Raw genomic sequence first — 109119 nt, 5'->3', positions numbered from 1 at the left:
GCAGTCATCTCGGTTTTAATTTGAAGCATTTTTTTTATACGTCTCTTGTTTGTTTCAATTGTATTTGTAGTCAACTTTGTTCTGAAGTTATCTGTGTTAACAGAGAGGTGGATAAACCATGTGATTCTTTGTTTATTGGAGATCTTCTGTGTTTACATGACATGGGAGGGCAAAAAAAGCATCTAACAGTGGTCTGAGGCAGCCAGAGATGGGCAATATTTCTGATACATGTATTTGAAATACGTATTTTAATTACTTCTGAGTATTATGTAGTTTGACACTGGTTTGAACTACACTTCATCTTGTATTTTGCATTTTCAAAATACTGTAATTTGTATTTTTAAAACACTAAATACTTCTTTATACCATTTTTTGTTGTTGATCCAGAGCATACCAAATATGCTCAATGGGTGACATGTCTGGTGAGTATGCAGGCCATGGAAGAACTGGGACATTTTCCACTTCCAGGAATTGTGTACATATCCTTGTGACATTATCATGCTGAAACATGAATGGCACGGTATCTCTGTGCATTCAAATTGCCATCTATAAAATGCAATTGTGTTCATTGTCCGTAGCTTATGCTTGCCCATATCATAACCCAAACGCCACCATGGGGCGCTCTGTTCACAACGTTGAAGTCAGCACAACGCCATACATTTACATTTACATTTAAGTCATTTAGCAGACGCTCTTATCCAGAGCGACTTACAAAATGGTGCATTCACCTTATGATATCCAGTGGAACAACCACTTTACAATAGTGCATCTAAATCTTTTAGGGGGGGGTTAGAAGGATTACTTTATCCTATCCTAGGTATTCCTTAAAGAGGTGGGGTTTCAGGTGTCTCCGGAAGGTGGTGATTGACTCCGCTGTCCTGGCGTCGTGAGGGAGCTTGTTCCACCATTGGGGTGCCAGAGCAGCGAACAGTTTTGACTGGGCTGAGCGGGAACTGTGCTTCCTCAGAGGTAGGGGGGCCAGCAGGCCAGTGGTGGATGAACGCAGTGCCCTTGTTTGGGTGTAGGGCCTGATCAGAGCCTGAAGGTATGGAGGTGCCGTTCCCTTCACAGCTCCGTAGGCAATCACCATGGTCTTGTAGCGGATGCGAGCTTCAACTGGAAGCCAGTGGAGAGAGCGGAGGAGCGGGGTGACGTGAGAGAACTTGGGAAGGTTGAACACCAGACGGGCTGCGGCGTTCTGGATGAGTTGTAGGGGTTTAATGGCACAGGCAGGGAGCCCAGCCAACAGCGAGTTGCAGTAATCCAGACGGGAGATGACAAGTGCCTGGATTAGGACCTGCGCCGCTTCCTGTGTGAGGCAGGGTCGTACTCTGCGAATGTTGTAGAGCATGAACCTACAGGATCGGGTCACCGCCTTGATGTTAGTGGAGAACGACAGGGTGTTGTCCAGGATCACGCCAAGGTTCTTAGCACTCTGGGAGGAGGACACAAGGGAGTTGTCAACCGTGATGGCGAGATCATGGAACGGGCAGTCCTTCCCCGGGAGGAAGAGCAGCTCCGTCTTGCCGAGGTTCAGCTTGAGCTGGTGATCCGTCATCCACACTGATATGTCTGACAGACATGCAGAGATGCGATTCGCCGCCTGGTTATCAGAAGGGGGAAAGGAGAAGATTAATTGTGTGTCGTCTGCATAGCAATGATAGGAGAGACCATGTGAGGATATGACAGAGCCTAGTGACTTGGTGTATAGCGAGAATAGGAGAGGGCCTAGAACAGAGCCCTGGGGGACACCAGTGGTGAGAGCGCATGGTGCGGAGACAGATTCTCGCCACGCCACCTGGTAGGAGCGACCTGTCAGGTAGGACGCAATCCAAGCGTGGGCCGCGCCGGAGATGCCAAACTCGGAGAGGGTGGAGAGGAGGATCTGATGGTTCACAGTATCAAAGGCAGCAGATAGGTCTAGAAGGATGAGAGCAGAGGAGAGAGAGTTAGCTTTAGCAGTGCGGAGAGCCTCCGTGACACAGAGAAGAGCAGTCTCAGTTGAATGCCCAGTCTTGAAACCTGACTGATTAGGATCAAGAAGGTCATTCTGAGAGAGATAGCAGGAGAGCTGGCCAAGGACGGCACGTTCAAGAGTTTTGGAGAGAAAAGAAAGAAGGGATACTGGTCTGTAGTTGTTGACATCGGAGGGATCGAGTGTAGGTTTTTTTCAGAAGGGGTGCAACTCTCGCTCTCTTGAAGACGGAAGGGACGTAGCCAGCGGTCAAGGATGAGTTGATGAGCGAGGTGAGGAAGGGGAGAAGGTCTCCGGAAATGGTCTGGAGAAGAGAGGAGGGGATAGGGTCAAGTGGGCAGGTTGTTGGGCGGCCGGCCGTCACAAGACGCGAGATTTCATCTGGAGAGAGAGGGGAGAAAGAGGTCAAAGCACAGGGTAGGGCAGTGTGAGCAGGACCAGCGGTGTCGTTTGACTTAGCAAACGAGGATCGGATATCGTCAACCTTCTTTTCAAAATGGTTGACGAAGTCATCCGCAGAGAGGGAGGAGGGGGGGAGGGGGAGGAGGATTCAGGAGGGAGGAGAAGGTAGCAAAGAGCTTCCTAGGGTTAGAGGCAGATGCTTGGAATTTAGAGTGGTAGAAAGTGGCTTTAGCAGCAGAGACAGAAGAGGAGAATGTAGAGAGGAGTGAGTGAAAGGATGCCAGGTCCGCAGGGGAGGCGAGTTTTCCTCCATTTCCGCTCGGCTGCCCGGAGCCTTGTTCTGTGAGCTCGTAGTGAGTCGTCGAGCCACGGAGCAGGAGGGGAGGACCGAGCCGGCCTGGAGGATAGGGGACAGAGAAAATCAAAGGATGCAGAAAGGGAGGAGAGGAGGGTTGAGGAGGCAGAATCAGGTGATAGGTTGGAGAAGGTTTGAGCAGAGGGAAGAGATGATAGGATGGAAGAGGAGAGAGTAGCGGGAGAGAGAGAGCGAGGGTTGGGACGGCGCAATACCATCCGAGTAGGGGCAGAGTGAGAAGTGTTGGATGAGAGCAAGAGGGAAAAGGATACAAGGTAGTGGTCGGAGATTTGGAGGGGAGTTGCAATGAGATTAGTGGAAGAACAGCATCTAGTAAAGATGAGGTCAAGAGTATTGCCTGCCTTGTGAGTAGGGGGGGAAGGTGAGAGGGTGAGGTCAAAAGAGGAGAGGAGTGGAAAGAAGGAGGGAGAGAGGAATGAGTCAAAGGTAGACGTGGGGAGGTTAAAGTCACCCAGAACTGTGAGAGGTGAGCCATCCTCAGGTAAGGAACTTATCAAGGCGTCAAGCTCATTGATGAACTCTCCAAGGGAACCTCGAGGGCGATAAATGATAAGGATGTTAAGCTTGAAAGGGCTGGTAACTGTGACAGCATGGAATTCAAATGAGGAGATAGACAGATGGGTCAGGGGAGAAAGAGAGAATGTCCACTTGGGAGAGATGAGGATTCCAGTGCCACCACCCCGCTGGCCAGATGCTCTCGGGGTATGCGAGAACACGTGGGCAGACGAAGAGAGAGCAGTAGGAGTAGCAGTGTTATCTGTGGTAATCCATGTTTCCGTCAGCGCCAGGAAGTCTAGGGAGTGGAGGGTAGCATAGGCTGAGATGAACTCAGCCTTGTTGGCTGCAGACCGGCAGTTCCAGAGGCTGCCGGAGACCTGGAACTCCACGTGGGTCGTGGCGCGCTGGGACCACCAGGTTAGAGTGGCAGCGGCCACGCGGTGTGGAGCGTTTGTATGGCCTGTGCAGAGAGGAGAGAACAGGGATAGACAGACACATAGTTGACAAGCTACAGAAGTGTTGTTTCTTGTATTATTGTCTCCTGTGTCTTTAGAGAACTGTTTCACTTTGATATCCTTTTTCTTCTGTCCTGATTTTCTCTTTCTTTTGTTAACTAGATATTCTTTGTTATTCTTCGTTAGCTAGCTAGCTTCTTCCAAAAGAGTCCCTAGCAACTGCTTAGCAACTGGTAAACAATTCAGCTTGCTAAGATAACTACAATTTTATGAAAAATAGTTATTTTTCAAAAGCCTATCTTCTTTGTTTGTTGCTTGTCTTTTCTCCTATTCAGTCTTGCAGTTTTCTTTTGCTTTTTTCCGATGTACTTCACTCTAAAAACCATGTAAATTTCAATATTTCATACACATGGTCTGTGGTTGTGAGGCCGGTTGAACGTACTGCCAAATTCTCTAAAATGACGTTGGAGGCGGCTTATGCTAGAGAAATTAACATTTAATTATCTGGCAACAGCTCTGGTGGACATCCCTGCATTCAGCATGCCAATTGCACGCTCCCTCAACTTAAGACATCTGTGGCATTGTGTTGTGTGACAAAACTGCACATTTTAGAGTGGCCTTTTATTGTCCCCAGCACAAGGTGCACCTGTGTAATGATCATGCTGTTTAATCAGCTTCTTGATATGCCACACCTGTAAAGTGGATGGATTATCTTGGCAAAGGAAAATTGCTAAAAGGGATGTAAACACATTTTTGCAAACAAATTGAGAGAAATAAGCTTTTGGTGCCTATGGAAGATTTCTGAGATCTTTTATTTCAGCTCATAAAACATGAGACCAAGATTTTACATGTTGCGTTTATATTTTTGTTCAGTGTAAAAATGAACAATTGCAAAGCATGCTGAATATTACTCTGCTGAGCTCTGCCCCGAAACAAGGCCAATAACCCTGTGTGCTTTTCCGTTTATTTTGGTATGTTCATTTTCACATATACACATTTGTATTTTGGTCATTTAGCAGACTTAACCTTTACTGAGAATGTTGTTGATGTTCAGGCTGGCTACATGCAAATGTATTTTTGTATTTTAAAATACAAAAGGCATGTATTTTAAGTCAATACATTGATCTTTATGGTATTTTGTGCTTGTATTTTGTAATTGTATTTTGTCATTTTTGCCCATCCCTAGAGGCAGGCATTAGATTAGGCCTACTAGCGTTTTCAAGTACAACATTAATAAAGGTGGTTTTGGGAAACCGCTCGGAGATTTAACGATGCTCCTACAAAGGTTCTAACGATGACCTTAGCCTTAAGATGCTTTTGGGAAACCGGGACCTGGAGTGTGAATTCATTACGCTTTGTTGCACAAAAGGGAAGGGAAGGGGAAAAGGACGGGGAAAAGGGAAGAAAAATTGCCTACCAACTAACGCTACAGCCATTAAATCCACTACTTGGTCCTATCTGATCCTACACAAGGCCGGCAGCCTGGGAGGACAGGACACTATTGTTCAACACACCCTGTAAGCCCTCTGCAGTACTCTGCAACTGCCACCACAACATCTATTTTCTGTGATTTACGTTCCATTTCTGCGGTACAGTTGATAACCATGGCTATAAACGCTAAGTCAACCTTACTGAAACGCATGTTATTTCAGCCTGATCTCATAGATCATAGATTTTGTTGCGATTCTGCTATGGGCCGGAGAGAATTAAAAAAAAAAACATATCCATGCAATTCTACTCATTTTGCCATGTGGCAGAAATACATTTTTGCTGTTCTAAAGCAAGTTTCCTGCAGTTCTACACATTTTGCCATGGGGAAGACAGAACATTTTGCAATGTTATAACAAATGTTGTGCAATTCTATTCATTTTGCCATGGGGCAGAAATAAATAATAAATAAATAAAACACAAGAGAAAAACTGCTGAAGCACAACCAAAATTTGAACCTGTACCTTGTGTATTGTACTATTTTAACTACCAACAGTAAGTTGAGACCCCAACTGAGTTCCTAAAAAAATATATAATAGTAATAATTTGGGGTCTTCACTGCCTCAGCATAATACATCTCCTGTACTACTCTGATCCTGGCAACATCAACCTACCTTTCTCTCTCACCGGACACTTCTGATCTCCAGTAAAGAAATGTGTTTACACAAGGCTCATTCCAGCCTTGTGTAGGTCTGCAATCTTGTTCCTGACATCCTTGGAGAGCTCTTTGGTCTTGGCCATGATGGAGAGTTTGGAATCTGATTGACACCTCTTCTGTGGATAGGTGTCTTTTATACAGGTAACAAGCTGAGATTAGGAGCACTCCCTTTAAGAGTGTGCTCCTAATCTCAGCTCGTTACCTGTATAAAAGACACCTGGGAGCCAGAAATCTTTCTGATTGAGAGAGGGCCGGTTGTGATACAGCCCGGGATCGAACCCGGGTCTGTAGTGACGCCTCTAGCACCGCGTTACAGTGACTTAGAACCACTCAGGAGGCCCCAAGGCCCTGAGTTTATGGTTTTATAAAATCATTGAAGCATTAATGCATGTAGGTGCAACTTTTTAGAAACATTAACATAACAGAGACACAATGGTAATTATGAGAACCATTCAGTTTATTCTGGAAATGGTATTGCTTCTCTAAAATGGGATGGTTGCCTCTCTTGTTTTGCTGCCTTTTGGGGTTACTTAATTATCCAAACTCAATATTTTAAGGCCACTTGAAATTCATACAATATCACATAAAAAAGCCTGTATTAACAATATGTACATTTGTACATAATGAAAATTTTATGAAATACTCCGATATTTTCTAAAAGGAAATTGTTATTGCTAGCTATATGGAGTGGGGTGAGCTTCCTTCTGTGTCATTCATTGTACAAAAACATTACCTGTTCACATGCTGAGAACAGCATAGGTAGGCACATTTGACCCAGGTCACTTTGATATTTAGCTCATACTGATATCGGTCTGGAGAACTGGTTCTACATCGGTCTTTACAAAATGTGAAAATAATTAACCAAAATACATTTGAGAATTCATTTCACCTTCACAATATTATTATTTTTTCAATCAAATGTATCTGAAAGCATCATTTGAAACATGAGTTATTTTAGAACTGTTTCCGATTGAGACTGGCACATGTGCCATGAAGTAGGCACGTAAAATGTCAGTGGGACATGACCAAACACTTTGGTAGTTAAGACACATCCACCAGAGCAGGTATTCCCAAACTGGGGTGAGCGTACAGGGGTACGCGCAATGCCGTCGGGGATAAGCCAAATAAAAATGTGATTCACATACATTTTTTTATTTAAATTTTCACATTTTCAAACAGAATATTTATATTTTCTAACGGGGCTATACATTTGAGTTAGTTTTTTTTCTCGTCTGAGTAGCCTCGATTTACTGCCAAAAATAATATAAAACCATCTTGTGTTCAGCGAAATAACAATACAATATAAAATACAGGTAGCCTAGTCAAATAATTAACATCCAATCACATTAACCGTTACTCTCTCGCGGGAAACCTTCACTCTTGCGCAGACATTTAGAAACTAAACATGACAATTTGAAAAATAAGCCACAGGAGTTTTTTGAGCGAGAACAAAGACGACTTTCGAGTAGTAAGACATGTATAAAAGCAACAGATACCATTAATAAGAAGGGGCTAGAAGCGTTTTATATGGTGAGCTACCGAGTGGCTAAGACAGGCAAGCCCCATACTATTGTGGAGGACTTAATTCTTCCTGATGCCGTGGACATGGCTGGGACAATGCTGGGGGAAAAGGCCAAAAAACTATACAGACAATGCCTTCATCAAACAACACCGTTTCATGACGCATCAGTGACATGGCAGGAGATGTTTTGAAACAATTACTGCTTCACATACAAACCAGTGAATTTATGCGTTACAGCTGGATGAGTCAACAGATGTGGCGGGGCTGGCACAGCTCCTGGTATATGTCCGTTACGTTTATGGGGGGTCAATTAAGGAAGACATCCTCTTCCACAAACCACTGGAAACCAGGACAACAGGAGAAGCTATATGGACAGCTTTGTGACATCAAATGGACTTTGGTGGTCAAGATGTGTTTGTATCTGTACTGATGGCGCAAAAGCCATGACAGGGAAACATAGTGGAGTGGTAACGCGCGTGCAAGCAGTTCCTCCCGACGCCACTTGGGTACGCTACAGCCTCCACAGAGAGGCTCTTGGTGCCAGGGGAATGCCTGACAGCTTGAAAGACGTTTTGGACACTACAGTGAACTCTCGTGTATTTTCTGCACTATGCAATAATATGGGCAGCAACCATGTAAGGCTTTTACAACATACAGAAGTGCGCTGGTTATCAAGGGGCAAAGTATTGACATTTGGCGTTTTTTTGAATGTTGACTTGTCTGACCGCTTGCATGATGACGAGTTTCTTACACGACTGGCCTATCTGGGTGATGTTTTTTCTCGCCTGAATGATCTGAATCTAGGATTACAGGGACCCTCCGCAACTATATTCAATGTGCGGGACAAAATTGAGGCTATGATTAAGAAGTTGGAGCTCTTCTCACAGGTCTTTGCATCATTGTATGATTTTTTGTGTGCAAATGAACTCAAGCTTACGGACATTGTCAAATGTGATATAGCGTAGCACCTGAGTGAGTTGGGTGCGCAGTTACACAGGTACTTTCCCAAAACGGATGACACAAACAACTGGATTTGTTATCCCTTTCATGCCCTGCCTCCAGTCCACCTACCGATATCTGAACAAGAGAGCCTCATCGAAATTGCAACATGCTGTTCTGTGAAAATTGAATTGAATCAGAAGCCACTGCCAGATTTATGGATTGGGCTGCACTCAGTGTATCCTGCCTTGGCAAATCGCGCTGTTAAGACACTGATGCCCTTTGCAACCACGTACCTATGTGAGAGTGGATTCTTGGCCCTCACTAGCATGAAAACTAAATACAGGCACAACTGTGTGTGGAAAATTATTTAAGACTGAGACTCTCTCCAATACAACCCAACATTGCAGAGTTATGTGCGTCCTTTCAAGCATACCCTTCTCATTCACAATTTTCGATGAACAAATAAAGTTTTATAATGTATGTAAGATGGCTAAATAAAGAGCAAAATTATAGATTTTTATTATATTATTTGTGCCATGGTCCTATAAGAACTATTTTTCACTTCCCACAAGCCGGGTTGTGACATAAACTCACACTCATTCTTATGTTTAATAAATGTATCGTATAGTGTGTGTGTGGCAGGCTTACAATGATGACAAAAAAACAACATTTGAGAGTATGCTGACCTTGGTGCTAGAGGGAGTAAGCAGCCGGAGGTTGAATGTTTGAAGGGGTACAGGACTATAAAAGGTGGGAACCACTGCACCAGAGCATTACTTGGTATGTTACTGAGACTCATACTGTAGTTTCAGAGTAGGGGATCAGGGGCTGAGAAGGGAACAGGTAATCAATTCACATACACAGCCTCTGACTTCACACATAAATAATAATACAGTTATTTTAAACCAAAACACTGTATCTAGTACTAACTCACTAAGCTGTTTGTTAAATGAAATATACCGACTTTCTGCTGTCTAGCTAAAGTATACGTGAATAGAGAGACTCTTTTGGAGGGCTTTTTCCATTGTGATCCAGTGCCCCAGTCTGGTGAGTTGTTGTTGTTATTGTTTAGTGGAACGGGTGGGAAGTGCCTCTCTGCTCTGTGATTGGTTGCTGTGGCAGTCTGTGACAGTGAGTAGGAAGTGTAGATGTCTGCTCTCCTCTGGTTTGCTGTTTTTTCATGTTATACTGCTCTCCTCTTCTCTTTTATCTGTCTCTCTCTCCCTCCTCTCTCTCTGACTGTCCGCCCAGGGTTAGGAGAAGAGGGAATTGTGTGTGTGAGTGAGGAGCACGGAGACCATGGTGCTAAGAGCCAGTGGGAAAACAAGGGGTCGAAGGTCAACGCTGGAGCTGACAGCTGCATGGAGGGAATAAAAAAATAGAATGTCTTATGAAGGGTAGAATAGAAGGTCAGATGAGAAAGAAGAGAACACCAGCATTTTGGGATCAAACATAATTTTTTGGTGGTACTTTACATTATGGTTCCGAAATAACCAGGCATTAATTAAAAAGTCGACGGTAAAATGGTAACAATACAGTATTAATGATTTACGTGCTTGTTTCTTGAAGATTGATTTGTATTAATCTTGTATTTGATTAACAAGTAGTTACCAATTCTGTTGTATAAGTGGGTCGTTCCACCAATTTTGGTGCCTTTTGAGATCTGTAACTTGGTGAAAAATTACTTTTCATTTCACCTAATTTTAACATTCTTTAATAATGTTCAACTTAAAAAAAGAAGAAAAAAAAGACTACAGTACAGTAAGTGCCAAATAAAGTAACAGGGTTGATCGTAACAGGGTTAATGATTTTATCTGAAATCAACCATAAATCCCCTTGTGACAGTGGAAATGGGAAACATGTTTGTTATGAAGTTGCTCTTTATGACAGAATGGTACAATTAGGTGAAATAAATGTATTTTTAACAAAATTACACTACCTTAAAGGCAGTATTTGTAGAATGACCCATATTATTTATTAGCATTGTATAGATGTGAGAGGATGATGTGTGTTTACCTCTACAGCTCTTGCCGTCCCTCTGCAGCATCCCAGTCACACAGCTACACATAGCTCCCATCCCTTTACTGGTGCAGATCTGCTCACAGCCTCCGTTACCCACCTCACACCAGTCCGACTCTAATATGCACACATAAACACAAAATTATGAATCACACACATACTAGTATTTACACAAACTCAAACATAATGCATGCAGATGTTGCAGTTGGACATCAGACACAGACAATAAACACACACACATACAGTACACACACACACTAGGGCAACACTGATGTATACCTCGCCTTCTGATGGGTCCTACAGTGAGGATCTGCTCCTTGTGATCGCTGTAGTCTGAGTACATTCTCCTGTTGTGGGGACAGTTCTACACACACACACACACACACACACACACACACACACACACACACACACACACACACACACACACACACACACACACACACGTGATAAGGTGGAATAACGTAGCCATTGTAAGCATGCTTCACAATATGTTAGATTTGTTATCATTTGCCGCATATTAACACTTTGGGACAGTTTCCTGGACAGATTAAAGTGGTTCCTGATGTAATATGAACCTGTGTTCAGTGGGCACCACCATGTTCAGTGTGCAGTGTTCAGGATCTCCTCACCACTTTGCAGGTATTGGTCTCGTGGTCACACAGTGACACGTCACAGTGGAGGTGGACCTCACTGTAGTCCCCGATGAACTTGAAGACGGTGACGTGGAAGCGACAGGTGAGGGACACCCCGTTCTCAGCCATGCCGATGGTGTTGTCCTTGACGTTGGGACAACTTTGGAAACAGAGAAGGAGAATTTAGTGTGGTCCTTTCCTGTGTTGTCTTACAATATCCTACAGCCAGGATTTCTGGAAAACCTGGGAACTTTGGGAAAGTTGCGAGAATTTTCCAAGCCTGATTATGGATAGGGTGCTGTTTTGGCCGTAGGTGTTGAGCCTACCCTCTCTCTATGAGGACGTAGCGGAGGTGGTCGTTGCTGTAGCGGGACGGCGTGGCCCAGCACATATTGACGATGAGGATGAGCTGGTCCTCATCGGCCCCCTCCACAAACACCCCCACGAAGATGACGTCCCGCGTGCTCAGCACCACCTCGCCCTCGCGGTACGGCTGGCGGTACGAGGAGTTCTTGTACAGCGCCATCTTAGTGATGAAGTTGCCTTCCTGGGTGGGGAGGGTGAGGTTGATAACACTGGAGAGAGGGAGAGAGAGAGAAAGCGAGAGGGAGGTTGGGAGAGAGAGAGAGATAAGGTGGGGGGGAGATAGAGAGAGGGAAGTCAGGGAATGGAAAACATTGGTCGTGTGCAATCTCTTGTCTCCTTGTCCAATGTGACATGGCACATACTGTATCTCTATCGTTCACATAAATGTATAGATATAAAACCAAAATAAATGCATATTTCAGACTACATTTCATCATGTAGGGTTGCAAAGTTCTGTTAACTTTCCCAAGATTCCCAGGTTTTCCAGAAAACCTGATTCAAGTATTCTAGATTTTCTGCTTATTCCCTTCTGATTCTGGGAATTCTACAATTGGGATTTCTGGAAGACCTGGAAATTTTGGGAAAGTTTGCAACCCTAGTGTTGAGAAAAAGAAGGTCCTCTAACCTGAGCATGGGCTTGAGCACGGTCTCCAAGGATATCTTGAGGTCTAGCTCGTAGGCACAGGTAAACTCCACGTTGATTGTCTTGTCCCTGGTGATGATGTTGCCTGTGTTGTTCACACTCTCGATCCACACCGTGTTCTTGTACATGATGTGTGTGCCGTTGGACTGGTAGAAAATAAAATGTTCTCATTTTGAAGATAGAAATTCCAGACAATAACCGTCATTACAGTAGGTATAGTATGACTTGATCTGGGAAGAGATTTCACTAGTAACATGGAGCCCTACTGGCAATTTGGATACACTGCAAAAAGTGAAATCTAAGCAAGCCTAAATACACAGTATATACAAAAGTATGTGGCCCATCTATCTACCTACCTCATCCCCATACTGTATTTATTTATATATCTTGCTCCTTTGCACCCCAGTATCTCTACTTGCACATTCATCTTCTGCACATCTACCATTCCAGTGTTTAATTGCTATATTGTAATTACTTCTCCACCATAGCCTATTTATTGCCTTAACTTACCTAATTTGCCATCACTGTATATAGACTTTTTGTTTTCTTTTGTTCTACTGTATTATTGACTGTATGTTTTGTTTATTCCATGTGTATTCCATTGTATGTGTCGAATTGCTATGCTTTATCTTGGCCAGGTCGCAGTTGCAAATGAGAACTTGTTCTCAACTAGCCTACCTGGTTAAATAAAGGTGAAATAAAATAAATGTAAAAAAAATGGTGGATTCGGTTATTTCAGCCACAGCTGTTGCTGACAGGTGTATAAAATCAAGCACACAGCCATGCAATCTCCATAGACAAACGTTGGTCGTCGAATGCCCTTACTGAAGAGCTCAGTGATTTTCAACATGGCACCGTCATAGGATGCCATCTTTCCAACAAGTCAGTTTGTCAAATTTCTGCCATGCTAGAGCTTCCCCGGTCAACTGTAAGTGCTGTTATTGTGAAGTGGAAACGTTTAGGGGCAACAACGGCTTAGCCGCAAAGTGGTAAGCTCACAGAATGGGACCGCCGAGTGCTGAAGCAAGTAGCGTGTAAAAATTGTCTGTCATCAGTTGCAACACTCACTACCGCGTTCCAAACTACCTTTGGAAGAAACGTCAGCACAAGAACTGTTCGTCGGGAGCTTCATGAAATGGGTTTCCATGGCCAAGCAGCCATACACAAGCCTAAGATTACCATGAGCAATGACAAGCGTTGGCTGGAGTGGTGTAAATCTCACCGCCATTGGACTCTGGGGTGATGAATCACGCTTCACCATCTGCCAGACGAATCTGGGTTTGGCGGATTCCAAGAGAACGCTACTTGCCCCAATGCATAGTGCCAAGTGTAAAGTTTGGCGGAGGAGGAATAATGGTCTGGGGCTGTTTTTCATGGTTCGGGCAAGGCCACTTAGTTCCAGTGAAGGTAAATCTTAACTCTACAGCATACAGTGACATTCTAGATGATTCTGTGCTTCCAACTTTGTGGAAGGCCCTTTCCTATTTCAGCATGACAATGCCCCCGTGTACAAAGCGAGGCCCAAACAGAAATGGTTTGTCGAGATCGGTGTGGAAGAACTTGACTGGCCTGCACAGAGCCCTGACCTCAACCCCATCTAACACCTTTGGGATGAATTGGAATGCCGGCTGCGAGCCATGCCTAATCGCCCAACATCAGTGACCGACCTCACTAATGCTCATGGCTGAATGGAAGCAAGTCCACGCAGCAATGTTCCAACATCTAGTGGAACGCCATCCCAGAAGAGTGGAGGCTGTTATAGCAGCAAAGGGGGGGCCCAACTCCATATTAATGATTTTGGAATGAGATGTTCAGCAAGTAGGTGTCCACATACTGTTGGTCAAGTAGAGTATCTTCTATTGAGTGATAAAAAATATATACACTGCTCAAAAAAATAAAGGGAATACTAAAATAACACATCCTAGATCTGAATGAATGAAATAATCTTATTAAATACTTTTTTCTTTACATAGTTGAATGTGCTGACAACAAAATCACACAAAAATAATCAATGTAAATCCAATTTATCAACCCATGGAGGTCTGGATTTGGAGTCACACTCAAAATTAAAGTGGAAAACCACACTACAGGCTGATCCACCTTTGATGTAATGTCCTTAAAACAAGTCAAAATGAGGCTCAGTAGTGTGTGTGGCCTCCACGTGCCTGTATGACCTCCCTACAACGCCTGGGCATGCTCCTGATGAGGTGGCGGATGATCTCCTGAGGGATCTCCTCCCAGACCTGGACTAAAGCATTCGCCAACTCCTGGACAGTCTGTGGTGCAACGTGGCGTTGGTGGATGGAGCGAGACATGATGTCCCAGATGTGCTCAATTGGATTCAGGTCTGGGGAACGGGCAGGCCGGTCCATAGCATCAATGCCTTCCTCTTGCAGGAACTGCTGACACACTCCAGCCACATGAGGTCTAGCATTGTCTTGCATTAGGAGGAACCCAGGGCCAACCGCACCAGCATATGGTCTCACAAGGGGTCTGAGGATCTCATCTCGGTACCTAATGGCAGTCAGGCTACCTCTGGCGAGCACATGGAGGACTGTGCGGCCCCCCAAAGAAATGCCACCCCACACCATGACTGACCCACCGCCAAAACGGTCATGCTGGAGGATGTTGCAGGCAGCAGAACGTTGTCCACGGCGTCTCCAGACTCTGTCACGTCTGTCACATGTGCTCAGTGTGAACCTGCTTTCATCTGTGAAGAGCACAGGGCGCCAGTGGCGAATTTGCCAATCTTGGTGTTCTCTGGCAAATGCCAAACGTCCTGCACGGTGTTGGGCTGTAAGTACAACCCCCACCTGTGGACGTCGGGCCCTCATACCACCCTCATGGAGTCTGTTTCTGACCGTTTGAGCAGACACATGCACATTTGTGGCCTGCTGGAGGTCATTTTGCAGGGCTCTGGCACTGCTCCTCCTGCTCCTCCTTGCACAAAGCGGTCCTGCTGCTGGGTTGTTGCCCTCCTACGGCCTCCTCCACGTCTCCTGATGTACTGGCCTGTCTCCTGGTAGCGCCTCCATGCTCTGGACACTACGCTGACAGACACAGCAAACCTTCTTGCCACAGCTCGCATTGATGTGCCATCCTGGATGAGCTGCACTACCTGAGCCACTTGTGTGGGTTGTAGACTCCGTCTCATGCTACCACTAGAGTGAAAGCACCGCCAGCATTCAAAAGTGACCAAAACATCAGCCAGGAAGCATAGGAACTGAGAAGTGGTCTGTGGTCACCACCTGCAGAACCACTCCTTTATTGGGGGTGTCTTGCTAATTGCCTATAATTTCCACCTGTTGTCTATTCCATTTGCACAACAGCATGTGACATTTATTGTCAATCAGTGTTGCTTCCTAAGTGGACAGTTTGATTTCACAGAAGTGTGATTGACTTGGAGTTACATTGTGTTGTTTAAGTGTTCCCTTTATTTTTTTGAGCAGTGTATATATATATATATTTTTTTTACCAAGTAAGTTATCTGATGTCATTAGCAGATAATTTAGCCTATTTTAAACTAAAGTAATTTATCTAATTTCAATGTGTTTTTCACAATATTTTACCTTTATTGTCAGTATTAAGGTAAAATATTTTGAAATAAGATACATTACCTGTATTAAGCATTTTTTTAGGTTAAAATAAGCAAACCTATCTGTCAATGACATTAGCTCACTTAGCTTTGCATGAAAAAAGTAGAAAAAAACAAATTTTAAGAGATTCATCACTCAATATATGATATTTAGGCTTACTTAGATTTCACTTTTTGCAGTGTAGGAGGACAGATCTACCCTATTGGCTATACGGATTTTTGCAATTTCTCACCAGGAAAATGGAGCTCTATTAGCCCTGAGTCACAAGCCTAAAACGTGTTCGACACCCGTAGGTGGAAGTAGCATTCTAACCACTAATCCAAGATCAGATCTTTTTTCATCCCGCTAATGATTACAGTTCTGATTAAAGGTAGACTAATCTGACTGTAGATCTGTGGCTACCTGTCTGGTAGAGCCACACTGTTCCTTTGTGTTGTTTATGTGGAAGGAAACCACTGATACAGGGACAGATATATTATCACACCCCTTATGATAAAGGTTAGAATTGAAAAATGATCCAATGACCCTCAATCTGTGGTTAATTACCTGTACAATGGAGCCGCAATGGCCCTTGGTGTTGTTGATGTGAAAGGAGATGAAGTCCTCTCCCTCAATGCCGGGGCAGTACTGGTTGTTGATCCTCACGTCCTCACGCTCGAAGCCCAGCTGGAAGAGCTTACACTTGGAGATGGACACCTCCATCTGGGCGTGCTTACATGTCACCTCCGCCTGGATTATGTCATCCTCGCCTGGCGCGAAAACACAGGGTTTGAGAATCATAAGAATATGGTATCTACCTAGTATTCAGTTTCTAGACTTGGGCTTAAGTCGTGTTCAAACGGTTTACTCCCATTTCATGCCTAGTGAACACGACCCAGGTATTTCTTGTAAGAGATTTGATCAAAATGAGATCGAGTAGAATAAATAAATGACTAAGATTAAAAAAAGACATTTCTACCATTGTCTCTATTCTTGTCTAGCCCTAACAATCAATCCCCGCCCCACCCTCGCTCACCCCCTTCTCTCGATTCCCCCACTCCCCCCCCTCGCACTCACCCCCAGCGTTGTTGGGCAGCTCAGGGCAGCCACACAGGTCTCCCCCGTTCTCCTGCTCACACGTGTTGTTGGTGCAGATCTCTCCTGCGCAAGGGTCGTAGATCCATTCTGCTAATGACAGATCCAGGAACAATGTTAGCTGTCACACCACTAACACTCACCCATGAGAACACAACTGAACTGACTGTCATTCTTGAATAGCCTGATGCTCAGTTCAGAGAAACATAAATCAAATTTCCCTGCAATTTCCCCCACGGACACCAACGCATGCTCAAAGTTCAAGTTACCCGTACATATCTGAAGTTTGGATCCACACCCAAGTAATTCATACACCTCAGTTAACTGTCTATCATCTGCGTAACAATGAAAGCCATAACCATTGCATAACGTGTTTTGTGTTTTACATCGCCCTTTGGTAGCATGTGTAGTAATAACAATAACGGACCTACCCCTGCGGAACTCTGTATGTTACCTTAAAGTAGGGGTATTCAAATCTTACCCTACAAGGTCCGGAGTACTGCTGGTTTTCTGTCCTACCTGATAATTTAATTGCACACACCTCCCAGCTAACAAAAAAATGTTACCACAACTTTGGAGAATGTTCCCTTTAGAGTCTCATTAGGTCATTACCGAATATTTTCATGCGAATCTTCCAGTGATGTGCAAGGACTGTTTCCCAAAGACCATTCCCTTAATGTCAAACAGAACTTGCCCAGAACATGGTTACCATGTTCTCGGAATATTCAATATTAATGTCGTAGACACTTTTCATTGGAACGTTGTAAGAACATTCATGTGTCTACTTTTCTGAGGGTTTGGAGAATATTCCATCAACGTCACAACCAAACATACATAGAACATGGTTGTGATGTTCTCGGAATATAAGACATGAATGTTCTAGACACGCTTCATGGGAACGTTGCAAGAACATTCCTGTGTTCAAATGACAGTTTAAAACAGTACGTTCTGCCAAGGTCCTCTGGAGGTTTTTGTCTAGTTCCCAGCTTGGTCAGAGGGACGTCCCTAAATATGTTTTTAGGACGTTGCCTGATGGTCCCTGATGGTTCAATTGACATTTCTTTGTATATATCCATAAAAATGATGCCAGCTCATTCATGATTTCGACAGGCTGAAAAACACTGCCTGCCTCTCTCTCTCATCCCGACTCCTACACGATCATTACTATGGGACAGTTGAAGAGAATATTGAAACAATGTTGCAAATGTCGGAGAGACAGACAGCAAGGTTAATATAAATCTCCGCTGTTGAAAACCAAATGCTAGTCTAAAAGAAATGTGAGATAATGACTAGATGCTTTTGACAGTGGAGATCAAATTTATAACTTCCCTGCCTGAGCTGATGAGACAGTGGATTGCACAGTCAGATGGAACAGAGGAAATAGGCATTTTAACGTCATAGATTTAGCCGGTGGTAACTTGTGGAATAGACACCGGATGGAATGCGCTTTTAACCATTCAGCATTCAGGATTAGACCCACCCGTTCTATAAACATATATACAGTACCAATCAAAAGTTTGGCCACACCTACCCATTCAAGGGTTTTTCTTTATTTTTTTACTTCTTTCTACATTGTAGAATAATAGTGAAGACATCAAAACTATGAAATAACACATGGAATCCTGTAGTAACCAAAACCAAGTGTTAAACAAATAAAAATATATTTGAGATTTGAGATTCTTCAAAGTAGCCACCCTTTGCCTTGATGACAGCTTTACACACTCTTGGCATTCTCTCAACCAGCTTCATGAGGTAGTCACCTGGAATGCATTTCAATTAACAAGGGTGCCTTCTTAAAAGTACATTTGTGGAATTTCTTTCCTTCCTAATGCGTTTGAGACAATTAGTTGTGTTGTGACAGGGTGGGGGGTATACAGAAGATAGCCCTATTTGTTATAAGACCAAGTCCATATTATGGCAAGAACAGCTCAAACAAGCAAAGCGAAACGACAGTAGTCCATCATTACGACATGAAGGTCAGTTAATGCGGAACATTTCAAGAACTTTGAAAGTTTCTTCAAGTGCAGTCACAAAAACCATCAAGCGCTATGATGAAACTGGCTCTCATGAGGACCGCCACAGAAAATGAAGACCCAGAGTTACCTCTGCTGCAGAGGATAAGTTCATTAGAGTTAACTGCATCTCAGATTGCAACACAAATAAGTGCTTCAGAGTTCAAGTAACAGACACATCTCAACATCAACTGTTCAGAGGAGACTTTGTGAATCAGGCCTTCATAGTCGAATTGCTGCAAAGAAACCACAACTAAAGGACACCAATAAGAAGAAGAGGCTTGCTTGGGCCAAGAAACAAGAGCAATGGACATTAGACAGCTGGAAATCTGACCTTTGGTCTGATGAGTCCAAATTTGAGATTTTTGGTTCCAACCGATGTGTCTTTGTAAGACGTAGAGTAAGTGAACAGATGATCTTTGCATGTGTGGTTCCCACTGTGAAGCATGGAGGAGGAGGTGGGATGGTGTGGGGGTGCTTTGCTGGTGACTGTCTGTGATATATTTAGAATTCAAGGCACACTTAACCAGCTTAGCTACCACAGCATTTTGCAGTGATACGCAATCCCATCTGGTTTGCGCTTAGTGGGACTATCATTTGTTTTTCAACAGGACAATGACCCAACACACCTCCAGGCTGTGTAAGGGCTATTTGACCAAGAAGGAGAGTGATGGAGTGCTGCATCAAATGACCTGGCCTCCATAACCACCCGACCTCAACCCAATTAAGATGGTTTGTGATGAGTTGGACCGCAGAGTGAAGAAAAAGCACCCAAAAATTGCTCAGCATATCATGAAGCTATTTGAGAGAATGCCAAGAGTGAGCAAAGCTGTCATCAAGGCAAAGGGTAGCTACTTTGATGAATCTAAAATATAACATTTTATTGGTTACTACATGATTACATATGTGTTATTTCATAGAATAATAGTGAAGACGTCAAAACTACAATGTAGAAAATGGTACATATAAAGAAAAAGCCTTAAATGAGTAGGTGTGTCCAAACTTTTGGCTGGTATTATATATATATTTTTTACTGCAACCGCCAACCACAGGAGGACTCAGGAGCCTGCTCTAAATGAGTGTAGACAGCCTGCTACTGCCACTCTTCTAATCATCAGATCGGAGGAAGAAAGGAGGTAGGGAGCCCATGTGGGTAAATGGGGATCCCTGCCTTGATTGGGTAACCGACCCCCCCCCCCCAATTTCTTTTAATAAACTTCATAATAAATAAATGTGACTGGTCAATTGTGTGAGTTATCCAACCACAGGAGCCCGCTCTCAATGTTTAAAATACACCGGAGAGCATCATTTTGCCCCAGAGGATCAATAGTTTAAAAAAAATAACTGTGGATTAAGTTATCACAAGCACATACCTCTATCTGACAAAATAAAGGGAACACCAACATAAAGTGTCTTAAAAGGCTGCAAGAACAGCTTCAATGAGCCTTGGCATAGATTCTACAAGTGGTCTTAAACCTTGCCAGGAAAATGCACCCAATACCATAACATATACTTTGTATCTATTGTTTACTCAAGTGTTTCCTTTATTTTGGTAGTTACTGGTATGTCTACAATTGGGAAGGCAGCCGTTTGGGCAGCATGTGCACTAAATATACAGCTTGCGTTGTGGCCATAGACATTTAATCCATAGAAGGGTTTTATAACCTCTTACCTTGGCAATTTGACTGTTAAACTCATGGGTACACTAGCAATGGATGCCAGTCCTCCTGATTTACATGGGAGCTGTGACTGACTATGGTTGGTTGCGGCTGTCAGTTTGCCTCTTTCGCAGATTTCAAAATACAATCGCGGGAAAAACGTACCGTTTGGAAAGCAAATGCCTACTGCTGGAAATACTCATCTCTGTACAACCAATAGATTTTATTTTTCTCAACACCCAATTTTTTGCTAAAAACAGAACTGTTTTTCAAAGTAGCTGATCTTGAGATGGGCTATTGCCACGACGAGCGCATCAGCCATCCCTGTGAGTAGCCTATGGCTTCACCTTCATCATTAGGGGAGTCAGTGTGCCACTGGAAATGTTAGTTAGTAGCCTGCTGTAGCAGGCTATTGTGTTGTTTAAGTGTTCCCTTTATTGTTTTGAGCAGTATATATATATATATATATATACACACACACACACATATACACACACACTGTATATTTAATTTCTTAGTCCGGCCCTGCATATTTGACACACTTTGTCACAGAATTGTTAGCTGAGCTACCAGTCCCTGATTAGGGAAAAAAAAGCTGTGAAGTTGGCTTCAAGATCCAGATTTGAATTTGAGGGCCTTAGTGTTCTGAATATTCTTTATCATGTTTTATCAATATTCACCCTTGTACCTCCCCTTGTAACCCCTTTCCAGAAGCCCATTCTCTCCTGCCAGTGGCGCCATGCCCCCATGACCGTCCCCATGCCTGTGCCCTTACAACAATTCTCCTGGGCAATCCACTTGGTGTTGAGCGTGCCTAGGGAGCGGCAGGCCTCGGCGTAGGCAGCCAGCGAGCCGCACACCTGGACCTTGTGGTGGTTGTAGCAACCATCCAGGTAGCAGGACTGGTAGAAGGGCCTGGGGTCCAGCAGGCCATGGCAGGGATGGAAGAAGCCCTTCATCTGGGTGAGCTTCTGGCACCCCTCCTCGCCCTGGAGGCCCAGCACAGCTGTGTTCTCACACGACTGGGCCAGAGCCACGTACTGGTTCTCATCACAGCTGGAGTGAGGGAGGGTGAAGAGATGGGAGGTAGAGGTAGAGTTTGGCAGAACCATCCATGCTTTTGAATGCACCAATGATACAATATGTTTCAACTCGCACCACTACATTCTCCATGAATCCTAGGAGATTCTGGGCATTGCTAAATAACCAGCAAACACATTTTTTAATGGCTTTGAGGAAGCAACAACACCATAGGGTGGTTTTTTAAAATATAATTTTTAAAAATAGAACTGTCACTTTAACCACTAACTGTCTCTCTCCCATGCCCCCCCTTCCCCATGCCTCGTCTCCCCCTCACCCGTTCTGCATGCCATTGGTCTTCCAGCTCTGGGCCAGCTCCAGGGCGCTGATGGCCGACTTCCCACGGGAGGTGATGTAGTCGTCAGTGGGGTTTCCGTTGAAGTTGCCGCAAAGGCCGCACACCTTAATAATACATGCTATTTTATAGCTCTCTTAGTTATTTTCAAATAAACCCCAAATATGCTTTACAATAACCATGTAATGTTCTACATAATGCTTACATAATGTTCTCCAACCATAAGGGAAAACAACAACAAACCTTGTTTTGCAACCGCTGGCCCATAGCGATGCTGAGCGTGTTGAAGCGGTTGTAGCGCACCTGGATGTCCTGCGGCGTGTCGATGACCAGGAAGCCCTCCGATGTGGAGATGCGCATCATCAGGCCCGTGACAAAAGGCAACGACACAGGAGTGCCGTTCACCTGGTTGGAGGGAGGACAGCATGCACTCGTGGTCAGACTTTTTAAGTACACACACACACACACACACACAAATAATTGTACGATATATATGTAACTATACACATGACTCACCATCCAACCTCAAACTAATAAAAACACCCACATTTCACATGTATTCTCTCCAAAATAAACAGATGATAGCGATGCAAAAATAAATGCACCTGTTGACACCCCAAATCATCTTCCTGCTGCCATACACTCATCCATCCATCCAACCATCTAACCACCCTTTAATTCATCCATTAAATCTACCCTCAATCCCTCCCCATCACCTTCACAGTGCTCCCGGAGATCAGGATATTCTCCTCGTTAATATAGAGGTACACATGGGAGATGGTGGTGAGGTTGGGCCTGCTCCACTTGTCGAAGTTTGCGATGAGCTGAAAGGAGAGGTCAGGTAGCTTGTGGCAGTTGGTGGACAGCACGAAGGAGCAGGAGGCAGGCAGGCGGAGGGACGCCCCGTCAAAGGTCCTGAAGACACCGCCACCGGACGCCACGCAGTGCTGCGAGCGCTGGGCGAAGCAGCCGCGCACGCCATGGCGCAGGGCGCACTCCTCCTCGGCCTTGCAGCGGCGCGGGTCACACTGGATGAGATTACGGCTGATGCACTGGCAGCGCTTGGTGCAATCACTGTTCCAGAACAGCTGTTTGGGCTGGAGGAGGGATAGCAAGCGGGAGGGGAAAGGAAACAAACTTAATGAACTCATTTTAGAATATAAAAAAAAAATGCATTTCCTTGCTCACAAAATAGATTTAAATCCCGATGGGATTTTACCTGTGTAAATCAGTGCAAAAAAAACTTTGCCCGCGCTACTGACGGCTCTATTGCTCTTCTAAGACACACCTACTCATTCAAGGATTTTTCTTTATTTTTAATATTTTCTACATTGTAGAATGTATATATATATGAGGAAAGAAAAAAGGAGGAAAAATATATATATATACTGCTCAAAAAAATAAAGGGAACACTTAAACAACACATCCTAGATCTGAATTGAAATAAATAATCTTATTAAATACTTTTTTCTTTACATAGTTGAATGTGCTGACAACAAAAATAATCAATGGAAATCCAATTTATCAACCCACGGAGGTCTGGATTTGGAGTCACACTCAAAATTAAAGTGAAAAACAACACTACAGGCTGATCCAACTTTGATGTAATGTCCTTAAAACAAGTCAAAATGAGGCTCAGTAGTGTGTGTGGCCTCCACGTGCCTGTATGACCTCCCTACAATGCCTGGGCATGCTCCTGATGAGGTGGCGGATGGTCTCCTGAGGGATCTCCTCCCAGACCTGGACTAAAGCATTCGCCAACTCCTGGACAGTCTGTGGTGCAACGTGGCGTTGGTGGATGGAGCGAGACATGATGTCCCAGATGTGCTCAATTGGATTCAGGTCTGGGGAACGGGCGGGCCGGTCCATAGCATCAATGCCTTCCTCTTGCAGGAACTGCTGACACACTCCAGCCACATGAGGTCTAGCATTGTCTTGCATTAGGAGGAACCCAGGGCCAACTGCACCAGCATATGGTCTCACAAGGGGTCTGAGGATCTCATCTCGGTACCTAATGGCAGTCAGGCTACCTCTGGCGAGCACATGGAGGGCTGTGTGGCCCCCCAAAGAAATGCCACCCCACACCATGACTGACCCACCGCCAAACCGGTCATGCTGGAGGATGTTGCAGGCAGCAGAACGTTCTCCACGGCGTCTCCAGACTCTGTCACGTCTGTCACGTGCTCAGTGTGAACCTGCTTTCATCTGTGAAGAGCACAGGGCGCCAGTGGCGAATTTGCCAATCCTGGTGTTCTCTGGCAAATGCCAAACGTCCTGCACGGTGTTGGGCCGTAAGCACAACCCCCACCTGTGGACGTCGGGCCCTCATGGAGTCTGTTTCTGACCGTTTGAGCAGACACATGCACATTTGTGGCCTGCTGGAGGTCATTTTGCAGGGCTCTGGCAGTGCTTCTTCTGCTCCTCCTTGCACAAAGGCAGAGGTAGCGGTCCTGCTGCTGGGTTGTTGCTCTCCTACGGCCTCCTCCACGTCTCCTGATGTACTGGCCTGTCTCCTGGTAGCGCCTCCATGCTCTGGACACTACGCTGACAGACACAGCAAACCTTCTTGCCACAGCTCGCATTGATGTGCCATCCTGGATGAGCTGCACTACCTGAGCCACTTGTGTGGGTTGTAGACTCCGTCTCATGCTACCACTAGAGTGAAAGCACCGCCAGCATTCAAAAGTGACCAAAACATCAGCCAGGAAGCATAGGAACTGAGAAGTGGTCTGTGGTCCCCACCTGCAGAACCACTCCTTTTTTGGGGGTGGTGTGATTGACTTGGAGTTACATTGTGTTTTTTAAGTGTTCCCTTTATTTTTTTGAGCAGTGTATATATATATATATATATATATATATATATATATATATATATATATATATATATATTATTTATTATTTTTTCCTTCAGATTTTTCAGGGAGTGCTATAGCACCCTCAGCACCCGTACTTGCTGCGGCTATGTTTCCTGGGAGGTTTAATTAACACTCTGAGAATGGAAATTATAGGTTATTTGGAGGTTTTTGAATAACTTCCTTAAAACTTACACTGAATGTTTCAATAATACTTTTAACAACACTGCTAGCTTATTTTGGGTAAACTCTTTTTTACTCCAAGCACAGATAGGAGACATGGAAATTAATTTCCTTACACATTAATCATGCAAACACATGAATTCAGTGAGATTCAACTCTATAATCTTAAATTCTCTATCCATTGAATTTGTCCACTGTGCCACCAGGATGGAGCTAGCATGCCATGTTTTTTTACGAATACAAAGCAGACCCCATTTCAAAGGAACAAGCTCTTATTAAGATCAGGTGTTATCAATTAGTGGACCCCTGAACACTTAACAAGATAGAGGATAGAGAGAGTTTTGTTTATGCTGAGAACGGAATGTATATGTTTTAATAACGTTCTTATAACGTTCTCTGAACGTTACTAAAGTTCTTGTGATTTTTATGGAAAGTTTACTTAACATTTTTGGGAACAATTTGAGAACATGACTTTAAATAGAACCATGTGGAAACCTGTAGGAAACATTATGCTGAAGTACTGAAATTCCCACAGAATAAGGTTTTGTTAACGTTCTTGGAAGAATTTGAGAACATTCCCAATGTCAAACTATTCCCCATGTCAAAATGTGACCATGTTTGAACTTTTAAGAAACGTTCTGTTAAAGTAATGAAAGTTTTTTTGTCAAGTTCCTTAAATGTGCTGAGAACGTTTCAAAGCCATTGGCACCATCACACCAACTCCTTGAATGGCCTACTCTATTAAGTTTACACTTGTGTCTAAAAAACATGATTTTCCTCAAACATATTATTTTTACCGTTAAGTGTGTGAACATTACTGTATTTATACGCAGGGTTTTGTTTTTCAACAGAAAAAGTTAAAAAATAGCTGGAGTGCGTCTTTAAGTACTTTCTGTGTACTTTCACAAGCCATATTCGAAATCTTAAGCTAACTAGCTTGTCACGTGTATATGAATGTCTGTGGAGAGAGACCACTGTCTATGTGACTGACTCACCTCATAGTACTTTCCATCGTTGTAGCAGCCACAGTTCTGGGGCTGAATGCAATCCTTGCCATTGAGGACGTATCCCTGGTCACACTGGCAGCCCTCCACACAGTCTTGGGTGCACTCCCTCTGACCGCGGGCTGGGGCGCACTGCGGTTGGCATACTGACATGCAGCTAGAGTAGTGGCTGTTGGCTGGGCACGTCAACGCTGGGGAAGGAGAAAAAATAAACATGTCTTTATATAGATAACGAAAATGTGGGTTTGCGTCCAAAATGGCACCCTATTCCTTATGTAGTGCGCTAGCATTATAGAGGGAATATGATGCCTTTGATTGAGACACAGGCATGACGATTACATGATTCATTTACCTGGCATTGGTTCTCTGGACAGATTACAGTTTGGGTGCAATGTGGATGATAGATGCAGAATAGATAAGAACAAGAATTAAAATATCAGTTGGTTATTCATTTGACACCGTACTGTATGTCATTGTGCAGGACGGTAACATAAAGCTGCTGCTTTGTGATTCATCTCTCCTTTACTCATATGACTGAGAACTCCATGTAACCTTGGTGAAAGTATCAGTTGTTACTGTTGGGCACTAACTTCTAAACTCCTGAGGGTATGGACATCTACTGAGTGAGAAAGGGGAGTGCAGAAAGTTTACATTTTGTAAGAACATGCTATTGTTAAATCTCATGTATCCTATGGAGAGGAGGAGGGCAATGGTTCTGGTTTCAGTCAACAGATAAGGTAAGACAGGAGTTTGGGAGGGGTAGGAATTTTGTCCGAGGTCAGGTCAGATGAGTTCAGGTCAGATGACGTGAGAGAGAACAGGCACCACTAAAGTCCTGTCTAGCAAACAGAGATGTATTGGCTGTCCAGATGTGCAAGGAGCAGACTCAGCATAGGAGGAAGGTATAAATATATGTGCTTGTGTAAACATGTTTTGTCTTTGCAGCTGTTCGACCCAGTGGGTGAATAAACTTGGTTTGAGCTTTGACCAGTTGTCCGTTAGTTTTTCACTCTGTTTGTCAGAACCTAACATTATCTAATAGGCTATTACTACTGAGGGGTAGTCCCATGTAAGATAAGCCTCCGCCTGGGCTGGAGAGAATTAAACTCAACTCAATCTACTTTATTCATGTCTCAATTATTATTGTGCTCACCACAGGGTGTGTCACTCCTCCAGTCTAACACACGCACCCCCTGGGTCTGGCATGTGCTGGTGTAGATCTGCAGCCAGTTGCAAGTGGTCCCCGAGGCACCCTGGTCCAGGCATGTGTCCTGCAGGCAGCTCTGGTAGAAGAACGCCGGCGCCACCTTGCTGTGGCAGTGCACAAACACACCGCTGCGGTCCACGATCAACCCGCACAGACGCACTGCCTCGGGCTCCACAAACAAGTACAGCCCATCGCCCAGGTGGAATCGGATTCCCATGTAACCCCTGCCATCAACATTGATGCCTCCTCCCTCACCATCTTGGGCCACGCCTTCCACGTAGGCGTCCGTGACGAGTAAAGGGGCATCGATGGCACCAAGGCCTCTCTCGACCAGCCCACAACGTGGGCACGAGTCGCCGCAGCCCACCTGGCAGAATGTGTCTTGCTCAGCCCAGGCCATTCCCCAGTTGCTGGTGGTGAGTGCGGGTGGAGAAGAAAGTGGCATGCCCTGGCACAAGCCGCAGGTGGTGTTGAGGAGGCGTCGAGGCAGCGTGAGCAGGAGCAGGGTGTTCCAGTCGAAGGCAACCTTCAGGCCAAAGTCCGTCTCTACCACCAGCTGCATGCCGAAAGTGAAGATGTGGACCTTCCCCGGCCCCAGCTTCAAAGGCAGGTACAGACGTTCCTTATTCACCTGGGAGAGAGCATGGGAGAGTGAGTCATGGCTGTTTGTGTGTGTGTGTGTGTGTGTGTGTGGGGGGGGGGGGGGGGTGATATATCTAGCAAGTCTGAGTGTATAGGATTGAGTGTGTGTATTGTGGTTTTCCTCAGATCTTTGGGTTGGTTTGTGAACCTTTTCCAAATGTCGCTCAGGTCAGCCGTTCCCCTGAGCCCAATCCAGCCCGATAAAAGATGCCGATGGAAATAAGATCCGCCCTGAGCCAGTCAAAGAGGAATTCACTCTTTGCTCCGCTATTCTATCGGCTTGATTAACAAATAACTCTCCCTCACACGTCTGTGTGAGATTCACAACACATCAGTCACACTGGAAGGATGAATATGCATTGAAATGAAAAGTGTCAAGACTTAGTAAGAACACATTTCTCCTGTCTTTTTTTCAGTTGGATTCTCTGAAAAGCATTGGTAAGATTCTTGGCCTGTTACTTACCTCATGTGTTTCTTCCTAATAAAGTCTAACAAGACTGAGTGGAACCGAGCCAAGTCAAACCAAATTTTACTGAGCTGGCCTAGTTACGCATCCACCATAGTTTCTGGAATCGTGCTAAAAAAGGACAATGGGAAATGAAAATATCTGAGCCAGAACAGTTTAATTCAGGACGGAAAGGTAATGTGATAAGTGTATAATACACTCACCGTGATGGTGTGTTTGTAGCTCCGAGACACCTCAATCTCATAGCCGTAGACTTCCAAGATGAACCCCCTCACCCAGATGGCCTGCCCCGTGTCCCTCTCCTCGTTCCGGGCTGACAGCTTGAAGCGAGGGAGGTCGGCGCTGGTGCTCGTCCTGGGTCGGGTGGTGGTGCTCTGGTCCATATCCTCCTCTCCCGCCACTCCGCCATTGCACCTCGTTGTAGCCAGGATCAAGGTACAGCTACTCTGCAGCTCGAAGGGCACACCTCCGAATGGCAGGAAGTGGCTGTAACCAGCAGCAACGCACAGCGCTTCAGTGCGCGGCTGGCAGAAGTAGAGGCCCTCAAGGCCCTCCTGGCAGTACTCACCCTCCCGGCAGGGTGCCAGCATGCAGTAGACGCTGTTGTCCGAGCCGTTGCAGTAGCAGCGCTCCTGGCACTCCCGGTCATTCCAGAAGATCTGGTTGCTGGCCAACTGCCGGCCCCCAGAGCTGATGCAGCCGCAGTCACTGCGCACCACGCACTGGCCGTTGCGGAGTGCAAAGCCCTCCCTGCACTGGCAGCCCTCCTGACAGGGCAGTGGGCACAGCTTGGCGGGCTCATCTAGGCCGGCGCAGGTCAGCGGGCAAGCGCTGGTGCACTCGTCGAAGTAACTGTTCTCCGGACAGGGCAAGGCTGCGGGAAGGAGAGAGAGGGGTGGGCGGAGAGAGATGAGAGTGGGGTAAAAGACAAATAGAGATAGAGGGACCGTAACAGAAAGAAAAAGAGAGTGAGAGAAAAGGATAGAGACATAGAGAGAGGTCAGGACAGAGACAGAAACAAGAGAAAGGGCTATTCAGAATTAGCAGAGCCGAAGGTTTGGTTAATAAACGAAAAATACACAATCAGTCCATCACTCAACATCACTCCAAGGTGGTGGCGAGGGACTAACTCACGGCAATTGGTAGCACTCCTCCAGGCAGCAAGGCCCACCTGGGCATCCTGACAGGCCGAGGCATATGCCTGCAGCGAAGAGCAGAGCACTGAGCGGTTTCCCTCCCGCACGCACATGTTGTACAGGCAGTTCCGGAAGAACGGCGAGGGGTTGACGGCACCGTGGCACGCCAGGAAGGAGCTGTTCCCCGGGTCATTGATGTTGCCACACATCCACGGGCTCTGGTAGAGCCGCAGGTCCGTGCACATGCGGTACAGGTCGTCGCAATCACCATTGCACGTCAGGTCGTCGGCGATAGCCCGCCAGCTGTCAGTGAAGAGTTCGAGGGATTCGGCCAGCCGGCCGTTAGGCAGACGGAGATCGTCGCTGGCGTTTCCGTTGAAGAGACCGCACAGGCCGCAGGTGGCGTTGTAAAAGAGGGTAGAGAGAGAGATGTTGAGAAGGCCCTGACGGGTGTAGCGGACTAGGACCAATCCGCTGGATTCCACCACGGTAGCGTTGCCAGGGGTGCGGTAGATCATAAGGGTCTCCAGTGGGTGGACATAAGGCAGTAGTACCAGCTCACCATTCAGCTGGGATTTAGACACATCATAACATTATGTCATAGAGAGGTAGTAGCAGCAACATTCAGTCACTGTAATGTACTGTAGAGCAGTGATATATCTGTTACGTAGTTACACATTTTCAATCAGTAAAGCTGGTCTGAATGGATCTTTTCATTCATCTAGTAAACTCATAATTCACATCGCTTCCTATCTCACTCATCAGCATAGCAGGTATTTATATGGCAGGGGTTATAATGATACCTTGTCAGCATGGCAGGTATTTATAGTGTAGTGTCTTAATGTTAGCTCATCAGCATAGCGTCACGTCTCTTCCTCCTTTTCTATTAGCAAGCGTGTGGAATGTCACTTCAGCCTATGAGCATGGTACACTAAGGCAATTCCACCACAGTTGCTGATTAAACTACTCACTCGTGCAATAATCAATGTCTTTCTTTCAACCAATGGGTATGAATCTAGGGGAGTATTTATATGTCGACTCAAACCTTGTCGTCCAATGACCTATCTCCCCACCACCACCAGCATAATAACCTTAAGACCCGTCATTGGAACTCCTTTCCCCCAGCATAGGGAAACCTGTCATCAGCATCTTGCTCCGAGGAGCATTCCTTGGAGACAAAGCCTACACCAAACTATTCAATAAAATTCCTTACTATATTATCTCTGTTGTCATTCAGTTAAGCCTGTACTCAATTGAACTACATATTCCAGCTAAATTACTTTGAGAAAGGTATTCATCTCATGATGACAGCCTTTCAGGGCCAGTTTCCCAGACTCATATTTAGCCTACTCCTGGTGTAAGTTAATGCTAAATGAAGTTTCTCCACTGAAAGTGATTCTTAGTCTAGAAGTAAAGTTGCCCTGGGTGCAGTGGAGGCTGCTGAGGGGAGGACTGCTCATAATAATGGCTGTAATGGAGCGAATGGAATGGCATACAAAAAAATGGAAACCATGTGTTTGATACTATTCCACTTGTAGCCCAATATCGATGCTCAGAGAATCTTTACAAATACTTTTGTATGTTTACTTGTCTGAAGACTCATGCATTTTCTCTCAATCAGACTGAGGTAGCACCAAAATAGCCTAGCCCCATACTGTATATTTGGAATGACAATGAACAAACACAGAGAAAAGTTGGCTAAAGCACAAACAGACTCGAGCACTAGGCTATATTACTGACCTTCACTGTGTCAAAGTCCGATCCACCCATTTGGGCCTCCAGGTTGGCCACCCTGACCACCACGGGCCGCATCCAGTACGGACCCTTGTTTACCAGCCGCCGGCCCATCTTTACTTCCACAGCAGACACGTTGGCCGGCGTTGGCCCACACGACCTCAGCAGGTAGTAGGAGCTGTCGTCCGGGAAGGGCATGGAAGTCCCGTCGAAAGAGGCCGTCACAACATTCTGGTCCAGAGAACACAACCCCTCCCTGCGCGGGTAACAGCCCAACAGGCCGAACTCTGTCACACACACCTCGCCTTCTCTACATGAATCGTTGAAGCAGGAGACTTCGCCGTTGGGCCGACAGACGCAGCGCAGGGAGCACTCTCCACCCTCGCCGGCAGGGCCCGCCCAGAAAGTGTCGTTGAGAGGGTAGTAGAGGCCTTCACGCTCGCAGCCGCAGTCCTGGTGCCGGACGCAACGGTTGCCACTCAGCACGTATCCCGGATCGCACTGGCAGCCCTCTGTGCAAGGGTGGGTGCAGTACAGGTGGGAGGTGAGGTCCGAGCATGAGGCGGCGCAGGCACTGGTGCACACCTGGTAGTGGCTGGACTCAGGGCATTTCAGGGCTGGCAGCCAATCAAAGGAGAAAGAGGATGTTACTGTATTTAACAAATCATATTAACCTAAGATTGTTATGCTGTTATGTGCTACATGATTACTACTGTAAGTTACATTATGATATTAACCACATCTAAGGGACAGATTGACATTTACTGGGGGGAGGGGTGGTCAAAAATAGGGGAGGGTTGTCAAACTGCTGCAACTGACAGTTGAACTTGAGGTGAGGAAGACCGTTTCAGGCCTACCAGAGTTACTAATATCTAACAATATAGTGCTTATCTTTATACAAAATATAAGACTACCCTCCTTCTGTACGTCTACATCTGTGTTGTAGACGCAGTAACCATTTGACATGAAGTGTCGTAGCATGGAACCTGCATATCTCTATCTCTCTGGGGTTAGGCCGAAGATTCTCTTCCGAAGCCTATTGGCCTTGTAATGTCCTGATACATTTAGTGCTCAAATCTCTGACAGCTGAACCTTGAGGTGGACAATTATTGTTTTAGGAAAGTACCCTACAACCCCTCCAAAAAATAGACTATAAAGTGTTGCATATGCTACACATCAGAACACAAGGAATAGTGTTTTCGTAATTTGTTATAGGTTGTTTTTAAAGACACGTAAATGTGTCTCATTTGGCCAACATCCCTTGTTTATTGATGGTGCTGGCTGCGCCAGGTTGAATTTGAATGCATATGGATGTCCATTACATTTCTCAAATGTTGGGTATATTAAAATCTTCCCTGTCATCTTGTCCGGTGCCAAATTTTCCTAAAGGAAACTCTGAAATGGCATTTATGAAATGTTTTTATGAAGATTTTAGAATATTCGCATAAAAATCTGTCGCCATTTGGATGGAAACCTAGCTATAGACACGCTAAAGACTGGCAAGTTTGCTAGTCCAGTGTCACTTTGATTATGCCTGCACATCATGGTTCACCAGCAGTTGTAAGAATTGTACTTAAAATCACCCCTCATTCTCATCTGAAGCTTGAGCATTTATTAATCTCTATATCTATGTAATTATATATTAATTATGTAAAAAATAGATCCCCTAATCAAAAGATTGGACACACCTACCCATTCAAGGGTTTTTCTTTATTTGTACTATTTTCTACATTATAGAATAATAGTGAAGACATTAAAACTATGAAATAACACATATGGAATCATGTAGTAACCAAAAAAGTGTTAAACAAATAGAAATATATTTTATATTTGAGATTCTTCAAAGTAGCCACCCTTTTCCTTGATGACAGCTTTGCACACTCTTGACATTCTCTCAACCAGCTTCATGAGGTAGTCACCTGGAGTGCATTTCAATTAACAGGTGTGCCTTGTTAAAAGTGAATATGTGGAATTTCTTCCCTTCTTAATGCGTTTGAGCCAATCAGTTGTGTTGTGACAAGGTAGGGGTGGTATACAGAAGATAGCCCTATTTGGTAAAAGACCAAGTCCAAATTATGGCAAGAACAGCTCAAATAAGTAAAGAGAAACGACAGTCCATCATTACTTTAAGACATGAAGGTCAGTCAATACAGAACATTTCAAGAACTTTGAAAGTTTCTTCAAGTGCAGTCGCAAAAACCATCAAGCGCTATGATGAAACTGGCTCTCATGAGGACTGCCACAGAAAAGTCCCAGAGTTACCTCTGCTGCAGAGGATAAGATCATTAGAGTTACCAGCCTCAGATATCGGCAATTCACTGCACCTCAGATAACAGCCCAAATAAATGCTTCACAGAGTTCACGTAACAGACACATCTCAACATCAACTGTTCAGAGGAGACTGTGTGAATCAGGCTTTCATGGTCGAATTGCTGCAAAGAAACCACTACTAAAGGACTCCAATAATAAGAAGAGACTTGCTTGGGGCAAGAAACAAGAGCAATGGACATTAAACAGGTGGAAAACTGTCCTTTGGTCTGATGAGTCCAAATCTTTTGGGTTCCAATCGCCGTGTCTTAGGTGAACAGAAGAGTAGGTGAACAGAACAGAAGAGTAGGTGAACAGAAGATCTCTGCATGTGTGGTTCCCACTGTGAAGCATAGAGTAGGAGGTGCTTTGCTGGTGACAGTGTCAGTGATTTATTTAGAATTCAAGGCACGCTTAACCAACATGGCTACCACAGCATTTTGCAGTGATACGCCATCCCATCTGGTTTGCGCTTAGTGGGACTATAATTTTTTTTTCAACAGGACAATGACCCAACACACCTCCAGGCTGTGTAAGGGCTATTTGACCAAGAAGGAGAGTGATGGAGTGCTGCATCAGATGACCTGGCCTCCACAATCACCTGACCTCAACCCAATTGAGATGGTTTGGGATGAGTTAGACCGCAGAGTGAAGAAAAAGCAGCCAACAAGTGCTCAGCATATGTGGGAACTCCTTCAAGACTGTTGGAAAAGCATTCCAGGTGACTACCTCATGAAGCTGCTCGAGAGAATGCCAAGAGTGTGCAAAGCTGTTTAACACTTTTTTGGTTACCACATGATTCCATATGTGTTATTTCACTATTTCACTCTTCACTATTATTCTACAATGTAGAAAATAGTCAAAATAAAGAAAACTCTTGAATGAGTAGGTGTGTCCAAAAACTTCTGACTGGTACTGTACGCATTTCTTTTACTGACAAATAAAATCAATCAATCAATCCAAACTGTGCAGCGGCCAATTGATGAATGGAAAGAGGTATCTGTTACAAAACACCAAAAAGTTTAATGACATTCAGAGATTGTCAAGCCAAGCCTTCGATACTGGGTAAGCCTACAAGGTAGGGAGGGATATATTTTCTGTTTGTCAAGATTGACATTGTCTATTTATTGGGGTGTTAAAAACGCAAACCATGATATTAAAGTGCCCAAAGTCGTTATGCTTTGTTTATTGGTTGTGTGGTGCATTGGCACAGAAACCTGTTGGTGGAAAATTAATTGGATATTTTATAAAATGAAATATGGCATCAAAATGTTAAAAATCTGATTTCCCCCTAGCTGATCAGTTTCTGCAGCCGGCTCTGATCGTAGCGTAATGAAACAGGCAGGGAAAGTGAGCTCGTCTGTGGTGGTCGGCCAACCCTCAACCTTCTGGCTCTTAGCCCTGCGTGGCATCGACTGTGCCACAAAAGCATGCTGAAGTGGCAAAGTTGATATCCACTTTTATTAACACAGTTATTGTTATTTGTGGTCCTAAACATTATTTTCAGTTAATTATATGGGGGGAGGGTGTTGAATTTATTTTACGGTAAAAGGGGAGTCATGTAAAAATGTTTTTAACTTTGGGGAGGGGTGTGCATTTTTTTTTTTATGACACTGAGTTGGACCAGCCCCTCCCACCCAGTAAATGTAGATCCATGACTAACAGAAACAGTAGGTAACATATTTATTTTAAGGATAGGTAGCTATAAAAATGTCCAAACAAAACCATTTCTACCCGACATATAGATATATATCGGGACAGAAGAGCACCCACCACAGAAGGTGTGTGACCTCCAGGTTCGTATGGTGACCCCCAGGGCTTGGCAGGCTAAGGCGTAGGCCTGGATGGCCTGACAGAGGGTGGTAATGTTGTCCCTGTTGCTGCACATGTCGTAGACACAACTATAGACAAAGGCCGTTGGGTCCACCACTGCCCTGCAGTCCCTGAAAGGCCCGTCCGTCTTGTTGATGATTCCACAGTAGTCCGGGCGGAAGTAGAACGCCTCGGTCAATGGTTCACAGACACTACAGTTCTGGGCACAGCCGTCTGTGCAGCGCCAGTCAGCGTCCTCTGCCCGCCAGCTGCCACCCAGCGCCACTACGCTCTCGGCCAGCGAGCCGTCGGGCAGCACAGGGTCATCGGCAGGGTCGTCGTTATAGTTACCGCACAGGCCGCATGTGTTGTTGAAGTAGGAGCTGGGCAGGGAAATGGAGGCGTAGTGCTGCCCATCGTAGGTCACCAGGAGGCCGAAGTCGGTCTCCAAGGCGACGGCCATGCCCGACTGGTACACCCTGACTGCACCTAGCTGGAGTTGGACTGGCAGTGTCTTCATCAGTCCATCCACCTGGAAAAGGAGAGGTAGGAGATTCAGGGCAGATTATGCAGTACAGTACCACATAAACACCATATTAGATTAGATAGCCCAGCTAACAACTCTAGAGAAAGATAACTTTTTTGTAATGTTATCTGTAATGTTCCCCAGATGTTTGAGTGTCCAGTTTTCTGTTAGTTAGGGGAACATTCTATTTATGTTAGCAAAAACCTCCTGAGAACCTATTTAGCATGTTTTGGCGAAAATTCCCTAAATGTCAAACATAACTTACACAGAACATGGTTGCCATGTGCTCAGAACATAATATATGCATTTTCTAGACTTGTTTCATGGGAATATTTCAAGAAAATGTATTTTGTATTAGTTGTCAGGACTTCACCTGATGATCCCAAAGAAACGTTCTCCCCCCCCAAAAATTCATTAAACATTTCGCCTTGTTACTGTTGCTGAGCCCATCAAGGCCCTGATTGGTGAACCACTGATCCATTCACAGCTATTTGTCTGTAGACAATGTTCGGGACACAGAGCTTTCAACTTACATATTTGACACTCTTTGAAAAACATGATTATATTGTGCATGTTCAATTATACAGTAATTATTATTCAGCATGTCCTCACCTCGGATTTGAACTCACAACTTCTTGGTTCACGGCATTCTGATATTTATGCTACGCCACCATGTCTGTGTCAATTAGCAGTTAATCTGAATATTCTCTCATCATTTATTTGATGTACTTATTTCAGCAACGTTAGGGCTTTCTATATAGTGGTCTATTGTTGGTGGGGCATTTTACCTGGTCTTAATGTTGCTCCTCAATCACTATGATCAATAAAATAGTTTTTCTTGAGTGCACTTCAAGAGATTTACTTCAAAGTGCATTTCAAGCAGACGATGGAGCGATGCTCATGTAAAGGAGTTAAGAACATGCCTTAACCTCATTCCACAACTAGCTTGAAATAATTTGTGCTCAAGGGGTAATCCTACAGGTTCCCATCTTTCATTGAGAAACACATTTTTATTAGATCAATTACGAGTGCTGTAAATGTTGCCAAATAATGACATTAACATACTGTATACTGCTAATAATGTGAGTGTGACTCCCCTAGCAGGTCACAAACCCAGGCCAAAAGCACCAATGACCTAACCACTGTCCCAATAAGGGATAACCCTAGAGCAGGTGCTTATTGGGCCAGTGTAGTCTGGCACTGTCCAGAAGCAAAGCCCAACATCGTATTCCTAGGCACTTGTGCAGATCTGAAACATCTGGATAGGTGTAAGAAATAGGGTGAATCCACTTTGAAGGAAATCTCAGCTCTGTTAAAGGCACACTCAATACTATTATTATTTTTTTTAAATATAATTGCGATTAAAGAGTAACATTAAAACAAGGTTATATGCCCCACCAACATTAGAAAACTATATAAAAGCCCTAACATTTCTGAAATAAGTAAATCAAATGAATTAAGAGAGATTAGTCTGATTACACAGACATGGTGGCGTAGCAGTAACATCAGAATGCTGTGAACCAAGAGGTTGTGACTTCAAATCTGAGGTGAGGACAAGCTGAATAATAATTACTGTTTAAATGCACAATGTAATCATGTTTTTCAAAGTGTGTCAAATATGTAAGTTGAAAGCACTGTGTGTGTGTCCCGAACATTGTCAACAGACAAAGAACTGTGAATGGATCACAGAGCCTTGATGGGCTCGGCCACAGTAACAAAGGGTGCTGTGTAATAATGAAACAATTGGGTTTCTTTGGGACCATCAAGCGACGTCCTGATGGCTGATACCTTTCATGAACATTCCTGTGTATCGAAAACATTAATATCTTATATTCTGAGAACATGTCAACCATGTTCTTTGTATGTTTGGTGGGACGTTGATGGAATATTCCTATGAAAATGTCAGGTAATGGCCTAATGAATCTCTGGGAGAGCGGTACACAGGATCTGCTGGTCTTACCTGTCAAGCTACATGATCAGACCACTGTTATGTACCTAGCCTCCCAAAGGTACAACATCTGACCTATAACCATCTGACCTATGGCAAACTGACAAGACTGTGTTAGCCCGCTGAGCTAAAACCTAGACATCCCTACATATTTGTCCTCCTTGGAAGTGCTGCTCTGCTCACCTGTATTGTGCCCTGGCTGCCCTTAGGCAGGGTGACTCTGTGGTCGTACACCTCCACAGTGACATCTCTCAGCCAGGACACAGAGGCCACGCCGCGGTTCTCATTCTTGGCCTCCACGCTGAAGAAGGGCAGGCCTGCCACCTCCCAGCAGGGCCGAGCTAACAGGTAGGAGCAGGTGCCCTGGAAGTGGTAGAGGAAGCCATCAAAGGTGTGGTAGTGAGGGTCGCCGAAAACCACACAGGTGCTGGTGCGCGTAGACTGGCAGTAGAAGGCACCCTCCTTCTGCTCACACGTTTCTAGCTGGCTGCACGGCGCCTCCCGGCAGAGCACCTCATTGTCCATGTCCAGGCAGCGGCACCGCTGGGAGCACTGGTCGGACAGCCAGAAGATCTCACCGCGCCGATAGAACCGCCCTAGGAGAAGATATGGACATTCATGACTATGGGTCTCCCAAGCCATGATGTTTTTTTAATAAGGGGACTCATGTTGTGTTATGAGGAGAGTAATTGAAGTTTACAGAAACTGTCTACATGCACTTGACTAGTACCTAGACATTCGAACCTAGACATTTGACCAGTGTGTCAAGTCTTTGTTATGTTATAATTTTTACCCACCATTGTAACTGCAGCCATTGGCAGGGTCTATCAGGACAGTGTCTACACGGAAGACCCAGCGGCCAGGCAGGTTTACATTGGTCGTCCTCTCGATTTCAACCACGGCATTGGAACGGGACCCAGGCAGGTTGAGGAAGTTACCGATTTCTCCTCCATTAAAACCTGACTGGAGAGGAGAGAGATGGGGAAAAGGCAAGTGAGGAGGTTATCCCCTTTATAGAGGTGGAAGGCATCAAGATTGGTCTGTTGTATTTTAGCTATATCTGGGAGGTTGTGATTGGTCTGACAGGTTTTAAGGGTGGTATATGGGGCATGATGATTGGACTGATGTGTTTTAGAGGTGGTAAGTGGGGCATTGAGATTGAGGGGATTCGAATAAGCTATGCCCGTCACGTGACTGGGTGAGGAAGGTGCGCTATGCACAAATCGAATGGTAATCTGTGCTGCTCTGTCATATTGTCAACAATGCAGAATGGTGCTTTGTACAACATCTATTTCCCATAAAATATAGATTCAAATTTTCAAGCTAGTTATCATTGGGATGTCAGATAAACCATTTTTTTATCAAAAGCAATCAATTTTGCATGTGAAAACAGAGAATCTTACTTACAGTTGAAGTCGGAAGTTTACATACACTTAGGTTGGAGTCATTAAAACTCGTTTTTCAGCCACTCCACAAATTTCTTGTTAACAAACTATAGTTTTGGCAAGTCAGTTAGGACATCTACTTTGTGCACAACACAAGTCATTTTTCCAACAATTGTTTCCAGACAGATTATTTCACTTATAATTCACTGTTTCACAACTCCAGTGGGTCAGAAGTTTACATACACTAAGTTGACTGTGCCTTTAACTTCTTTGGGATAGGGGGCGGTATTTTGACGTCCGGATGAAAAGCGTGCCCAAAGTAAACTGCCTGCTACTCAGGCCCAGAAGCTAGGATATGCATATAGATTTGGATAGAAAACACTCTAAAGTTTCTAAAACTGTTAAAATAATGTCTGTGAGTATAACAGAACTGAAATGCCAGGCGAAACCCCAAGGACAAACAATCAAAAAAAAAAAAATTCAGCACATCACTGATTTAATGGCTGGCACTTTTATAATAGGGCGAAATCGTCCCTGATGGCAGTTCCTAGGGCTTCCACTAGATGTCAACAGTCTTTAGAAAGAGTTTCAGGCTGATTTTTGGAAAAATTAGGGAGAAGTTGTAGTTTTTCTAAGTGGCTCCCATTTTGGCTGTAGTGTTTCCAAGCGTATGGCCGAGAGAGCGTGTTCTTTTTGTTTATCTCCGGTAAAGACAATAACGATTTTCCGTCTTAAATTTTATCGTTTATTTGCGTATTAGGGTATCTCAGGTTTGATTATAAACGTTGATTGACTTGTTTGGATAAGTTTATTGGTAATGTTTGGGATTCATTTTGTATGCATTTTGAAGGAGGGAAACCGAGTGGATTATAGACTGAAGCGAGCCAGCTAAACTGAGTTTTTATGGATATAAACAAGGGCTTTATCGAACAAAAGGACCATTTGTAATGTAACTGGGACCTTTTGGAGTGCCAACAGAAGAAGATCTTCAAAGGTAAGACATATATTATATTGCTATTTCTGACTTTCGTGTCGCAACTCCCTGGTTGAAAATGATTTGTTATGCATTTGTGTGCTGGGCGCTGTCCTCACATAATTGCATGGTTTGCTTTCGCCGTAAAGCCTTTTTGAAAGCTGACACATTTGCTGGATTAACAAGAAGTTAAGCTTTATTTTGATGTATAAAACATATATTTTCAAGAATGTTAAATATTTGAATTTAGTATTTTTGAATTTCGCGCTCTGCAATTTCACCGGATGTTGGCCAGGTGGGACGCTACCGAAAATTCCAGAAAATTATGTCATGCTTTAGAAGCTTCTGATAGGCTAATTGACATAAGTTGAGTCAATTGGAGGTGTAACTGTAGATGTACCTTAAGGCCTACCTTCAAACTCAGTGCCTCTTTGCTTGACATCATGGGAAAATCAAAAGAAATCAGCCAAGACCTCAGACAAAATATTGTAGACCTCCACAAGTCTGGTTAAAAAACGCCTGAAGGTACCACGTTCATATGTACAAACAATAGTACGCAAGTATTAAAACCATGGGACCACGCAGCCATCATACCGCTCAGGAAGGAGACCCGTTCTGTCTCCTAGAGATGAACGTACTTAGGTGCGAAAAGTGCAAATAAATCCCAGAACAACAGCAAAGGACCTTGTGAAGATGCTGGAAGACACAGGTACAAAAGTATCTATATCCACAGTAAAACGAGTCCTATATCGACATAACCTGAAAGGCCGCTCAGCAAGGAAGAAGCCACTGCTCCAAAACCGCCATAAAAAAAGCCAGACTACGGTTTGCAACTGCATATGGAGAAATGTCCTCTGCTCTGATGAAACAAAAATAGAACTGCTTGGCCATAATGACCATCGTTATGTTTGGAGGAAAAGGAGGATGCTTGCAAGCTGAAGAACACCATCCTAACCGTGAAGCACGGGGGTGGCAGCATCATGTTGTGGGGGTGCTTTGCTGCAGGAGGGACTGGTGCACTTCACAAAATAAATGGCATCATGAGGGAGGAAAATTATGTGGATATATTGAAGCAACATCTCAAGGCATCAGTCAGGAAGTTAAAGCTTGGTCGCAAATGGGTCTTCCAAATGGACAATGACCCCAAGCATACTTCCAAAGTTGTTGCAAAATGACTTAAGGACAACAAAGTCAAGGTATTGGAGTGGCCATCTCAAAGCCCTGACCTCAAATCTCATAGAAAATTTGTGGGCAGAACTGACAAAGCGTGTGTGAGCAAGGAGGCCTACAAACCTGACTCAGTTACACCAGCTCTGTCAGGAGGAACGGGCCAAAATTCACCCAACTTATTGTGGGAAGCTTGTGGAAGGCTACCCCGAAACATTTGACCCAAGTTAAACAATTTAAAGGCAGTGCTACCAAATACTAATTGAGTGTATGTAAACGTCTGACACACTGGGAATGTGATGAAAGAAATAAAAGCTGAAATAAATCATTCTCTCTACTATTATTCTGACATTTCACATTCTTAAAATAAAGTGGTGATCTTAACTGACCCAAGACAGGGAATTTTTACTAGGATTAAATGTCAGGAGTTTTGAAAAACTGAGTTTAAATGAATTTGGCTAAGGTGTATGTAAACTTCCGACTTCAACTGTATTACTTCACGAGCTTAAACTACATCACTTTTGTTTTGTGCCGACGGCCAGAACGGGGCACCTGGCTCACATGCGGGAGGCACTCCGGATCCAAATCAAATGCAATCAACGCTAATTTGGTTCACCCGGGTTAGCGGGCATGTCAGAGGCATTAATCGAATCCCCTCATTGGTTTGATGTGTGCCAGGGGTGGTATATGTAGGTTATCTTGATCAGACTACCTGTGCTGTGCTACCACCCAAACCAGTCAAAGGGTCTCCTCCACTGGCTGTGCCTGTGCTCCAGTTGATCTCTCCATAGTTGAACATGGAAAAGCATGACAGACCGTCCGATATCAACACAACCTGAAATGTGTTCACCTATAGAGAGGTGAGAATGTGCAGGCATATGGTAAGTTCAATAGTGAGACAAAACAAAAATTCACCACCTGGCAGAATTTACCTTTTAATTAACCTAAACAAACAACCCCTATTAGACTAAACAAATACTTACCAAGAAGTTCCAAGAGATTTTAATTTGAGACGACTACATATGAAAGTTACTCTCAGTTCTGCATAAGTATCATACAGAGACACATGATTAAAAACATTTATTGTAGGATAATGGTACCATCAGAGGCCATCGTCCGCATGCATGCAGGTGTTTTGTGTGTGGAGCATATAGCAATCCCTGTGATTCATGATTGTGGTTATTTTACCGGGGTGGTCTGACTGCCTCCGTAGAAGGTGACCTGGTGCCAGGTTGTGATGAAGATCCAGGTGGCTGTGAAGGTGGGCATGTTCTTAAAGTACTTGCGGATGTCTTGTGTGGCCCGCTCCAGTAACTCTGGGTCTGTGCTCTCACGGTAGTACACGTCTCCGCGGATGCCGTTGTGCACGTCTGCCCATAGTGGGGCAATGAAGGATCTGCTGTCACCCAGGGGGAAGGCCTCGGGGGTGAACTGGCTCACCTGTACTTCGAAGGAGATCACACCGTTGTTGTTGACCTGCAGACATAGAGAGAGAAAGGGAGGCACGGTCCCAATTGTTTTGTTGATGAACAGATTGATGATCAAATTAACAATTAATGGTTAGATGGATGATATGGTGGATCAATATTTCTCTCTTATGAGTTGGGGATATTTACTGGTATTGAAGGAAAGAAGGGGTAAATGGGAGCTTACATAGATGGAGCGGTAGGGGTTATTGAAATAAATGAATGGCATGAGTATAATTATTTCAGTGGAACTCCCATCATCCATCTTGGGTGTCTCCAGATCTCGGCAGGTAGGCCCATAGGGGTACATGATCTCCTGAGAAAGAGCTGAATGAAGGGTAAGACAACTGTCGTAACAGATCTAGCAAAGAATGGGGAACAACTGTTCATAAACATATATAGAGACTACTCAAGTAATCTGATACATTTTGGTGATTTCAATCAAGATAAGAATAAAGTCATGCTTGTTTAACCAGAAAAAAAGGGAAAATAAGTATATCTTCTAAACATACACAACTTTCACTCTTTCGTAACGGTCTATAACACAATGATCCTTGAGCAATTTGCTCTGACCTTATATCTCTAGATAAGATACAGAATCAGAATCGGAGCCATGTCACTCACCTTCTCTCCGAGAAAAGAAGCTGAAGAGGTGGAAGAGAATGACTGGAGTACCTGGTCTGATCATTCTAGATTAGACAGAGAAGGGACTAGTAAGGCCACTGAGGACAATGAGAGTGAGAATAATTAATTGAGGACAAGGCATTTAATGAGAGGGATTCAGGAAGGTGTTGTTCATTTAGTTTTCTGATTGTTCCAAAGCCATAGACCCACAAAACCTCATGAACCACATCACCAGCAACTTGAACCATATATCTTCTAAGAGGCTGATACCAAAGACGTGTAAGAGTTACTCACAGAGACAACTTCTCATTAAAAAAAGCGCTTAACAAGGGCACAGGGGAATGAGAGACAACTGGCCAGCCAGTCGACAATGACATGTAACTTCTTTAAGATCAGTCTCCCAGGTCTCCCGTGGGGGTACCCCCCCGCCCCTTCTCTCCGCCATGGTGGCCCATTAGAGGAGCCTTGAAAAGGCCCCATTATGGGTTCAGGAACAATGTGTCAGGATCACATTTACTTTGTGGTCCCGTGTGAGTGGACCAAGCCAGGAACCCTGCGGCCCAACCCAAGCCGCTCCTACTTCTCCTTGTCTGAGGAAGGAAGCTAGGCCTGGGACCTCATTACCACATCTGTTTAGGAGCCATGCCTTGTTGGCTAAAGAAAGGGCAGCGTAAACAGTGGAGCACTAATGGCTTTAATTGAGCTGGCTTGAATTGCCAGGGTCCTTACTTTGGCCCTCGCTTGTCGCGTTGGTGCCTGGCTTGGCAGGCTTTCTACTGCCAAATTATACTGAAATAAATATAAAATGCAACATGCAACAATTTCAAAGATTTTACTGAGTTACATTCTCTGTCAAAACCTATTAATACAACAGTAGCTAAGATGGGGAGAAGTCTGTCCATAATAAAGCACTTCTCTGCCTTCTTAACAACACTTTACACAAGGCAGGTCCTTCAGGCCCTAGTTTTGTTACACCTGGGCTACTGTTCAGGAAATTACAAGTTGCTCAGAACAGGGCACCACGGCTGGCCCTTAAATGTACACGTACAGCTAACATTAATGATATGCATCTCAATTAAAAAGTGTTGACAAACTGAATGTACTGAGCTGTCTGTTTTAACTACTAACACACAGCTCGGACACCCATGCATGCCCCACAAGACATGCCACCAGAGGACATTTTGTATTGTAAATATGTAGTGGTGTAATAATGATATATGATGTACTGTTTTATCTTTGGTTTTATATGTAAGTGACGTAATGTGTTTGGACCCCAGGAAGAGTAGCTGCTGCCAAGGCCTAATAAATATAAATGGGTGATATGTCTGGTGAGTATACAGGCCATGGAAGAACTGGGGCATTTTCAGCTTCCAGAAACTGTACAGATCCTTCGGACTTGGGACTTTGCATTATTATGCTGAAACATGAGCTGATAGCGGCAGATGAATGGGCCTCAGAATCTCATCACGATATCTCTGTGCATTCAAAATGCTATCGATAAAATGCAATTGTGTTCGTTGACCATAGCTTATGCCTGCCTGTACCATAACCCCACCACCATCATGGGGCACTCTGTTCACAACGTTGACATCAGCAAACCGTTCGCCCACACCACGTCATACACGTGGTCTGCAGTTGTGAGGCCTGTTGAACGTACTGCCAAAATCTCTAAAATGTTTGCGCTTTTCTGATAACAAATTTCTGTGTTCTATTCATGTGCTGTATTAAAAACCAATTTCTGTGTTCATGCAAGTGACTGATTTAACGAATCCTCACGTATCAGTATCTGCAATTTGGCAGTATGCCCAGACCTTGTTTTGAGTACGAACTAAAGATATCTCAGTTTCAAGGTCTCAGCTTAGAGAGAAGAAGTCTCGTGAGGTATTGGTCTGTCACATGTTACAAACCAGTATTGGTTGGTCACATGAATGAAACAAAATGGTAATGATTAATTAATTACGCTAAATCATGCAAATATAACTTGTCTGTGTATAGCCATATATAAGTCAACTCCTGGGACTGCCCAGGAAGAGCTCCTAATTGACATGTGTACTATGGTGCATTGAGTTGGTTGGAACGTCTCCAGCGCGCTGACAACTAAAGGATGATTAATTTAAGATTGACTTCAAGTGTCCCAGTGTAAGAATTTCCACAACAAATGACATTGGAGGCAGCTTATGGTAGAGAAATGAACATTCAATTCTCTGGCATCATCTCTGATGGACATTCCTGCAGTCAGCATGCCAATTGAACACTTCCTCAAAACTTGAGACATCTGTGGCATTGTGATGTGTGACAAAACTACACATTATAGATTGGCCCTTTATTGTCCCCAGCTCAAGGTGCACCTGTGTAATGATCATGCTGTTTAATCAGCTGCTTGACATGGATGAATTATCTTGACAAAGGAGAAACGCTAACGAATATGGATGTCAACAAATGTGTGCACAAAATGTGAGAGAAATAAGCTTTTTATGCGTCTGGAATATTTCGGGGATCTTTTATTTCAGCACATGAAACATGGGAGCAACACTTTACATGTTGCATTTATACATTCTATACTGAACAAATGTACTGCCAAGTCGATCCAAGGGACAACACCTGATCTAATTCAAAGCAGCGTTTGATTGAATGGTAGTAGAATGTTAAATTAATGGTTGTCATAAATTGAATGTAAAAATAAAGTTTACATTTGCGTCCTGTCCAGAGCTCTAAAATAAATAAATGTATAGCACTGGTGCTCCCAACATATAAAAGTTAGGAGCACAACAAAATATACGCACACCAGAATAATTTTAAATGTTTATTGACTGAAATGTAGCATAAATCAAATAAAGTTTTTGGTTAGCAGATGTTATAGCGAGTGTAGCGAAATGCTTGTGCTTCTAGTTCTGACAGTGCAGCAATATCTAACATGTAATCTAACAATTCCACAACAAATACCTTATACACACAAATCTAAGTAAAGGAATGGACTAAGAATATATACATACAAATATATGGATGAGCAATGACAGAGGCATAGGCAAGATACAAGATAGGTAAACATTATTAAAGTGCCATTATTAAAGTGACTAGTGATCCATTTATTAAAGTGGTTGCGCGCGGTGCAGTTGCCGTATCAGGTGGTGATACAGCCCGTCAAGATGCTTTCAGCTCTGCATCTGTAAAATTTGTGAGGAATTTAGGTGACAAGCCAAATTTCATTAGCATCCTGAGGTTGAAGAGGCGCTGTTGCGCCTTCTTCAACACACTGTCTGTGTGGGTGGACCATTTCAGTTTGTCTATGATGCATAAGCCCAGGAACTTAAAACTTTCCACCTTCTCCACTGCTGTCCCTTCGATGTGGATGGGGGGTGCTCCCGCTGCTGTTTCCTGAAGTCCACGATCATCTCCTTTGTTTTGTTGACGTTGAGCGAGAGGTTGATTTCCTGACACCACACCTCGAGTGCCCTCACATCCTCCCTGTAGGCTGTCTCGTTGTTTTGGTAATCAAGCCTAGTACTGTTGTGTCACGACTCCCGCCGAAGTCGGCCCCTCTCCTTGTTCGGGCGGCGTTCGGCGGTCGACGTCACCGGCTTACTAGTTGCCACCGATCGATGTTTCACTGTTCGTTTGGTTTTGTCTTTATTGTGTACACCTGTTTTTCATTTTGCTAATCATGTTCATTATTTAACCTCTGCATTTCCTGTTTGTCTTGTCGTGATTGTTTGTCTGTTTTGTGTAGTTGGAGGTGTTTCTCCAAACTATGTATTTTTTTATGAGAAGATTTATTGATATTTTTAGTAAACACGTTTGTTTACCTTTATCCCTGTGTCCTGCGCCTGACTCCTCCACTTCTCTAAGAAAACCATTACATGTTGTGTCATCTGCAAACTTGATGATTGAGTTGGAGGCGTGCATGGCCACGCAGTCATGAGTGAACAGGGAGTACAGGAGGGGGCTGAACACGCACTCTTGTGGGGCCCCAGTGTTGAGGACCAGTGAAGGGGAGTTGTTGTTTCCTACCTTCACCACCTGGGGGTGGCCGGTCAGGAAGTCCAGGACCCAATTGCACAGGGCTGTTGAAACCCAGGGCCTCAAGCTTAATGATGAGCTTGGAGAGTACTATGGTGTTGAATGCTGAGCTATAGTCAATGAACAGCATTCTTACATAGGTATTCTTCTTGTCCAGATGGGATAGGAGAGTGTGCAGTGTTATGGTGATTGCATCGTCTGTGGACCTATTGGGGTGGTAAGCAAATTGAAGTGAGTCTAGGGTGACAGGTAAGATGGAGGTGATATGATCCTTGACTAGCCTCTCGAAGAACTTCATGATGAAAGAAGTGAGTGCTCTGGGGCGATAGTCATTTATTTCAGTTACCTTTGCCTTCTTGGGTACAGGAACAATGGTGGCCATCTTGAAGCATGTGGGGACAGCAGACTGGGATAGGGTGAGATTGAATATGTCCACAAACACACCAGCCAGTTGGTCTGCGTATGCTCTGAGGACACGGCTAGGGATGCTGTCTGGGCCGGCGGCCTTGCGAGGGTTAACACGTTTAAATGTCTTACTCATGTCGGACATGGAGATGGTAGCGGGCCACGTCAGTGGTACTCAATTATTCTCAAAGCGTGCGAAAAATGTGTTAAGTTTGTTTGGAAGTGTCGTGACGTTGTATTAGTTAATGTGACGACTGTTGCTCATCGAATGATTAACGGTTTATAATTGCGTGATTAAATGAATTAAGCAATGAATCAAGCAATTATTAACTCATCAACCTGGGGCACCATGGGAACAGTATTTTGATTGAGTTTCTATTTCCCAAATTAACTCAAAGGATATCAGAATATCGATTTTACAACAGTCGCTAAATTAATCAACCTCTTGTCTCATGTCTGAACGTCGCATAATCCGGGAATCTGCACGGACCGGGTCCCACCAATGAGTTTACCACACCAATCTTAGTTGATTATTTATTTACTAGCAAGCTAAAATGATGATAAAAATACACATACACAAAACACAGTATAGCTATTGATTAGGACTTAGTATAACGGGCCAACACACTATGGCACGTGTTACCCAAGATGGGGATTTAGAAGAGAGAGAAACCAAGAAAGTACACGAGAGAAATATACATTTGGGTTCATTTGTCAGCCATGCTTATTTAAACCTAGCCTTGCCCCGAACTGCCGCTCTTATGGGTCAGAATATAATGATGTAATTACGTGTTGCAGGTCTCAGGTGGGAAGCTCCGCGTGGGTCGTTTAGGCTTCTCAATGACGCACTTCTCCGGCGCAACTCTCTGGTTGTCCTCACGATGTCAGTGTCCTTCTTGGCTTAGTGGTCTGATCTCTCGTGGTCTTCTGAGGACAGACAGCTCTGTAGCTCAGAGCTCACAGCTTCAGACTCGAACGGTGTAGGTACCACGATTCAATGGAGAGTGGAGGCTGGGTGGTTCGGCTTGAATTCACCCGCTTAGACACAGCTACTCGTCCGTAGCTCGTGTAGAAAAAGATTTCTTTGCCTTCAACCTTGTTTCGTTTTGGGGTTCGTTGACTTCGTTAGACCTTCGCTGCAGCTTGGGGTCAATTAGTCTGATATGTTAATTCTTCACTCTCCTGTCTTATACCCTCGGGTCAGACGTGGGCGTAACCGCCTTTAGGGCAATTCTCTGGGCGGACCAAGTTAAGGGGCAAGGCCTAGATTTGACTAAAATCCTATTTTAGACACTACCTTCACATCTCATCTTTACCAAAACATTCTCTTTGATTTGGATATTTTCCACACAACGTACAATGTATAAACATCAGGCATATACTGGGAAAACGCTTAAAGGTACAATGTTTTCATAATAACGTAATCTCTTAACCTTTAATAACAATACAAAAGTTACATACATTTTCATATTCCACCTCTCGTCATGACCACCATTGTGGCTGACGGAAACCATTGTTCCAAAGTCCCTTTATTGCATGTTTAATGTTCTGAGGCCAGTTCTCCATAGTGAGAGGACAAAGGAATTTCTCAGTGGCCTAAGGTTTATTATGGGCGTGAGGTGTCATAAAACCCCCCACATCTTCAGACCCCTAGATCTCTCCTCCTCTGTTGGGGTTTGGGAGATAATCTGTAGGGTGGTGGTCTCCTGTACCCTGACCTGATCAGGTCAGTCATGACAGAAGGAAGACGTCGGTGTCGGTGTCCGTGACGTGGCTGGTTTTCTTTTTGTATTCCGTGATTGTCTGTAGACCCTGCCACATACGTCTTGTGTCTGAGCCGATGGATTGCGACTCCACTTTGTCTCTATACTGACATTTTGCTTGTTTGTTTGCCTCGGAGGGAATAACTACACTTTGTTTTTGGCCATAATCTCAAATCAGCTTTCCATGGTTAAATGCGGTGGTTCGCACTTTCAGTTTCACGCGAATGCTACCATCTATCCACGGTTTCTGGTTAGGGTAGGTTTTAATCGTCACAATGGGTACTACAGCGAGGGAAAAAAGTATTTGATCCCCTGCTGATTTTGTACGTTTGCCCACTGACAAAGAAATGATCAGTCTATAATGTTAATGGTAGGTTTATTTGAACAGTGAGAGACAGAATAACAACAACAAAAATCCAGAAAAACGCATGTCAGAAATGTTATAAAATTATTTGCATTTTAATGAGGGAAATAAGTATTTGACCCCTCTGCAAAACATGACTTAGTACTTGGTGACAAAACCCTTGATGGCAATCACAGAGGTCAAACGTTTCTTGTAGTTGGCCACCAGGTTTGCAAACATCTCAGGAGGGATTTTGTCCCACTCCTCTTTGCAGATCTTCTCCAAGTCATTAAGGTTTCGAGGCTGACGTTTGGCAACTCGAACCTTCAGCTCCCTCCACAGACTTTCTATGGGATTAAGGTCTGGAGACTGGCTAAGCCACTCCAGGACCTTAATGTGCTTCTTCTTGAGCCACTCCTTTGTTGCCTTGGCCGTGTGTTTTGGGTCATTGTCATGCTGGAATACCCATCCACGACCTATTTTCAATGCCCTGGCTGAGGGAAGCAGGTTCTCACCCAAGATTTCACGGTACATGGCCCCGTCCATCGTCCCTTTGATGCGGTGAAGTTGTCCTGTCCCCTTAGCAGAAAAACACCCCAAAGCAAAATGTTTCCACCTCCATGTTTGACGGTGGGGAGGGTGTTCTTGAGGTCATAGGCAGGATACGTGGTTTCCAGTTTGCATAGTCCACACAATATCACATAATGACAAAGTGAAAACATTTTTTAAATGTTTTTGCATATTTATTGGCAATGCACTACAGATGTATATAATTTAAGTATTCACACCCCTGAGTCAATACTTTGTAGTAGCTCCTTTGGCGGCGATTACAGCTTTGAGTTGTCTTGGATGTGTCTGTATCAGCTCTGCACATCTAGATTTTGGGATTTTCTCCCATTTTTCCTTGCAGATTTTCTCAAACTCGGTTAAGTTAGATGTGGAGCGGCGGTGAACAGCAATCTTCAAGTCTTTCCACAGATTTTCAATGAGATTCCAGTCTGGGCTTTGGCTTCTTGTTCTGAAACCATTCCAGCATTGCTTTGGCTGTATGCTTAGGGTCATTGTGCTGTTGGAACATAAATATTCATCCCAGTTTAAAGTGGTTTACACGCTGAAGCAGGTTCTCATCAAGGATTTGCCTGTATTTGTCTCCATTCATTGTTCCCTGTATCCTTAGTCTCCCAGTCCCTGCTGCTGAAAAGCATCCCCATAGCATGATGCTGCCACCACCATGCTTCACGGTAGGGATGGCGTTAGATGTGTGATGAGCTGTGCCTGGTTTGTGTACCACAAGAGACTGGTGTATGACTGGTGGTGTTTCTATACTGCATGCGCAGTAGCAGAGTTTGCAAAACAAAAGATAATCCGATTGATACATATCATCATGGTATCACATGGCCTTATCTTCATATTACAGAGCATGTAAAAGACAGAGGGACAACCTTTACTAATTTGCTATCTAGCATGCTCCGAACACCTGTGTGTAATGGAAGAAGGCTGCCAGAAACGTGTTGTCACTGAAAAATACTGTCGGCTGCAACTGTGATGAAGCCGGTTAAAACAGTGTACAGTAAGTGTGTATTTTGCATTTGTGAAATTATTTTGATGTGATATGAAAGTAGAGGGCTTTATGTTTCTAGAACCGTAACGCAATTGCGAATCGATTCACGTTTAGATGGAGTATTTGGCTGTTTTGTTTGCCAGAGCCAGTCTACATATGAAAATAGCATGTAAGGTCCTTGGACTGGAGTAACGTTAGGCTCCATAAAGCACATCTTGGGCTAAGGCATTCACATGCATTATGTCGTCAAAAAGTTGCAAGAAATACAAATCACCGATGCATTCTTCAATATTCTTTAAATGTAGGCTTCGGATTGAACAAATCTGCACACCCATGTTAATTTATGCAAATATAAAAATGGTTATAGTTCCAAAAGTATAGATAGAATCAAATATCCTTTGACAAGCAATCTAAGTTGGGCTGGTCTGAACATCTCCATGTTGGGTTGGTGTTGATAGCTTAAACGGTGTAGAAGGAGGTAGGTGTAGAATTTTGAATTGTTTTACCATTTCAATCTATGGGCTTTTCTTTGTAATTGAAATGCATTGGGAGCTCATTTAAATATTGCTATTGTTTAAAAAGTATAAATGCTATCAAAAATATTTCCTCAAGCAATCCGAGTTGGGGTAGTCTATTTTCAAAAATTGGTTTTGTGTTTATAGCTTAAATCGTTTAAGCGTGATGCATGTAAACACCTTTGATCTGAGTGCTTTGATCTGTACGGGGGTGGTGTGTGTATCTGTGAGACTTGGGGGAAATGGCTATTGCAATTTGGGGTACAAAAGACCTATTGTGACTTTGATCAGTTTTGTGGATTGGTTAGGAGGGGTGGTGGGCCATGGTATAAGCAGTTTGATGGGTGGGTTGTGGTCTGTTCAGAAACCCTTAAACCTTTTTTAAGTTTAAAATGTTGTTTTAGTATAAGCCGGAGATGTGAATTTAAAATGATGCCAATCATTGTTATTTTACTTGTAAACAGAGAAATACACCAAACACGGTTATATTTAAAATGACAAGAAATGTGTTTCACAGGAGAGACTAGGGTTGTCATGCTCTGACCTAAGAGAGCTGTTTTTCTCTGTTTAGTTAGGTCAGGGTGTGATATGGGTGGGCATTCTATGTTTTTTGTTTCTATGTTTTAGTTCTAGTTTTTCTATTTCTATGTTGTTATTTTTGGGTTGATCTCCAATTGGAGGCAGCTAGTCCTCGTTAACTCTGTTTGGAGATCATATTTAAGTTGGGGTTTTTCTTCCCGGGTTTTGTGGGTGATTATCTTTTGAGTAGTGTTTATTTCTCTCTGCGTCACGGTTTGTTGTTTTCGTTATTCAAGTTATTTGTGTATTGCAACGTTTCACGGAATAATAAATATGTGGAACTACAACCATGCTGCATTTTGGTCCGATCCTTTAGACAGCCGTGACAGAATCACCCACCATCAAAGGACCAAGCAGCGTGCCCAGGAGCAAAAGAAATGGACCTGGGAGGAAATTCTGGATGGAAAAGGACCCTGGAGGCAGACTGGGGAGTATCGCCGTCCGAGGGAGGAGATTGAGGCAGCTAAAGCAGAGCGGCGTCATTATGAGGCACTGTACCAACAATGAGGCAAGTGCGAGAGACAGCCCCCCAATTTTTGATCCATGGCATGAAGCCTGTAGTGATGATCCATGGCCCGGAGCCTGTTGGGATGTTCCATGGCACGAAGCTTCCAGAGTTAATCCATGGCCAGGAGCCTGTAAAGATAATCCATGGCAAGAAGCCTGTAGGGATTATCCATGGTCCGGAGCCTGTAGGGATTATCCATGGTCCGGAGCCTGTAGGGATAATCCATGGCAAGAAGCCTGTAGGAATGATCCATGGCCCGGAGCCTGTAGAGATGATCCATGGTACGAAGCCTCCAGTGATGATCCATGGCGCGGAACCTGTAGAGATGATCCATGGCATGGAGCCTGCAGCAACGTTCCCTAGTCCGGAACATATAATGACGCTTCCCAGTCCGGAGCCTCCGGTGACGCTCCTCAGTCCGGAGCCTCCGGCGACGCTCCGCAGTCCGGAGCCTCCGGCGACGCTCCGCAGCCCGGAGCCTCCGGCGGCGGTCCGCAGCCCGGAGTCTTCGGCGGCGGCCTTTAGCCTGGAGTCTTCAGCGGCGGTTGGCGGTCCAAAGCTTCCGGCGATGATCCACGGTCTGGTTCCTCCGGACACACAGAAGCGGGGGGATCAGCGGGCGGTGGGGGTGCTACGCCCCGAACCAGAGCCGCCGCCAAGTACAGATGCCCACCCGGACCCTCCCCTATAGGTTCAGGTTTGCGGCCGGGAGTCCACACCTTTGGGGGGGGTACTGTCACGCTATGACCTAAGAGAGCTGTTTTTCTCTGTTTAGTTAGGTCAGGGTGTGATATGGGTGGGAATTCTATGTTTTTTGTTTCTATATTTTAGTTCTAGTTTTTCTATTTCTATGTTGTTGTTTTTTGGGTTGATCTCCAAATGGAGACTGGTCCTCGTTACCTCTGATTGGAGATCATATTTAAGTTGGGGTTTTTCTTCCTGGGTTTTGTGGGTGATTATCTTTTGAGTTGTGTTTATTTCTCTCTGTGTCACGGTTTGTTGTTTTCGTTATTCAAGTTACTTGTGTATCGCAACGTTTCACGGAATAATAAATATGTGGAACTACAACCATGCTGCACTTTGGTCCTGAAATACTACATTTCTTGTGATGGTTGGATTGTATAAAATACATTCATAATAATATATTTATTTCTACTTTCTGTCTGTGTCGCTCTCTCTCTGTGTGTGTGTGTGTGTGATTATGTGTGTGTGTGTGGACATGTTTAACTATACCTGTGACTTATACCTGTGACCTGACATTTTGTTAGTCCCCACAAGGTCAAATGCTATTTTTAGGGGGTTTAGGTTTAAAGTATAATTAGTGTTAGAATTAGGTTTAGCGTTAGGAGTTAGTGTAACATTATCCTCAACGTGATCTCTGAGGAATGTGATGTAAATTAATTATCTCTTCCAAATCTACACGGTCATCTCTTTAATGCGTGTACAGTATTCAGCCTGATGGTAAATTGTGTTCAGGTGTGCCAAGGTTAGTGGACCCTGGTGAAAGAGGATCATTGTTCAGTCATCGCCCTGTCATCATGCCTTGTCAACACAGAGATTACCACAACCCCTATTTTCACTCCTTCAGTTCCCTCACACGTTGTCTGACAGGAATTTACTCCATAATGTTTCAACAGAACAGTTGAGATAAAGCCTGGGGACTGCACTGAGGGTTGTAACATAGTGGTGTAAACACAACCCCTCTGGGGTCACAATCCAGTGCCCTAAACTTCTGACTGTATCAGGAGGAGTCTACTCTAGCAACAACAAATAGAACAGAAAACAATTGTAGAAAATCATCCAATTCATGCCAATTACATTTAGCAGAACATTCAAATAATGCAGCATTATTGCCATGCATCTTCAAGACATAAATAGATTAGGGACTGTTGGCTAATGCTCATGAGATACGAAATGACAGACTGAGTAACTTCTAAATCACAACATCTTCATTAGCACATACATGTTGTCAAGTCAAAAACTATAGTGCCAGATGCTCAGCAGTAGGCATTGTTATAACATGCAACATCAAATCCTAATACAGTATTAACTAATGACACAGAGATGACATTATTCTAAGACCAAATGCCAAGGATGGCACTGTCATCTTCCCTGTGTGACATCACCATACACATGTTCATAAGGCAGTAAAGCACTTTACTCTCATGTCCTGATTTCCTAAGAGCTGAACTGGGTGAGGCTATAAACTGTCATGAAACCTTAAATACAACAAGGCTACCAGTAACAGGGATAATCCACCATGTTAGGAATTTCTGTATTATCTAAAAAAAAAACAATGAAATTCCAAGGATAAACGAGTTTGAACACACCTGTACGGGAGTCAGATTCAGATGCAGCTCACCTGTCCATCAATCGGTGATGCATGTGTTGGAGGGAAAGGGAGAGAGAGAGAGAGCTAGAGGACGAGGTAGATAGATGGACCACTCACCTGCCTTCAGAACACGGACACTTAACCCCTCACCACTCACACCAGGCTTCCTCCAGTACACAGATGTGTTCCATCCAACTGGGAACCATCCACAGAGTTAAAAGAAGTGAAGAGAGGACTGGAGAAAGACGGAGGGGTGGCGGTTGTTATGGTGATAATGGGAGGGGAGGGGGGGGGGTGGACGTCCAAACAGAGGGGTGCTTCTCGTTCACCTCCAGCAGGATTACCGGTACTGTTAAAACAGGAGTCCCAGAAAACAGCCAAAATCCTTGCCTAGGGCATGCAATGGATATCAAAAGGAGCAGGGAGAAAGAGATTCCTTGTATGAGAGGAGCGGCAAAAATGTAAGCCCCTGCCAAAGCTCTGGAAGGAACTTTACTAAAAGAGGCAGGTGCAAATTTTACCAGGGATAGTGTTCAACTTAATCTGAGATCAGTGTTTGGGGAAAGTAGTAGGTGGGGAGGTGAGGGGGACTTTGAGTGGGCAGAGACGTAGAGGGAAAGTGAGGGAAAGAGCAAATGAGATATCCTGGAAATGAGGGCAGAAAGACTACACAAGCAAAGGCAAATTATTGAAACCAAACATTATTTCCCTCCAATCATGGAAGGCAAAACAGTTACAACAAAGAGGATTTCGGACATAGATGCCAGCCCCTTGGATTGGGCCCTGATTCCCCCCCTCAGCCCTGTCCGTGTCTCTGTATGGCTAAAGCTTTCCACCTGAGCAGCTCAGACCCAGCCAATTTTAATTTTTTATTTTACCTTTATTTAACCAGGTAGGCCAGTTGAGAACAAGTTCTCATTTACAACTGCGACCTGGCCAAGATAAAGCAAAGCAGTGCGACACAAACAACAACACAGAGTTACACATGGGATAAACAAACATACAGTCAATAACACAATAGAAAAAAATGTATACAGTGTGTGCAAATGTAGTAAGATTAGGGAGGCAAGGCAATACATAGGCCATAGTGGCGAAATAATTACAATTTAGCATTAACACTGGAGTGATAGATGTGCAGATGATGATGTGCAAATAGAGATACTGGGGTGCAAAACAGCAAAAAAAATAACAATATGGGGATGAGGTAGTTGAATGGGCAATTTACAGATGGGCTGTGTACAGGTGCAGTGATCGGTAAGCTGCTCTGACAGCTGATGCTGATAGTTAGTGAGGGAGATATGTCTCCAGCTTCAGTGACTTTTGCAATTCGTTCCAGTCATTGGCAGCAGAGAACTGGAAGGAAAGCCGGCCAATGTAGGTGTTGGCTTTGGGGATGACCAGTGAAATATACCTGCTGGAGTGCGTGCTATGGGTGGGTGTTGCTATGGTGACCAATGAGCTGAGATAAGGTGGGACTTTACCTAGCAAAGACTTACAGATGACCTGGAGCCAGTGGGTTTGGCGACGGATATGTAGCGAGGGCCAGCCAACGAGAGCATACAGGTCACAGTGGTGGGTAGTATATGGGGCTTTAGTAACAAAACGGATGGCACTGTGATAGACTACATCCAATTTGCTGAGTAGAGTGTTGGAGGTTATTTTGTAAATGACATCGCCGAAGTCAAGGATCGGTAGGATAGTCAGTTTTACGAGGGTATGTTAGGCAGCATGAGTGAAGGATGCTTTGTTGCGAAATAGGAAGCCAATTCTAGATTTAATTTTAGAATGGGGATGCTTAATGTGAGTCTGGAAGGAGAGTCTACAGTCTAACCAGACACCTAGGTATTTGTAGTTGTCCACATATTCTATGTCAGAACCGTCCAGAGTAGTGATGCTAGTCGGGCGGGCAGGTGTGGGCAGCGATCGGTTGAAGAGCATGCATTTAGTTTTACTGGCATTTAAGAGCGGTTGGAGGCCACGGAAGGAGTGTTGTATGGCATTGAAGCTCGTTTGAAGGTTTGTTAACACAGTGTCCAAAGAAGGGCCAGATGTATACAGAATGGTGTCGTCTGCGTAGAGGTAGATCAGAGAATCACCAGCAGCAAGAGCGACATCATTGATATACACAGAGAAAAGACTCAGCCCGAGAATTGAACCCTGTGGCACCCCCATAGAGACTGCCAGAGGTCCGGACAACAGGCCCTCTGATTTGAACTCTATCTGAGAAGTAGTTGGTGAACCAGGCGAGGCAGTCATTTGAGAAACCAATGTTATTGAGTCTGCCGATAACAATGCAGTGATTGACTGAGTCAAAAGCCTTGGCCAGGTCAATGAAGACGGCTGCACAGTACTGTCTTTTATCGATGGCGGTTATGATATCATTTAGGACATTGAGCGTGGCTGAAGTGCACCTATGACCAGCTCGGAAACCAGATTGCATAGCGGAGAAGGTACGGTGGGATTCGAAATGGTCGGTGATCTGTTTGTTAACTTGGCGTTCGAAGACTTTGGAAAAGTCAGGGCAGGATGGATATAGGTCTGTAACAGTTTGGGTCTAGAGTGGTACCCCCTTTGAAGAGGGGGATGACCGCGGCAGCTTTCCAATCTTTAGGGATCTCAGACGATATGAAAGAGAGGTTGAACAGGCTAGTAATAGGGGTGCAACAATTTTGGCTGAACATTTTTGAAAGAGAGGTTCCAGATTGTCTAGCCCAGCTGATTTGTCGGGGTCCAGATTTTGCCGCTCTTTCAGAACATCAGCTAAGCGGGGATGGGGGGACGGGGACGGGGGGAGGACGGGGGGGCTTGGGCAAGTTGCTGCGGGGGTGCAGAGCTGTTGGCCGGGGTAGGGGTAGGGGTAGCCAGGTGGAAAGCATGGCCAGCCATAGAAAAATGCTTATTGAAATTCTCGATTGTCGTAGATTTATCAGTGGTGACAGTGTTTCCTAGCCTCAGTGCAGTGGGCAGCTGGGAGGAGGTGCTCTTATTCTTCATTCTCCATTTACAGTGTCCCAAAACTTTTTGGAATTAGTGCTACAGGATGCAAATTTCTGTTTGAAAAAGCTGGCCTTTGCTTTCCAAACTGACTGTGTATATTGGTTCCTGACTTCCCTGAAAAGTTGCATATCGCGGGGGCTAATCGATGCTAATGCAGTACACCACAGGATGTTTTTGTGCTGGTCAAGCAAGGGCAGTCAAGAGTGAACCAGGGGCTGTATCTGTTCTTAGTTCTACATTTTTGAATGGGGCATGCTTATTTAAGATGGTGAGGAAAGCACTTTTAAAGAACAACCAGCCATCTTCTACTGACAGGATGAGGTTATTTATTTATCTTTATCTTTAATTATCTTTATCGTTTAAGTATTTTAGGGAGCGTTTGACAGTGATGAGGGGTGGTCGTTTGACCGCGGACCATTACGGACGCAGGCAATGAGGCGGTGATCGCTGAGATCCTGGTTGAAGACAGTAGAGGTGTATTTGGAGGGCAAGTTGGTCAGGATGATATCTATGAGGGTGCCCATGTTTACGGATTTAGGGTTGTACCTGGTGGGTTCCATGATAATTTGTGTGAGATTGTAGGACGGCCGGGGTGTTAAGCATATCCCAGTTTAGGTCACCTAACAGTACGAGCTCTGAAGATAGATGGGGGGCAATCAATTCACATATGTTGTCCAGGGCACAGCTGGGGGCAGAAGGCGGTCTATAACAAGCGGCAACAGTGAGAGACTTATTTCTGGAAAGGTGGATTTTTAAAAGTAGAAGCTCGAACTGTTTGGGCACAGACCTGGATAGTAAGACAGAACTCTGCAGGCTAACTCTGCCCCCTTTGGCAGTTCTATCTTGACAGAAAATGTTGTCGTTTGGGGTGGAAATTTCAGAATTTTTGGTGGCCTTCCTAAGGCTAGGACATCAGTGAATGCGGAGAGTGCTAAAGCAGTGAATTCAACAAACTTAGGGAGGAGGCTTCTGATGTTCACATGCATGAAACCAAGGCTTTTACGGTTACAGAAGTCAACAAATGAGAACGCATAGGGAATAGGTGTAGTACTGGGGGCTACAGCGCCTGCCAAAGCAGCCATGTCTCGCTTTGGGGTATTTTATGGACAAAAAGAGAGAGAAAAACCACACACAGGCTAAAACCCTGCTTTTTCAAGACCTTGGGTAGTTCTACTTACAGAATTAACATGAGTCACTTTGGACACACTGTGTTCTTCTCTTTAATTAGGAATGGCCTCATTTACATGGGAACACAGCGTACCTCATTTCCATAGATCCTGAAGAGATTAGGCATGAAAGAAATGGCAGGTGGATCTGTTCTGATAGGGTCTGGGAAGGAGAGGTGACTCAGTCGGGTCTTTGTTGCAAGGGGGACAGTGGAGGTAACTGGAGCGAGGGGGAGCATGTCGTGTCAAAGGCTGCAGGACTGAGGGCTGACCTGGGGCTCCCATTGACCAGTGTAGGGGCTCTTTGTGGTGGATTATTTTACTCCTCCCATGCATTGTTGTGTAAATGCATATACTCTTTACCAACCTGTGAAAAGAGAGCGACACACCAAAGGGGACTACAAAAAACCATGATCCCAGTGGGCCGGCCGGTACCGGGATCCTCCTGTGCTAACGGCCGGTGTTTTGGGAAATGTCGAGGATGGGGAGAAGTAGGAGGAATTAAGATGGGGACAATAGGCCTGATTTTCTCACTTAAACTCCCAATCTCGCATGGTGTAACGGATGTCGTCGTAATGAGACCAAGGTGCAGCGGAGGATGTGTGTTCATCTTTGAGATTTAATTGAAAAAGAGAACACTACAAAAAATAAACAAACAACGACAGCAAAACAGTCCTGTTAGGAAAAACTCTCAACAGAAAACAATCACCCACAAAAACCCAAAGGAAAACCAGGCTACTTATGTGTGACTCCCAATCAGCAACAATGAACTACAGCTGTGCCTGATTGGGAGCCACACACGGCCCAAAACAAAGAAATACAAAAACATAGAAAAATGAACATAGAACATTGAACCTTTATTTAACTAAGCAAGTCAGTTAAGAGGCAAAAGGCCTCTTGCGGGGACGGGGGCCTGGGATAAAAAATAAAAATAAATAAATACAATACAAATAAAGGACAAAACACACATCACAACAAGAGAGACAACACAACACTTCCATAAAGAGAGACCTAAGACAACAACATAGCAAGGCTGCAACACATGACAACACAGCATGGTTAGTGAGAGGATGAAGGTATTTCACTCCCTCTCCCTCCATTTAGCTCACTGGGAATGGGGACAGCGTTGTGTAATCAGTTGTTACATACTGAGCTCAGCTGAGGTGACATTGCATATTTGCCCCATGTAAGGTAGCACACATCTATGCCTCAATGAAGAACAGATATTTCCAGGAACAGTCTTGCTGACAAGGAGGTTTAGTTCTAAATGGTCTGATTGTAGTTCCAATTGTTAAAAGTTGAGAAAATAAAATAGCAATGATTGAAACGGACTGATCAGTTACATAAATAAGTTGTAAAAGCATTACATCAACAGTTTCTGTGGGACCACCCAGTGACAGGTGAGGGTATTTTGTGGGAATAAAGTCTGCCGCATTGAACATTAAAAGTTCTGGAGAACCCATCAAGCTTGACCTTCCAAAAAAAGGTCCTAAACTGGATTCCCGGGTGAGCTCAGTGCGACAGTCATTCAATCCCCAGAGTGGGCCACTCTATATCAACCCTCTAACCTCCGCCCAATGCCCAGCAGTTAGCCTTGCCTTGCCCTCCTCTCCTCTTCTTTCCTCCACAATGTAGAACCTCCTTGTGGTAACCCAAACCTCACATTCCCAAACGACTCCTACTCCTGGGCACACAATGGGCTCTGTTCAGCTCTTACTGCCCTTGCTTCTGCTCCATAATGCAATGGGGGAGATCAGGATACAGCCTCCCCGGGCCAGGTGTTGGGTACGGGACAAGGGCGCGAAGAGGTACCGTAACATCTCGACCCCCACCACCTCCCAACTTCGGTGTGACCCTGCATTAGGGGGACAGCCCTGTTGTCACAGCCTGGTAACCCAAAGCCAGCCCAGTCTTCCCTCCATAGAGGAAGTTGAACCTGTGGCCCTGGTGCTCCAGTCAGAGAAGGCCCACGCCGAGGGGACCTCAGCCCCATCTGTTGCGTAGTGACAGAGCCTCTGCTGGGACTGGAGGTTGGGATTGGGAGCCGGCGGGCTGGGTGCTATAAGCAAACACCCAGAATTGGCTGAGTGTGACATCAGCCAAATGTGTCTTGTGTGGTTCACACCCTGTCTGGAAGATGAGGAGTGAGGGGAGGTGGAGCTTTCGGCACCTCCAGGCTTGGTGACACCAATTAAGCCTGATTATCTTGTAGCCAAGTTGTTGCAGTGATCTGGGCGGTTGTGATTATGGACTGTCTCGGCTCCAGTTGGAAGATTTGTGCTCCATGGTGGTGACTTCAGTACGTACATTACCGTTCTAAAGTTTGGGGTCACTTAGAAATGTCCTTGTTTTTGAAAGAAAAGCAATTTTTTTGTCTATTAAAATAACATCAAATTGATCAGAAATACAGTGTAGATGTTGAAAATGACTATTGTAGCTGGAAACTGCTGTTTTTTAAAATGGAATATCTACATAGGCGTACAGAGGCCCATTATCAGCAACCATCACTCCTGTTTTCCTTTTGGCACGTTGTGTTAGCTAATCAAAGTTAATAATTTTAAAAGGATAATTGATCATTAGAAAACACTTTTGCAATTATGTTAGCACAGCTGAAAACTGTTGTTCTGAATAGCTGGAGCATCAGCATCCGGCGACAGTTCCCCGTCCAGAGCTTCCGGCGACAGAGACGGCCTCCAGTCCGGAGCCGCCAGAGACGGCCTCCAGTTCGGAGCCGCCAGAGTGGGTGCCCAGTCCGGAGCTGCCAGAGTCGGTGCCCAGTCCTGGGTCGGCGGTAAGGGTCCCCGCCACCTAAGTGGGCCGTGCCAGAGGTGGAGCGGGGTCTGCGTCCCTCACCGGAGTCGCCACCACGGAGAAAAGCCCACCCAGACCCTCCCCTATAGGTTCAGGTTTTGCGGCCGGAGTCCGCACCTTTGTTGTGGGAAGTTGACTTTGTTTATGGCCCATTGCCTTTAGCTTCACGGTTTGTTGGGTAGTGTTTATTGTTTTGTTCGGCGTCTTTTCTAATAAAAAGAATATGTACGCTCACCACGCTGCACCTTGGTCCTCTCCTTTCAACCGACGTGACAATCAGCATTTGTGGGTTCGATTACAGGCTCAAAATGGCCAGAAACAAAGACTGTTCTTCTGAAACTCGTCAATCTATTCTTGTTCTGAGAAATGAAGGCTATTCCATGCGAGAAATTGCCAAGAAACTGAAGATCTAGTACAACGCTGTGTACTACTCCCTTCACAGAACAGCGCAAACTGGCTCTAACCAGAATAGAAAGAGAAGTGGGAGGCCCTGGTCCACAACTGAGCAAGAGGACAATTACATCTGAGTGTCTAGTTAGAGACACAGACGCCTCACAAGTCCTCAACTGGCAGCTTCATTAAATAATACCCGCAAAACAACAGTCTCAACGTCAACAGTGAAGAGGCGACTCCGGGATGCTGGCCTTCTAGGCAGAGATGCAAAGAAAAAGCCATATCTCAGACTGGCCAATAAAAGAAAAGATTAAGATGTGCAAAAGAACACAGACACTGGACAGAGGAACTCTGCCTAGAAGGCCAGCATCCCGGAGTCGCCTCTTCACCGTTGACGTTGAGACTGGTGTTTTGCGGGTACTATTTAATAAAGATGCCAGAATCCTTCCAGATCCTTGACATCATTCGTCTGTGCTTATGGACTGCCCTCTTCATTTCAAACCACAGGTTTTCAAGTCCGGAGACCAACATGGCCATTGCGTGGCCATAGAGCTTTATTTTCATACTAGTAATTACCAGTTGGAGGGGCGTTCAAGTGGATTTTTACACCTTCCCACTTGGTTATGAACAAAGCACGTATATTAAAAAGTAAACAAAAAAAGTAACGCTTTATTCCTCTTTAGTCTGATATTTACTTGGAAATAATATGAGGCAATCCTAATTATACTGTTTAACATTTTTACCCTGGTTTCTTTGGCATTCACTGATACAAACACCACTACTTACCACCTGGTGGAAGTAACCAACTATGTTGAATTCTTTGAAGTACTGTGTGTGTGTGTACAGTGAGTAGCAGAAAATACCCATTGTTATCCCGTAGGTAAATATAATCTGAAATGGGGCTGTAAAATAAAGCATTACCAACATAAAGTAACCATTTCATTATCACCACAATAAAGCAAAATTAAATGTTTTAAATAGATTTATCCGATAAATGCATTTACATATAGCAAGATTATTTTACAGGGTCTTAGACAGACATGTATTACAGTGCTATGCATAAAGTCAGATTTAACAACAGTCAGCAGGTAAACATATGTCCATAAATTCTCTATGTGTACAGTAAGTTTGATTTTAAGCAAAGATAAAAGGGAAAACATTTCTTGAAACTGGAGGCATTGAAGTTTTCAGAAAAAAATCTGAATCACTTTGATAATTATCAATCTGATCATCTTCCCCCAAAAATATAACATAAAAACAGTATATACTCTATGTACTATAGCATACGCTCTTATCGTAGGTCCCTCAAGTTTAAGTTACAAGTCCATGCAATCCTCCATAGTAAATGACGGCTCACTATTAAAAAAATCCAACCACGATCCCAGCCCACATACACTACATTGCATACTTTACCATTACCAACCATGCGAACACAACATGAACAGATCAAGAAACACCTGTGATGTGCCTAAAATAATTCCCAAAAGGTCAAGATCCAGCTACTTTTCTAAACAAAGCCTAGCGCTGACAGACTGAGGGCCACGTTCATTTAGCTTTTGCACCGGTATAATACGTAAAGTAAAAAGATCAAAGAGGATTTCAGATTAAAAAGGGAAATATAATTGGTAGGGTGATTGGTAAATAAACCCAGTTTCATCGTCACCTTGGTTTACTGATTTCTTCCATGTATAAGAAGAGTAGCTAACCTCTGACGCAAAAGCAGAGTGAAATTGACTTTGGACTGGACAGCATTTCTCACATCTTTCCACCAATTGGAGGTCTCTGAATCTGAAGACACCTATTAGACAACATGAACCAATGGGAGAGCACAAATTCTGGGGCCACATTGGACACTGGTTCCAGTAAGAGGTGTTGGGTGTGTGAGACGGATGTGAGGTGTGGATGACGGGGAGAGAGGAAGATGGAGAGAGCAAGAGGTGAGGAAGGCCACAGCCCGTTGGGTGAACCCATTGTAATCCAAGTGACTGTGACACAGCAGCCGGTATGTGGTTACTCAGTGAGGCTGGCCTGGGGTTCCCCGCCTCTCCCTCCAACACCCACTCCCCCTCGGCAGGGGAGAGAGCTGGTCCCTTCTTGTGGAATCAGACAGCAGGAAGACCTACAGCAACCTGAGCGCACCTCCCCTTCTCCAGATCCCCCTCTCTCTCCACCTTTAACAGCAACTGCCCACCCCCCCTACTTGGCCTTGTCTTGTCTCTTTCCGCCAGGTCGCCTGAGTGAGTTGGGGTCAGTGATGTTCCGTGTGGTCTCTGTGTGTCACAAGCTCTATCATCCTCAAAGCTCAATGAAGCGTCTCTCTCAGCGCACCACCCCCTGTGATTCTGACTCAGGGGTTATCTTTGGATATCTGAAGCACATGATTTAATACTGGGGGGCAAGAGGGAGGGTATGCTAATTGTGCTAACATTACTTAAAAACTAATATTTCTGATAAAATACTATTCTGGGCTCTATTTTGACAAACCAAATACAATGGAAAATCTCAGTGGTGTGACGTGCCACCAGCGTCTGACAATAGCAATGCTTCGCACCAAGCCAAAAATAGAGCCCTCAGTGTGATAGCGTGCGTGTAGCATACATGTGTAAATATATATTTATACACAGTAAGGTGCTTTACCAATAAACGTCTTTACAATCAATGTAATTGGTAAAAAATAAAATAAAAGCCAGCGTAGACAGTTGGTGTCCAGAAGCTGGTCAGTCTATAAAGTCCTGCGCACACACACACACACACACACACACACACACACACACACACACACACACTTCTTAGGAGTCCAAGGAGGTGGACGAGATGGTGCGGCTCTTAGTCTTGGGCACCACCAGGATCTCATCCCCGTCTTGGATCATGTACGAGTGGAGTGCCCGACTGCCGTACTTCATCTCCTCAGGTCCCAGCGCGGAGCCTAGCTCGCGGGCGATGTAGTACAGTCGCATGCCATTGGCTGGCAGGTCCACCAGGGCCCTGAGCTCCTTCTTGAGCTCCCCGACTGTTTGCTCCAACCGCAAGCTTAGAGTCTCCGTCCGCTCACCCCAGCGCACCTCCAGCATGGCCATGCAGCGTGGACGCAAGTCTACCTCGGCCAGCGGGGCAAGCCGTCCGTACTTGGACACCAGGACATGGTACCTGTGGAGACGAGACAGAATGGATGGTAGGTTAGGATTTGTCATTTGGTAGAGAGAATGGTGGTGATTGGTCATTTTTGGCAGCCGCTCTTATACATACATTATGGCAGGGATTCCTTAACTTTTTTGGCCCGTGACCTAATTTTTATGTAAAAATACATTTGACCCCACCATGTGAAAAAAGTGATGTAATAAATGGCCAATGCTTACTTTTTTTAATTAGGGCTATGACACCCTATTAGAGCCTTTTGTAGGCCTCCGGATCAATCCCCCACCCACATTCGGAAAGTATTCAGACCCCTTCACTTTTTCCACATTTTGTTATATTACAGCCTCATTCTAAAATGGATGAATAATTAAAAAAAAAATTGTCCGGAATTGTCCGTAGAGCTCCGAGACAGGATTGTGTCGAGGCACAGATCTGAGGAAAGGTACCAAAACGTTTCTGCAGCATTGAAGGTCCCCAAGAAAACAATGGCCTCCATCATTCCTAAATGGAAGAAGTTTGGAAGAACAAAGACTCTTCCGAGGGCAATCAGGGGAGAAGGGCCTTGGTCAGGTAGGTGACCAAGAACGTGATGTAGCGCCAGAGTTCCTCTGTGGAGATGGTAGAAACTTCCAGAAGAACGACCATCTCTGCAGCACTCCACCAATCAGGCTTTTATGGTAGAGCGGCCAGATGGAAGCCACTCCTCAGTAAAAAAGGCACATGACAGCCCACTTGGAGTTTGCCAAAAGGTACTTAAAGGACTCTCAGACCATGAGAAACAAGATTCTCTGATCTGATGAAACCAAGATTGAACTCTTTGGCCTGAATGCCAAGCGTCATATCTGGAGGAAACCTAGCACCATCCCTACAGTGAAGCATGGTGGTGGCCATCATGCTGTGGGGATGTTTTTCAGCAGCAGGACTGGGAGTATTGCGTGTAGATTGATGTGGGGATTAAAAAAAAATAAAAAATTATGAGCTGGATTGCCTGTTTTTGCAATTTGTTTATTTTAATTTGCGCTCGTTAGCATATTTAGCTAGCAGCCTCCATGTAAATTCGATATTACTTATGCAAATGTTGTTAGCATTCTGGTAAAAGATGCCCAATTATGTTTTTGGCTGGGTTTTTTGGTGCCCCCTTGTGTACTAAGCTGGTAATACCATAAATCCCAGGGTGAGAGAAGGACAGGCTGACGACATGAAAATCTGGATACCACCCAATCCTACTGTGTACCCATATCTATACCCACACATGCAGTCAGAGCCGGCCCTAGACATTTGGGGGCCATAAGAAAAATGTATTTGCGTTTCAGAGTTAATTTCCTGCAGATCTACACATTTTGCCATTGGGCAGAGAAAAGACTAGGCAATTTTATAACCAATTTCATGCAATTTTAATCATTTTGCGATGGTACGGAGAGAAAAATGTGCAATTTTACAGCTACTTTCCTGACATTTTACACATTTTGCCATTAGGTGGAGAGAAATGTTTGCAGTTTTTAATATGATATCTTACGGAGAGTGACTAACAAAATCAATGGGGCCCACCGGTTGTTAATTAGACCATGATTACCACAAGTTTACAAGACTAACTTACAATAAAATCAAATAAAAGTCAGCTATGGGCTAATTGAGTGACTGTCAGTGACTGACATACCAAGAGAAACTGCTGACGCACAACCTCACCCCACAGAGGTCCCCCCCACCACACACTTTTTAAAAAAGTATTTGGAAATTGATCTGTGGGCCTATAAAAAGGGAGGCTGCGGGCCACATGTTAGTTTGGTATTTTATTAGGATCCCCATTATCTGTTGCAAAAGCAGCACCTACTCTTCCTGGGGTCCACACAAAACATAACAGTACAGCTCCCACAATCTTATTATCCTTGGACTAACCGCTATCCAAGAAAACAGCTTTCTCTGACACTGGGGGTAAATTGGGACAAATGTGTGTGAGTGTATGAGTGTGTGTGTATATTTGATAAGAGTGGTGTGTGCTCGTTCGGGAAACACAGCGAGCTCTCTACCTCTCTCTCAGCCGTGAGAAAGCGCTCACCCATCTTGAGGGAACACTGAGTTAGAGAGAAGGAACGATTAAATCAAATCCCAGAGAAAAGCCTATTTTCAAAGCTACTGTAACAGTTGGGCCAATCAAACCAATTTCCCCTTCCCTCGCTGAAAACCCCGCCTGGCCAGGATTTGAGTGTGGGTGTGTGTGTGTGTAGCCAGGGTTTCAGTGTGGGTGTGTGTGTGTAGCGAGGGTTTCAGTGTGGGTGTGTGTGTGTGTAGCCAGGGTTTCAGTGTGGGTGTGTAGCCAGGGTTTCAGTGTGGGTGTGTAGCCAGGGTTTCAGTGTGGGTGTGTGTAGCCAGGGTTTCAGTGTGGGGGTGTGTGTGTGTGTAGTCAGGGTTTCAGTGTGGGTGTGTAGCCAGGGTTTCAGTATGGGTGTGTAGCCAGGGTTTCAGTGTGGGCGTGTAGCCAGGGTTTCAGTGTGGGTGTGTGTGTGTGTGTAGCCAGGGTTTCAGTATGGGTGTGTAGCCAGGGTTTCAGTGTGGCTGTGTAGCCAGGGTTTCAGTGTGGGTGTGTGTGTAGCCAGGGTTTCAGCCTAAAGCGGCAAGCGCCACCACCATGGGAATTCTCATCTAACCCCTCAGTCAATGCAGAAAGTGCCATTCTGTGAGAAACCCATTTTTCATTCACTCAAAGGTCTTATTTAATGTGGAAACTTGTAGATTGCACCCCTGTAAATTATATTTAGAGAGTGAGGTATGGTAATGCTAAATGCAATTTTTAATGGTCCTAGCTTAGTGTGGCGCCTGAAAAAAGTGGTGGCATTAATTTAATACCTGTGTTTCTATACACAGCAAAATGTATTGGGTCCAGTGGAGCCTAGTGGGAGAAGTTATAGGAGGACGGGCTTATTGTAATGGCTGGAATGGAATGAAATGAACAGAATGGAGTCAAACACAATTCCCATGTTTGACTCCGTTCCATTAATACCATTCCAGCCATTACAATGAGCCCATCCTCCTATAACTCATGCCACCAGCCTCCTCTGTTTGTGGCTAATACCTTACCTTGTAACTACCCTAGATCTCTGGTGTTTCATGCCTCTCTCTCTCTCTCTCTCTCTCTCTCTCTCTCTTTAATCCACCTCAGCTGCTTAGTCACTTCCCCGGTATGCCCTCAATTCCTCTTCTCTGTCTCTTACTAATTACCCCACGCCGCATCTCACCCTTCTCTTCACACCATAAGCCCCTTCATCTCTCCCTTCTACCCTTCTCTGTAGCCCCTGCTTTCCTTATCTCAAGCCCAATCCTCTCCCTTACCCATCCCTCTCATAGCCCCTCCTCTCTTATAGCACCTCCGCCGAAAGGGGATAGCCCGGCCGCCTAAGTCCTTCCCAGTGCTCACTGACCGCATCCAACACACTCTCACACACGTCCACATGTGTACCCACACACGAGCACACAAAGAAAACGGGCTTAGACCCAAGAGCAAGTAAATGCTTTCTCTCTCTCTCTCCTTGCTTTTAAAATGCAAAGAGAAAAAGAAAACCTATAGAGAATGGTCGGTGGCTTTGAGACACTTCCATTGCAGTACCCTTATTAATCTGAGACACTGTGTCGGTTTGGAGTCAAGTTTTGGGCTACATCAGCTCCGGTTACACACGGAATTGAGTCAACCTCTCGATCCCCCCCTAAGAAAGAAAAAAAAGAGAAAAAAAAAGAGGGTGAACAAGCGAAGGAGGTCAAAAACATCTACCTGCCACCTTGTGTATCGGTATTCCGATCTGAGTATTCCAAGGCACAAAGAAGTCATTGAGTGGGCAGAGACTGGCGCCATTGTCTCGCAAATGTTACTTTCCCCCAGTCAGGGACCACGCTCTTCCCCCGCAAATCCCTCCCTTGCATTCTCCTAAGATTAAGTGGAATGTGGCTGGCGAAAAGCGTGGGCCAATCAGTTTTCCAGCATTGGCCCAAACCAAACCTACCCCCCGAAATTTCCCATCACCGGAAGTCCTGAGATGACAATATGTTACAGGATATTAAGTGTGTAAGAACACTGGGGGGAGTTAACATAAGGAGAAAGAGGTAGGAGGTAGCTGAGAGGTAGTGAATCAAAGTGATTCCCGTCCATTGTTAAGGTACAGTAGGTGTCTCAGATCAGGGCTCTTGCTATTATGAACCAGAGATAAGTTTTACATGAGGTTGTTCTTATCAGAAGAAAAATGTATGTGCCTGTTTTACAGTTCCTCTGACAAAGCTCCACCTCAACAAACTAGCGTGTGTCAACAGTACCTATGAGGCAGCGTCTCTTCAGGAAAGTCCAGGTAGTGTCTGATGAAGAACCTCTCAGCATCTTCCCTCTCCCCTTCCGTCACCACGCTCCCGTTCAACACAGATACAGACGGCAACCTGCAAAAAGGACAAAGAATATGTATGAGTGTGTGTGACGTGTGTCAAATCAAACAGGTGTGTATTCAATTGTGTGTGTGCCTCTTCAAAAGGTATCTTAAATAATCCCACAGCACCTGCCCTCCCCGACCCGATTAAAAAAACAAATAAATAAATCACATCCTACCTTTGTATTTGCACTAACACCAACACTTGTCTTTGCTTACTAGCACTGACTTTGCTGATAGCGGCTTTATTGAGGAAAGGTTTTACTTACTATGACTGTGCAATGTGGTTGTCTTACCTAGCTACCTTAAGATTAATGCACTGTCACTTTGGATAAGAGCGTCTGCTAAATGACTAAAATGTAAAATGTGTGTGTGTACTCACTGTGCCACGGTGAGGCTGCGTCTCTCTTTGTTTGTGTAGGGCTGCAGTAAAGGAAGCCCCATCAGCCTCACCTCCTCCAGCTTAGGGAAGAAATTCAGCCTTTCTATGTCCTCCCATCGTTTCAGCCCTTTAAGAAACGCGCGCACACACACACACACACACACACACACACACACACGAGTTAGGATTTGGAAAATATCAGTACTCATTCTCCATGGAATCCCAGGATACAGTATTGAATATGGTGTATGGAAGTAGTACAATACATATATTTTCACATATATTTTCTGAGGTGTGTGTACATTAATTTAATTTATTTAGCATAAATAACATTTTAAAAAAGACTTGAAATGCCAAATATATATTTAAAATACATTGGAATGTAAAATAACTTGAGCCCTTCTAACTAGACCTACTTATATTTAAAGGGTTCCCTGTCCGGCAGAGTGGAAAGAGAGAGGTACAGAAGCAGAGGAGTAGTAAGAACCGGAGGAAAGGGAAGAAATCGGGAATGGAAAGAGTATAACTGGGTAGAGGAAAGATGGATATTTGTCTGTATGCTCATGCTGTGTGTGTGTGTGCGAATCATCATGCTGTGTGTGTGTGTGCCAATCATCATGCTGTGTACGAGTATGTTTGCATATGTGTATCTTCGAGCTACGCATGTGTGCATGCTCTATGAGCATGCTTGTGTACGTGTGCGCATGCACAACCCTCCCTTCGCATACCTGAGTTGTTGAGGTTGATGCTGCGCAGGTTAGGAAACAGGCACTGCAGTGTGTCCTGGGGTGTGTCCTCCTCCACAGAGCCCAGTTTGTTGTTGGACAACACCAGGTTTTGCAGGCCCGGGTACATGGGCCCAAACTTACGCACCTCGTCCCACTCCTGTAGCTGGTTGTCTGTGATCTGAAGCAGGCGCAGGGAGGGGCAGGGAACCGGGGATTCGGCTACTTGGTCGTACTCGTTCAGACAAAGGAAGAGCTCCTCTAACCTACAGGGGGCGATAGTATAAGCATCAAAAAGAGGTAGCTATGTGTAAATGGAATCGAAATACAAGGTATGAGATATGAGTAGGGTGAAGTTGCCCCTAGATGCTGATCTTTGGTCCATTTTACATTTTCCCTAATAATGGGTAAGGTTAGGATTGGGGGAAGGGAAGCTGATCCCCAGAGGTATGAGATACATGGAACTACAGTATCCAGGACATACCTGAACATGATACACGGAAATATAATACATGCCTTAAACCCAAAATGGACTACGCACCACTTGTTTTGGTATACAGCGATGGGACAGGGCTAGGGAAATGTAACCCCTCAAATTCATAGACATGTATATGGCGTTGAAATACATGTCAAATATGGATACAAGTAAATATAATACATGCCTGGACAAGCCTGAACTTGAGAAGGTCAAAGGTATAATGGCAAAAACACACAAAACACATAGACAAATCGCAATAGCTAAATACTAAAATACAAAACACACACATTCATGTATTCACGTGTGCCATGTGATTCGCAGTCCAGTGTCTGTCATGACTTACTCAGGGGTCTGGCGTGTGAGTGTGTGTACCGTGTCCCAAGTGACACGCGTGTTGATGAGAACCAGGCGGCGGACCCGGAAGAACACCTCAGCCAGGCCTGGCTCCAGCTCAATCCCACTCAGAGGGTTCATACTCAGGTTAAGGAAGTCCAGTTTGGGGATGTTAGACACAATCGTGCAGATCTCGCAACCCAAAAAAAACAGATTGGAGCTATCACACTTACTGACTGACTGTACTGGCAACCCAATTGTAGATAGTATACACGATGTTGCATATCTGGCAACCCAAAGACAGAATGGCGCAATTGGAACTGACTGACAGATGAAGGTCTTGTTTGTTGAATGATGTCTCTGGGCAATTGTTTTGGGTGATGTGGTAGGTACAGTCCGTTTCTTTTAGCATTGTTACATGCTTATTTCATGCTAGCCAGGAGATGCTGGACATTACAAAATAATCAACTATTGGACTTTAAAAAAACTTTCTGGATAAAACAACACCCTAGATGTGTAGAAAATAAGGCAAAACACTGTGTAGTGCCAGCCTTCCTGCTAATAGCTAGCTGCTGATAAATGAATGGTGCATAACATGACAGCCAGGCTGAGGAGGATGAGGAGAACTACAGTACCCACCTCCCCCCAGTCTTGTAGCTGGTTGTGGGACAGGTCCAGCTCCACCACATGGGCACAAAAGGTGGCCACCTCAGCTTCGTCCCCAGCTTTACTGATGCCACAGCCGTCCAGGACCAGCACACTCGGCAGATTCAGACGATCTGGAGAGAGACAACAATCTTTCTAGCGAATAATTGTTCTTTATTGAAATCACATTCACAATACATGATGGACAAAAGCCTGGTATCACTTATTGTTATTACTCATTTACATCACTACATAGGCAGTGTCCTTGGGGATAAGCTAAGGCATGAGAGAATGACTCATATATAAGGGATACAAGTAGACCTACATGCAGTTCGCGGTATTCCTGGGTAACTAGAAGATGATAACTTGTGTGATTACCTTGTATAATGCATATGAGTAGACGTACATACATCTTACCTCTTAATTATGTTTTTCTGAGAAAAAAGGTAAGTAGGTTGTAGTGTGGCCTTTGACTCTTCTGCTTTGAGGAATAACAACTTTTTCAGACATGTTCATCAGACTATAAATCATCTTCCACGCACCAACACAGTTTAGCAGGGAGCGAAACAAATGCAAGAGAGAAATCACTGCCTTCAAATGGTCGTCGGAAGTGGGAAACCTCCCAGTTAGGCTGTCGTAAGTTCGACATGATTGTGTCGGAATAATTCCTCATCCAATGAGATTAACTCTATGTAGATGAGCTAGCTAACGTTGCTAATGATAAAGTTAATTAGCTTGCTTAACGTTGACAACAGAGTCAAACTAGCTACATGATCCATATTGACAAGTTTGACAATGTCAAAAATGTATTTGCTTCGTCACCTTTTGATTGAAAAGCTGAAAGGTCAGTGACAATATGTCACAACTCAGGTAAAACTATCTCCAACATTCCCACTCGGAAATCCAACTTGGGAGGGCCGTCAAGTGGTTGTTGCCCAATCGGAACCTCGTATTTCACACTTCTGATGAGCATTTGAAGGCAGCATAAGATATAGCGCCTTGACCGCTCACCTTTAATGGGCGACCCCTGTGGACTGGAAAGCACTACGACGCCCATGCCGTTCCCACGGCAGTATGGGAAATTCTCTGGGTTGTACTTCTCACTGACCACCTGGACGAAGGTGCGCAGCGCCTCTTCATCAGAGGACTCCATGGCCCCAGCTGTCTGATGAGAGAGGGAGAGAGTGAGAGAAATGAGTGGAAGACATACTTCAAATCAAATATTATTTGTCACATGCTCCGAATACAACAGGTGTATAAAAACAGGGAAAATAAAAAGTGTAGTAAGATTGAATCGTACTACACCGGCTCTGACGCTCGTTGGATGTGGCAGGGCTTGCCAACTATTACAGACTACAAAGGGAAGCACAGTGACACGAACCTACCAGACGAGCTAAATTGCTTCGAGGCAAGCAACAATGAAACATGCATGAAAGCATCAGCAGTTCCGATCGACTATGTGATCACGCTCTCCATAGCCGATGTGAGTAAGACCTTTAAACAGGTCAACATTCACAAGGCCGCTGGGCCAGACGGATTACCAGGATGTGTACTCCAAGCATGCGCTGACCAACTGGCATGTGTCTTCACTGACATTTTCAACCTGTCCCTGACTGAGTCTGTAATACCAGACCACCATAGTCCCTGTGGCCAAGAACACTAAGGTAACCTGCCTAAATGACTACCGACCCGTATCACTCACGTCTGTAGCCATGAAGTGCTTTGAAAGGTTGGTCATGGCTCACATCAACACCCTTATCCCAGAAACCACTACAGATGGTAGTGCGCACAGCCCAGTACATCACTGGAGCCAAGCTTCCTGCCATCCAGGACCTTTATACCAGGCGGTGTCAGAGGAAGGCCTCCAGCCACCCTAGTCATAGACTGTTCTCTCTACTACCGCACGGCAAGTGATACCGGAGCACCAAGTCTAGGTCAATTACCTTGACTAACCGGTGCCCCCGCACATTGACTCTGTACCGGTACCCCCTGTATATTGCCTCGCTACTGTTATTTTACTTCTGCTCTTTAATTATTAGTTACTTAACACTTATTTTTCTTAAAACTGCATTGTTGGTTAAGGGCGTGTAAGTAAGCATTTCACTGTAAGGTGTTCACTGGCCCTGTTCTATTCGGCGCATGTGACAAATAAAATTTGATTTGTGTAGACTTTACTGTGAACTGCTTACTTTCGAGCCCTTTCCCAACAACACAGAGTTAGAAAGTATGAAAAATGTGCTAAATAAAAAGAAATAGTAACAAAATAACGAGGCTATATTAGCTATATATTTTTTAAAATATTTTCCAAAGTACTGCCATGCATAATAGAGATATGTGATCGTATACAAATGTAAGCTAGGTTTGAAATGTAAAAAAAAATTTGACAAATATATCTGTTTGGGCTTCTTGCGGTCCATTTCCAATCTACAAATTATTTGTAAATATGTTAAAGCACATAGCTTTAGTTACATGTCTTTTCTGCTGACTTGTCTGCTGCTAGCCTACATGCTAACAATTCAAATCTTGTTCATGCTACAACACATTGATTTGAGGTTAGCGGAGACTTACAAATATGGCCCCTCTAGGGGTCAAAGTTGGTGTGGACCACAGACAGACAGCCCTGGGCTGTAGTGTGGTGAGGAGGTGCCGTCTCTCTCTCTCTCTCAGGCACAGGCCAGGAGGACGAGAAAGAAAAAGAGAGCCTGTGTTACATGAGCTAAAAGAGTGACCCAATTATCCTTCCACATTGTGACATGATCTCAATTAAGTAACCATTTAATAGAATTACCTATTTCAGTAGTAACAACGATTCACTCTAGTCTAATGTTCTTCAACATATCCTGTTCGACTCTCGTTTGATTTCACTTAACCTGCATAAAGTTTGCCCAACAGTCTATTTGGTGTGGCAAAAGAAAAGCCCATGCACTTTCTCCAATTCCAACTGTCATGTAGTGCTACTGGGTGCGTAGGCTTTAGTGACAGCCCAGCACTGTTTCAATTTCAAATAAACAACGAATCATGGTCTTCAGTCGGACTCTGAACCACAATTAGTTGAATCAGGGCCTGGTGTGTTTCTTCTGGGCTGGAACAAAAGTATACATATTCAGTGGCTCTCCAGGTCTGGAGATAGAGAGCTCTCACCCCTGCTGTAAGGACACAGAGTTCTGATTCTTACAGTGCTTCCTAAATTATCAGACTGATCGGTTTCACTATCTGGTTGGGTTAAGTTCTGTCTGCAAACTGATTCTCTGGCCTGGACCCATCTGAACTCACAATACCCTTTTCACACTACACTGTATAATGCTGACAAAGGGCTGGGCGATATATTACGTTTTTTCGTTATATTCGAGTTTATATTTTAGCGCGATATGGAAAATGCCTGTATCGCAAGAATCGAGGTTCTGTTATAATGTTGTAACGTTTTACAAATGCAGTATCTCACTGTCTCTTCTCTGTCAGCCCAATGTCGAATCATGTCCCAATTGCATGACAACACATGCACAGAGGTTATCCACCAATCACAACCCTAGACAGCCTTTCACAAATTGTAACCATGGCGGAGAAGCGGCGGTAAGAGTTCCACCAAAATGGAAAGTGGGGAAGCCAGCTCAACCTCTCGTGAGGATGAAATCATCCCCCAAAAGAGCAGCAATGTTTTTTCAGTAATATGGAAGTGGTTCGTGTTTAAGAGGTCTGATGTTCAGCAAACGAATGTCCTGTGCAAAATGTGTCGAAAGACAATTGCTACGAAAAGCAGCAGCACAACCAACCTCTTCCATCACCCGCAACTGAAACACCCGGTGGAATGGGAGGAACGCGTGTGACTAAGCAATGCCGATTCCAGTCGCCCGGTTCCCAAAACGTCTGCTAAAAGACAAACTACCATAGCCGCATCCTTTTCAAACGTAATCCCTTATGACAAGAAAAGTTTGAGGTGGAAGGAGATAACGGATGCAGTGACCTATTACATAGCGAAATATATGGTCCCAATCTTTACAGTAGAAAAGCCAGACTTTAAAAAGCTTCTAGATACAGTTGACCACAAAGATCAGTTGCCAAGCCGCAAGTACTTCACGGAAGAAGCCCTGTCTCGATTATACACTGCCACCTGCGAAAGAGTCACAGAGAAGCTGGCTAGTGTGGGGTTATTTTTCGGTTTTATGCTTCTGCAGATATTGAATGTGCAACTATAATTATGGTTTATAATATATCAGAACTTAAACAGGACAGCATAATGGGTAGACAAAGAGAACATTGTGTAACAAAGTGTAGGCAGCTGACTTAGTGATAGGAGGTTGTGAAACCCATCACAAGGGGAGCATGTGAGGAACAGGTAGAGTGGAGAAACAACTGTATAAGTAAATCACTGGAAATTGAGTGGTTGCTGACTCTTGAGTATACACTAAGAAGATAAGATCCAACGCCTGGCAACATGTGATGCGCCAGGAGGCTTGGACCAGCCTGTGCGCCTGCAATAGGCTGAGTAAGTCTAAACCACGCTCAGCCTCTACTCTGATAGTTCCCGCTCAGAGCGGGCCTATCTCTGTCAGAGTATTAAAGAAGAACTTTGTGCTTAAACAGTGAGTTCTCTGTATACCCTGCGAGGTGGTGCAGTGAGCCCGTATATATGAACATCATATTTACCATTTGTACTATCATTCTATTTACTTAAAGATGAATTAAATAATCATTGCAAAACTAAGTTGCATGGTTTGTTTATATCCTAATACCAGATTCGATTGACGCAACCCAACACTAGTGTTTCTTGTTTTTCCACCACAGCCGATCTATGGTCGAGCAGAACGTCAGAGCCATACCTAAGTTTGACAGTCCACTACTTAAATGAAGACTGGAAATTGCAAAATGTCTGCCTCCAGACATCTTACTTCTCCAATGATCATACGGGTGAAGTAATAGCCCAGGGCCTCAAAGACTCTCTGGCATCGTGGAAGATGAGCGAAGACCGACAGGTGTGCATGACAACTGACAGCGGGAGCAACATGATAAAAGCATTGCGCTTGAAGAACTGGACCTGCCTGCAGTGGTTTGGGCACAGGCTTCACCTCGCCATCGGATAATTAAAGTGCATTCAAAAAAAGTTATGCTCAGGCCAGCTGGAGGCTAATGTGTTAGTAGTTGTGTCACTCTGCCAATCCAATAGCAAATAACCACAGGCTGTTTTAATTATAAAAAATGAACTAAATTAATAAATTTTCAATCAAAATGATTATATAAATTAAAATCCATGTGTACGTGTGTGTATGCTGGGTGTGTTATCGTGTGTGTGTATGCGTGTGTCTGTGCCATTTGTGTGTCTCTTTACAGTCCCCGCTGTTCCATATGGTATATTTTTATCTGTTCTTTTATCAGATTTTACAGCTTGCATGAGTACCTTGATGTGGAATAGAGATCCATGTAGTCATGGCTCTATGTAGTACTGTGTGCCTCCCATAGTCTGTTCTGGACTTGGGGACTGTGAAGAGACCTCTGGTGGCATGTCTTGCGGTGTATGCATGGGTGTCTGAGCTGTACGCTAGTAGTTCACACAGACAGCTGGGTGCATTCAGGTAGCTAATAAAATAGTGGCAGGTAGCCTAGTGGTTAGAGCGTTGGGCCAGTAACCGAAAGGTTGCTGGATCAAATCCCTGAGCTGACAAGGTAAAAATCTGTCATTCTGCCCCTGAACAAGGCAGTTAACCCACTGTTCCTCAGTAAGGCGTCATTCTAAATAAGAAATTGTTCTTAATAACTGGCTTGCCTAGTTCAATAAAGGTTAAAAAAAGAATTCTTCAATAGGTCAGCCCTTCTCACAAATACAAGTAGTGATGAAGTCAATCACTCCTCTACTTTGAGCCAGGAGAAATTGACATGCATATTCTCTGTGAACATTTAAGGGCCAGATGTGCTGCCCTGTTCGGGGCTAATTTAAATGTTCCTAAGTCCCTCTTTGTGACGACTGGACAGTAGTCCAGGTGCGACAAAACTAGGGCCTGTAGGACCTGCCTTGTTGATAGTGTTTTAAGAAGGCAGAGCATGGCCGATTAATTAGGGCCAATTTCAAGTTTTCATAACAATCGATAATCTGCATTTTTGGATGCTGATTATGGCCGATTACATTGCACTCCACGAGGAGACTGCGTGGCAGGTTGACCACCTGTTACGCGAGTGCAGCAAGGAGCCAAGTTAAGTTGCTAGCCAGCATTAAACTTTCTTATAAAAAAAAAACAATCAATCTTAACATAATCACTAGTTCACTACACATGGTTGATGATATTACTAGGGTAACTAGCGTGTCCTGGTTGCAAATAATCAATGCGGTGCCTGTTAATTTATCATCGAATCACAGCCTACTTCGCCAAATGGGTGATGATTTAATAAGCACATTCGCGAAAAAAGCACTGTCGTTGCACCAATGTACCTAACCTGCATATCAATGCCTTTCTTAAAATCAATACACGAGTATATTTTTTTAAACCTGCATATTTAGTTATGGATGCCACCCGTTCGATAAAATACGGAACGGTTCCGTATTCACTGAAAGAATAAACGTTTTGTTTTCGAAATGATAGTTTCCGGATTTGACCATATTAATGACCTAAGGCTGGTATTTCTGTGTGTTTATTATATTATAATTAAGTCTATGATTTGATATTTCATAGAGCAGTCTGACTGAGAGGTGGTAGCCAGCAGCAGGCTCGTAAGCATTCATTCAAGTAGCACTTTCCTGCGTTTGCCAGCAGCTCTCCGCAATGCTTGAAGCAAAGCGCTGTTTATGACTTCAAGCCTATCAACTCCCGAAATTAGGCTGGCAATATTATAGTGCCTATAAGAACATCCAATAGTCAAAGGTATATGAAATACAAATGGTATAGAGAGAAAAAGTCCTATAATAACTACAACCTAAAACTTCTTAACAGGGAATTTTGAAGACTCATGTTAAAAGGAACCACCAGCTTTCATATGTTCTCATGTTCTGAGCAAGGAACTTAAACGTTAGCTTTTTTACATGGCACATATTGCACTTTTACTTTCTTCTCCAGCACTTTGTTTTTGCATTATTTAAACCAAATTGAACATGTTTCATTTTTTATTTGAGATTAAATAGATTTTCATTTATGTATTATATTAAGTTAAAATAAAAGTGTTCATTTAGTATTGTTGTAATTGTAATTATTACAAATAAATAAATAAATAAATAAATATATATATATATATATATACACACACACATGTAATAGTGACAATTACAACAATACTGAATGAACAGTTTTATTTTAACTTAATATAATACATAAATTAAAATGAATTTAGTCTCAAATAAAAAATGAAACATGTTCAATTTGGTTTAAATAATACAAAAACAGTGTTGGAGAAGAAAGTCGGCCGATATATATATATATATATTTTTAAACATTTTTAAAATAAATAAAATAGGCCGATTCATCGGTATCGGCTTTTTTTGGTCCTCCAATAATCGGTATCGACATTGAAAAATCATAATCTGTCGACCTCTAATACATAGGCACACAGGCTTTACTCAGAGCCAGTGGCAGGTCATTAGTAAAGATTTTAAAAAAGTAAGGGCCCTAGAGAGCTGCCCTGGGGAATGCCTGTCCACCTGGATTATGTTGGAGAGGCTTCCAGTAAAGAACACCCTCTGTGTTATGTTAGACAAGTAACTTTCGATCTACAATATAGCAGGGGATGTAAAGCTGCACTGCACTAACAAAACAGCTCCCACAATATTTGTATTATCAATTTCTGTCAGCCAATCATCAGTCATTTGTGTAAGTGCCATACATTTTGAATGCCCTTCCTTTTAAGCGTGGTGAAAATCTGTTGTTAAAAGGGTTAACTGTGAAATTGAATTGTATCTAAGTGTTGGTAACAGGCTGATTGGCTGGCTAATTGAGTCAGTAAAGGGTGCTTTGCTATTCTAGGGTAGCGGAATTACTTTTTCTTCCCTCCAGGCCTGAGGGCCTGTCATCCTCAGTAATTTTCCATCTTGTAGTCCTAGATTGAAGAGATGGCAAATAGGAGTGCCAATAGCGTATGCTGTCATCCTCAGTAATTTTCCATCCAAGTTATCAGACCAAGGTGGCTTGTAATTGTTGATAGACAAACAAACCATCTGTACTGAGAAATCATGGGTTTCACCACACCGGCAACAAAACAACACGGTGCTCAGTATACTTCACTCCCGCAATAAGGAAAGGGAAGTAGCTAGATAGTGTAGCCAATATCAGGGCAGGGTGAAGGCTAAAGCACATTTATTGTAGTGATTTTTACTAATAATGAGGAGCAACCAGATGCAGCACTTGACACATTTGTGAAATTGCTTATTCCAGTAACTAATAAGCATGCAACCATTAAGAAAATTACTAAAAACAGTTAAATCCACGTGGATTGATGAGGAATCGAAAAATTGTAGACTTAGCTACAATGCTACAGTTGTCAACAACTGTTGTTACTGACACAACCATTAGATGGAGCTGAAAATGTTTTTGTAAAAAAACAATTACTCATAAAACAGAATGAATCTGAACACTTACAATTCCCAACTTCGGCAGACAAATTTCTAATTCTCGATTAAGTTTCTATAACCACCCTTACCGAACCTTAACCATGTTACATTTTAACATAAATGGGGTAGGGATGTGCAAAGGATCCCGGATAGCACGGACCAGGCGCGCAGGGAGCAGCAACGACATCATTACGTCATCCAAAAACATGGCAGACATTGGATTAATATAAAATGTTAATATCGTCGGCTGTGAGTGATGAACATTTTTTGGGATCTCTGCTACAATTATTTGAATAATTCAATTCATGTTTTGTGCACAAAGGTGATGACTTAAGAGTCTTAGAGAAGTCAGATTTTAAAATGTCTATGTGGCCGTCAATGGAAATTGTCTTTCTGGTTCGGGCATCAGTTAAACTGCAGTACTGAAGCAGAACTGTATGAGCAGTCGAAAACGTGATTCTATACCGGAACCATGGGCCACACAAGCAAAGGCTATGTTCGAGAGGATCAAAACCGCAATGTATCATGGGTAAATTGTGACCGACTAACCTACAAATAATAATGAGTCGATATTTATGATGAAAGGTGATTTGTAGATAATAATACATTTAATTCATAAAGCACTTTCATAGACCCAAGGCACTGAAGAAAATAACTATCCAAAACACAGAACATCTTAAGCAGACAACAATCAAAGCTGTCGTCAGATCTGATGGACAGGAGAACAGAATTGACATAGGCCCTTGAAAGCTTTACTGAATAGCTCAGTCTTTAGCTGTGCCTTAATAAGGATTAAATAAGACCAGAGACTCTGCAGCCTGACCAGGGTTGCCATGTTCGCACTTTTCCTGAAAAATCTGTCTACTTTCAGAACGATGTCGCAGGTGAAAATGTATTGGTCGCAGGTGGCTGGTTTTTGGACTACTTCTAAATTGCACCGAAGCCACCATGGCATTTCTCTTAGATATATATTTCATTGTGACCTGCTGCTGACTATCAGGCAGCGAGTAGGCTGTTCCTGAGTGAGTGAATGTTGGGGAGGGTTGAGGGGTGTGTTGCATTGGTTGAGAGATTTCTGCAGCAGAGGCAACTGAGTCACGGAGACTTTTTACCAGTTGCAGGTAGGCTATTTAGATTGGTCATTATGGAGACACCCTCTTTCCATAAAACATATTAACGTGCTAGAACTAATATAACGGGGACAAAGCATTCGATAAGGACTTTAGGCGCACTAGAGCTCTTTAGATGAATTCGCTCAGAGGTGGTTTAAAGTAAACTTCATTCTAATGTTGACTTTTCTTATGGATAACCATATCAATCAAAGGGGTTTTACTCATGCTCAGTTCCTGCGTCTGGAGCGCTGCGAGAGTGGAGATTTGAAATGGAAGTTACGGAACTCCCTCGCATGCTTCTGTTATGGGGAAAAAGTCCACAATAAAAATTACATTAAATGTGGAGAATGATAGGCTGTATTTGATGGAAAATGATCTGGCAAGTTTAATGAGGGCAAATTATATTTTCTCCAGTGGCATATTCTTAAACTAGCAAGAATTACTTTTTTAATGGTAAACAAATGTAGCTTGTTAGCCTACCTGGTTAAAAATGACGTCAATAAACCCTTAATTCTCACGATAACTTTATGGAAAAGGGGTTTCATGGGTAAATGTGGCAACTCTCTTGCTGCAACAAAAAAACTGGGCTAGTTTTCAGGCCTTGTGGGCAGGTTGAGGGGTCATTGGGCTTTACATTTTAGCTTGACATGGCAACCCTGGCCCTGACAGTGACTGAAAGTGTGTTCCACAGCCAAGGAGCCGCACAACCTAAATCCCGGTCACCCATAGTTTTTAGACTGCTGTTGGACTGCTGAAGGTAGATGGAGTGGCAAAGGGTGTGTGTGGGGTGCCTATGGGGTAGGATGAGTTCAGACATTTACTTGGTTCCAGAGTTGTGGACAGCTTGGTAACTGTGAACGAGGATTTTGAAGTCAATGTGTAAGTATAATTGATAATAATAGATCAGTCAGTTGGCAGTCGCTTTGATCCGAACACGGCCGTAAACTAGATCACTGGAAGGGCTCATCATCAAGACTGACTGAACCGAATCTGTTCGTCTCCACTCGACTCTCGCTGTGCAACAAACGTCATCAATTTGTACATTTGGGCACCAGGTGTGTCCATATTATAGTCTCTTCAGGGTTGAAGGCAATCTACGATAGAACAAGTATTAAATGGATGGGCAATGAGACGACATTGTTATAAACAATGGCATAATGTATCAGTTTTTGTATTCTGAACTGGTTGGTTGTTTTTTGATACTGTGCGACCAACAATTATTTTAATTGAGAATCTGGTTCCCAAAACAGTAGCTACTTGGACGGGTAAAAAAAATGCTCATGTACTTAGGGCATATATTGCTCCTCAATCAATGGTGCATAACAATAATAATCGGACAGTTGGACCACATCTCTTTCGAAAAGGCATTGAGAAAACATTCCTTACCTTTCTCTGTCGTTTCCTTCGAATGGTTATTATTGTTATTCAGACCGCTGTGAAGCAGGCTAGAAAAAAATAAGTACTTCCGGGTCACGGGATTTTTTTTTTTATTCCTTCAGAATAAAAGTCACGTCCGGTATATTTTGTGAATTAATAATTAGGGAGAACATTTGCTAAATTATCTATATATTTTATGCTAGTTATCATAGAATGATTTAAAGAATTTCTATGAGATATACTTTTGTCTACTCATGTCATTTTTCCTCCTGAGACACAGCAATTCATTTTTGTCATCCCTAGTGAACATTAGTTCTTGTTCCGTATCTCTGAGGCCATAGAGCCACTGTCCTGTTGTCCCTTTGAGAGGACACTCTGGCGTTTTCAATAATATCACGTGTTGGGGTGTGACCTTGACATAAGAGCTTATCCTCTGTTGTGGACACCCTGATATCACAACTATGTTTTTCACCTACTTTTCACCCATTGACTGTAATGGCAATTACAATGAAAGATAACTATATATATATATATATATATATATATATATATATATATTTTTTTATTTTTTTTTACATTGGACATACATATTGCACCATACAAAATTATCTGTACGTTGTGTTGCAGTAAAAGGTGAGTCTATTATAATATCTAATATCTAGTTAACAGAAGAAAAGAAAGAGAAAATCAGGACAGAAGAAAAAGGATATCAAAGTGAAACAGTTCTCTAAAGACACAAGAGACAATAATACAAGAAACAACACTTCTGTAGCTTGTCAACTATGTGTCTGTCTATCCCTGTTCTCTCTTCTCTGCACAGGCCATACAAACGCTTCACACCGCGTGGCCGCTGCCACTCTAACCTGGTGGTCCCAGCACGCACGACCCACGTGGAGTTCCAGGTCTCCGGCAGCCTCTGGAACTGCCGGTCTGCAGCCAACAAGGCTGAGTTCATCTCAGCCTATGCTACCCTCCAGTCCCTAGACTTCCTGGCGCTGACGGAAACATGGATTACCACAGATAACACTGCTACTCCTACTGCTCTCTCTTCGTCTGCCCACGTGTTCTCGCATACCCCTAGAGCATCGAGCCAGCGGGGTGGTGGCACTGGAATCCTCATCTCTCCCAAGTGGACATTCTCTCTTTCTCCCCTGACCCATCTGTCTATCTCCTCATTTGAATTCCATGCTGTCACAGTTACCAGCCCTTTCAAGCTTAACATCCTTATCATTTATCGCCCTCCAGGTTCCCTTGGAGAGTTCATCAATGAGCTTGACGCCTTGATAAGTTCCTTTCCTGAGGATGGCTCACCTCTCACAGTTCTGGGTGACTTTAACCTCCCCACGTCTACCTTTGACTCATTCCTCTCTGCCTCCTTCTTTCCACTCCTCTCCTCTTTTGACCTCACCCTCTCACCTTCCCCCCTACTCACAAGGCAGGCAATACGCTTGACCTCATCTTTACTAGATGCTGTTCTTACACTAATCTCATTGCAACTCCCCTCCAAATCTCCGACCACTACCTTGTATCCTTTTCCCTCTTGCTCTCATCCAACACTTCTCACTCTGCCCCTACTCGGATGGTATTGCGCCGTCCCAACCTTCGCTCTCTCTCTCCCGCTACTCTCTCCTCTTCCATCCTATCATCTCTTCCCTCTGCTCAAACCTTCTCCAACCTATCTCCTGATTCTGCCTCCTCAACCCTCCTCTCCTCCCTTTCTGCATCCTTTGATTTTCTCTGTCCCCTATCCTCCAGGCCGGCTCGGTCCTCCCCTCCTGCTCCGTGGCTCGACGACTCACTACGAGCTCACAGAACAGGGCTCCGGGCAGTCGAGCGGAAATGGAGGAAAACTCGCCTCCCTGCGGACCTGGCATCCTTTCACTCACTCCTCTCTACATTCTCCTCTTCTGTCTCTGCTGCTAAAGCCACTTTCTACCACTCTAAATTCCAAGCATCTGCCTCTAACCCTAGGAAGCTCTTTGCTACCTTCTCCTCCCTCCTGAATCCTCCTCCCCCCCTCCTCCCTCTCTGCGGATGACTTCGTCAACCATTTTGAAAAGAAGGTTGACGATATCCGATCCTCGTTTGCTAAGTCAAACGACACCGCTGGTCCTGCTCACACTGCCCTACCCTGTGCTTTGACCTCTTTCTCCCCTCTCTCTCCAGATGAAATCTCGCGTCTTGTGACGGCCGGCCGCCCAACAACCTGCCCACTTGACCCTATCCCCTCCTCTCTTCTCCAGACAATTTCCGGAGACCTTCTCCCCTTCCTCACCTCGCTCATCAACTCATCCTTGACCGCTGGCTACGTCCCTTCCGTCTTCAAGAGAGCGAGAGTTGCACCCCTTCTGAAAAAAACCTACACTCGATCCCTCCGATGTCAACAACTACAGACCAGTATCCCTTCTTTCTTTTCTCTCCAAAACTCTTGAACGTGCCGTCCTTGGCCAGCTCTCCTGCTATCTCTCTCAGAATGACCTTCTTGATCCTAATCAGTCAGGTTTCAAGACTGGGCATTCAACTGAGACTGCTCTTCTCTGTGTCACGGAGGCTCTCCGCACTGCTAAAGCTAACTCTCTCTCCTCTGCTCTCATCCTTCTAGACCTATCTGCTGCCTTTGATACTGTGAACCATCAGATCCTCCTCTCCACCCTCTCCGAGTTGGGCATCTCCGGCGCAGCCCACGCTTGGATTGCGTCCTACCTGACAGGTCGTTCCTACCACGTGGCGTGGCGAGAATCTGTCTCCGCACCATGCGCTCTCACCACTGGTGTCCCCCAGGGCTCTGTTCTAGGCCCTCTCCTATTCTCGCTATACACCAAGTCACTTGGCTCTGTCATATCCTCACCTATCATTGCTATGCAGACGACACACAATTAATCTTCTCCTTTCCCCCTTCTGATAACCAGGCGGCGAATCGCATCTCTGCATGTCTGTCAGACATATCAGTGTGGATGACGGATCACCAGCTCAAGCTGAACCTCGGCAAGACGGAGCTGCTCTTCCTCCCGGGGAAGGACTGCCCGTTCCATGATCTCGCCATCACGGTTGACAACTCCCTTGTGTCCTCCTCCCAGAGTGCTAAGAACCTTGGCGTGATCCTGGACAACACGCTGTCGTTCTCCACTAACATCAAGGCGGTGACCCGATCCTGTAGGTTCATGCTCTACAACATTCGCAGAGTACGACCCTGCCTCACACAGGAAGCGGCGCAGGTCCTAATCCAGGCACTTGTCATCTCCCGTCTGGATTACTGCAACTCGCTGTTGGCTGGGCTCACTGCCTGTGCCATTAAACCCCTACAACTCATCCAGAACGCCGCAGCCCGTCTGGTGTTCAACCTTCCCAAGTTCTCTCACGTCACCCCGCTCCTCCGCTCTCTCCACTGGCTTCCAGTTGAAGCTCGCATCCGCTACAAGATCATGGTGATTGCCTACGGAGCTGTGAAGGGAACGGCACCTCCATAACTTCAGGCTCTGATCAGGCCCTACACCCAAACAAGGGCACTGCGTTCATCCACCTCTGGCCTGCTGGCCCCCCTACCTCTGAGGAAGCACAGTTCCCGCTCAGCCCAGTCAAAACTGTTCGCTGCTCTGGCACCCCAATGGTGGAACAAGCTCCCTCACGACGCCAGGACAGCGGAGTCAATCACCACCTTCCGGAGACACCTGAAACCCCACCTCTTTAAGGAATACCTAGGATAGGATAAAGTAATCCTTCTAACCCCCCCTTAAAAGATTTAGATGCACTATTGTAAAGTGGTTGTTCCACTGGATATCATAAGGTGAATGCACCATTTTGTAAGTCGCTCTGGATAAGAGCGTCTGGTAAATGACTTAAATGTAATGTAAATGTAATTATAGTTTCCAAATCTGCAGATACTTTTGTATGGTGCAATGTGTATGTCCAATATGAAAAAACTATTGGATTGAAGTTGATGGGCGATTTTCCAGATCCACCTAGGGCCGCCAAATGAGCAGTGACGTTCCTCTGGTTGTAAACTCTGTGGATCTGGAAAATAGAAGTGCTCCTGAGTAGAATGGACCAGCTTTTACTGCGACACAATGTACAGATAATTTTGTACGGTGCAATATGAACAATGAACAAAAATATAAACGCAACATGCAACAATTTCAAAGCTTTTACTGAGTTACAGTTCATATAAGGAAATCAGTCAATTTAAATAAATTCATTAGGCCCTAAACTATGGATTTCACATTACTGGAAATACAGATACACTATATATACAAAAGTATGTGGACAGCCCTTCAAATCAGTGGATATAGCCACACCCGTTGCTGACAGGTGTATACAATTGAGCAAACAGCCATTCAATCTCGATAGACAAACACTGGCAGTAGAATGGCCTTACTGAAGAGCTCAGTGACATTCAATGTGGCACTGTCACAGGAAGACACTTTTCCAACAAGTCAGTTCGTCAAATTTCTGCCCTGCTAGAGATGCCGTGGTCAAATATAATTGCTGTAATTGTGAAGAGGAAACATCTAGGAGCAACAACGGCTCAGCCACGTAGGCCACACAAGCTCACAGAACGGGGCCGCCAAGTGATGAAGCACGTAGCGCATAAAAATCGTCTGCACTAGGTGGCAACGCTCACTACCGACTTCCAAACTGCCTCTGGAAGCAACTTCAGCACAATAACTGTTCTTCGGGGATTCATGAAGTGGGTTTCCATGGCCAAGCAGCCGCACAGAATCCTTAGACCATCATGCGCAGAGCCAAGTGGCGGCTGGAGTGGTGTAAAGCTCGCCGCCAACACGTTACATGTTGCATTTATATTTTGGTTCAGTGTATGTCCAATATGAAAAACGGATTGGATTTAAGCCATTAGGCTACTATTTAAGTGTCACGACTTCCGCCGAAGTTGGTTCCTCTCCTTGTTCGGGCGGCGTTCGGCGGTCGGCGTCGCCAGTCTTCTAGCCAACATCGATCCACTTTTAATTTTCCATTTGTTTTGTCTTGTCTTCCCACACACCTGGTTTCAATTCCATCGTTACATGTCTGTTGCCCCCATGTCCTTGTCCGGAATTGTTTATTGTAAGTGCTTGTGCACGTTATGTCTGGTGTGCGATGGGGTTTGTACCCATTTATTGATTGTTCTGTTTTCCAGTGGTTTTTATTATTAAACTGCACCGTTGTAAACACAGTTTTTGCTCTCCTTCATTTTTTAAAAATAAAATACTTTCCTAAAACAGTAATTGTCCACGTCACGGTTCAGCTGTCAGAGATTTGAGCACTAAATGTGTCAGGGCATTGCAAGGCCTATAGGCTTAGGTGTCCACTGTATGATATCAATATTTGTATAAATGTATACATAGCCTATATAAAGGAAGAGAAGCTTAGGGCTAGACCCAGAGAGAAAGACAGAGAAAGAGAGAGATATGTCGGTGGCATGGTACGACACCAACATGTATTTCTTTATGTCAGATGGCTACTGCTTCTTCTACACAGATATAGACGTACAGAAGGAGGGTCATTTGTACATTTTTGATCCAAATATTTTGTATAAAGCTAAGCATTATATTGTTAGATTATAGGAGTAACTCTGGTAGGCCTGAAACATTCTTCCTCACCTCAAGTTCAACTGTCGTAGTCAGTTGGACAGCCGGGACACACTGCCTTCATATCATAGGCCTGCAGTAGCTTAAGCTTAATAATAGCCACACCATACCAAACCTTCACAAACGTTTCTAAACTTTATTAGGATAATATCAAAAGTAAGTCAAGCCATAGTTTATAGGGATAATATGACCAGAATAGCAAATGTAAACCAGGGAAATAGCACACTATCCTCCCCTGTGCCCCCCCCCCCAAAAAAAACACACAACCCCCCCAAAGCAAAAACAAAAGTTTGACAACCCTCCCTTATTTTGGACGACCCATCACCCCAGTAAATGTTTATACATTTGTGTTTACATCATTAAGCCTCTATGTCTGTGTTATGAATGACCAAAGGCGTCTGACTTTATAGTAAGTACAGCGCCATATGATATAAGGCATTTATGTACAGTATGTGTTATAAATAACCAAAAGGGTCTGACTTTAAATTAAGTACAGCGTCATGCGAGTCTTTATGGATACATTATGAATGACCGAAGGTGTCTCACTTCAAACTAAGTATTATCAAAATCAAATCAAATCAAATTTTATTGATCACATACACATGGATATCAGATGTTATTGCGAGTGTAGCGAAATGCTTGGGCTTCTAGTTCCAACAGTGCAGAAATATCTAACATGTAATCTAACAATTTCACAACAACTACCTAATACACACAAATCTAAGTAAAGGAATGGAATACATAAAAAATTATTTCACCTTTATTTAACTAGACAATAAGAATATATACATATAAATATTGTCACGTCCTGACTATAGAGAGCTCTTATTTTCTATGGTAGAGTAGGTCAGGGCGTGACTGGGCGGGTTTTTCTAGTTTATTTTTTCTACGTTGGTTTTTGTATGATTCCTAATTAGAGGCAGCTGGTCATCGTTGTCTCTCATTGGGGATCATATTTAAGTAGTTGTTTTTCCCACCTGTGTTTGTGGGAGATTATTTTGAGTTAGTGCATGTTGCACCTCTGTCGTCACGGTTTGTGATTTGTTTATAGTTTATTGTTCGTTTGGCTAAGTTTCACAATATAATAAAGATGTGGAACGATACTCACGCTGTGCCTTGGTCCGTTTCTACAAACGATTGTGACAAATATATGGATGAGCAATGACAGAGCGGCATAGGCAAGATGCAATAGATGGTATAAAATATAGTATATACCGTGGCAGATGGTAGGGAGAGGTGAGGGGAGTGGTTATTAAAGGGAGATATCGTGCAGCCCGCTGGCTCCACACCCGAGCCTAATATGGACTTCCTGCCCCAACGAGGCGAGGCTGTTGTTCGTTAAGCCAAGGAGTGCTTGGTGATAAAGGAGGAAGCAGCCTGTACAAAGGGGAGGAGTAAGGAGAGAACAAAGTGCGTTATGAAGAGTGGGAGAAGAGAGAACAATATCTGTGTGATTACCCATTGTGACGTGGACTGTCAGATTACGCCCCTTGTGTACCGAACCGGATTGGCTGAGAACCCGAGTGTGAGGATTACCCCTGGAGAACGGAACAAACAACGAGAACGGCTTGCGGACTGTGAAGCATTTGCTGAATTCCCCCCTTCTTCTCCCAGTGTACCTAAATCCCTAATAAACTCCCAATTTGCATTCTAGTTGTGCTACTGGTGCATGTTTTGTTATTGAACTTGGTGATGTGGAAACCCCACACCCTTGAGCCTTCTACAATACATATGAGATGAGTGATGCAAGATATGTAAACATTACTAAGTGGCATTATTAAAGTGACTAGTGATCCATTTATTAAATTGGCCAATGATTTTAAGTCTGTATGTAGGCAGCAGCCTCTGCGTTAGTGATGGCTGTTTAACAGTCTGATGGCCTTGAGATAGAAGTTGTTTTTCAGTGTCTCGATCCCAGCTTTGATACACCTGCACTGACCTCTCCTTCTGGATGGTAGTGGGTGAACAGGCAGTGGCTCGGATGGTTGTCCTTGATGATCTTTAAGGCCTTCCTGTGACATCGGGTGCTGTAGGTGTCCTGGAGGGCAGGTAGTTTGCCCCCGGTGATGCGTTGTGCAGACCACACCACCCTCTTGCGGTTGTGGGCATTGCAGTTACCGTACCAGGCGGTGATACAGCACGACAGGATGCTCTCAATTGTGCATCTGTAAAAGTTTGAGGGTTTTAGGTGACAAGCCAAATTTCTTCAGCCTCCTGAGGTTGAAGAGGCGCTGTTGCACCTTCTTCACAACACTGTCTGTGTGGGTTGACCATTTCAGTTTGTCCGGGATGTGTACGCCGAGGAACTTAACACTTTCCACCTTCTACACTGCTGTCCTGTCTGTTGATAGAGGGGTGCTTCCTCTGCTGTTTCCTGAAGTCCACGATCACCTCCTTTGTTTTGTTGACGTTGAGTGAGAGGTTGTTTTCCTGACACCACACTCCGAGTGCCCTCACATCCTCTCGTCGTTGTTGGTAATCAAGCTCACTACTGTTGTGTTGTCTGCAAACTTGATGATTGAGTTGGAGGCGTGCATGGCCACGCAGTCATGGCTGAACAGGGAGTACAGGAAGGGGCTGAGCATGCACCCTTGTGGGACCCCAGTGTTGAGGATCAGCGAAGTGGAGGTGTTGTTTCCTACCTTCATCACCTGGGGGCGGCCAGTCAGGAAGTCCAGGACCCAATTGGAGGGTGGGGTTGAGACCCAGGGCCTCAAGCTTAATGATGAGCTTGGAGGGTACTATGGTATTGAATGCTGAGCTATAGTCAATGAATAGCATTCTTACTCTTGTCCAGATGGGATAGGGCAGTGTGATGGTGATTGCATAATCTGTGGACCTATTGGGGTGGTAAGCAAATTGAAGTGGGTCTAGGGTGACAGGTAAGGTGGAGGTGATATGATCCTTGCCTAGTTTCTCAAAGCACTTCATGATGACAGAAGTGAGTGCTACGGGGCAATAGTCATTAAGTTCAGTTACCTTTGCCTTCTTGGGTGCAGGAAAAATGGTGGCCATCTTGAAGCATGTGGGGATAGCAGACTGGGAGAGGGTGAGATTGAATATGTCCGTAAACACACCAGCTAGCTGGTCTGTGCATGCTCTGAGGACGCGGCTAGGGATGCCGTCTGGGCCGGCAGCCTTGTGAGGGTTAATACATTTAAATGTCTTACTCATGTCAGACACGGAGAAGGAGAGCTCACAGTCCTTGGTAGCGGGCTGTGTCGGTGGCACTGTATTATCCTCAAAGCAGGCAAAGAAGGTGTGTAGTTTGTCTGGAAGCAAGACGTCGGTGGCCGTGACGTGGCTGGTTTTCTTTTTGTAGTCCGTGATTGTCTGTAGACCCTGCCACATACGTCTCGTGTCTGAGGAGATATTCCCTTGGGAGATAATACGGTTGGCATTTGATTGTGGGGAATTCTAGGTCAGGTGAACAAAAATACTTGAGTTCCTGTATGTTGTTACAATTATTCCATGAGATCTTCCCGGAGAGATGTTTATTCCTGTTGGCGGGACGCACAAAGAATCCAGGTGGCTGTACCAACTCCAACAGAATATCCCGAGAGAGCCATGTTTCCGTGAAACAGAGTATGTTACAATCCCTGATGTCTCTCTGGAAAGCAACCCTTGCCCTAATTTCGTCTACCTTGTTATCTAGAGACTGGACATTAGCGAGTAATATATTTGGAAGCGGTGGGTGGTGTGCGCGCATCCGAAGTCTGACCAGAAGACTGCTCCATCTGCCTCTTCTCTGGCGCCGTTGTTTTGGGTCAGCCTCTGGAAACAGTTCAAATGCCCTGGGTGGTTCGGACAAAAGATCCGCTTCGGGAAAGTCGTATTCCTGGTCGTAGTGCTGGTAAGTTGACGTCCCTCTGATATCCAATAGTTCTTCCCGGCTGTATATAATAACACTTAAGATTTTCTGGGCTAACAATGTAAGAAATAATACATAAAAAAACAAAATACAGCAAGGACTAGAAGCGAGGCAGCCCTCTCTGTCTGTCAGACACTAAAAAGTGTCAATAAATAAGTTATTAACATTTTGCTGATTTATGAAGGTTCTCTCATGAACCAAAGGTTGCTGTTGGGTGTGAGAGTTATTTGAATAGGTTGATGAACCTGAAAAGCTTGTGTGTGTCAGAACTAAGATGGTTTGGAGTAGTCCAATCTGAGACCAGGTCTTCCTCTTCTGTTCCCATGCTGGAGACCACGGCTTGATTAAAACCTGTTACAATGGTGCCAACATTTTGTGGCTGATCTTTCAGCAGGAGAGTGGTGAATGTGTCAAAAACCTAATGGGCCAACACTACATGGTATGGCTTGTTTTTGTTGTGTGTGTATTTGTTGCCTGTTTTATATGTTATTTTGGCATTAATGCGTGTCTCATATCAGTTTGTAAACAATGTAAAAAAGCAAAAAACAAACATTGAGTTAATAAAGCTGCATACAAACATGGTCTCTTTTTGGCTTTCTTGAGTAAGGCAGCTCCAAAACGCAGGTGTTTCAGCCTAGCTCAGTGCTTTCTGTGGTGGTGGGGCAGCCAGTGGAAAATACAGCGCGTAGGGGTTGGTAATGTTCTCTATTTGCGCTGTGATTGGCTCAGTGTTCTGTCATTCATGGGGACACTACATCACCGCAAAATCTACGGGTAGTGCTTGAAAATTCAAGCCCCTTAAGTGCTGCCATAGTTACATTAGAAGTGCCCATCCAAGAAGGCTCAAGGTCATTGTCCACAGATAAAATATCAAATGACATGATATGTACCGTAGCTTTGACTGGACTGATCGTGTCAACATCATACTTTCAAAATCTTAGCTAGTAAGCTAGCAGTCAACATCATGAATCAAGTTGACAATCTACTGGCAAATCATTTTCAATCCTTGTCATATGAAGAGAAATTATGAAGAGAAATCATAGATAAAATGTATCGGTGCTCATCGGCCATTGGACATAAACATTACACAACAAGTTAGAAATCGCAAATTCAACAATGAGTGGTTTGGAAGGAATCAGTGGCTAACTGCAAGCATTGCAAAGCAATCACTAGCTTGCTATTCAGTGGAGTGGGTGTGTGGTCCAAGTCTGGTTTTAAGGGTCTCTTTTCCAAGCTTTAAAGGATAAACACTCATAATTGGCCATTATGTCAATCCAGCATGACTTCTGCCGCATTCGAAACAACTGGAAACTCGGAACTGACGAATCTCAGAATTCAGTGAGTTCAAGACAGTGGTCCCAAAATTCTGAATCAAATGGCTAAATTATACATATTATGACCATCTTAAAACAATGCCTTATGTTTGCTTAGTAGTTATTGCGATGTAAGTGCTTAGACCTACAATGGTCAAAACTGAAAAATAGGCCACACAGGAACATTTAATGTCATCTTGGTAAGCCACTCCAGTATAGATTTGGCCTTGTGTTTTAAGATTGACCTGCTGAAAGGGAATTCATATCCCAGTGTCTGTTGGAAAGCAGACTGATCCAGGTTTTCCTCTAGGATTTTGCCTGTGCTTAGTTGGATTCCATTTATTTTTATCCCAAAAAACTGCCTAGTCCTTGCCGATGACAAGCATACATATAACATGATGCAGCCACCACCATGCTTGAAAATCTGAATATTCTTTACAGTTTTACTTCAGTGACTTATTGGAAATTGATGTTTTGTGTTGGATTTCCCCCATGTTTTGTATTCAGGACAAAAAGTTAATTCCTTTGCTTAAAGCACATCAGAAGACTATAAACAACTTCTCTGACAGAAAACGGCCTATGTGACATCGATATTAGTTTTTGTCATAAAGTCAGTGTTGTCCAAAACTGAGTTTTTCAAGTCAGTTCGTCATGACTTACTTGAAGGTTGGGTTTTGATTTAGACTATGCTCACTTGCCAACTAACACGGGATACACAGCTGGGGTGTGTGCGCTTTTTCCAATCCTACCACATAACACACAAACAGCAGACAGTTGCCCAACAGTGCAGCGGATCAGACTTTTTTTTAACATAAGACAACACATCACGCAATTTTTACTTGCGAAATACTGGACCAAACATGTTAGCTAGATGTAAAATTGATGTAAAACTAAAACCTCCTCTGCAAAAATGAAAAAATGTATTACAGATTTTTGGAGTCATCTTATTTTGAGGAAGAGATACTGGCTTTGTTCCTATGGTGTCTCATGGGGGACAAACATTACATCAATAACTGCCACATCGAAATCCTGACACCCACTATTATTGAACACAGAATGAGTCCATGCAACTTATGTGATTTGTTAAGCACATTTTTACTCCTGAACTTATTGTCACGTCCTGACCAGTAAAAGGGGTTGTTTGTGCGTCAGCGTCAGCCTAGTCCAGTACGTCCTGTTCCTGCTCCTCGCACTAGCCCTGAGGTGCGTGTCTCTAGTTTGGCGCCTCCAAAGCCAGCCAAACTGGCCTTTAGTGTGCCTGCCCAGTCCAGTACGTCCTGTTCCTTTTCCTCGCACTAGCCCTGAGGTGTGTGTCTCTAGTTTGGCGCATCCAAAGCCAGCCCCACGCACCAGGCCTTCAGTGCGCAGTCCCCGTCCAGAGCTTCCGGCGACAGTTCCCCGTCCAGAGCTTCTGGCGACAGTTCCCCGTCCAGAGCTTCCGGCGACAGTTCCCCGTCCAGAGCTTCCGGTGACAGTTCCCCGTCCAGTGCTTCCGGTGACGTCCTACAGTCCGGAACCGACAGAGACGGCTTACAGTCCGGCGCAGCCAGAGTCGCCCGCCAGTCCGGCGCAGCCAGAGTCGCCCGTTGCGAGGGTCCCCAGTCCGGGGTCGGTGGCGAGGGACCTCGCTCTAGAGGCGCCACTAAAGTGGAGTGAGCCAGTGGTGGAGCGGGGTCTGCGTCCCGCTCCTGAGCCACCTCCGTAGGGGGGAGGTTTGGGAAGGGGGGGTGTTGCACAAGAACCGTCGGTGACGGTGGCCACCCTCCCTTCCCTCCCTTTAGTTTGGGATTATTTTTGTTTTGGGGGTTTATTTTTGTGTTTTTTTTTGTTTGAGGTGCATCCGGCGTCTGCACCTTTGGAGGGGGGGGTACTGTCACGCCCTGACCAGTAAAAGGGGTTGGGGGTTGTTTGTTATTGTAGTTTGGTCAGGGCGTGGCAGGGGGTGTTTGTTTAGTGTGTTTCGTTTTTTGGGGGGCAATGTTCTATGTTAGTCTATTTCTATGTCTGTGTCTATTTAGTCTATTTCTATGCTTAGTTTATTGGGTTGACCTTCAATTGGAGGCATCTGTTCCTCGTTGCCTCTAATTGAAGGTCCTATTTAATAGGGGTGTTTTTTCATTGGGATTTGTGGGTAGTTGTTCCTTGTATAGTCAGAGCACCTTACAGGACTGTTTTTCGTCGTTATTTTGTTCAAGTGTTTTGTTTCTTTTCTGAAATAAAAGATGTTTCACATCCCCGCTGCAGTTTGGTCCGATCCTTACGACGAACATGACACTTATTTAGGCTTGCCATAACAAAGGGTTTAAATACTTGACTCAAGACATTTCTCCTTCTAATTTAAAAATTAATTTGTTAACATTTCTCAAAACAAAATTACATTTTTGCTTTATGGTGTATTCTGTGTAGATCAGTGACACAAATACTTAATTTAATTCATAACATTCAGGCTGTATCAATTTTGGGGGAAAAAGTTAAAGGTGAAATGTGAATACTTTCTGAATGTGCTGTATATGGTTCTTATCATGACACAAGGCGAGACCCAGATGCAGACACAGGAGGCAGATGGTTGGAGTCTTACAATGTTTATTAACCCAAAAAGGGGTAGGCAAGAGAATGGTCGTGTACAGGCAAAAGGTCAAAACCAGTTCAGAGTCCAATAGGTACCGAGGGGCAGGCAGATTCAAGGTCAGAGCAGGCAGGATGATCAGGCAGGTTGGTAAGTAGTTCAGAGTCAGGCAGTGGTCAAAACCTGGAAGACTAGCAAAAGAGAATAGAAAAGGGGTACGTGGGAAAAAACACGCTGGTTGACTTGACTAAACATACAAGACGAACTGGCACAGAGAGACAGGAAACACAGGGATAAATACACTGAGGAAAATAAGCGACACCTGGAGGGGGTGGATAAAATCACAGGGACAGGTGAAACAGATCAGGGCGTCACAGTTCTAGCAGTTCTAATTTGATGTAGGCCCAACCAATGGTTGTTTGGAGCTGAGCTAGGCCTACTCTTATTTTCAGGCCATCACATTCTTTGTCAACACGACTTGTTTTATCACATTCAGAACTAGCTGAAGTGTTTCAGGGCTTTAGTGAACCACGAGACGAACATCCGTTTCAGAGCAATGGAAATGTGTAATCATACAATAAAAAACACTCATTGAATTGTGATGGACATTTTATGGTGTGTATGTAATTGTATGTTTAGCACAATGCTGCTCTTGTAATAACCTGTCTTGGTTGGGTTCAAGCGAGTGACTGGTTGAGTGCACAGAGGAAACCACACTTTCATTCATAAGCAATTTGGCAGTACGTGTAATGGCTGTCGTCTGAAGTTGAAGGAGTGGACCAAAGCGCAGCGTGGTAAGTGTTCATATTTTATTTACTATGAAACACACGAACAAAAGAAACAAAAAGCCAAACAGTTCCGTCAGGTACAGAATCACTAAACAGAAAAACAACTGCCCACAAACACAGGTGGGAAAAGGCTGCCTAAGTATGATTCCCAATCAGAGACAATGATAGACAGCTGGCTCTGATTAGGAACCATACTCGGCCAAAACAAAGAAATACATCACATAGAATGCCCACCCCACACCCTCACATAACAAAATAGAGAAATAAAACGGCTCTCTCAGGTCAGGGCGTGACAGTACGCCCAGAACATTGCTCTGCAAACTAGAAGGAGTGATACACTATGTCAGTTTCAAGGTAAGAAGCCTTCATGTGGTATCAGTCAGTCACATACAGAAACCATCTATGCTTATAACTTGTTTGTGTAGCAGAATAATATAACTGAATGGGAACATCCTCTTCAGAGTTTTCATCAAGCTTGTATTGAGTTTGTGAACCTCTCCTTGCGTTAATAAAGATTGCTTCATTTACTTTGAGTTTGAGTCCTTAGTGGTGAATTTCCACGACAGTATTTAATAACTTGGCCTGGGTGTATACGTTTGGTGTGTGGTCACGTAAGAATGAAAGGAATTTCCATATTGGCTGCATAGCAGAAACAACACATTTGTAGTTTCCTCCTTTTCAGAGCTTCCCATCAGAGACTGAAAGAGTTAGATTCTGCAGCACTCCCTCAAACACACAGATGAGCTTCGAGATGAACTACTCTGTGATTATACTGATTCTCACTGGAGCCGTTTGCACTTCTGCAGAAAGTAAGAGTTTGATTTATGTTTTATACTGTACTAGTGTAAATGCCTTTGTTCATGTTTGATATACACTACCTGTCAAAAGTTTTAGAACACGTACTCATTCAAGGGTTTTTCTTTATTTTTACTATTTTCTACATTGTAGAATAATAGTGAAGACATCAAAACTCTGAAATAACACATATGGAATCATGTAGTAACCAAAAAAAGTGTTAAACAAATCAAAATAAATGTTATATTCAAATAGCCACCCTTTGCCTTGATGACAGCTTTGCACAATCTTGGCATTCTCTCAACCAGCTTCATAAGGTTGTCACCTGGAATGCATTTCAATTAACAAGTGTTTCTTCTTAAAAGTTAATTTGTGGAATTTCTTTCCATCTTAATGCATTTGAGCCAATCAGTTGTGTATTATGGCAAGAACAGCTCAAATAAGCAAAGAGAAACGACAGTCCATCATTACTTTAAGACATGAAGGTCAGTCAATACTGGACATTTCAAGAACTTGGAAAGTTTCTTCAAGTGAAGTCGCAAAAACCATCAAGTGCTATGATAAAACTTGCTCTCATGAGGACCGCCACAGGAATGGAAGCCCCAGAGCTACCTCTGCTGCAGAGGATAAGTTCATTAGAGTTAACAGCATCAGAAATTGCAGCCCAAATAAACACTTCACAGAGTTCAAGTTTTATTTTACCTTTATTTAACTAGGCAAGTCAGTTAAGAACAAATTATTATTTTCAATGATGGCCTAGGAACAGTGGGTTAACTGCCTTGTTCAGGGGCAGTACAACAGATTTTTACCATGTCAGCTCAGAGATTTGATCTTGAAACCTTGCGGCTGCAAGATCTAACCACTAGACTACCTGCGCCCCGGATATATCTCAATATCAACTGTTCAGAGGAGACTGTGTGAATCAGGCCTTCATGGTCAAATTGCTGCAAAGAAACCACTTCTAAAGTACACCAATAAGAAGAAGAGACTTTCTTAAGCCAAGAAACATGAGCAATGGACATTAGACTGGTGGAAATTTGTCCTTTGGTCTGGAGTCTAAATTGGAGATTTTTGGTTCCAACCGCCGTGTCTTTGTGAGACGCAGTGTGGGTGAACGGATGATCTCCGCATGTGTATTTCCCACCGTTGTAACGGTTCCGTAACGATAGACGCTGGGAGATGAGAAGCAAGTACAGGGTGTGGATTTAATAATAAATAGACTTGAAACAAAACAATAACAGTGTCTGGACAGAAAAACACAACAACATTAATGCTGACTCCGGAATGAAAGTGACAGATATAGCGGAGGTAAATCCAGGTGAGTCCGATAATTAAGCGCAGGTGCGCGTAACGATGGTGGCAGGTGTGTGTAATGATGAGTGAACTGATGACCTCGAGCACCCCCCCCCCGGCCCCACTAGGGGCACCACCTGGCGTCCTACCCGGGCGAGCCTGACGGGCTGGCCGAGGCGTGGGAGCCTGATGAGCCAGCTGAAGTATCCCCGATTGCGTTGGTAGCGGCACCTGGACCCGACATCACCCCCCAAAAAATTATAATAAAAATAAAAAAACATCCCTGATGCCTCCAATTGTGGAGTCTGCATTCTGTAACAGTTCCGTATTGACAGACGCTGGGAGACGAGATGCAAATACAGGGTGTGGATTTAATAATAAATAGGCATGAAACAAAACAAGAAAAGCGTCTGGACAGGAGAAACATAACATCAATGCTGACTCGGGAATGAAACTGAGGAGATGACAGATATAGGGGAGGTAAATGACGTGATGGTGTCCAGGTGAGTCACAAAATTAAGTGCAGGTGCGCATAACGACGGTGGTATGTGTGCGTAATGATGAGTGAACTGATGACCTCGAGCACTGGAGAGGGGGAGCGGGTGCAGGCGTGACAACCGTAAAGCATGGAGGAGGAGGTGTTATGGCGTGGGGGTGCATTGCTGGTGACACTGTCTGGGATTTATTTATAATTCAAGGCACACTTAACAAGCATGGCCAACACAGCATTCTGCAGCGATACGCCATCCCATCTGGTTTGGGCTTAGTGGGACTATCCTTTGTTTTTCAACGACCCAACACATCAAATCAAATTAAATTGTATTGGTCACATACACATGGTTAGCAGATGTTAATGCAAGTGTAGCAAAATGCTTGTGCTTCTAGTTCCGACAGTGCAGTAATATCTAACAAGTAATCTAACAATTCCACAACAACTACCTAATACACACCAATCTAAGTAAAGGGATGGAATAAGAATATGACATATATATGGATGAGCGAACACACCTCAAGGCTGTGTAAGGGCTATTTTACCAAGAAGGAGAGTGATGAAGTGCTGCATCAGATGACCTGGCCTCCACTATCCCCTGACCTCAACCAAATTGAGATGGTTTGGGACGAGTCGGACTGCAGAGTGAATGAAAAGCAGCCAACAAATACTCAGCAAATGTGGGACCTCCTTCAAGACTGTTGGAAAAGTATTTCAGGTGAAGCTGGTTGAGAGAATGCCAAGAGTGTGCAAAGCTTTCATTAAGGCAAAGGGTAGCTATTTGAAGAATCTTAAATATAAAATATATTTTGATTTGTTTAACACTTTTTTGGATACTACATCATTCAATATGTGTTATTTCATAGTGTTGATGTCTTCACTATTATTCTACAATGTAGAAAATAGTAAAACAAATTGAAAAACCTTTGAATGAGTATGTGTTCCAAAACTTTTCACCGGTAGTGTAGATATTACCATCCTGGAAAAATTATATAAACCCCAGTTGATTAATTTGAAGTAATGTGCTTTCCCTCCATTTCAGTTCATCATGAAATTCACTTTATCTTCGGATGCTTTGAGTCAAGTGATCCTGCGGTGGGACTTGAGATTGATGGAGATGAAGTCTTCTATGGTGACTTCAATAAAAACAGTAATACATGTCTAATAGCAGATGTAGTGTTTACATTACCTAAATTCATATCTATTACACCAGAGGATAAAGAAAGGGCTTGTGAATATGCTACCATTAGCAGAGTTTGGTGCAAAGACTGCATCGCATGGGGCAAACAGTCTGAACCGAAAATACCAAAAATCAAAGGTAAGTGAAGATTGATGGGAATGTCTCACATAAACTGATAAATAATCAGTGATTCAACATGATTAGTGCGTCTCCAAAATCAATCTTTGTCAGAGTGGTCTGTCGAGCGGAGTTACCGTAAATTCCGGACTATAAGCCGCAACTTTTTTCCCACGCTTTGAACCTCGCGGCTTAAACAATGACGCGGCTAATATATGGATTTTTCCCGCTTTCCATTTTTTTCTCTCTCAAAAAAACACATTCTGTGACGTGCTCAGTTTTGCATGAAGCTTTCATTAGACCAATGAAATTGCCGAACGGGTTAAGGTCAAACAACTTTTTTGTTTACTGTTTAGATTATATCGAGCGCTCTCAAGCTCTCAAACTTCCCATCATTCTGATTACGGTAGTCATTTTGTCACCCTCATCATGGCAAAGACACGGAGAAATGCATATGATGCAGCTTTCAAGTTGAAGGCGATTGATCTGGCTGTTGCAAAAGGAAATAGAGCTGCTGCACGGGAGCTTGGTCTTAATGAGTCGATGATAAGACGTTGGAAACAGCAGCGTGAGGAATTGACTCAGTGCAAAAAGACAACTAAAGCTTACTGCTCTTTTTTTTTTTTTTACAAGCCGTGTTTCGTTAAAGCCTGTGTAAAGTTCATTTGTTTCAATGTACCGGTAGGCACCTGCGGCTTATAGACATGTGCGGCTTATTTATGTTCAAAAAAATAAATTTAAAAAATTCAGTGGGTGCGGCTTATATTCAGGTGCGCTTAATAGTCCGGAAATTACGGTAATGTCATATAATATCCATGCCAGTCTCTCTTGGCTAAGGGTTGAGGAGAGACTGACTGGATCACTTCTTCTTTTTATAAGAGACATTAATGAGTTGAAAATCCCAAACTTACACACAGCCCTGACACACACTTACCCCACCACACATGCCACCAGGGGTCTTTTCACAGTCCCTAAATCCAGAACAAATTCAAGAAAGCATACAGTTCCATCTCATTTTGCTCAAATGAACAGCAAACCTGGTTTAAAAAAAACAGATAAAGCATCACCTCACAGCACAACGCCTCTCCCCTATTTCATATAGATAGTTTGTGTGTACATTAGGTGTTGATATGTAGGCTACGTGTGCCTTTTTTAAATGGATGTAGTTCTGTCCTTGATCTGTTCTTGTCTATTAATGTTCTTTATTATGTCATGTTTCATGTTTTGTGTGGACCCAAGGAAGAGTAGATGCTGCTTTTGCAACAGCTAATGGGGATCCTAATAAAATACCAAATACCAAATATGCTATCTTTTGAGTAGGTCTATGTACAGTATCTGCCTTAATCCCAAATGAATGGGACGATAGGCACTGACATTCCGAAAGTCTGACAAACTTCAATTTTTGAGTGAATACAGTTTCAGGCTTTTGTTGCCCTCTAGATGCCCCTGAGAGCACCATCTACCCCAGGGATGAGGTGGAACTGGGGGTGGAGAACACCCTCATCTGCTTTGTGAATGATTTCTTTCCCCCGCCTGTCAAAGTTTACTGGACCAAGAATGAAATGGAGGTGACTGAGGGATTGTCTCTCAGTCGTTACTATCCTAATAAAGATGGAACGTTCCACCAGTTCTCCAGCCTGAGTTTCACCCCACAAAAGGAAGACGTCTACATCTGCGCTGTGGCGCACACGGCTCTGAAGGAGCCCAAAACCAGGGGTGAGAGAGGACATAATATTTTTGTACATGGTTCTATACTGAACAAAAAATATAAACGCAACATGCAACAATTTCAACGAGTTACAGTTCATATAAGGAAATTAGTCAATTGAAATAAATTTATTAGGCCCTAATCTATGGATTTCACATGACTGGGAAGGCAGCGCAGATGAGTCCGGGTGGCTGGTCTTAGATAATCCCGCCAGGGAAGAAGCCGGATGTTGAGGTCCTGGGTTGGCGTGGTTACATGTGATCTGCAGTTGTGAGACCGGTTGGACATATACCAAATTCTCTAAAATTACGTTGGAGTTGGCTTATGGCAGAGAAATGAACATTAAATTCTCTGGCAACAGCTCTGGTGGACATTCTTGCAGTCAGCATGCCAACTGCATGTTCCCTCAGAACTTGAGACATCTATGGCATTGTGTTGTGTGACAAAACTGCACATTTTAGAGTGGCTTTTTATTGTCCCCAGCACAAGGTGCACCTGTGTAATGATCATGCTGTTTAATCAGCTTCTTGATATGCCACACCAGTCAGGTGGATGGATTATCTTGGCAAAGCGAAATGCTCACTAATAGGGATTTAATGAAATTTGTGGACAAAAGTTGAGAGAAATAATGTTTTGTGTATATGGAAAATGTCTGGGGTCTTTTATTTCAGCTCATGAAACATGGGACCAACACATTACATGTTGCGTTTATATTTTTGTTCAGTATATTTACTTTAATATTAAACCTTAAGAAGGAACTCAAACAACTCTGAAATTGAGACCTGAAACAAACCATTTCAAGGCAGTGTGTGATGAGTGGTTGTGTATTGTGCTGATTCTGGTGACACATCTTGTCTTCCAGAATATAAGGTCAGTGGGTCCAGTGCTGGTCCTGGTCCTGCTGTATTCTGTGGAGTGGGCCTCACTCTTGGGCTGCTGGGGGTGGCTACTGGAATATTCTTAATCTACAAAGGAAAGAGAGCCACTGAGTCTCAGGAATAAAGATGGGAAGTGAGGCACTGGACTAGAGAGATCTAGCCATTACGATTTAAGCCATTAAGTGTCATAATCATCACATTACATTCTGCGCAATATTGGTAAATCACAGTCAACAATGTACGCCATTACTCTCTGTTGATTTCTGTCTATTTGAAAAAGTGTAGAAGGTGAGTTGTATTTTTTAGAAGAAGTATTTTTTTTTACAATAAAAAATAAATAAATTGGGAGATATTGTAAGGTTCTGCTTTTCTTTTCTTAGTCAACCTTGTGTTCTTTTTCTTTGTGTTCTGCAACGTAGCCCTGTCTTTCATTTTTGTTCATTGATTTCTCCTGTGTTCAATTCTCACCTGGTCTCATCAGCTCCCTATTGAGTTCAGTTCTTTCTGTTTGTATGGTTGTGAGGTATTGTTTGTTTTTGACTGCCTAGCTGTGTTTGACCATTGCCTGCCTGTGACCACGATTCCTGCCTTCTGTGAAGGCTTAATAACCTCTTTGGGCTAGGTGGGACACTAGCGCCCCACCTCGACAACATCCTGTGAAATTGCACAGCGCGAAATTCAAAATACAAAAATCGTAATATTAAACATTCATGAAAATACAAGTGTCTTACATCGTTTATAAGCTTAACTTCTTGTTAATCCAACCGCGTTGTCATATTTCAAAAAGGCTTTACTGCGAAAGCATACAATGCGATTATCTCAGGACAGCGCCCCGCATACACCAGCATTAAAAAAAAATTCCAAACAAGCAGAGGCGTCACAAAAATCAGAAATAGCGATAAAATAAATCTCTTACCAGTCACGTCCTGACCATTGTGTGCTCTTATTTTCTATGGTAGAGTAGGTCAGGGTGTGACTGGGGGGTTTATTCTAGTTTAATTGTTCTATGTTGTTTGGGTCTAGTTTTTGGTTTTCTATGTTGGGTTTTTTGGACGATCCCCAATTAGAGGCAGCTGGTCATCGTTGTCTCTAATTGGGGATCATATTTAAGTAGTTGTTTTTCCCACCTTTGTTTTGTGGGAGATTATTTTGAGTTAGTAAATGTAGCACCTCTTCGTCACGGTTTGTTGTTTTGTTTATGGTTTATTGTATGTCTTGCATAGTTTCACATTATAATAAAATATGTGGAACGATATTCACGCTGCGCCTTGGTCCGTTCCTACACACAAACGTGACATTATCTTTGAAGATCTTCCTCCGTTTGCAATCCCAATGGTCCCAGCTATACAAAAAATGGTCGTTTTGTTCGATAAAGTCCTTCTTTATATCCCAAAAAAGTCAGTTTAGTTGGCGCGTTTGATTCAGTAATCCACCCGTTCCACTCGTTCAACATGCAGACAAAGGAATCCCAAAAGTTACCGGAAAACTTCGTCCAAACAAGTCAAACTACATTTCTAACCAATCCTCTGGTACCCTAATATGTAAATAAACTGTCAAATTTAAGACGGAATGTAGTATGTTCAATACCGGAGATAAATAACGAAGTGTGCGCCGTCACCCAGGCGCGCAACAAGACTACAGTCCAAATGAGAGCCACCTTGAAAAACTACAAATACTCGGTCATTTTTCAAAAAAAACAAACCTGAAACCCTTTCTAAAGACTGTTGACATCTAGTGGAAGCCATAGGAACTGCAATCTTGGAGGAATTCCTTTGAATATCCCATAGACAAGCATTGGAATGGCCTGTGACCTCCCCAAAAGAATTCTGGATGGATTCTCCTTGGGTTTTCACCTGCCATATCAGTTCTGTTATACTCACAGACATTACTGTAACAGTTTTAGAAATTCCAGAGTGTTTTCTATCCAATGCTTCCAATTCTATGCATATCCTAGCTTCTGGGCCTGAGTAACAGGCAGTTTACTTTGGGCACATCAGTCATCCGAGCTACCGAATACTGCCCCCTAGCCTTAAACATCTGCCGCACTCTGCGCATGAATCTACACCTTTTTCTCCCTGAGTATTCATTACAGATACAGTACCTGTCAAAAGTTTGGACACACCTACTCATTCAAGGGTTTTTTCTTGTAGTTACCAAAAAAGTGTTAAACAAATAAATATATATATATATACAGTGGGGAGAACAAGTATTTGATACAGTGCTGATTTTGCAGGTTTTCCTACTTACAAAGCATGTAGAGGTCTGTAATTGTTATCACAGGTACACTTCAACTGTGAGAGATGGAATCTAAAACAAAAATCCAGAAAATCACATTGTATGATTTTTAAGTAATTAATTTGCATTTTATTGCATGACATAAGTATTTGATCACCTACCAACCAGTAAGAATTCCGGCTCTCACAGACCTGTTCGTTTTTCTTTAATGTTCTCCACTCATTACCTGTATTAACTGCACCTGTTTGAACTCGTTACCTGTATAAAAGACACCTGTCCACACACTCAATCAAACAGACTCCAACCTTTCCACAATGGCCAAGACCAGAGAGCTGTGTAAGGACATCAGGGATAAAATTGTAGACCTGCACAAGGCTGGGATGGGCTACAGGACAATAGGCAAGCAGCTTGGTGAGAAGGCAACAACTGTTGGCGCAATTATTAGAAAATGGAAGAAGTTCAAGATGACGGTCAATCACCCTCGGTCTGGGGCTCCATGCAAGATCTCAACTCGTGGGGCATCAATGATCATGAGGAAGGTGAGGGATCAGCCCAGAACTACACGGCAGGACCTGGTCAATGACCTGAAGAGAGCTGGGACCACAGTCTCAAAGAAAACCATTAATAACACACTACGCCGTCATGGATTAAAATCCTGCAGCGCACGCAAGGTCCCCCTGCTCAAGCCAGTGCATGTCCAGGCCCGTCTGAAGTTTGCCAATGACCATCTGGATGATCCAGAAGAGGAATGGGAGAAGGTTATGTGATCTGATGAGACAAAAATAGAGCTTTTTGGTCTAAACTCCACTCGCCGTGTTTGAAGGAAGAAGAAGGATGAGTACAACCCGAAGAACACCATCCCAACCATGAAGCATGGAGGTGGAAACATCATTCTTTGGGGATGCTTTTCTGCAAAGGGGACAGGACGACTGCACCGTATTGAAGGGAGGATGGATGGGGCCATGTATCGCGAGATCTTGGCCAACAACCTCCTTCCCTCAGTAAGAGCATTGAAGATGGGTCGTGGCTGGGTCTTCCAGCATGACAATGACCCGAAACACACAGCCAGGGCAACTAAGGAGTGGCTCCGTAAGAAGCATCTCAAGGTCCTGGAGTGGCCTAGCCAGTCTCCAGACCTGAACCCAATAGAAAATCTTTGGAGGGAGCTGAAAGTCCGTATTGCCCTGCGACAGCCCCGAAACCTGAAGGATCTGGAGAAGGTCTGTATGGAGGAGTGGGCCAAAATCCCTGCTGCAGTGCGTGCAAACCTGGTCAAGAACTACAGGAAATGTATGATCTCTGTAATTGCAAACAAAGGTTTCTGTACCAAATATTAAGTTCTGCTTTTCTGATGTATCAAATACTTATGTCATGCAATAAAATGCAAATTAATTACTTAAAAATCATACAATGTGATTTTCTGGATTTTTGTTTTAGATTCCGTCTCTCACAGTTGAAGTGTACCTATGATAAAAATTAAAGACCTCTACATGCTTTGTAAGTAGGAAAACCTGCAAAATCAGCAGTGTATCAAATACTTGTTCTCCCCACTATATATATATTTGAGATTCTCAAAGTAGCCACCCTTAGCCTGGATGACATCTTTGCACACTCTTGGCCTTCTCTCAACCAGCTTCACATGGAATGCTTTTCCAACTGTCTTGAAGGAGTTCCCACATATGCTGAGCACTTGTTGGCTGCTTTTCCTTCACTCTGCGGTCCAACTCATCACAAACCATCTCAATTGGGTTAAGGTCGGGTGATGGTGGAGGCCAGGTCATCTGATGCAGCACTCCCATCACTCTCCTTCTTGGTCAAATAACCCTTACATAGCCTGGAGGTTTGTTGAGTCATTGTCCTGTTGAACAACAAATGATAGTCCTACTAAGCCCAAACCAGATGTGGTAGCCATGCTGGTTAAGTGTGCCTTCTAAATAAATCACTGACAGTGTCACACGCAAAGCACCCCCACACCATCACACCTCCTCCTCCATGCTTCACAGTGGGAACCACACATGCGGAGATCATCCGTTCACCTATTCTGCGTCTCACTGAGGCACGTCGGTTAGAACCAAAAATCTCAAATTTGGACTCATCAGACCAGATTTCCACCGGTCTAATGTCCATTGCTCATGTTTCTTGGCCCAAGCAAGTCTAGTCTTCTTACTGGTGTCTTTTAGTAGTGGTTTATTTGCAGCAATTCAACCATGAAGGCCTGATTCACACAGTCTCCTCTGTACAGTTGATGTTGAGATGTGTCTGTTACTTGAACTCTGTGAAGCATTTATTTGGGCTGCAATTTCTGAGGTGGGAAACTAATGAACTTATCCTCTGCTGCAGAGGTAACCCTGGGTCTTCCTTTCCTGTGGCGTTTCTCATGAGCCAGTTTCATCATAGCGCTTGATGGTTTTTGTGACTGCACTTGAAGAAACTTTCAAAGTTCTTGAAATGTTCTGTATTGACTGACCTTCAATTCTTAAATTAATGATGGACTGTCATTTCACTTTGCTTATTTGAGCTGTTCTTGCCATAATTTGGACTTGGTCTTTTACCAAATAGGGCTATCTTCTGTCTACCACCCCTACCTTGTCACAACACAACTGATTGGCTCAAACGCATTAAGAAGGAAAGAAATTCCACAAATTAACAAGGCACACCTGTTAATTTTAATGC

General features: G+C 44.0%; 2 protein-coding genes across 2 annotated transcripts; one reads left to right on the top strand and one right to left on the bottom strand.

Annotated features, from left to right (window-relative positions):
• Positions 1-8798: 8798 nt before the first annotated feature.
• Positions 8799-83728, bottom strand: LOC106567602 (alpha-tectorin). The gene is made up of 34 exons (XM_045692769.1): positions 83640-83728; positions 73629-73782; positions 72612-72751; positions 71983-72164; positions 71165-71427; positions 70437-70563; positions 69951-70067; positions 60077-60094; positions 47184-47210; positions 42690-42849; positions 42225-42512; positions 41749-41886; positions 38309-38474; positions 37695-38107; positions 34999-35569; positions 30925-31535; positions 29183-29753; positions 28463-28922; positions 28252-28402; positions 27254-27571; positions 26887-27103; positions 25725-25924; positions 22411-22791; positions 21938-22099; positions 21677-21801; positions 21095-21375; positions 16632-16742; positions 16122-16324; positions 11962-12125; positions 11297-11545; positions 10968-11130; positions 10615-10699; positions 10333-10452; positions 8799-9673 (listed from the first exon to the last, which is right to left on the bottom strand). The coding sequence occupies exons 2-34, from the start codon at positions 73768-73770 to the stop codon at positions 9570-9572; spliced, it is 7428 nt and encodes a 2475-aa protein (XP_045548725.1). The 5' UTR covers positions 73771-73782; positions 83640-83728; the 3' UTR covers positions 8799-9569.
• Positions 83729-98439: 14711 nt separating this feature from the next.
• LOC106567571 (H-2 class II histocompatibility antigen, A-Q alpha chain) lies at positions 98440-104564 on the top strand. The gene is made up of 4 exons (XM_014137043.2): positions 98440-98559; positions 101371-101646; positions 103066-103341; positions 104196-104564. Exons 1-4 carry the CDS (start codon positions 98490-98492, stop codon positions 104333-104335), a joined length of 762 nt encoding a protein of 253 aa, XP_013992518.1. The 5' UTR covers positions 98440-98489; the 3' UTR covers positions 104336-104564.
• The last annotated feature ends 4555 nt before the right edge of the window (positions 104565-109119 follow it).

Source organism: Salmo salar, chromosome ssa13 (genome assembly GCF_905237065.1).
Source record: "Salmo salar chromosome ssa13, Ssal_v3.1, whole genome shotgun sequence".
Taxonomy (NCBI): Eukaryota; Metazoa; Chordata; class Actinopteri; order Salmoniformes; family Salmonidae; genus Salmo; species Salmo salar.
The sequence above is the reverse complement of the archived record's forward strand: the minus strand, read 5'-3'. Positions and strand labels throughout refer to the sequence as shown.

Coding starts and splice junctions, on each gene's coding strand:
- LOC106567602 (XM_045692769.1), bottom strand. CDS start 73,770: ATGGAGTCCTCTGATGAAGAGGCGCTGCGCACCTTCGTCCAGGTGGTC. Junction 41,887..42,224: donor GAGGCAGTCAGACCACCCCG/GTAAAATAACCA, acceptor ACCTCTCTATAG/GTGAACACATTTCAGGTTGT. Junction 27,572..28,251: donor GCTACAAACACACCATCACG/GTGAGTGTATTA, acceptor GCTCTCTCCCAG/GTGAATAAGGAACGTCTGTA.
- LOC106567571 (XM_014137043.2), top strand. CDS start 98,490: ATGAGCTTCGAGATGAACTACTCTGTGATTATACTGATTCTCACTGGA. Junction 98,560..101,370: donor CGTTTGCACTTCTGCAGAAA/GTAAGAGTTTGA, acceptor CCTCCATTTCAG/TTCATCATGAAATTCACTTT. Junction 101,647..103,065: donor GAAAATACCAAAAATCAAAG/GTAAGTGAAGAT, acceptor GTTGCCCTCTAG/ATGCCCCTGAGAGCACCATC.